The sequence below is a fragment of the Hemitrygon akajei genome, chromosome 17 (assembly GCF_048418815.1).
Source record: "Hemitrygon akajei chromosome 17, sHemAka1.3, whole genome shotgun sequence".
In the NCBI taxonomy this organism is placed as follows: domain Eukaryota; kingdom Metazoa; phylum Chordata; class Chondrichthyes; order Myliobatiformes; family Dasyatidae; genus Hemitrygon; species Hemitrygon akajei.
The window spans coordinates 89,697,774-89,831,669 of NC_133140.1; the positions used below are offsets into that span (position 1 = coordinate 89,697,774).

General features: G+C 46.7%; 2 protein-coding genes across 3 annotated transcripts; one reads left to right on the top strand and one right to left on the bottom strand.

Annotated features, from left to right (window-relative positions):
- Nucleotides 1-8,719: 8,719 nt before the first annotated feature.
- Nucleotides 8,720-93,160, top strand: lrp3 (low density lipoprotein receptor-related protein 3). Of its 2 annotated transcripts, XM_073070515.1 has the most exons (7): nt 8,720-8,956; nt 56,622-56,663; nt 63,137-63,275; nt 71,040-71,248; nt 72,681-73,767; nt 74,453-74,585; nt 91,250-93,160. In XM_073070515.1, the coding sequence occupies exons 1-7, from the start codon at nt 8,902-8,904 to the stop codon at nt 92,015-92,017; spliced, it is 2,433 nt and encodes an 810-aa protein (XP_072926616.1). In that variant the 5' UTR covers nt 8,720-8,901; the 3' UTR covers nt 92,018-93,160. The 2 variants fall into 2 exon arrangements, with proteins under 2 accessions (XP_072926616.1, XP_072926617.1); XM_073070516.1 differs by lacking the exon at nt 56,622-56,663.
- Nucleotides 93,161-93,816: 656 nt separating this feature from the next.
- Nucleotides 93,817-103,852, bottom strand: LOC140740898 (asc-type amino acid transporter 1-like). Its single transcript, XM_073070517.1, has 5 exons — nt 103,680-103,852; nt 101,873-101,969; nt 100,542-100,691; nt 99,633-99,810; nt 93,817-94,873 (listed from the first exon to the last, which is right to left on the bottom strand). Exons 1-5 carry the CDS (start codon nt 103,742-103,744, stop codon nt 94,767-94,769), a joined length of 597 nt encoding a protein of 198 aa, XP_072926618.1. The 5' UTR covers nt 103,745-103,852; the 3' UTR covers nt 93,817-94,766.
- Between the last annotated feature and the right edge of the window lie 30,044 nt (nt 103,853-133,896).

The window sequence follows — 133,896 nt, forward strand, 5'->3', positions numbered from 1 at the left end:
TCTCCCTGCAAGCTTTGAAAACCCACCTCATTATCCACAACACCTCCTACCTTAGTATCATCAGCATACTTACTAATCCAATTTACCACCCCATCATCCAGATCATTTATGTATATTACAAACAATATTGTAATCTTGATTAATCGCCTGTCACTGCAATATTTTTATTAGGTGGCCTATAGACAACACCCACCAGTGATTTTTTTCCCTTTACTATTCTTAATCTCTACCCAGATGGATTCAACACTCTGCTCCGCAGATCTTATATCGTCTCTCACATTTGCCCTGATCTCATCCCTAATCAAGAGCGCCACCCCACCTCCTTTGCCTTCCTGCCTAACCTTCCATATTACCTGATACCCTTGGATATTTAATTCCCAGTCATCTCCACCTTGCAACCAGGTTTCTGTAATGGCCACTGTTATGAAAGTGCCACAACTCTGAGGGGCCGAAGGGTACAAAGTAGCCCCCTCCTTTTTGAGAATCGCAAGATTGCTATTAATGCGGGTCTGGGACCCAGGAAATGAGTGAGAGACGTTTGGAATGTGTCCTGGCCTCCGCGATACAAAGCCATGGATAACGGCCATTGTCTCTTGGAGACGGAATTGTGTATTGAGTACTGTACTATTCATTGAAGCCCTCAGGGGATGACCAGAGTGGGCTGGTTGAGGGATGGCATCATCCCAACCTGATTGACATCTGAGACCCTGTGAGTAAGGATAAAAGAGGGTCTGGGGAACAACCCCTTTAGACGCACCAGGAGAAACGCTAGAAATCCCGTGACAGCGTTTAGTAGCGACAGCCGGTGGGGCCCGCGTGCGTCCTTTCCCATTGCCTGGGATTGGCGGGACTGACCACGGAAGAACGGCTTAGCTAAAAGGAAAAGGACATCAATGACATTTCGAAGGATCGACATAATAAAAAAGGAAAATCTGGCAAGTTCCAAAATCTCTCTCTTGACTCCAACCAAAGGCTGCAGCCTGAATGAACTAAAGTGACTTTTATATTTCCATCGGACAATACATTATCCCCTAGACAACGATAGAGCTATTTCTTATTGATTATTATTATACCCACGCTTTTAGATTTAGTATTGACGACGTATATTATCTGTATGTTTGCATTGATATTATTTTTGTGTATTTTTATCAATAAATACTGTTAAAAATAGTACCATCAGACTTCAATGGACCTCTCTGTCTTTGCTGGTAAGTGACCCAGTTACGGGGTACGTAACACCACTAAATCATATGCCTTGGTACTGATCTGTGCCACAAGTTCACTAACCTTGTTTCTAATACTACAGGCATTTAGATAAAGTTCCCTTATACTCATTGTCCTTTTAGAATCTAGTGACCTATGCGATTTTTGCTTTTTACTTTTATGCACTCTACGCTTACTTTTTTCTTCACTAACTCTAGTTTTGGTCTCTGCATCACTTCCCTCTTCTTTTCTGTGTGGGTTCCCCTCCCCCTGCCATATTAGTTTAAAGCCTCCCCAACAGCACTAGCAAAAAATCATCCTAGGACATTGATCCCGGCCCTGTCCAGATGTAGACCGTCTGGATGATACTGGGTCCCACCTCCCCCAGAAGCAGTTCCAATGCCCCAAGAAGCTGAAACCCTCCCTCCTGCACCACCGCTCAAGCCACATATTCATTCTAGCTATCCTGCTATTCCAACTCTGGCTAGTACGTGGCACCGGTAATAATCCTTTATTATAACCTTTAATAACCTATAATAATTATTACCTTTGAGGTCCTACTCTTTAATTTATCTCCTAGCTCTGTAAATTCAGCTTGTAGGACCTCATCCCGCTTTCTTCCTATATCGTTAGTACCTACGCACACCACGACAGCTGGCTGCTCACCCTCTTTCACCAGGCCATCAAACTGATGAACTCACGCTGGATTGAATGTATTCTATATTACATTGACTGTTCTATTTATTATAAATTATTATGACTGCACATTTAGATGGGGATGTAGCATAAAGATTTTTACTCCTCATCACTGTCCCATCCCTAATGCAAATGCCTGCACTCACAGATGCTGAAACATAGAGGACACATGGTAGGGAATTTGTAAACTGGTTCCCAGTGTGACTGGGGGCTTTAATCTCACTGTGACTGACAGCACAAACCTCTTCCACCTTCAGCAAGGAAGAAGCTGGCACTGCGCTGGAATATTTCCCACTCGCCTGGATGAGGGTTCAACGTTTGAAATAAGGTATTATCAAAGTACATATGTCGCCATATACAACCCTGAAATTCATTTTCTTGTGGGCCTTCATTTGCACTACAAAGAGACAACAAAAAACAACCAAAATAATCATAATAATAATTATAATAAGCAATAAATGTCAAGAACATGAGGTGAAGAGTCCTTGGTTTGTGGGAACAGTTCAGAGTTAAGATGAGTGAAGTTATCCCCTCTATCTAGAGTCTATTGGTTGAGGGTTCCTGAGCTTGGTGGTGTGAGTCCTGAGGTTACTGTACCTCCTTCCTGATGTCAGCAGCGAGAAGAGAGCATGGCATGGATGGTGGGGTCCTATGTATTATAAAGAAATCACTTGTAGATAGATAGATAGATACTTTATTCATCCCCATGGGGAAATTCAACATTTTTTCCAATGTCCCATACACTTATTGTAGCAAAACTAATTACATACAATACTTAACTCAGTAAAAATATGATATGCATCTAAAGTCACCCTCTCAAAAAGCATTAATAAATAGCTTTTAAAAAGTTCTTAAATACATTGAATGGTAACTTAAGCTCAGTCCTAACCCCGGCACTTTAACATATCTTAATCCTGGCGGTTGAATTGTAAAGCCGAATGGCATTGGGGAGTATTGATCTCTTCATCCTGGCTGAGGAGCATTGCATCGATAGCAACCTGTAGTACCAGAGGAACCAACACGTTGGACCACTGTTACACCACCAGCAAGAGTGCTAACTCATGCCCACTCTTCAGAAAGTCTGATCAGTTGGCTGTATTCCCTAAGTATTGGCAAAGACTGAAGACTGCAGCACCAGTAGCAAGGACCAAGAAAGTATGGACAAGGGAGGCACAGGAGAGCTTAAAGGACTCTTTTAAATCGGTGGACTGGACTATCATGGAGTCATCTTTGAAGTCTGAATGAATACGCCACAGCTGTCACTGTTGGTAGAATCTCAGGTGTTGACGAGAAGGCGTACAGGAGTGAGATACCCAGGACATCTTTAAGGAGCAGTGTCTCAGTGTCCATTATTACGTACTTCCAGTACCCAGGACATGCCCTATTCTCACTGTTACCATCAGGTAGGAGATACAGAAGCCTGACGGCAGACACTCAGCAATTCAGGAACAGCTTCTTCCCCTCTGCCATCCAATTCCTAAATGGATATTGAAGCTTTCAACACTACCTCACTTTTTAAAAAATATACAGTATTCCTGTTTTTGCATGTTTTAAGATCTATTCAATATACATAATTGATTTGCTTGTTTATTATTTTTATTTTATTTATTATTATTTGTTTTCTCTGCTAGATTATGTATTGCATTGAATTGCTGCTGCTGATTTAACAAATTTCACATCACATGCCGGTGATAATAAACCTGATTCTGATAAACTGACTTCATTAAAACCTGTGTGCATGAGTGTGTGCCCATGAGAACTTACTGTACATTCCCAAATCAAAAGCCATGGAATAACCAGGAGGTTTGTGATTTGAGAGCTAGATCTGTTAGGCATGTATAAGAAAACCAGGTTGAGTTGCAGAGGGCCATTTCAAGAGCTAAGGAACTTATTCGAGCGAGGTTAGAGGCAATTTCAGATGCATGGCCTGCAAACCTGCCAGAGTTGACATTACTTCCTACAAAGCAAAACCCAAAATTGTGAGTAGTTGTGATGCTTCACTCCCAGATGAGCTCAATGTCTTTATGCTCACTTTGAAAGGGTAAATAAAACTACAGCTATGAGAATCCCTGCAGCACCTGCTGAACGTGATCTCTGTCTCAGAGGCTGACATCAGACTGTCTTTGCAAGGTGACAGGCCACAACGAAAATCTCAGCCAACTAACTGGTTCAAAGACATTTTCAATCTCACTGCTGCAGTCAGAAGTTCCCACCTGCTTCAAAGGGCAACAATTAGATCAGTGTCCTAGAAAAGCAGGGTGAATTGTTTTAACAACTATTGTCCAGTAGCACTCACACCTACAGCGATGAAATGCTTCAAAAGGTTGGTTATGGCTACCATTAACTCGTCTCAGCAAGGACCTGGACCCACTGCAATTTGCCTATCACCACAATAGGTCTATGGCAAATGCCATCTTTTTGGCCCTTCAAGCAGTCTTGGATCATCTGGGGAATATAAATACTAACATGAAGATGCTGTTTATTGACTACAGCTCAGCATTCCTATAGTTCTGATCAAAAAGCTCTAGAACCTGGGCCTCTGTATCTCCCTCTGCAACTGGAAGACCACAATCTGTGCGTATTAGACCATAAGACATAGGAGCAGAATTAGGCCATTCATTCCATGGACTCTGCTCCATCATGGCTGATCCAGATCCTGCTCAACCCCATACACCTGCCTTCTCACCGTATCTTTTGATGCCCTGACTGATAAGGAAACAATCAACTTCTGTTTTCAATATACCCATGGACTTGGCCTCCATTGCAGTCTGTGGCAGAGCATTCCACAAATTCACTACTCTCTGGTGAAAGCACTTCCTCCTTACCTCTGCTCTAAAAGGTTGCCCCTCAATTTTGAGGCTGTGCCCTCTGTTATATTACTTCTGTTTAAACGTACCGTGGGTTAACAATGAAGAATCATATTCTGGAAGAATTAGAGAACTTTTATTTACAGTAGTAAACAAACACGTCTTAACCCAGCCACGTGCTGGAACATTCTAGCAATTCTGCGCATGCTCAGTGCTCTGTCCAATCATGTACTGGCACATCATTGCATGTGATATCACCACATCTTCCTTTCCTTAAAAAGAAAAAAAACATTAACCAATAAACAAATCTATATCAGCTACTGAAACTCTGAAGTTGGCTCTTCGCTATCTGTGCCATGACTCTTCTTGTACTTCTTTTTCTACTTCTTTTCTGCTTCAAGCTTTCCTTCATGTATCTCAACTGAACTTTTTGGTATACTCTCACGTTTCCTGGTTAGAATCCGTAATTTCAGGTAAGCAGTTCACACTATCCTCCTCAGCAATCTGCTTCCCTGCTTCTGTTTGGACTGTATCTTTCCTAATTCCTCCCACTTCCATTTGTAATGAAATACAAATCTTCTTCATCTAATTCATTCATTAACTGTGTAATCTCTTTTTGATGCTGAGACTTCATCATTTCAATAAAACTTCTCAATTCCTTCACTTGTGCTTTCACTTCATCCTTATACTGTGCCCACTGTGAGCGTCTTGCTCTAGACAGTGATTAGACTGAATCTGATATTCTCTCAGTGTCTCTTTCATTATCGCTTGCATTGAAGCAACCTCCTCCTCCCACTGCTTTTTCACATCATCAATTGCCTCCTGTTTGGTCGTCTCAGACACTGCAGTTACAGCTTTTCTATTCTCCATGCCATAAAGCACATCTATATAAAACTCCCCACATTCATCTTCAATCACTGCATTTACTAGTTTCATTTCATTTTCTTTCTTTCTACTTCTACAACAGTGCGAAAAATGATTAGTCTTACCGCAGATGTAGCAAATTTTGCCATATGTGCAACACTGATTTGGGCGATGTTCCCACGCACAGTGATCGCATGACTTTTTTCTTTCAAAAGCTGTCTTGCTGTCGGTTTTGTTGACGTATTATTATATTTCTTGATATATTCGTGCCTTTTTACAGCATTTTGTTATGACTGCAGCCCCCTCCCTTGTGAGAATCGCAAGAGCACTAAAGGGAGGGTGAGTCAGTGGACCCAGGAAATGAGAGAGGGACGTGCAAGATGCCACGTCCCCGGCGATGTAAAATCCCGGGACATATCCATTGTTTCTTGGAGACACCTTTGTGGATTGCGATCCTATACTACGTGACAGCCTTCAGGGCAAAGTGGGCTTGGTGACGGGGAGAGATTGCATCATCCACCAACCTGATTGACATCTTCAACCCTGCAAGTCAGGATAAAAGAGGGGCTGTAGGAACAGCCCCCTCAGACGCACCAGAAGACACGCTAGCGATCCTGTAGTAGCGGGCAGCCATTGGAAGAAAGCCACGTGCATTCGGTTCCCTTGCCTGGGAACCGGTGGCGGGTACCACAGAATCAATTCTCTTGAACTAACAATGGGGAACCAACTCCCCCGACTCAACGGTTGGGCCTCATCAAAAGACCCGGGCAAGTTTCTTTTCTCACAAATCTCTCTCTCTCTCTCCAACAAGTGAAAACCCAGCGGTCCCCAAAGGCTGAAGCCTGCAGAAACTGAGTGACTTTTATATTTCCATCGGACAATATTTTATCCCCTAGACAAATGACAGAGCGATTTCTTATTGATGATTATTACTATACCCGCGCTTTAGATTGAGTATTGACAACGTATATTATCTGAATGTTTGTATTAACCTTATTTTTGTGCCCCTTTATAAATAAAGACCTTTAAAAATAGTACCATCAGACTTCAACGGACCTCTCTATCTTTGCTGGTAAGTGACCCAGTTACGGGGTACGTAACAATTTACATTGCAGTTTTCAACAAAAAGCTCTTCAGCCTGCAACATTACAGTCTCAGAAGCTTTGCAGAGCGCGAAAGCTTTTTCAAAATTTAAATCTTCCTCTCTCAACAGCCTTTCTCTCAGTGCATTATCTCGACTGCCACAAACTAGTCTATCTTTAATAAGAGAGTCTGTGAGCAATCCAAACTCGTACGTTCTACAATGTTTTCTTAACTCAGTCACATACTGATCAAGTGTTTCAGTAGCTCTCTGCGCACATGTGAAGAATTTAAATCACTCATACATTAAATTACGTTTAGGTATACAAAATACTTCAAATCTGTCCATTATTGACTTTAAATTGAAATTATCTCCATCTTCAAAGACAAAATTATATACTTCTACCGCCTCACTTCCCATTACATGGAGTTTTTCTTATGATCGATCGCTGATAAGTACAGTTCAAACTGTTGCTTGAATATTCTCCAGTTCTCAGCTACATTGCCAGTCAGCTGAAGTTTTGATGGGAGTTGCAAACCTTCCATTTTATGGTTTACAATTCAAAAAATTTTCCTCTTCTTCTTTCTTCTCCGATTACCTTCGATTCTCCGTATTATTCTTTCAGAACCACTTCTGACACCATGTTACGTGTCTTCTGTTTAAACATACCGTGGGCTAATTATGAAGAATCATATTCTGGAAGAATTGGAGAACTTTTATCTACAGTAATAAATAAACACATCTTAACCCAGCCATGTGCTGGAACATGCTAGCAATCCTGCACATGCTCAGTGCTCTGTCCAATCATGTACCGGCACATCATTGCACATATCACCACACCCTCTGGTTCTGGATACCCCCACCACAGGAAACATACTCTCCACATCTACCTTATCTAGTCCTTTTGGAAACTGGGTATTGGAAATAACATCACCACTTCACTGACAATCAACACTGGTGCACCTCAGAGATGTGTGCTTAGCCCCCGGTCTACTTTCTATACCCATGACTGTGTGGCTAGGCACAGCCAAAACGCCATTTATAAATTTGCTGACAATACAATCGTTGGCAGAATTTAATATAGTGATAAAGAGGGCGTAAATGAGCGAGATTTATCTCCTCGCTGAGTGGTGTTCCACTCAACGTTAGCAAGAGCAAATAACCCACTGCGGACTTCAGAAAGACACAACATTCCTCATAGAGGGATCAGAAATGGAAAGAGTGAGCAACTTCAAGTTTCTGGGTGTCAATTTCATTAGTAGTTTGAGGAGTTTGGGTATGTCACCTAAAACACTCGCAAATTTCTACAGATGCACCGAGGAGACCATACGAACCGGCTGGTGTGGGGTGGGGAGGGGCCACAGCGCAGGATCGGAGTGAGCTGCAGAGAGTTGTAAACAGTTCCAGCATGGCCACTAGCCATCTGGGAGCGATGCTTCAAAAAGGTGGCGCCCTATCACCCAGGGCATGCCTCCTTCTCATTACACACACTAAACCCTCCTTCGCACCGACAGCGTGGCTACAGCCTGTACCGTCACAACACGCACCGCCACTCCCTCAGGAATCACAGGTTCCAAGAGGGACAGAGTGCGCCACCACCTGCAGATTCCCCAAGCAACACATTATCCCGCTCGGAAATAGACCGCCGTCACTGGATTTAACTACGTGAGCCTCTACAAGGAATGCGGAGGTTCTCGCACTTGTTTGCCCCACCTCCCCTTTCGGAGGGCTGTTGGGGAGACGCGATAAATGCTGGTCCTGGCAGTCGAGTTCAAGGCCATTTAAAGTGCCTATAAAAAAGATTGCGACCTGCTATTTGGCTTTAGTACATCGCAGCAAACGTCGGCTGACGATCAGGTGACAGGTTACATCACGCAGCCGGCAGCATGAAAGCGCGCATTCGGCGGAATGTGCCGCCTGTCGGCTGCGAGCGGTACTACGCAGGCGCATTCGGCGGAATGTACCGCCTGTCGGCTGCGAGCGGTACTACGCAGGCGCATTCGGCGGAATGTACCGCCTGTCGGCTGCGAGCAGTAGTACGCAGGCGCCTTTGGTGATGTGTGCCGGTTGTACGCAGGCGCGGCGTCGCTGCTGCGGGAGAGCGGGGGTAGCGGGATTGGAGTGTGAGGGAGCAGGGCCGGGGGAGCGCCGAGCGCTGCAATGGAGCGGGACGAGCCCGGGGCCGCGGTACCGTACCCGGCTGACACAATATGCACCGCAGCCTGCCTGTAACACAGCGGCGAACAAGACATGGCGGCAGAACGGCGGCCAACGCTCCTCGGCTTCGGCCTGCTCTTCGGCACCGGTGGGTAGGCGGCTCGGTGGAGAGGAGGACACGGGGCCGAGTGCTAGGAGACACCGGGGGGGGTGGGGGGTGGAGAGTCGAGGTAGGCATCAGTGTAGTGGGTGCCCGAGGGTAAAGTCGGGGTATGGTGGTTTGGTCGAGGGACGGGGATCCAAGAAGGAGGAACCCCCGGCGTCAGCGAGTATTCCCGGAAGAGGAGATGGGGAAAGAGAGGGTGTCCTGGGACAAAGGAGTTACCATAAGCAGGGATGGTGCAGATGCGGGGCCTGGGGTACGTGAGGACAGCTCTGTGTAATACAGTGACAGACCCGTCCCTACCGGTACCGTACCCCGGTGTCACACAGTGACAGACCCGTCCCCACCGCTACCGTACCCCGGTGTCACACAGTGACAGACCCGTCCCCACCGGTACCGTACCCCGGGGTCACACAGTGACAGACCCGTCCCCACCGCTACCGTACCCCGGTGTCACACAGTGACAGACCCGTCCCCACCGGTACCGTACCCCATGTGTCACACAGTGACAGACCCGTCCCTACCGGTACCGTACCCCGGTGTCACACAGTGACAGACCCGTCCCCACCGCTACCGTACCCCGGTGTCACACAGTGACAGACCCGTCCCCACCGGTACCGTACCCCGGTGTCACACAGTGACAGACCCGTCCCTACCGGTACCGTACCCCGGTGTCACACAGTGACAGACCCGTCCCTACCGGTACCGTACCCCGGTGTCACACAGTGACAGACCCGTCCCCACCGCTACCGTACCCCGGTGTCACACAGTGACAGACCCGTCCCCACCGGTACCGTACCCCGGTGTCACAGTGACAGACCCGTCCCCACCGGTACCGTACCCCGGTATCACACAGTGACAGACCAGTCCCCACCGGTACCGTACCCCGGTGTCACAGTGACAGACCCGTCCCCACCGCTACCGTACCCCGGTATCACACAGTGACAGACCCGTCCCCACCGGTACCGTACCCCGGTGTCACAGTGACAGACCCGTCCCCACCGGTACCGTACCCCGGTGTCACAGTGACAGACCCGTCCCCACCGGTACCGTACCCCGGTGTCACAGTGACAGACCCGTCCCCACCGGTACCGTACCTCGGTGTCACACAGTGACAGACCCGTCCCTACCGGTACCGTACCCCGGTATCGCACAGTGACAGACCCGTCCCCACCGGTACCGTACCCCGGTGTCACAGTGACAGACCAGTCCCTACCGGTACCGTACCTCGGTGTCACACAGTGACAGACCAGTCCCTACCGGTACCGTACCCCGGTATCGCACAGTGACAGACCCGTCCCCACCGGTACCGTACCCTGGTGTCACAGTGACAGACCAGTCCCTACCGGTACCGTACCCCGGTGTCACACAGTGACAGACCCGTCCCCACCGGTACCGTACCCCGGTGTCACAGTGACAGACCAGTCCCTACCGGTACCGTACCTCGGCGTACCTCGGTGACACAGTGACAGACCAGTCCCTACCGGTACCGTACCCCGGTATCGCACAGTGACAGACCCGTCCCCACCGGTACCGTACCCTGGTGTCACAGTGACAGACCAGTCCCTACCGGTACCGTACCTCGGTGTCACACAGTGACAGACCCGTCCCCACCGGTACCGTACCCCGGTGTCACAGTGACAGACCCGTCCCCACCGGTACCGTACCCCGGTGTCACAGTGACAGACCCGTCCCCACCGGTACCGTACCTCGGTGTCACACAGTGACAGACCCGTCCCTACCGGTACCGTACCCCGGTATCGCACAGTGACAGACCCGTCCCCACCGGTACCGTACCCCGGTGTCACAGTGACAGACCAGTCCCTACCGGTACCGTACCTCGGCGTACCTCGGTGACACAGTGACAGACCAGTCCCTACCGGTACCGTACCCCGGTATCGCACAGTGACAGACCCGTCCCCACCGGTACCGTACCCTGGTGTCACAGTGACAGACCAGTCCCTACCGGTACCGTACCCCGGTGTCACACAGTGACAGACCCGTCCCCACCGGTACCGTACCCCGGTGTCACAGTGACAGACCCGTCCCCACCGGTACCGTACCCCGGTGTCACAGTGACAGACCCGTCCCCACCGGTACCGTACCTCGGTGTCACACAGTGACAGACCCGTCCCTACCGGTACCGTACCCCGGTATCGCACAGTGACAGACCCGTCCCCACCGGTACCGTACCCCGGTGTCACAGTGACAGACCAGTCCCTACCGGTACCGTACCTCGGTGTCACACAGTGACAGACCAGTCCCTACCGGTACCGTACCCCGGTATCGCACAGTGACAGACCCGTCCCCACCGGTACCGTACCCTGGTGTCACAGTGACAGACCAGTCCCTACCGGTACCGTACCCCGGTGTCACACAGTGACAGACCAGTCCCTACCGGTACCGTACCCCGGTGTCACACAGTGACAGACCCGTCCCCACCGGTACCGTACCCCGGTGTCACAGTGACAGACCCGTCCCCACCGGTACCGTACCCAGGTGTTACACAGTGACAGACCCGTCCTCACCGCTACCATACCCCGGTGTCACACAGTGACAGACCCGTCCCCACCGCTACTGTATCCCGGTGTCACACAGTGTCAGACCCGTCCCCACCGGTACCGTACCCCGGTGTCGCACAGTGTCAGACCCGTCCCCACCGGTACCGTACCCCGGTGTCGCACAGTGACAGACCCGTCCCCACCGGTACCGTACCCCGGTGTCGCACAGTGACAGACCCGTCCCCACCGCTACCGTACCCCGGTGTCGCACAGTGACAGACCCGTCCCCACCGCTACCGTACCCCGGTGTCGCACAGTGACAGGCCCGTCCCCACCGGTACCGTACCCCATGTGTCGCACAGTGACAGGCCCGTCCCCACCGGTACCGTACCCCATGTGTCACACAGTGACAGGCCCGTCCCCACCGCTACCGTACCCCGGTGTCACACAGTGACAGGCCCGTCCCCACCGGTACCGTACCCCGGTATCACACAGTGACAGACCCGTCCCCACCGGTACCGTACCCCGGTGTCACAGTGACAGACCCGTCCCCACCGGTACCGTACCCCGGTGTCACAGTGACAGACCCGTCCCCACCGGTACCGTACCTCGGTGTCACACAGTGACAGACCCGTCCCTACCGGTACCGTACCCCGGTATCGCACAGTGACAGACCCGTCCCCACCGGTACCGTACCCCGGTGTCACAGTGACAGACCAGTCCCTACCGGTACCGTACCTCGGTGTCACACAGTGACAGACCAGTCCCTACCGGTACCGTACCCCGGTATCGCACAGTGACAGACCCGTCCCCACCGGTACCGTACCCTGGTGTCACAGTGACAGACCAGTCCCTACCGGTACCGTACCCCGGTGTCACACAGTGACAGACCCGTCCCCACCGGTACCGTACCCCGGTGTCACAGTGACAGACCCGTCCCCACCGGTACCGTACCCCGGTGTCACAGTGACAGACCCGTCCCCACCGGTACCGTACCCCGGTGTCGCACAGTGACAGACCCGTCCCCACCGGTACCGTACCCCGGTGTCGCACAGTGACAGACCCGTCCCCACCGGTACCGTACCCCGGTGTCACACAGTGACAGGCCCGTTCCCACCGCTACCGTACCCCGGTGTCGCACAGTGACAGACCCGTTCCCACTGCTACCGTACCCCGGTGTCGCACAGTGACAGGCCCGTCCCCACCGCTACCGTACCCCGGTGTCACACAGTGACAGGCCCGTCCCCACCGGTACCGTACCCCGGTGTCACACAGTGACAGACCCGTCCCCACCGCTACTGTACCCAGGTGTTACACAGTGACAGACCCGTCCTCACCGCTACCATACCCCGGTGTCACACAGTGACAGACCCGTCCCCACCGCTACTGTATCCCGGTGTCACTCAGTGTCAGACCCGTCCCCACCGGTACCGTACCCCGGTGTCGCACAGTGTCAGACCCGTCCCCACCGGTACCGTACCCCGGTGTCGCACAGTGACAGACCCGTCCCCACCAGTACCGTACCCCGGTGTCGCACAGTGACAGACCCGTCCCCACCGCTACCGTACCCCGGTGTCGCACAGTGACAGACCCGTCCCCACCGCTACCGTACCCCGGTGTCGCACAGTGACAGGCCCGTCCCCACCGGTACCGTACCCCATGTGTCGCACAGTGACAGGCCCGTCCCCACCGGTACCGTACCCCATGTGTCACACAGTGACAGGCCCGTCCCCACCGCTACCGTACCCCGGTGTCACACAGTGACAGGCCCGTCCCCACCGGTACCGTACCCCGGTGTCACACAGTGACAGACCCGTCCCCACCGCTACTGTACCCAGGTGTTACACAGTGACAGACCCGTCCTCACCGCTACCATACCCCGGTGTCACACAGTGACAGACCCGTCCCCACCGCTACCGTATCCCGGTGTCACACAGTGTCAGACCCGTCCCCACCGGTACCGTACCCCGGTGTCACAGTGACAGACCCGTCCCCACCGGTACCGTACCCCGGTGTCGCACAGTGACAGACCCGTCCCCACCGCTACCGTACCCCGGTGTCGCACAGTGACAGGCCCGTCCCCACCGCTACCGTACCCCGGTGTCGCACAGTGACATACCCATCCCCACCGCTACCGTACCCCGGTGTCACAGTGACAGACCCGTCCCCACCGCTACCGTACCCCGGTGTCACAGTGACACACCCGTCCCCACCGGTACCGTACCCCGGTGTCACACAGTGACAGACCCGTCCCCACCGCTACCGTACCCCGGTGTCACAGTGACAGACCCGTCCCCACCGGTACCGTACCCCGGTGTCACACAGTGACACACCCGTCCCCACCGGTACCGTACCCCGGTGTCACACAGTGACAGACCCGTCCCCACCGGTACCGTACCCCGGTGTCACACAGTGACAGACCCGTCCCCACCGCTACCGTACCCCGGTGTCACACAGTGACAGGCCCGTTCCCACCGCTACCGTACCCCGGTGTCGCACAGTGACAGACCCGTTCCCACCGCTACCGTACCCCGGTGTCACACAGTGACAGACCCGTCCCCACCGCTACTGTACCCAGGTGTTACACAGTGACAGACCCGTCCTCACCGCTACCATACCCCGGTGTCACACAGTGACAGACCCGTCCCCACCGCTACCGTATCCCGGTGTCACTCAGTGTCAGACCCGTCCCCACCGGTACCGTACCCCGGTGTCGCACAGTGTCAGACCCGTCCCCACCGGTACCGTACCCCGGTGTCGCACAGTGACAGACCCGTCCCCACCGGTACCGTACCCCGGTGTCGCACAGTGACAGACCCGTCCCCACCGCTACCGTACCCCGGTGTCGCACAGTGACAGACCCGTCCCCACCGCTACCGTACCCCGGTGTCGCACAGTGACAGGCCCGTCCCCACCGGTACCGTACCCCATGTGTCGCACAGTGACAGGCCCGTCCCCACCGGTACCGTACCCCATGTGTCACACAGTGACAGGCCCGTCCCCACCGCTACCGTACCCCGGTGTGACACAGTGACAGGCCCGTCCCCACCGGTACCGTACCCCGGTGTCACACAGTGACAGACCCGTCCCCACCGCTACTGTACCCAGGTGTTACACAGTGACAGACCCGTCCTCACCGCTACCATACCCCGGTGTCACACAGTGACAGACCCGTCCCCACCGCTACCGTATCCCGGTGTCACACAGTGTCAGACCCGTCCCCACCGGTACCGTACCCCGGTGTCACAGTGACAGACCCGTCCCCACCGGTACCGTACCCCGGTGTCGCACAGTGACAGACCCGTCCCCACCGCTACCGTACCCAGGTGTCGCACAGTGACAGACCCGTCCCCACCGGTACCGTACCCCGGTGTTACACAGTGACAGACCCGTCCCCACCGGTACCGTACCCCGGTGTTACACAGTGACCATACATTGGAGCAGAGTTAACCACTTGACCCATCGAGTCTCCTCCACTGTTAAATCATTGCTGATCCTTTTTTTTCCCATCCTCAGTCCCACTCCCAGGCCTTCACCTCATTACACAGAAACATAGCCTACAGCACAATACAGACCCTTTGGCACACAATGGCCCACAGTATCTGACTCCACCACCGTTACTGGCAGCCCATTCCATGCACTCACCACTCTCTGCGTGAAAAACTTAACCTTGACATCTCCTCTGTACCTACTTCCAAGTACCTTAAAACTGTGTCCTCTCGTGTTAGCCATTTCAGCCCTGGGAAAAAGCCTCTGACTATCCACACAATCAATGCCTCTCATCTTGTACACCTCTATCAGGTCACCTCTCATCCTCTGTCACTCCAAGGAGAAAAGGCCAAGTTTACTCAACCTATTCTCATAAGGCATGCTCCCCAATCCAGGCAACATCCTTGTAAATCTCCTCTGCACCCTTTCTATGGCTTCCACATCCTTCCTGTAGTGAGGTGACCAGAACTGAGCACAGTACTCCAAGTGGGGTCTGACCAGGGTCCTATATAGCTGCAACATTACCTCTTGGCTCTTAAACTCAATCCCACAGTTGATGAAGGCCAATGCACTGTATGCCTTCTTAACCACAGTCAACCTGCGCAGCAGCTTTGAGTGTCCTATGGACTTGGACCCCAAGATCCCTCTGATCCTCCATACTGCCAAGAGTCTTACCATTAATACTATATTCTGCCATCATATTTGACCTACCAAAATGAACCACTTCACACTTATCTGAGTTGAACTCCATCTGCCACTTCTCAGCCCAGTTTTGTATCCTATCAATGTCCCACTGTAACCTCTGACAGCCCTCCACACTATCCAAAACCTTACCCCCCCCCCCCCCAATCTTTGTGTCATTAGCAAATTTACTAACCCATCACTCCACTTCATCATCCAGGTCATTTATAAAAATCATGAAGAGTAAGGGTCCCAGAACAGATCCCTGAGAAACTCCACTGGTGACTGACCTCCATGCAGAATACGACCTGTCTACAACCACTCTTTGCCTTCTGTGGGCAAGCAAATTCTAGTCCACAAAGCAAGGTCCCCTTGGATCTCATGCCTCCTTACTTTCTCAATAAGCCTGGGGTACCTTATCAAATGCTTTGCTGAAATCCATATACACTACATCTTCTGCTCTTCCTTCATTATTGTCACATCCTCAAAAAATTCAATCACTCTCGTAAGGCACGACCTGCCTTTGACAAAGCCATGCTGACTATTCCTAATCATATTATGCCTCTCCAAATGTTTATAAATCCTGCCTCTCAGGATCTTCTCCATCAACTTACCAACCATTGAAGTAAGATTCAGTGGTCTATAATTTCCTGGGCTATCTCTACTCCCTTTCTTGAATAAGGGAACAACATCTGCAACCCTCCAATCCTCTGGAACCTCTCCTGTCCCCGTTGATGATGCAAAGATCATTGCCAGAGGCTCAGCAGTCTCCTCCCTCGCCTCCCCACAGTAGCCTGGGGTACATTTCATTCGGTCCCAGAGACTTATCCAACTTGATGCTTTTCAAAAGCTCCAGCACATCCTCTTTCTTAATGTCTATATGCTCAGGCTTTTCAGTCCGCTGTAAGTCATCCCTACAATCGCCAAGATCCTTTTCCGTAGTGAATACTGAAGCAAAGTATTCATTAAGTATCTCTGCTATCTCCTCCGGTTCCATACACACTTTTCCATCATAACACTTAATTAGTTCTATTCTCTCACATCTTCTTGCTCTTCACATACTTGTAGAATGCCTTGGGGTTTTCCATAATCCTGCTGGACAAGGCCTTCTCATGGCCCCTTCTGGCTCTCCTAATTTCATTCTTAAACTCCTTCCTGCTAGCCTTATAATCTTCTAGATCTCCATCACTACCTGGTCTTTTGAACCTTTCGTAAGCTTTTCTTCTTAACTAGATTTTCAACAGCCTTTGTACACCATGGTTCCTGTACATCCTTTCCCTGTCTCGTTGGAACATACCTATGCAGAGCGCCACACAAAGATCCCCTGAACATTTTCCACATTTCTTCCGTGCATTTCCCTGAGAACATCTGTTCCCAATTTATGCTTCCAAGTTCCTGTCTGATAGCTTGATATTTCCCCTTACTCCAATTAAACACTTTCTTAGCTTGTCTGTTCCTATCCCTCTCCAATGCTATGGTAAAGGAGATGGAATTGAAATCATTATCTCCAAAATGCTCTCCACTGAGAGATCTGACACCTGACCAGGTTCATTTCCCAATACCAGATCAAGTACAGCCTCTCCTCTTGTAGGCTTATTGACATACTGTGTCAGGAAACCTTCCTGAACACACCTAACAAACTCCACTCCATCTAAACCCTTTGCTCTAGGGCATATATGTCAAACTCAAGGCCCACGGGCCAAATCCGGCCCGCGGTGGAATTATCTTTGGCCCGCGAGATAATATCTAATTACTATTAAAGCTGGCCCCAGTAATCGAAGCGCCTATGGCGTATGATATGGCTAATGCTGAGTTTATTCAGGTACCAGGTTTTCAGGGTTTTTAGTGTTTATTCGGCAGTCTTCTTCATAAGAAACGGAATTTGTAAAGTGAAACACTTTGTAGTTATAGCAGAGACTGAGACACATGAGAGCAGGCTGAAAAAACGGAGGCAACGAAAGCTGCGTTCGCACGCGTCCGACTGATCCGGCCCGCATGAAGCTGCATTTTGCTCAATCCGGCCCGTGACCTAAAATGAGTTTGACACCCCTGCGGGAGATGACAATATTTGGGAAATTAAAATCTCCCACCATGTTTATTATTACTCCTTTCTAGAATCTGTCTTCCTATCTGCTCTTCAATGTCCCTGTTACTATTGGGAGGTCTATAAAAAATACCCAGCAGAGTTATTGACTGCTTTCTGTTTCTAACTTCCAGCCACAGAGACTTGGTAGACAATCCCTCCATGACTTCCTCCTTTTCTGCAGCTGTGACACTATCTCTGATCAGCAGTGCCACACTTCCACCTCTTTTGCTTCCCTCCCTGTCCTTTCTGAAACATCTAAAGCTTGGCACTCTAAGTAACTATCCCTGCCCCTGAACCATCTGTAAAGTCTCTGTAATGCCCACAACATCATAGCTCCAAGTACTGATCCCCGCTCGAAGCTCATCCGCTTTGTTCAAGACTTCTTGCATTAAAATAGACACATCTCAAACTGTCGGTCTGAGCGCATCCCTTCTCTATCACCTGCCCATCCTCCCTCTTGCACTGTCTCCAAGCTTTTTTTATCTGTGAGCCAACTGCCCCTTCCTCTGTCTTCTTTGATGCTGTGGCCAAATGAGAATGTATCAATTTCCATCTTAAATGCATCCAATGACCTGGCTTCCACAGCTGCCTGTGGTAACAAATTCCACAAATTCACCACCAATTGGCTAAAGAAATTTCTCTGCATATTTGTTTTGAATGGACACCCCTGTATCTTGAGGCTGTGCCCTCTTGTTCTAGACTCCCCTCACCATGGGAATCATCCTTTCCACATCTGCTCTGTCTAGGCCTTTCAACATTCAAAAGGTTTCAGTGAGATCACCCTCATCCTTCTAAATTCCAGCGATTACAGGACCAGAGCCATCAGATGCTCAACGTATGATAACCCTTCCATTCCTAGAATCATCCTTGTGAACCACCTCTGAACTCTCTCCAACGCCAGCATATCTTTTCTTAGATGAAGAGCCTAAAATTGTTCACAATGCTGGAAGTGAGGGCTCCCCAGTGCCTTATAAAGCCTCATTATTACATCCCTGCTGTTATATTCCAGACCTCTTGAAATGAACGCTAACATTGCATTTGGCTTCCTCACCATCGACTTCACCTACAACTTTCAGAGTGATCTGCACAATGATTCATTACCAAGTCCCTTTGCATCTCAGATTTTTGAATTTTCTCTCCGTTTAGAAAGAAGTCTGCACATTTACTTCTACTATCAAAGTGCAAGAATATGCAGTTTCCAACATTGTATTTCACTTGCCATTTTCGTGCCCATTCTCCTAATTTGTCTTAAGTCCTTCTGTAGCCTACTTCTTTCCTCAACACCACCTGCCTCTTCACTAGTCTTTGTATCATCTGCAAAATTGTCAATAAAGCCATCTATTCCATCATTTAAATCATTGCTATACAGTATAAAAAGAAGTGGTCCCAACTTCGACCCATGCTGAACACCACCAGTCACTGGCAGCCAATCCGAAAAGGATCCTCGCTGCCTCCTACCAATCAGCCAATACACTAACCATGCCAGTAACTTTCCTATAATAACTTAGAATAACTATAATATCATGGGCTCATAACTTGGTAAGCAGCCTCATGTGTGGCATTTTGTCAAAGGACTTCTGAAAGTCCAAATATACAACATCCACTGCATCTCCTTTATTGATCCTACTTGTAGTCTCTTAAGAATTCCAACAGGTTCGTCGGGCAAGATTTTCCCTTAAGAAAAGGATTCTATTGTCCTATCTTGTCCACTTCTCCCTGTAACTTAGGCCCTCTAGTTCTGGCAACATCCAAGTAACTTTCTTTTGAACTCTTCCCAGTTTAACCGCGTCATTTTCTAGATCAGGGTGACCAAAACTGTACACAATACTCACCAGTGACTTGTACATCTGTACAATAATGTCTCAACTCCTGACTGATGAAGGCCAGAGTGCTAAATCTCTTTTTTCTCTACTCTGTCCATCTGTGACATTGCTTGCAGCAGACTTTCTACTTGTACTCCTTCTCCTTTTTTAAGATTTAAATTTTATTGAATTCCTTTTAAAATTTTCCCCGAACCCTTGAGTCAGTGTTGGAATTATATAAATCATAGCTTACAAAACATAAAATTATCCATAAAGTACAAAACAAACATGGCAGAAATAAGTATCAATATGATAACCATGTGTGTCTATTTAGACCTCTAATAACAGAAAAGACTGCCATTCAGCAATATGCTTCACCACAACATTCACCACTATTCCCCCCCCCCCAGGAAACCTAAAAATTTGCCCCATTTTTGTACTTGTACTCCTAATTGTTCCACCCCCTCGTGCCCTACCCTTTATAGTGTGAGTTGTACGCTACTTTCCAAGCTGCATCATCTTGCACTTATTGGTATTGAAATCCTTTTACCACTCCTTGGCCACTTACCTAGAGTCATAGAGCCCTACTGCAGAAGCAGGCCCTTCAACCCATCTAGTCTGTGCCAAACTTAATTTTGCCTAGTCCTATCAACCTGCATCTGGATTATTTCCCTTCATACCCTTCCCATCCATATACCTGTCCAAATTTCTCTTAATTGTTGCAATTGAACCTGTATTCAGTACTTTCGCTGGATGCTTGTCCAACCTCTGAGTGAAGAAGTTCCCTCTAGATATTTCGTCTTTCACCCTTAACCTTAAGTCAAATCAAGTTTAATAATTATTCAAACCATACGTAGAACGAGTCAGTATTCCTCTGGGACTAAGTTACAAAACACTCAAAATAGAGCAAACATTCAAAAATAGCAAGTAACTTAATTCAAAATATTGAGCAAATAGCATATTCACTCAAGAAAAAAAACATATATAGTCCAAGACCCTGAGCAACAATGTCCAGCGATCGATGGTGCAGTCTCCCAGCAGTGTACGGATGCATGCAGTCCAGCCCGCCATTCCACCACTTGAATACAGGAGGGCAGCACCAATGGGCGTGGCCAGGCCCCGGCTCAGTTCCATGCTGTAACGTTTCTGCATCTCTCTCCTGGTCTACCCCAGCAGGCAACCCTGAGGCTTGAGGCCCAGTTCTTGCTACAACTGTGGCTGCACAGCTCTCATGCTGACCCTCCACCAGACAAGGGTAACAGGCCTGTGGCAACTTACCTCATCACTGTCCAACAGAGTTTTTCGATTGCAAGTGAAATGTCTGAGACAATCTCCCACGGTTATACGGCACTGATTCCAACGCTTCCGGGTAGTGGGCAGCAACGTGGTCTGCAGCCAGGTCAGCTCTTCCGATATCCTGATGGGCTCCCTTGACACCTTGGCTGACCCGTTTGACACCTTGGCCAGCTCTGCTGCCTACACCAGTCTAGCTGCTCCAATCAACGAGCAGCTCACTGATGGAGTAGCCCTGCAGTGTTTTATGTTCTTGGAGTAGAATTGTCTTTGGAATGTAAAAAGGGAAAAAGCACCTTTGGTTGGCTCCCTAGAAGCCGCTGCGTTCGCACATACCACCATCTTATTTCCAATCTCACCCAACCTCAGTGGAAACACTCTGCTTGCATTTATCCTATCTATACCCCTTGTAATTTTGTATAACTCTTTTCCGATTCTTCATTCTCCGATGCTCCAGGGAATAAAGTCCTAACCTATTTAATCTTTCCCTATAACTCAAGTCCTCATACACCATCAATGTCATTATAAATTTTCTCTGCATTGTTTCAATCTTATTGATATCTTTCTGGTACGTAGATGACCAGAACTGCATACAATACTCCAAATTTGGTTTCACCACATCTTTCAACATAACATCTGAATTCCTGTACTCAGTACTCTGATTTCTGAAGGTCACGTGTCAAAAGGGTTGTTAATGACCCTATCTATCTGTGATGCCACTTTCAAAGAATTATGGATTTCCAGAGCCCTCTGTTCTGCCTCACTCCTCAACGCCCTTCCATACACTCTGCAAGTCTGATGCTGGTTTGTCCTCTGAAGATGCAACACCTCACATGTCTGCATTTGCAGCTTATTTTTACAGCTGGTCCAGATCCTGCGGCAAGCTTTGGTAGTGTTCTGTACTGATCACTCCACCCCCTGATCTTGATGTCATCTGCAAATTTGCTGAATCAGTTAATCACATTATCATCCAAATCTTTGATCTAGATGACGAACAACTACAGATCCAGTACCGATCCTTGCAGCACACCACTAGTCACAGGCTCTGTAGAGGATACCATTTATTACCCTTCTTTTGCCTCTCCCACAAAGCCGACATTGAATTCAATTTACTACCTCAACCTGAGTACCAAATGACTGAACCTTCTGGACCAGCACCTCATACGGGACTTTGTCAAAGGCTTTGCTAATGTCCATGTAAACAATGTCCTAGGCCTTTCCTTGGTAAAGTTCTTGAAAAACTGTGATGGCTCAAGATCACCTTGTAAATTACAATAACTTTCACCATCAACAATAACTTCTAATTTAATGTCACCTGCAAATTTACTGATCAAACTTTGCATATCTGCATGTGTACTTAATGAATAACAAGGGCCCTAACACTTACTTCTTCAACGCACTGCTAGTCACCAGCCTTCAACACCCCCCTCAGCTTCCTACCTCTGAACCAATGTGGAATCCACCTTACCAGCTCTCCCTGGCTCAGAAGGGATCTAACCTTCTGGACTAGTTGTCCATGTTGGGATTTTCTTTGTCCTCATCTACATTTTTGGTATCTTCTTCAAAAGAATCTGAGTAAAACATGACTTCCCACACCCAAAGCTTCACAGACTCTCCTAATCAGATTGTATTATCCAAATGCTGGTAGATTCTATCTCTCCGAATTCTCTTCTGGACAAAGAAGAGTGCAGGGAAAATCATTGCACACGCTACCCACCCTGCAAACTGCTTTTCCAAAAGCTCCCTACTGGAAAGTGCTGCAGAGCTATTCAAACAAAATCTTCATGTATCTTAAACATTTCTTCCCCCTCTGCACCCCCCCCCCCCAGCAGATAATCTGATCGATCATTCTACGTAGCTCCCCCTATCTATTACCCCTTTCACTGAACTGCACTGGAAACACTTCATTCCACTTTTTATAAAGCTATTTACATTGTAAATACATGCTGGTGTTGGTATTTACATAGGTTTACTCCAAATCCATACCTTAACCTCTAACTTTATATATTATTAATTTGCAATATTTTTCACAAGATGGAGTATAAATTCAAAAGGCACAAGTTTATTTATTTAGAGTTGCAAGAAAAAGTTTGTGAACCCTTTGTAATTACCTGGTTTTCTGTAAAAATAATAAGGTTGTGGCCTGATCTTCATCCACGTCACAGTAATAGACAAACACAATCTGCCTAAACTAATAATACATAAACAATTGTACTCCTCATCAAAACTGAGAGTCACCATTTAAACAATCACAGTCTAGGTTCAAAAAGTATGTGAACCTTTGGGGTAATGCCTTCTACAAAAGCTATTTGGAATCAGGTGTTCCAATCAATGAGATGAGATTGGAGGTGTGGGTTGTCGAGTTGCCCTGCCCTATTAAAAAAAAGACACACAAAGTCAGATTACTGACAAAGCCTGCTCTTATCAAGAAAGATCTGTTTATGTGCACCATGCCTTGATCAAAACATCTTTGAAAGGACCCTAGAAGGAGAATTGTAGAGATACATGAAGCTGGAAAAGGCTCATAAAGCATTTCTAAAGACCCGAGTGTTCTTCAGCCCACAGTAGGAGAAGTTGTTTATAAATGGAGAAAATTCAGTATTGTTGCTCCCCTCCCTAGGAGTGGGCATCCTGCAAAGATCACACCAAGAGCACAAAGTGCAATGCTGAAGGAGGTGGAAAAACAACCCAAGGGTAACAGCAAAAGACATGCAGAAATCTCTAGAACTTGCTTCTGTGTCCACTATAAGAAAAGCACTGAACAAGAACGGTGTTCATGGAAGGACACCACAGAAGAAACCAGTGCTCTCCAAAAAAAATGTTGCATGTCTTAAGTTTGCAAAAGACCACCTGGATGTTCCATAATGCTGCTGGGATAATGTTCTATGGACAGATGAGACAAAGTTGAACTTTTTGGCAGAAAAGCACACTGCTGTGTTTAGAGGAAAAAGGCCACTGTACACCAACACCAAAACCTCATCCCATCTGTGAAGCATGGAGGTTTGGGGCTGCTTTGCTGCCTCAAGGGCCTGGGCAGCTTGCAATTTTAGAGGGAACAATGAATTCAAAATTGTGTCAAGACGTTGAGATTACAAGTAGGATAGATAGAGGGGATGCAGTGGATGTTGTATATTTGGACTTTCAGAAGGCCTTTGACAAGGTGCCACACATGGGGCTGCTTACCAGGTTAAGAGCCTATGGTATTACAGGAAAGTTACTAACATTGTTAGAGCATTGGTTGATTGGTAGGAGGCAGTGAGTGGGAATAAAAGTTAACTTGCAGGTTGAGTCAGTAGTGAGGAAGGCAAATACGATGTTAGCATTCATTTCAAGAGGTCTTGAATACAAGAGCAGGAATGTGATGTTGAGGCTTTATAAGGCACTGGTGAGGCCTCAACTTGAGTATGGTGAACAGTTTTGGGCTTCTCTAAGAAAAGATGTACTGACATTAGAGAAGGTTCAGAGGAGTTTGCAAGGATGATTCTGGGAATGAAAGGGTTATATGAGGACATTTGATGGCTCTTGGTCTGTACTCGCTGGAATTGGGGGGTGTGTGAATATCTCATTGAAACCTTTTGAATGTTGAACTGTGAATGTTGACAGAGTAGATGTGGAAAGGATGATTCCCTTGGTGGGGGAAGCTAGGGTAAGAGGGCACAGCCTCAGGATAGAGGGGCATCCATTTAAAACAGAGATGCAGAGAAATTTCTTTAGCCGGAGGGTGGTGAATTTGTGGAGATTGTTACTACAGGCAGCTGTGGAGGCCTGGTAATTGGGTGTATTTAAGGTGGAGATTGATGGGTTTTTGATTGGCCATGGCATCAAAGTTACAGGGAGAAGACGTGGAATGGAGTTGAGGAGGGGGGAAGGATCAGTCATGATTAAATGGTGGAGCAGACTCGATGGACCAACTGGCCTAAAATGTCTTATGTGTAAGATGCTGTGGCATGACCTGAAGAGGATTGCTCATGTAAGGTATCCCAGAAATATTGATAAACTTAAACAGTTTTGTATGGAGGAATGATCTAAAATTCCTCCTTGTTGTGCAAGGCTGATCAGCAGCTACAGGAAACATTTGATGGAGGTTAATGCCGCTAAAGGACCAGTTATTAAATACAAGGGTTCACATACTTTCTCCAGTCGGGACTGTGAATGATTAAACAATCTGTTTAATAAAGACATGAAAAGTACAAATATTTGTGTGTTACTAGTTTAGGCAGATTACATTTGTCTATTATTGTGACTAAGATGACGATCAGACCACATTTTATGAAAAATTAATGCAGAAAACTAGGTAATTGCAAAGGATTCACAAACTTTTTCTTGCAGCTGTAGTGTGGAACAGATCCTTCTGGGTCTTTGAGCTCACCGCTCAGCAACTCACTGGTTTAACCCTAGCCCAATCAAGGGACAATTTACAAAGGGGGAAAGCGGCCCTACGCAGTGAGTATATAGAGTTGGGAAAGAGGCTGGAAAGAAGGACCTCCAAGGGTGTAATCCCCAGATTACTCCCTGTGCAGTGGCCCAGTCAGGTAGGAATGGGGTGATAGCAAGGACGAATGAGTGGCTGCAGAGATGGCGCAAGGGACAGTGTTTCAACTTCTTGGAAGATTAGAACCTTTTTCTGGGGAAGGGGTGACTTGTACAAGAAGGACGGGTTGCACCTGAACTAGAGGGGAATTAATATCTTGGCCGGAAGGTTTACTGATACTACTCGAGAGAGTTTAAACTAGATTTGCAGTAGGCTGGGAACCAGTGCCCCAGGTCAGTAAGTGAAGGATTGGACCAGAAGGTAAATGTCAGGGAAAGTATTGAAAAGCAAAATCGAAAAAACAGGTATGATGGGTGGGATAGTTTGAAGTGTGTATATGTTAATGCTGGGAGTATTATGGGTAAGGGTGATGATCCTTAGAGCACAGATCAGTACATGAAACTATGGTGTTGTAGCCATTACTGAAACTTGATTGAGAGAGGGGCAGGAATGGACAATTACTGTACCACGTTTCCTAAGTTTTAGAAAAGATAGGGGAGGAGGTAAAAAAAAGGGGTGGAGTTGGACTATTATTCAGAGACAATGTCACAGCTGTACTCGGGAGATATAGTGGAGGGGTCAGGACACTGACTCCATTTAAGTAGAATTCAGAAATAAGAAGAATGCAGTCACTGATGGGATTGTATTACAGACCCCCTAACCGCCACTAGGACATTGAGGAACAGATTTGTAATCAGATTAACAAAATGTGTAAAAATAATAGGGTTGTTGTCATGTGGAATTTCAGCTTTTCTCATATGAACTGTGATCTCCTTGGTGTAAGGGGTTTAGATGGGGCTGAATTTGTTAAGGGTATCCAGGAAGGTTTCTTAAATCATTACATGGGCGGTCCCATGAGAGAAGGGCCGTATTGGACCTGGTGTTGGGTAATGAGTCTGACCAGATGACTGACCATCCAGTGGATGAACAGTTAGGCAAGAGTGACCATAACTCCTTAACTTTTAGAATAGCTATAGATAAAGATGGGCATAGTCCTTGTGAGAGATTTAAATTGCAGTAGGGCAAATTATGAGGGCATTGGGAACATCTTTTCTCTGGCAAGTCCACATCAGACTTGTGGAGGTTGTGTAAAACTCAATTGCACAGAGTACAGGAAGGATACGTTCCTGTTAGAAGGAAGGATGGAGATGGAAGCTAAGAGTACCTTGGATGTCCAAAGAAGGGATAAATTTAGTCAAGAAGAAAAAGCAAAAGTATGTAAAGATTTGGAAGTCAGAATCAAACGAAGCACATGAGTATAAATAACCCAGTAAATAACTAAGGAAGGGAGTTAGGAAAGCCAGGAGGGGCCATGAAAAGTCCTTGGTCAGTAGGATTAAGGTGAATCCCAAGGCTTTCTTTACAGACATCAAGAGTAAAAGGATAACTAGGGAGAGGGTAGGACCACTCTGGATAAAGGGGGGAACATTTGCTTGGATGCAGAGAATGTGAGTGAGGTACTTAATGAGTTCTTTGCTTTAGTATTTACCAAGGGAAAGAATGAGGAGGACCAGGAGATCTGTGCTAAGTGTATAAATGCATTTGGGTGTTTAGAGGTCAAGCGGGAGGAAGTGTTGAGCCTCCTAATGAGAATTAAGGTAGTTAAGTCTCCAGCCCCTGATGGGATTTATCCCAGGTTATTGAGGGAGGCAAAAGACAAGATTGCTAAGCCCTCAAACAGTATCTTTGTGTCCTCTGGCCTCAGGTGAGGTCCCAGAGGACTGGTAAGTGGCTAATGTTGCTCCTCTATTTAAAACAGGAACAAGGGAAATTCCAGGGAACTATAGACCAATGAGTCTCATGTCAGTTGCAGGGAAATTGCTGGAGAAGATTCTTAGGGATACGATATATTTCAGCATTTGGAAACCCATGGTCTAATTAGTGAGAGCCAGCATGGCTTTGTGCAATGCAGATCTTGCCTTACTAACTTGATTGATATTTTTGATAAGGTGACGAGAGCGATTGATGAGGGTAGGGCAGAAGATGTTGTCTTAATGGATTTTAGTGATGCATTTGACAAAGTCCCTCATGGGAGGCTAATCCACAAGATTAAGCTGCATAGGATCCATAATGAATTGGCTGTTTGGATTTGGAACTGGGTTGAGCTTAGAAGACAGAAGGTGGTGGTTGAAGACACTTTTTTGAGCTGGAGATTTGTAATTAGTGTAGTTTGGCGAGGATCTGTACACGGACCTCTGCTGTTTGTTCTGTATATAAATGACCCAGATGAAAATATAGATGGGTGGATTCGTAAGTTTTTGGATTATACCAAGGTTGATGGAGTTGATGGATAGTGCAGAAGACTGGCAAATAATATATCATGATATAGATCAGTTGCAGATATAGACTGGAGTTTAACCCAGATAAGTGTGAGGTACTGAATCTCAGTAGGGAAAATGCAAGGAGACTATACACTGTTAAGGGCAAGAACCCTCAGAGTGTTGCTGAGCAGAGAGATCTTGCGATCCAAGTTCATAGCTCCTTGAAAGTGGCTACATAGGTTGATAAGGTGGTTAAGAAGGCTCATTGGACTGCTTGCCTTTATTAGTCAAGGCAATGAGTTCCAAAGTCAGGAGATTATGTTACAACTTTATAAAACTCTGATTAGGCTACATCTGGAGTATTGTGTACAGTTCTGGTCACCTCATTATAGGAAGGATGTTGAGGATTTTGAGAGGGTGCAGAAGAGGTTTACCTGGATGCTGCTTAGTTCAGAGGGCATATGCTATCACGAGGCTGGATAAACTTGTGCTGTTTTCTCTGGAACAGCAGAGGGTGAGGGGAGATCTGATAGAGGTTTACAAGATTATAGATAGAGTGGACAGAGAGTATCTGTTTACCAGGCTTGAAATGTTTAATACCAGAGGGTGTGCATTGAATGTGAGAGGGAATAGGTTCAAAGGGAATGTGAGGGGTAAGTTTTATACTCAGAGAGTGGTGGATGCTTGGAATACACTGCCTGGTATGCTGGTAGAGGCAAATACATGAGAGATGATTGGATAGGTGCGTGAATGCTTACAAGATGGCTCTTTAGAGCAGCTTGTACTTGAGCCTACTCGGGGAAAGGAAATCTTAGATTGGGTGTTGTGCAATAACCCAGATCTTATTAGGGAGTTTAACGTAAAGGAACCCTTAGAAGGCAGTGATCATAACATGATTGAATTCATACTGCAGTTTGAGAGGGAGAAGCATAAATCACATGTATCAGTATAGCAATGGAAGAAAGGAAAGTACAGAGGCATGAGAGAGGAGTTTGCCCAGGTGGAGGAGAATGATGGCAGAACAGAGATGGCTGAAGTTTCTTGGTGTAGTTCACAAGGCACAGGTTAGATGTGTCCCACAAAGGAAGATGATCTCAAATGACAGGGGTATCAACCATGGCTGACAAAGGACTGCATAAACATATAAGGTAGCAAAAGTGAGTGGGAAGATGAATGACTGGGAATCTTTTAAAATCCAGAAAAAGGCAACTAAAAAAGCTGTAAGAAGGGAAAAGATGAAATGTGGGGGCAGACTAGTCAATAATATAAAACAGGATACCACATTTTTTTCAGTTATATAAAGAGTAAAAGAGAGGTGAGAGTTGATATTGGACCACTGGAAAATGATGCTGGTGAGGTAGTAATGGGGAACAAAGAAATGGCAGATGAACTTAATGGGTACTTTGCATATGTCTTCACTGTGGAAGGCACTAGCAGTGTGCCAGAGGACCATGAGTGTCGGAGAGCAGGAGTGAGTGCCATTGCTATTACAAAAGAAAAAGTGCTGGGCAATCTCAAAGGTCTTAAGGTGGATTATTCACCTGGGCCAGATGGGCTACGTCCCAGAGTCCTAAGAGAGATTGCTTAAGAGATAACGGATGCATTGGTCATGATCTTTCAGCATCACTTGATTCTGGCATGGTCCTGGAAGATTGGAAATGTCACTCCACTCTTTAAGAAGGTTGGAAGGCAAAAGAAAGGAAATTATGGGCCAGTTAGCCTAACTTGGCGATAATAAAGGATTCTGATTCTGATTCTCAGTATTTGGGGAAATATTGAAGTCTATTATTAAGAATGAGGTGTTGAGACACTTGGAGACAAATGATAATATAATTCAAAGTCAGCATGTTTTCTGTTAGGGGAAAACTTGCCTGACAAATCTGTTAGAATTCTTCAAGGAAGTAACAAGCAGGGTGGACAAAGGCGAGGCAGTGGATGTCATTTACTTGGATTTTCAGAAGGCGTTTGATAAGGTGTCACACATGAGGCATTATTCTGTGGCATTATTGGAAAGATATTGGCATGGATAGTGGAATGGCTGACAGGCAGGAGGCAGTGAGTGGGAATAAAAGGGGCCTTTTCTGGTTGGCTGACAGTGACTAGTGGTGTTCCTTAGGGATCAGTATTGGGACTGCTGCTTTTCACGTTGTTTGTCAATGATTTAGATAATAGAAGTGATGGCTTTCTGGCAAAGTTTGTGGGTGATGCAAGGATAGGTGGAGGGGTAGGTAGTGCTGAGGAAACAATGCGATTGCAGCAGGACTTAGACAAATTGGAAAAATGGGCAAAAAAGTGACAGATGGAGTACAGCGTTGAGAAATGTATGATAATGTATTTTGGTAAAAGGAACGTTAGTGTGGACTATTATCTAAATGGGGAGAAGGTTCAAACATCAGAGGTACAGAGGGACTTTGGAGTCCTCATGCAAGACTCCCAGAAGGTTAATTTACAGGTTGAGTCAGTGGTAAAGAAGGCAAATGCAATATTGGCATTTATTTCAAGGAGAATAGAATATAAAAGCAATGAGATAATGCTGAGCCTTTATAAGACACTAGTCAGGCCACACTTGGAATATTGTCAACAGTTTTGGGCACAATATCTCAGAAAGGATGTGTTGTCTTTGGAGAGAGTCCAGAGGAGGTTCCGGAGGATAATTCCAGGAATGAAGGAGTTAACCTGTGAGGAGCATTTGGCAGCTTTGGGCCTGTACTCACTGGAACTTAGAAGATTGCAGGGGGGATCTCATTGAAACTTAGTGAAAGTTGAAAGAACTAGATAGGGTGGATGTGGTATGGATGTTTCCTTTGGTGGGGGTATCTGGAACTAGTGGGCACAGCCTCAGAATTGAGGGGTAACCCTTTAGAACAGAGGTAAGGAGGAGTATTTTTGGCCAGAGAGTTGTAAATCTTTGGACTGCTCTGCCACAGACTACAGTGGAGGGCAAGTCCATGCGTAAATTTAATGTGGAAGTTGATATTCTCTTGATTGGTCATGGCATCAAAGGATATGGCAAGAAGGTGTATGGGTTGGGTGGGGTCGGGGAATCAGCCATGATGGAATGGCGGGGCAGACTTGATAGACTGAATGGCCTAATTCTGCTTCTATGTCTTATGGATGTAAGAAAGATGGAGAGATATGGACATGGTGTAGATTGGAGGAAATGGCCTGTTCCTGTGCTGATTTCTTCTATGTTCTATGACCAAGTACTGCTAACCGGTACATCTTTGGACTATGAGAGGAAACCCACATGCTTACGGGAAGGACTTATAAACTTCTTATAGTCAGCATTGGGAATGAACTCTGAATTCCAATGCCCTGAGCTGAAAGAGTGTCACGCTGTGGCAGTCCTTCTCAGTCTTTTTATAGTCATCAGTGGATTTGCTCATTCTAACCTCTTAAACTGAATATATGCTTCCTTTTTCTTGACTAGAGCCACAATATCTCTTGTCAGGCAAGGTTCCTTGAAATTGTCAGGATTATTCTTCATCCTAACAGGAGCATACTGCTCTTGGGCTCCTGATATCATACTCCTAAAGCCTCTCACTTGACATTTATTTATTTCCCTTCAGAGAGACTCACCCAATCGATCTTTGCTAGATCTCTGTCTAATTCCCCCCAATTATCCCTTTTAGTTACTTGTCCTGCCTCATTCCCTGAGGAGGTCCATACTGCATCCTGTCGAGTAGGGCCCTCTGCATATTGATAAGGAAATTTTCCTGGATGTATTCCACAAATTCCACCCCCTACAGGCCTTTAACCATCAGGGTGGCTCCATCAGGGCCAGAAAATTAAAATCTCCCACTAATATTATTAGAGCCATGAGCAATTGCTCTACACTCTTGCTCCTCAAGTCCCCATTGGAGGAGGGTGGGAAGAAGAACTATAATACACTCTTGAGTGGCTCGCCCCTTTTTTCTAAATTCTACTCATATGGCCTCACTGGACGATCCCCCTCACCCCCCAAGGGTGTCATCTCTAATGCTGTTATACCTTCCATTAACAAAGAGGCCACAACCCCTGTTTGTTTCCTTGTACCTCTGTCATGCCTGTAGCATCTGTATTCTGGAATATTCAGCTGCCAGTCCTGTCCTTCTCTCAGCTATGTTTCTGTTTGCGCACAGTGTGCAAGAACCTTGTAACTGTTAGACAAAGGAAAGGGCTGTACAGAGGGGATGGGCAGTAGATAACAGCAGGGAGAGTTTGACCTATCAGGTGTTGTAGGATTATTGAGAGCTGTGTTTACATGGCAGTGGGGAGACTATAATGGCAACTTGCACAACCCAGCGCCTGGTATGTCCTGTAATGTAAGTTCAAAGTCAATTTATTATCAAAGTGTTTATATCAGAGTCAGCTTTAATATCACTGGCACCTATTGTGAAATTTGTTGTTATGCAGCAGCAGTGCATTGCAATATATAATAATAAAAGCTAAATTAGTACTATATATATTAGAAGTTAAATTAAATAAGTAGTACATAAGTTCATAAGTAGTACTGGTGATGGGGGTCCTGAATCATGGAGCCCTTTGTTTGAGGCATCGCTCCTTGAAGATGTCCTGGATGCCCATGATGGAGCTGACTAAGTTCACAACTCTCTGCAGCTTACTTTGATTCTATGCAGTAGCCCCTACCCCCCATTCCAGTCGGTGATGCAGCTGTTAGAATACTTTCCACAGTACTTTGGTAGGAATTCGCGAGTGTCTTTGGTGACATACCAAATCTCCTCAAACTCCTCATGAAATATAGCTGCTGTTGTACCTACTTTGTAGCTGCATCAATGTATTGGGATAGATCCTAAGAGATGTTGACACCCAGGAACTTGAAATTGCTCTCCCTTTCCTCCTCCAGAGAGGCACCTTGTGTGGGCAGAGGGGATTAGTAAAGGTTCTCATCATGGTCAGTGTAGACATGATGGGCCTGAAGGATTTGTTCTGGGGCTGAAGAATTGAAGGTAACCCAGAGCCAGGATGGGCTGTTATTCAGGGGAGCAGAGCAGTGAGACAAGCCTGAAGTGCCGATGGAGCAACCATGACTCCTGACCCTCTGAGGGGGGAGGAGTGATGGGACTGATGGTGCCTCTGGAGAGAGGGCCTGTGCTTGGCACAACGGTGCTGCTGATCAAGATTTGGGCAAAAAAGAAAATCTGTATATGCTGGAAATGCAAGTAACACACACAATGCTGGAGGAGCTCAGCAGGCCAGGCAGTATCTATGAAAAAGAGTGCGGTCGATGTTTCAGGTCTCGGTCCAAAATGTTGACTGTTCTCTTTCTCAAGATATGGAGGGCTCTGCTACCAAAGCAAAGTTCCCCATCTCTGGGAATGTTTGTCAGTGCAGCTTGGAAAATCCAGGAGAAGTGTGGGGATTCCCAGCTGCAGAAATCAGAGGGCAACAGCACAAACAGTGTAATTACCTCTGCTCCTTGAATCCCCAGCACTGTAAGCAACCTTTCCTTTCCCACTACCATCTGCCTCTGTGTGCATTGGGGTTCTCTATGTCTGTCTTAGGCTCTCCAACACTTTGGTAGAATACCCTTGGTCTCAAGTGGATTGGATAGTAGTCTGATCAAAATGTAATCAGATTCCTGAAGCAATAAGGGATGGTGATGCTCTGGACTGCTTCCCAAAGCAGAGTTAAAGTGATGATGAAATATTCTTCAGGGTTCAAGATAGTTTAATGTCATTTTCTGTACAGTAATGTAGAGGAGACTGAAAAAAATTGTTAATCCAGATCTGATACACCACACAAAAACACCAAAATAAGATAAAGAGTAAAATAATAATTAAAAAATCGTAATAACTATAAATATGTAAGATGGCTTATATACATCGATTGCATGTCCATAAAGTGACTAGGCACAGGAGTGTCTGTACATAGAGTGACTGACGGGAAATGATAAAATGGTGGTGGTGGGGATTGGGTTAGTGGATAGAAGGTTACTCAGTCTTACTGCTAAGGGAAAGTAACTGTTTTTGAGTCTGCTGGTCCTGTTATGGATGCTATGTAGCCTCCTTGCTGATGGTAGAATGCCCTTCATGTGGGTAAGCTGGTGTCGGTGGTGCGTTGAGCAGTTTTAGCTACCCGTTGTGGAGCCTTCCTGTCTGTTGTCGAGCAGTTTCCACACCACGTGGTGATGCAGCTTGTTAGGATGCTCTCTACTGCGCTTCTGTAGAGTGACACGAGTTTAGAAAGTAATTCGAGCCTCCTTGGAAAGTAAAGGTGTTGGTGAGCTTTCTTGATGGTCAGAGGTTGTGTGAGATGTGCAGTCCCAGGAGTGACAAGTCCCAGGACCTCACCACCAGATTTCCACGTAAGGTCGGATCATTTGATGTCCTCAGTAACTGTACCAGGAATGAGTGAGGTTGTTGCTCGTCTTCCTCCAGGATTCCTCCTTGTCCGGTTGTCTGGTAGAAGATGCCAAGGTTCATTCCAGAGTGTGCTCGCAGGGATACACCTGCAGTCTTCCCATGTTTATTTGAGGACTACCCATACAGTGAGGCACCCTCTCTGCTCTGCTGACACTGACCAGTATTCCATAGCAGGGTGTTGTGTATACCAGGTGCTGCATGACAGCGTTCAGAGACTCATCTACAGCTCCCCTACATCCCACACAAACTGGCCAGAACCTGTGTTTAACCCAATGAACTCTGGCTCATGGCCTGTACATGCTTAACTGATGCTATCAATTGTTCCTCAACTTTCCCTGTAAGGGAGTAGACAGGATTAGAATATAAGAATCTAATACTGAGGCTTTATAGGCATTGGTCAGACTGCACTTGGAGCATTGTGAACAGTTTTGGGTGCTTTATCTAAGAAAAGATGTGCTGGTATTGGAGAGTGTCCAGAGGATGTTCATGAGAATGATTCTGGGAATTAAAGGATTAATGTATGAATTGCATTTGATGGCTCTGGGCCTGTGCTCGCTGGAGCTTAGAAAAATGAGGGAGGATCTTTTTGAAACATCAAGTATTGGAAGGCCTGGATAGAGTAGATATGGGAAGGATATTTCCTATAGTGGGGGAGTCAAGAACCAGAAGACAGTCTCAGAGGGATGTCCATTTAGAATGAGATGAGGAATTTCTTTAGCCAGTAAGTAGTGAATTTCTGCAATTAATTGCCACAGCCGGCTGTGGAGGTAAAGTTATTGGGCACATTTAAAGCAGAGGTTGATAGATTCTTGATTAGTGATGATGTCAAAGGTTACAGGAAGAAGGCAAGGGAATGGGGTTGAGAGGGATAATAAATCAGCACGATGAAATGGAGGAGCAGTCTTGATAGGCCAAATGGCCTAATTCTACTATGATATGGTCTTATGGTTCTAATGTTACTGAGGATGGCGATTCTCTGCCTAGTGGGGTGATAGATCTGGGTCACTGAGGGGACTTGAGCAAGGAGGGAAATAACTCTCCTAGGCTAGGGAAGTGCAGGCTCCTCTGGAGTCAAGGGACAAAGGCAGCTGATATGAGTGATGAGATATGACCACTCCTCTGGCTGCTTAGTTGAGTACCTATTAATCGATTATGAATAAAGTGTAGTTTTACGAAAAATTAACTGAAGCCTTGTCTTTGAGATCGGATTTCCAGGAGTTGTCACTTTTTATTGTCATTTCGATGATAACTGCTGGTACAGTACATAGTAAAAATGAGACGACGTTTTTCAGGACCATGGTGTTACATGAAACAGTACAAAAACTACACTGAACTATGTAAAAACAACACAGAAAAAAACTACACTAGACTACAGACCTACCCAGGACTGCATAAAGTGCACAAAACAGTGCAGGCATTACAATAAATAATAAACAAGACAATAGGGACAGTAGAGGGCAGTAAGTTGGTGTCAGTCCAGGCTCTGGGTATTGAGGAGTCTGATGGCTTGGGGGAAGAAACTGTTACTTAGTCTGGTCGTGAGAGCCAGAATGCTTCGGTGCCTTTTCCCAGATGGCAGGAGGGAGAAGAGTTTGTATGAGGGATGCTTGGGGTCCTTGATAAAGCTATTTGCTCTGCGGATGCAGTGTATAGTGTAAATGTTAGTAATGGCGGGAAAAGAGACCCCAATGATCTTCTCAGCTGACCTCACTATCCACTGCAGGGTCTTGCGATCCGAGATGGTGCAATTTCCGAACCAGGCAGTGATGCAGCTGCTCAGGATGCTCTCAATACAACCCCTATAGAATGTGATGAGGATGGGGGGTGGGAGATGGACTTTCCTCAGCCTTCGCAGAAAGCAGAGACACTGCTGGGCTTTCTTGGCTATGGAGCTGGTGTTGAGGGACCAGGTGAGATTCTCCACCAGGTGAACACCAAGAAATTTGGTGCTCTTAACGATCTCTACCGAGGAGTCGTCGATGTTCAGCGGGGAGTGGTCTCTCCGTGCCTTCCTGAAGCCAGAGGTCATGGTACATATAGGTACCAATGACATAGGTAGGAAAAGGGAAGAGGTCCTGAAAGGAGAATATAGAGAGTTAGGAAGGCAGTTGAGAAGAAGTACCACAAACAGACAGACAGACATACTTTATTGATCCCGAGGGAAATTGGGTTTCGTTACAGCCGCACCAACCAGGAAAATAGTGAAGAAATATAGCAATATAAAACCATAACTAATTAAATAATAATAAGTTAATCATGCCAAGTGGAAATAAGTCCAGGACCAGCCTATTGGTTCAGGGTGTCTGACACTCCGAGGGAGGAGTTGTAAAGTTTAATGGCCCCAGGTAGGAATGACTTCCTGTGACGCTCAGTGTTACATCTCGGTGGAATGAGTCTCTGGCTGAATATACTCCTGTGCCTAACCAGTACATTATGGAGTGGATGGGAGTCATTGTCCAAGATGGCATGCAACTAGGACAGCATCCTCTTTTCAGACACCACTGTCAGAGAGGTAGTAATCTCGGGATTACTGCCTGTGCCACGCGACAGTGAGAGTAGGAATGGAATGAGGTGGAGGATAAATGCGTGGCTGAGGGATTGGAGCAGAGGGCAGGGATTCAAGTTTCTGGATCATTGGGGCAGGTGTGACCTGTACAAAAAGGACGAGTTACACTTGAATCCTAGGGGAACCAATATCCTGGTGGGAAGGTTTAATAGAGCTGTTACGGAGGGTTTAAACTAATTTTGCAGGGGCATGGGAACTGGAATGATGGAGTGGAGGAGTGGGAAAACAGAAATAGATCTAAGGTAGTGAGCAGTAAGGATGTCAGGAAGGACAAGCAGGTAATGGAGCAAATTTGCAGCCATTGGTTTGAGTTGCAGTGCAATAAAGTTGCAGTGCAATCAATGCAAAAATACCAAATACTGGACTTAAGGTGTTATACTTAAATGCACGCAGCATAAGGAATAAGGTGGATGATCTTGTTGTACAGTTACAGATTGGCAGGCATGATATTGTGGCCATCACTGAGACGTGGCTAAAGGATGCATGTCTCTGGGAGCTGAATGTCCAAGGATACACGGTGTATAGGAAGGATAGGCAGGTAGGTAGAGGGGGTGGCGTGGCTTTAATGGTAAGAAATTATATTAAATCATTAGAAAGAGTTGACATAGGATCAGAAGGTACAGAATCTTTATGGGTTGAGCTAAGAAATTGCAGGGGTAAAAGGACCCTGATGGCAATTATCTACAGGCCTCCAAACAGCTGCAGTGATGTTGACTACAAATTACAACAGGAAATAGAAAAGGCTTGCCAGAATGGCAGTGTTATGATAATTGTAGGGGATTTTAACATGGGAGTGGATTGGGAAAATCAGGTCGGCACTGGATCTCAAGAGAGAGAATTTGTAGAATATCTACGAGATGGCTTTTTAGAACAGCTTATTGTTGAGCACACTAGCGATCGGCTGTACTGGATTGGGTATTGTGTAATGAACCAGAGGTAATTAGAGAGATGGAAGTGAAGGAACCCTTAGGAGGCAGTGATCACAACATGATTGAGTTCACTGTGAAATTTGAGAAAGAGAAGCCAAAATCTGATGTGTTGGTATTTCAGTGGAGTAAAGAAAATTACAGTGGCATGAGAGAAGAATTGGCCAAGGTTGACTGGAAAGGGTCACTAGCGGGAAGGACAGCAGAGCAGCAGTGGCTGGAGTTTATGCGAGAAGTGAAGAAAGTGCAAGACAAATATATTCCAAAGAAGAAGAAATTTTCAAATGGAAAAAGAATGCAACCGTGGCTGACAAGAGATGTCAAAGCCAAAGTAAAAGCAAAGCAGAGGGCATACAAGGAAGCAAAAATTAGTGGGAAGACAGAGGATTGGGAAGTTTTCAAAATCTTACAAAAGGAAACTAAGAAGGTCATTGAGAGGGAGAAGATGAACTATGAAAGGAAGCTAGCAAATAATATCAAAGAGCTTTTTCAAGTATATAAAGAGTAAAAGACAGGTGAAAGTAGATATAGGACCAATAGAAAATGATGCTGGAGAAATTGTAATGGGAGATAAGGAAATGGCGGAGAAACTGAACGAGTATTTTGCATTAGTCTTCACTGAAGAAGACATCAGCAATATACCGGACATTCAAGGGTGTCAGAGAAGAGAAATATACGCAGTCACAATTACGACAGAAAGTACTTAGGAAGCTGAATAGTCTAAGGGTAGATAAATCTCCTGGACCAGATGGAATGCACCCTCGTGTTCTGAAGGAAGTAGCAGTGGAGATTGCGGAGACATTAGCAATGATCTTTAAAAAGTCGATAGATTCTGGCCTGGTTCTGGAGGACTGGAAGATTGCAAATGTCACTCCGCTATTTAAGAAGGGGGCAAGGAAGCAAAAAGGAAATTATAGACCTGTTAGCTTGACATCGGTGGTTGGGAAGTTGTTGGAGTCGATTGTCAAGGATGAGGTTACGGAGTACCTGGAGGCATATGACAAGATAGGCAGAACTCAGCATAGTTTCCTTAAAGGAAAATCCTGCCTGACAAACCTAGTTCAATTTTTTGAGGAAATTACAAGTAGGCTAGACAAGGGAGATGCAGTGGATGTTGTGTATTTGGATTTTCAGAAGGCCTTTGACAAGGTGCCACACATGAGGCTGCTGAACAAGATAAGAGCCCATGGAATTACGGGGAAGTTACATATGTGGATAGAGCGTTGGTTGATTGGCAGAAAACAGAGAGTGGGAATAAAGGGATCCCATTCTGGTTGGCTGCCGGTTTCCAGTGGTGTTCCACGGGGGTCCGTGTTGGGGCTGCTTCTTTTTATGTTGTATATCAACAATTTGGATTATGGAATAGATGTCTTTGTGGCTAAGTTTGCTGATGATACAAAGATAGGTGGAGGGGCCGGTAGTGCTGAGGAAACAGAGAGACTTGGATAGATTGGGGGAATGGGCAAAGAAGTGGCAAATGAATTACAATGTCGGAAAGTGTACGGTCAAGTACTTTGATAGAAGAAATAAATGGGCCGACTATTATTTAAATGGGGAGAGAATTCAAAGTTCTGAGATGCAACGGGACTTGGGAGTCCTCGTGCAGGATACACTTAAGGTTAACCTCCAGGTTGAGTCGGTGGTGAAGAAAGTGAATGCAATGTTGGCATTCATTTCTAGAGGAATAGAGTATAGGAGCAGGGATGTGATGTTGAGGCTCTATAAGGCACTGGTAAAACCTCGTTTGGAATACTGTGTGCAGTTTTGGGCTCCTTATTTAGGAAAGGATGTGCTGACATTGGAGAGGGTTCAGAGAAGATTCACTAGAATGATTCCGGGAATGAGAGGGTTAACGTATGAGGAACGTTTGACCGCTCTTGCACTGTACTCCTTGGAGTTTAGAAGAATGAGGAGGGACCTCATGGAAACATTTTGAATGCTTAAAGGCATGGGCAGAGTGGATGTGGCAAAGTTGTTTCCCATGGTGGGGGAGTCTAGTATGAGAGGACATGACTTGAGGATTGCAGGGCGCCCATTCAGAACAGAGATGCGAAAAAAATTTTTTAGCCAGAGGGTGGTGAATCTGTGGAATCTGTTGCCACGGGTGGCAGTGGAGGCCAAGTCATTGGGTGTATTTAAGGCAGAGATTGATAGGTATCTGAGTAGTCAGGGCATCAAAGATTATGGTGAGAAGGCGAGGGAATGCGACTAAAGGGGAGATTGGATCAGCTCATGATGAAATGGCGGAGCAGACTCGATGGGCCGAATGGCCGACTTCTGCTCCTTTGTCTTATGGTCTTATGGACAACCATCTATGGCAATGCCAACCTTTCAACCTACTCTCCCTGAGGGGAAGTCTTTGACACAGGGAGTGATCCACATGATGGCGCCATCCTGCAGACAGTTGATAAAACTACTTCTTTTAAATAAACTTCTATTACTGTGTGTGATTGGAGCCTGTAATTTACATTTTGGTGATGAGTTTTGGGCTGAATGAGTGATCTGGCACTTTTGCTGTCTCTGGGGAATTCGGCAAGGTTGAGAGTGGAGTCTGCAGCCTCATGGTGCAGCACAAACCCATGATCGGCTCCGTTAACCCTTACCAATTAAAGCATTGAGCAAGGTTGAAATCGAGCGGGATGAGAACAGGAGGCAAGTGGGTGCTCAGCGCAGTCATTCTGTGCTTGATCTACCTTTCCCTCTCACTGCTGCTAGAGGAAAGTGCAGGAGTCTTCCTCGTGCTGCAAGATTTCATCAATGCAGCTTGTGGCCGTGGACTCATTTTTGAGGACTATGCAGTTTATGTTACGTGTGCTTCTACTTACTCTTTTTTTTGGTGCTTTGTGTGATTTCATCGGGGTGCTTTGGCATGGATTTGTGGTCTGTAGTCAACAAATAACACAGCGCGAAACTGAATTGAACCTTCCTAGGTCGTTTCAAGGACTCTGTGGTTTGATATTTAATATGCTGTGTGTTATTCACTCACTTTTTGTTGTGCAATTTGGTTTTTTTTGCACGATGGGTGTTTGATATTTTCTTTGAACGAGTTCCATGGTTTTCTTTGTTGCATGACTGTCTGCAGTATATATCAAAGTCAAAGTCCTGTCCTGAGCCTTTGTGGCTCATCAGGCCGGTGCTTATGCTGGTCTCTGTGGCGTGAAGTGACTCCCCCACCCCCCCCCCGCCCGCCCGGACACCAGTCTTATCACGAGGTTGACCCCCAGCATTTATTACCCCCAGCCGGTACCCATTTTTCAGCTGGGTAGACTGGAGCATTGTGCCTTGCTCAAGGACACACACGCTGCCTCAGCTGAGCTCGAACTCAAGACCTTCAGGTCGCTAGTCAAACACCCTAACCACTTGGCCACGTGCCACACTGTATACATATTTTGATAATAAATGTACTTTGACTCTTTGAATCTCCAGTAGGTGTGTGGAACAAACTACCAGAGAGAATGATTGAGGTTAGCACAATTAGGAACAATCCGAACAGGCTCAGAGGGAATTGAGCCAAACCCAGGCAAATGGGATGAGGTCAGGTAAACACCTACTAGGCATGGATAAGATGGGCTCCGTGTGGCTGCTAGAGTTGGAGTAGGTGAGGGTCTGTGACTCTGCTGTCTACATTGGAGAGGGTCCAGTGGAGGTTCACGAGAATGATCCCAGGAATGACTGGGTTATGTATGAAGAGAGTTTGAATTATTTTATTTTTTATTTGTAGAGATAAAACACAGAATAGGCTCTTCCAGCCCATCGAGCCGTGTCACCCAACAACCCAGAGTTAACCCGAGCCTAATCGCGGGACAATTTACAATCACCAATTACCCACTAACTGGTACGTCTTTGGACTGTGGTAGGAAACTGGAGGAAACCTATGTGGTCACAGAGAGAACATACAAACTTTGATCAGGCAATGGTGGGAATTGAACCTTGGTTATTGGTACCATTGTGCTAACCACTGTGGTACCGTGCCATCCAAACTGATGGCTTTGGGTCTGTACTCGCTGCAGCTTAGAAGAATGGGGGGGGGGGATCTGAAGGCCTAGGTAGAGTGGATTTGGAGAGGATGTTCCCCATAGTCTAGGACCAGTGGGCACAGCCTCAGAACAGAGGAATGTCCATTTAGAATAGAGATGAGGAATTTTTTTAGTTGGGAGCTGTTCAGGAACAACTTCTTCCCCTCTGCCATCCTATTCCTAAATGGACTTTGAAGCTTTGGACACTACCTCGCTTTTTAAAAAATATACAGTATTTCTGTTTTTGCACATTTTTAATAGTCTATTCAATACATGTAATTGATTTACTTGTTTATTTATTATGTTTTTATTTTTTTTTCTCTCTCTGCTAAATTATGTATTGCATTGAACTGCTGCTGCTAAGTTAACAAATTTCATGTCACATGCCGGTGATAATAAACCTGATTCTGAATCTGTGGAATTTATTGCTACAGGCAGCTGTTTAAATATACCATTGGGTATATTTAAAGCGGACATTGATAGGTTCTTGATTAGTCAGGGTGTCAAAGGTTATGGGGAGAAGGCAGGAGAATGAGGTTGAGAGGAATAATAAATCAGACGTGATGGAATGGCAGAGCAGACTCAGTGGGCCAAATGGCCTAATTCTCCTCCTATATCTTATCATTATCTTCATAAGAAGCCCGTGACCAGAGTACTAAATGCTAATGTGGGGGTTGGGGGGACAAGCTGTGCTTGTGTCTTCAACACTGTGGCTGTTTGTAGCTGCTTCAGGTTGTAAGTACTTAGAATTCTGCCTGGTGCTTCCTGCGAGTGACAATGTGTTTGGCTAATGGACTATGCTAGCATTATACCAGAGCAGTTCCTCTCCCCTAATCCCTGTAAATTCTTCCCCTACCAGTTCCCTTTTAATTCTATAGTAAACCTATCCAACTGAACCCCAGTCACTGTGCTTTATTTAAAGTTTCCAAGCTGGTTTTCTTTCAGAAATCACTTTGTTTCTGTGCCCCCTAGTTTTTGACCCCTGGCAGTCTCCTCAGTCTGATTGCTCTTGGAGACACATGGGGCGATGAAGGGCATGAGGTTTGATAGCCAAGACTGCCATCACCTTTATATGAACAGCATAGACCTGGACTCCCATTGCTTCACTGATAAACGATTCCCAGTAGAGCATGGCTAACTTTACTGAATCTGTGCTGGTTTTTCTGTGATCGGGATTTAAATATTCCATGCTAATTAACAGCTAAGTAATATTTAGGTAGAGATATCAACACTTACCTCACTATTTTCGCGTGTATTTTGCACTGCTTATTTAATATTTTAATATATCTTATTTCTTATTGCAATTTACTGTATAATTTTTTATGTATTGCACTATACTGCTGTAAAACAACAAATTTCATGATGTATATCAGTGATATTAAACCTGATTCTGATTTATCTGTCCGAACCTTTGACAGGAAGTTTTAATGAAGTGGAAAACCTTCTGATGTGTGGGTGTAGTGAGATTCACAGTAGTCATATCTGCAGCAGATGTTTGCATCTGCAATAAACCTGGCCGTTGAGCTGGAGTCTGAGCTGTGCACGTGGTGAAGGCCAACAGATGGTCTCACTTTTGGGCCACGTGATGAATATTCAGGATTTGGGCTGTGCTCAGGGTTAAATTGACCGTAACTGAGGCAGGTAGGAAGGGGGTTTTGGGATGTTTCCTCAGATCAAGTGGTAAACCTGAATGGTTTCACGGTAAGACATAGGAGCAGAATTAGGCAATCTGGCTCATTGAATCTGCTTAGCCATTCAGTCATGGCTGATCCTTGTTTTTTTCTCCAGCTCAACCCCAGTTCCCAGTCTTCTCCCCGTAACCTTTGATGCCGTGTCCAATCAAGAACCTATCAATCTCTGCCATAAATACATCCCAATGACCTGGCCTCCACAGCTGCACATGGCAACAAATTCCACAAATTTACCACCCTTTGGCTAAAGAAATTTCTATGTATCTCTGCTTTGAAAGGGTGCTCCTCTATCCTGAGGCTTTGCCCTCTTGTCCTAGACTCTCCCTTCATGGGAAACATCCTTTCCACATCTATTCTGTCTAGGCCTCTCAACATTTGAAAGGTTTCAATGAGGTCCCCTCTCATCCTTTTGAATTCCAGTGAGTACAGACGCAGAGCCATCAAATGTTCGTTGTATGATAGACCTTTCATTCCTGGAATCATCTCTCCAATGCCAGCACATCTTTTCTAAGATGAGGGGCCCAAAGCTGTTCACAATACTCAAGGTGAGGCCTCACCGGTGCTTCATAAAGCCTCAGCATCACATCCTTGCTCTTGTATTCTAGACCTCTTGCCTTCCTCACCACTGACTCAGCCTGCAAGTTAACCTTCAGGGTGTTCTGCACAAGGACTCCTAAGTCCCTCTGCATCTCAGATTCCTGGATTTTCTCCCTGTTTAGAAAATAGTCTGCACATTTATTTCTTTTACTACCATGCATTTTCCAACATTGTATTTCATTTGCCACTTTATTGCCTATTCTCCTAATTTGTCAAAGTCCTTCTGTATCCTATCCATTTCCTCAACTCTACCTGCTCCTCCATATTATCTGCAAACTTGGCAAAAAAGCAATCTATTCCATCATCTAAATCATTTATATACAGCATAAAAAGAAGTGGTCCTAACATCGACCCCTGCGGAACACCACTAGTCACTGGCAGCCAACTAGAAAAGGATCCTTTTATTCCCACTCGCTGCCTCCTACCAATCAGCCAATGCTCTAACCATGTTAGTAACTTCCCTGTAATACCATGAGCTCTTAACTTGGTGAGCAGCCTCATTGTGGCACCCTGTCAAAGGCCTTCTGAAAGTCCAAATACACAACATCCACTATATCCCCTTTATCTATCCTACTTGTAATCTCCTCAAAGAATTCCAACAGGTTCATCAGGCAGGATTTTCCCTTAAGGAAACCATGCTGACTTTGTTCTGTCTTGTCCTGTGTCACCAAGTACTCCGTCACCTCATCCTTAACAATTTGCTCCAACATCTTCCCAACCACTGAGGTTAGGCTAACGTGTCTATAATTTCCTTTCTGCTGCCTTCCTCCTTAAAGAATGGAGTGACATTTGCAGCTTTCCAGTCCTCTGGCACCATGCCAGAGTCCAATAATTTTTGAAAGATCATTTCTAATGCCACCACAATCTCTAACACTACCTCTTTTAGAACCCTAGGATGCAGTACATCTGGTCCGGGTGGCTTATGTTCCTTTAGGTCTTTAAGCTTTTTGAGCATCTTCTACCTTGTAATAGTAACTTCTCTTCCTTCACACTCTACAACATCAGGCACACTGCTAGTGTCTTCCACAGTGAAGACTGATCCAAAATACTCATTTAGTTCATCTGTCATCTCCTTATCCCTGTTATTATTTCTCCTGCCTCATTTTCTAGCGGTCCTATATCCACTCTCATTTCTCTTTTATTTTTAACATAATTGAAAAAACTTTTACTATCTACTTTGATATTATTTACTAACTTGTTTTCATATTTCATTTTTTCCCTTCTAGTTTTTTAGTTGCGCTCTGTAGGTTTTTAAAAACTTCCCAATCCTCTATCTTCCCACCACTTTTGCTTTCTTGTATGCCCTTTCTTTTGCTTTTACAATAGCTTTGACTTCCTTTGTCAGCCATAGTTGTACTAATTTACCATTTGAATACTTTTTCATTTTCAGAATACACATGTCCTGCACCTTCCTCATTTTTTCCAGAAACGCATGCCATTGCTGCTCTGCTGACATACTTGCCAGCAGCTCCTTCCAGTTTACTTTGGCCAGCTCCTCTCTCATGTCACTGTAATTTCCCTTACTCCACTGAAATACTGCTACCTCAGTCTTTACTTTCTCCCAATCAAATTTCAAGTTGAACCCAATCCTATTGTGATCTCTGGTTCCTAAGGGTTCTTTTACCTTAAGCTCCCTAATTGCCTCCAGTTCATTACATAACACCCATCCAGTATAGCTGATCCCCTCGTAGGGTCAATAATAAACTGTTCCAAAAAAAATCTCTTAGGCATTCAATAAACTCATTCTCTTGAGATCTATTACCAACCTAATTTTCCCATTCGACCTGCATGTTAAAATCTCCCATGACTACCATAACATTGCCCTTTTGTCTTGCCTTTTCTACTTCTTGTTGTATCCTGTGGTCCACCTCCCAGCCATTATTGGGGACCTATATATAACTGCCATCAATGTCCTTTTATCCTTGAATTTCTTTGCTCAACCCACAAGGATTCAACATCTTCCAATCCTGTGTCACATCTTTCTACTGATTTGATGCCATTTTTTACCAGTAGAACCTCGCCACCCCCTCTGCTTACCTTCCCATCCCTCTGATACAGCATGTAACCTTGAATATTCAGCTCCCAACTACAACCATCCTTCAGCCATGATTCAGTGATGGCCACAACATCATACCTGGCAATCTATAATATTGCAACAAGATCATCCACCTTATTTCTTATACAATACGCATTTAGATACAACACCTTGAGTACCATATTTGCTATTCTTTCTGATTCTGCATCCCTAATGATTTGATACTCAGCCCTGGTAATTCCCTCCCTCTCCCTTCCCCCATCCCAGTTTAATTCTGCCTCCTCCTCCAGCTGCCTATCACCTCTCTCATGATTCTGCCTTCTACTACACATAGTGCTGTCCCCTTACATTCCTTCTTCACCTTTCCTGCCTATCCCCTCCCTGCTTCCCCTCCCCCACCCCCTTCCTTGATCTTTCCTCTTATTGGTTTTTCACCTGACACGTACCAGCCTTCTCCTTCCCACACTCCCCCACTTCTTTATAGGGCCCCTGCGCCTCCCTCTTCAGTCCTGACGAAGGGTCTCGGCCCGAAAAGTTGACTGCTCATTTCAACGGATGCTGCCCGACCTGCTGAGTTCATCCAGCTTGTTTGTACGTGTTGATTTGATCACAGCATCTGCAGTGTACTTTGTGTTTACTACCCGGGAGGTTCTGGACTGTGCTCCATCAGGTGGGAGGTCTGGGGTATTTGCTCAGGTCAGGTGTTGAACCTGTAAGATTTGGGCTGTGCTCAGGGTTAAGGTGACCTTATTTCTTATTTAACTCGTGAGAGAATAAGAAATATGTTCACAGAGCCAGGGTGCTGTTGTGGATGTCAGATGTGGGGTTTCCAGACTCCCAGTCTCCCCGATGACCACATCTGCACCAGGTGCTTGGAGATGCAGCTGTAGACTGGGTTAGGGAACTGGAGCTGCAGCTTGATGACCTTTGGCTTATTAGGGAAAGTGAGGCAGTGGTCAACAGGAGCTACATGGAGGTAGTCACCCCGATGGCTACAGTTGAATGACTATCAGGAGAGAGAAGGGAGAAACTCAGATACATTGGAGAGCACCCTTGTGGCCATCCTCCTCAACAATAAGTACTCCATTTTGAGTACCATTTTGGTTACCTACTGGGAGAAGCAACAGTGGCCGTGCCTCTGGCACTGAGTCTGGCCCCGTGGCTCAGAAGGGTTAGGGAACTGAAGATTTTTCAGCAGTAATAGGGACTCTGTAGCCAGGGGACAGATAGGAGATTCTGTGGACACAAAAAGGAAACACAGATGGTAGTTTGCCTCCCAGGTGCGAGGGTCCACAATGTTTCTGAAAGGGTTCCCAATGTCCTGAAATGGGAGGGTGGGTAGCCGGAAGTTGTGGTACATATTGGTACCAACGACATAGCAAGGAAAAGGGAGGAGGTCCTGAAAGTGGAATACAGGGAGTTAGGAAGGAAGCTGAGAAGCAGGACCTCGAGCAGTAATCTCGGGGTTGCTGCCTGTGCCACAGAACAGTGAGAATAGGAATAGAATGAGGTGGCAGATAAATGAGTGGCTGAAGAATTGGAGAGGGGGCAAGGAGTCAGATTTCTGGATAATTGGGGCCTCTTCTGGGGCAAGCGGGACCTGTACAGAAGGGACGGGTTGCACTTGAATCCAAGGGGGACTAATATTCTTGTGGGCAGGTTTACTAGAGCTTTTGGAAGTGGTTTAAACTAATATGACAAAGATAGGAACCAGTATGATAGAGCTGGGGATGCTGGATGTAACATGAATGCAAAGAAGGACAAGTCAATGATTTGGTACAAGTGCAGACAGAGCAAAGAGTTAAATTGTACCACAGAGGCAAAATTCAAAAGGGCAAGGAATGCAGGGCCGAAGGTGCTGTATTTAAATGTGCGTAGCATTCGGAATAAGGTGGACAAACTCGTGGCACAATTACAGATTGATTGGTATGACATTGTGGGCATAACTGAGTTGTAGCTGAAAGAAGGTCATAGTTGGCAGCTTAACATCAAAGGATATACTTTGTATCAAAAGGACAGGCAGGAAGGCATAGGCAGTGGTGTGGCTCCATTGGTAAGAGATGGAATTACTTCTTTAGAAAGGTGACATAGGGTCAGAGAATGTTGAATCTCTGTAGGTGGAGTTAAGAAACTGCAAGGATTTTAAAAAAAATCATTATGGGAATCATATATAGGCCTCCAAATAGCAGCCAAGATGTGGGGTTGAGATCACAAAGGGAGCTGGAAAAGGAATGTAATAAAGAGTAATGACACAATTGTAAAGGGGGACTTAAATATGCAAGGGGATTGGGAAAATTAGGTAGGTGTTGGATCACAAGAGAAGGAATTTGTTGAATGCTATGAGATGGCTTTTTTGAGCAGCTTGTGCTTGAGCGTCCTCGGGGAAAGGCGATCTTAGATGGGTTGTGTAATAACCCAGATCTTATTAGGGAATTTAACATAAAGGAACCCTTGAATTCATACTGCAGATTGAGAGGGAGAAGCATTAGTCACATGTATCAGTATAGCAGTGGAATAAAGGGAATTACAGAGGCATGAGAGAGGAGCTTGCCCAGGTGGATGGGAGAAAATGGGGAGAAGGTTCAAACATCAGAGGTGTAGACTAGTGCAAGACTCCCAGAAGATTAATTTACAGGTTGAGTCTATGGTAAAGAAGGCAAATGCAATGTTGACGTTTATTTCAAGTGGAATAGAATATAAAAGCAAAGAGATAATGCTGAGCCTTTATAAAACACTAGCCAGGCCACACCTGGAGTATTGTCAACAGTTCTGTGTTGTCATTGGAGAGAGTCCAGAGGAGGTTCACGAGGCTGATTTCAGGAATAAAAGGTTAACGTATGGGGAGCGTTTGGCAGCTTTGGTCCTGTACTCGCTGGAATTTAGAAGAATGCGGGGGACCTCATTGAAACCTACTGAATATTGAAAGGACTAGATAGGGTGGATGTGGAGAGGATGTTTCCTGCGGTGGGAGTATCTAGAACTAGAGAGTACAGCCCCAAAATTGAGGAGTGACCTTTTAGTACAGAGGTAAGGAGGAATTTTTTATCCAGAGAGTAGTAAATCAGTGGAATGCTCTGCCCCAGACTGCAGTGGAGGCCAAGTGTGGGTATATTTAAGGCAGAAGTTGATAGCTTCCTGATCGGTCAGGACATCAAAGGACATGGTGGGAAGGTAGGTGTATGAGGATTAGTGGGATCCAGAATCAGCCATGAGCAGACTCGATGGACTTGAATGGCCTAATTCTGCTCATATATCTTTTGTTCTTATGGTCTTATGGACGGTAACTCACTCAGGTAGGGGGTTTGGGGTGTTTGCTTGAGGTAGATGGTGACCCTGCAGGATTAGGGTGACTGTGACTAAGACAGTTAGGGAGCAGGTTTAGGATCTTTGTTCTTCCACCCCAGCCGATGAATCTGTTTCACCCTCTTCTCCAGAAGGCTCTGGGGCCAGAGTAATCAATTTATTTAGAAAGGATTGTGGACCCGTGAACCATCGCCAGAGCAGAGTTGAGGATCAGCTGTAATTATACTGAGGGATGGGATGGCTCAGATGGATTACAGGTTTCTATGTCAAGCTACAAGATTGGGCAATACATACAGTGGCAAGCATTTAAAGAAACGCTTCAAAATTTTTAACAAATTTTGATTGCATTGGAAGTAAAAACCAGAAGGATTAATATGTAGTGAGCATGCTGCATCAGAGCAGAGAGCATGATGGTGAGAAGAGGTTTGTCAGCCTGTGAACTATGGACTGTGGTTGCAGAGCGTGAATTGGGTGCTTGTCACCACAACAGTGATATGGTGGCCACTGAGGAATGAAAGGGTGTCCACACTGGATGTGCTGAGATATCCATAAGACTTCGGAGCAAAGTTCGACCATTCAGCCCATCGAGCTTGCCTTGCTTATAAATATATTATAGCTGACTTATTGTTCCTCACAACCTCACTCTCCTGCCTTCTCCCCATAACCTTTGTCGATCTGATTCAAGAACTATCAGCTTCCATCTTAAATATGCTCAGTGAACTGGCCCGTATAGCTGGTCTGTGGTAATATGTTCAGAGGTGATATAATATGCTGTAAAGATGCAAGTGGGCCATTTGTCTCGTTGTGCATAAGCTGAGAGTGTGTTGATTTTGTTTCTTTATTTCCTATGTATCATAGGGCAGGATAGGGGGCTGGATATTGCTGCATCAGAGGAGGAGATATTTGGGTTTGAAATATCTCTGAAAAGAAAGGTTACTGGGTCTGGGGTCTCTCTCTGAAGAGGAGGGTTACTGGGTCTGGGGTCTCTCTGAAGAGGAGGGTTACTGGGTCTGGGGTCTCTCTCTGAAGAGGAGGGTTACTGGGTCTGGGGTCTCTCTGAAGAGGAGGGTTACTAGGTCTGGGGTCTCTCTCTGAAGAGGAGGGTTACTGGGTCTGGGGTCTCTCTCTGAAGAGGAGGGTTACTGGGTCTGGGGTCTCTGAAGAGAGGGATTACTGGGTCTGAGGTCTCTCTCTGAAGAGGAGGGTTACTGGGTCTGAGGTCTCTCTCTGAAGAGGAGGGTTACTGGGTCTGGGGTCTCTCTCTGAAGAGGAGGGTTACTGGGTCTGGGGTCTCTCTGAAGAGGAGGGTTACTGGGTCTGGGGTCTCTCTCTGAAGAGGAGGGTTACTGGGTCTGGGGTCTCTGAAGAGAGGGATAACTGGGTCTGAGGTCTCTCTGAAGAGGAGGGTTACTGGGTCTGGGGTCTCTCTGAAGAGGAGGGTTACTGGGTCTGGGGTCTCTCTCTGAAGAGGAGGGTTACTGGGTCTGGGGTCTCTCTCTGAAGAGGAGGGTTACTGGGTCTGGGGTCTCTTTGAAGAGGAGGGTTACTGGGTCTGGGGTCTCTCTCTGAAGAGGAGGGTTACTGGGTCTGGGGTCTCTCTCTGAAGAGGAGGGTTACTGGGTCTGGGGTCTCTCTCTGAAGAGAGGGATTACTGGGTCTGAGGTCTCTCTGAAGAGGAGGGTTACTGGGTCTGAGGTCTCTCTCTGAAGAGGAGGGTTACTGGGTCTGGGGTCTCTCTCTGAAGAGGAGGGTTACTGGGTCTGGGGTCTCTCTCTGAAGAGGAGGGTTACTGGGTCTGGGGTCTCTCTCTGAAGAGGAGGGTTACTGGGTCTGGGGTCTCTCTCTGAAGAGGAGGGTTACTGGGTCTGGGGTCTCTGAAGAGAGGGATTACTGGGTCTGAGGTCTCTCTGAAGAGGAGGGTTACTGGGTCTGGGGTCTCTCTCTGAAGAGGAGGGTTACTGGGTCTGGGGTCTCTGAAGAGAGGGGTTACTGGGTCTGGGGTCTCTCTCTGAAGAGGAGGGTTACTGTGTCTGAGGTCTCTCTCTGAAGAGGAGGGTTACTGGGTCTGGGGTCTCTCTCTGAAGAGGATGGTTACTGGGTCTGGGGTCTCTGAAGAGAGGGATTACTGGGTCTGGGGTTTCTCTGAAGAGGAGGGTTACTGGGTCTGAGGTCTCTCTCTGAAGAGGAGGGTTACTGGGTCTGGGGTCTCTCTCTGAAGAGGAGGGTTACTGTGTCTGAGGTCTCTCTGAAGAGGAGGGTTACTGGGTCTGGGGTCTCTGAAGAGGAGGGTTACTGGGTCTGGGGTCTCTCTGAAGAGGAGGGTTACTGGGTCTGGGGTCTCTCTCTGAAGAGGAGGGTTACTGGGTCTGGGGTCTCTGAAGAGGAGGGTTACTGGGTCTGGGTTCTCTCTCTGAAGAGGTGGGTTACTGGGTCTGGGGTCTCTCTCTGAAGAGGAGGGTTACTGGGTCTGGGGTCTCTCTCTGAAGAGGAGGGTTACTGGGTCTGAGGGTCTCTCTCTGAAGAGGAGGGTTACTGGGTCTGAGGGTCTCTCTCTGAAGAGGAGGTTTACTGGGTCTGGGGTCTCTCTCTGAAGAGGAGGGTTACTGGGTCTGAGGTCGCTCTCTGAAGAGGAGGATTACTGGGTCTGGTGTCTCTCTCTGAAGAGGAGGGTTACTGGGTCTGGAGTCTCGCTCTGAAGAGGAGGGTTACTGGGTCTGGGGTCTCTGAAGAGGAGGGTTACTGGGTCTGAGGTCTCTGAAGAGAGAGATTACTGGGTCTGAGGTCTCTCTGAAGAGGAGGGTCACTGGGTCTGAGTTCTCTCTCTGAAGAGGAGGGTCACTGGGTCTGAGGTCTCTCTGAAGAGGAGGGTTACTGGGTCTGGGGCCTCTGAAGAGGAGGGTTACTGGGTCTAGGGTCTCTCTGAAGAGGAGGGTTACTGGGTCTGGGGTCTCTCTGAAGAGGAGGGTTACTGAGTCTGAGGTCTCTCTCTGAAGAGGAGGGTTACTGGGTCTGGGGTCTCTCTCTGAAGAGGAGGGTTACTGGGTCTGGGGTCTCTCTCTGAAGAGGAGGGTTACTGGGTCTGAGGTCTCTCTGAAGAGGAGGGTTACTGGGTCTGGGGTCTCTCTCTGAAGAGGAGGGTTACTGGGTCTGGGGTCTCTGAAGAGAGGGGTTACTGGGTCTGGGGTCTCTCTCTGAAGAGGAGGGTTACTGTGTCTGAGGTCTCTCTCTGAAGAGGAGGGTTACTGGGTCTGGGGTCTCTCTCTGAAGAGGATGGTTACTGGGTCTGGGGTCTCTGAAGAGAGGGATTACTGGGTCTGGGGTTTCTCTGAAGAGGAGGGTTACTGGGTCTGAGGTCTCTCTCTGAAGAGGAGGGTTACTGGGTCTGGGGTCTCTCTCTGAAGAGGAGGGTTACTGTGTCTGAGGTCTCTCTGAAGAGGAGGGTTACTGGGTCTGGGGTCTCTGAAGAGGAGGGTTACTGGGTCTGGGGTCTCTCTGAAGAGGAGGGTTACTGGGTCTGGGGTCTCTCTCTGAAGAGGAGGGTTACTGGGTCTGGGGTCTCTCTGAAGAGGAGGGTTACTGGGTCTGGGTTCTCTCTCTGAAGAGGTGGGTTACTGGGTCTGGGGTCTCTCTCTGAAGAGGAGGGTTACTGGGTCTGGGGTCTCTCTCTGAAGAGGAGGGTTACTGGGTCTGAGGGTCTCTCTCTGAAGAGGAGGGTTACTGGGTCTGAGGGTCTCTCTCTGAAGAGGAGGTTTACTGGGTCTGGGGTCTCTCTCTGAAGAGGAGGGTTACTGGGTCTGAGGTCGCTCTCTGAAGAGGAGGATTACTGGGTCTGGTGTCTCTCTCTGAAGAGGAGGGTTACTGGGTCTGGAGTCTCTCTCTGAAGAGGAGGGTTACTGGGTCTGGGGTCTCTGAAGAGGAGGGTTACTGGGTCTGAGGTCTCTGAAGAGAGAGATTACTGGGTCTGAGGTCTCTCTGAAGAGGAGGGTCACTGGGTCTGAGTTCTCTCTCTGAAGAGGAGGGTCACTGGGTCTGAGGTCTCTCTGAAGAGGAGGGTTACTGGGTCTGGGGCCTCTGAAGAGGAGGGTTACTGGGTCTAGGGTCTCTCTGAAGAGGAGGGTTACTGGGTCTGGGGTCTCTCTGAAGAGGAGGGTTACTGAGTCTGAGGTCTCTCTCTGAAGAGGAGGGTTACTGGGTCTGGGGTCTCTCTCTGAAGAGGAGGGTTACTGGGTCTGGGGTCTCTCTCTGAAGAGGAGGGTTACTGGGTCTGAGGTCTCTCTGAAGAGGAGGGTTACTGGGTCTGGGGTCTCTCTCTGAAGAGGAAGGTTACTGGGTCTGGGGTCTCTCTCTGAAGAGGAAGGTTACTGGGTCTGAGGTCTCTCTGAAGAGGAGGGTTACTGGGTCTGGGGTCTCTCTCTGAAGAGGAGGGTTACTGGGTCTGGGGTCTCTCTCTGAAGAGGAGGGTTACTGGGTCTGAGGTCTCTCTGAAGAGAAGGGTTACTGGGTCTGAGGTCTCTCTGAAGAGGAGGGTTACTGGGTCTGGGGTCTCTCTCTGAAGAGGAGGGTTACTGGGTCTGGGGTCTCTCTCTGAAGAGGAGGGTTACTGGGTCTGGGGTCTCTCTCTGAAGAGAGGGATTACTGGGTCTGAGGTCTCTCTGAAGAGGAGGGTTACTGGGTCTGGGGTCTCTCTCTGAAGAGGAGGGTTACTGGGTCTGGGGTCTCTCTGAAGAGGTGGGTTACTGGGTCTGAGGTCTCTCTCTGAAGAGGAGGGTTACTGGGTCTGGGGTCTCTCTCTGAAGAGGAGGGTTACTGTGTCTGAGGTCTCTCTGAAGAGGAGGGTTACTGGGTCTGGGGTCTCTGAAGAGGAGGGTTACTGGGTCTGGGGTCTCTCTGAAGAGGAGGGTTACTGGGTCTGGGGTCTCTCTCTGAAGAGGAGGGTTACTGGGTCTGGGGTCTCTGAAGAGGAGGGTTACTGGGTCTGGGTTCTCTCTCTGAAGAGGTGGGTTACTGGGTCTGGGGTCTCTCTCTGAAGAGGAGGGTTACTGGGTCTGGGGTCTCTCTCTGAAGAGGAGGGTTACTGGGTCTGAGGGTCTCTCTCTGAAGAGGAGGGTTACTGGGTCTGAGGGTCTCTCTCTGAAGAGGAGGTTTACTGGGTCTGGGGTCTCTCTCTGAAGAGGAGGGTTACTGGGTCTGAGGTCGCTCTCTGAAGAGGAGGATTACTGGGTCTGGTGTCTCTCTCTGAAGAGGAGGGTTACTGGGTCTGGAGTCTCTCTCTGAAGAGGAGGGTTACTGGGTCTGGGGTCTCTGAAGAGGAGGGTTACTGGGTCTGAGGTCTCTGAAGAGAGAGATTACTGGGTCTGAGGTCTCTCTGAAGAGGAGGGTCACTGGGTCTGAGTTCTCTCTCTGAAGAGGAGGGTCACTGGGTCTGAGGTCTCTCTGAAGAGGAGGGTTACTGGGTCTGGGGCCTCTGAAGAGGAGGGTTACTGGGTCTAGGGTCTCTCTGAAGAGGAGGGTTACTGGGTCTGGGGTCTCTCTGAAGAGGAGGGTTACTGAGTCTGAGGTCTCTCTCTGAAGAGGAGGGTTACTGGGTCTGGGGTCTCTCTCTGAAGAGGAGGGTTACTGGGTCTGGGGTCTCTCTCTGAAGAGGAGGGTTACTGGGTCTGAGGTCTCTCTGAAGAGGAGGGTTACTGGGTCTGGGGTCTCTCTCTGAAGAGGAAGGTTACTGGGTCTGGGGTCTCTCTCTGAAGAGGAAGGTTACTGGGTCTGAGGTCTCTCTGAAGAGGAGGGTTACTGGGTCTGGGGTCTCTCTCTGAAGAGGAGGGTTACTGGGTCTGGGGTCTCTCTCTGAAGAGGAGGGTTACTGGGTCTGAGGTCTCTCTGAAGAGAAGGGTTACTGGGTCTGAGGTCTCTCTGAAGAGGAGGGTTACTGGGTCTGGGGTCTCTCTGAAGAGGAGGGTTACTGGGTCTGGGGTCTCTCTCTGAAGAGGAGGGTTACAGGGTCTGGGGTCTCTCTCTGAAGAGAGGGATTACTGGGTCTGAGGTCTCTCTGAAGAGGAGGGTTACTGGGTCTGGGGTCTCTCTCTGAAGAGGAGGGTTACTGGGTCTGGGGTCTCTCTGAAGAGGTGGGTTACTGGGTCTGGGGTCTCTCTGAAGAGGAGGGTTACTGGGTCTGGGGTCTCACTCTGAAGATAGGGATTACTGGGTCTGAGGTCTCTCTCTGAAGAGGAGGGTTACTGGGTCTGGGGTCTCTCTGAAGAGGAGGGTTACTGGGTCTGGGGTCTCTGAAGAGGAGGGTTACTGGGTCTGGGGTCTCTCTCTGAAGAGGAGGGTTACTGGGTCTGGGGTCTCTCTCTGAAGAGGAGGGTTACTGGGTCTGAGGGTCTCTCTCTGAAGAGGAGGTTTACTGGGTCTGGGGTCTCTCTCTGAAGAGGTGGGTTACTGGGTGTGTGGTCTCTCTGAAGAGGAGGGTTACTGGGTGTGTGGTCTCTCTGAAGAGGAGGGTTACTGGGTCTGGGGTCTCTCTCTGAAGAAGAGGGTTACTGGGTCTGGGGTCTCTCTCTGAAGAGAGGGATTACTGGGTCTGAGGTCTCTCTGAAGAGGAGGGTTACTGGGTCTGGGGTCTCTCTCTGAAGAGGAGGGTTACTGGGTCTGGGGTCTCTCTGAAGAGGTGGGTTACTGGGTCTGGGGTCTCTCTGAAGAGGAGGGTTACTGGGTCTGGGGTCTCTCTCTGAAGAGAGGGATTACTGGGTCTGGGGTCTCTCTCTGAAGAGGAGGGTTACTGGGTCTGGGGTCTCTCTGAAGAGGAGGGTTACTGGGTCTGGGGTCTCTGAAGAGGAGGGTTACTGGGTCTGGGGTCTCTCTCTGAAGAGGAGGGTTACTGGGTCTGGGGTCTCTCTCTGAAGAGGAGTGTTACTGGGTCTGAGGGTCTCTCTCTGAAGAGGAGGTTTACTGGGTCTGGGGTCTCTCTCTGAAGAGGTGGGTTACTGGGTGTGTGGTCTCTCTGAAGAGGAGGGTTACTGGGTGTGTGGTCTCTCTCTGAAGAGGAGGGTTACTGGGTCTGGGGTCTCTCTCTGAAGAGGAGGGTTACTGGGTCTGGGGTCTCTCTGAAGAGGAGGGTTACTGGGTCTGGGGTCTCAATCTGAAGAGGAGGGTTACTGGGTCTGGGGTCTCTGAAGAGGAGGGTTACTGGGTCTGGGGTCTCTGAAGAGGAGGGTTACTGGGTCTGGGGTCTCTGAAGAGGAGGGTTACTGGGTCTGAGGTCTCTCTGAAGAGGAGGGTTACTGGGTCTGGGGTCTCTGAAGAGGAGGGTTACTGGGTCTGGGGTCTCACTGAAGAGGAGGGTTACTGGGTCTGGGGTCTCTGAAGAGGAGGGTTACTGGGTCTGAAATATCTCTCTCTGACTGTGTAAAGGTGGATAGTTCACTGGGCCATCTTGTTTTCACTACTTTCCATCTGGTCTGTATAAGTAATACGCTCTTCACTTTCACAGTCTCTCTCCTTTACTTTTCAGCTGGTTTATTCTTCCTGGGAGGAGCAGAATGTTCCGGAATGGGTGAGACTTCATTCCCCTTTGCTTTAACATGTGGCTGTTTGGTAATCTGCAGACTGGGTGCCGTGTTGCTGTGTGGTCTCCTGCCCCACTCTGGTGGTAGGGACCCCAAGCAACATAAAATCTGTTGTAAAACATGGGGATGGCTGGGGGAGTAGGGGAGGTAAAGCAGGGATTTCAGACCTGAGCACTTTGTCAGCTGAATGCTCCCTAAAGTGATGTTATAGATGATAAAGTTTAAGATGAGCTATATTTGTCAAGTGTACATTGAGAAGTGCAGTGAAAAGCACCGTTTTGCCTCAACGGTGTCTAAATATGTGCTGGGGGCATCCTGCAAGTGTCACCATGCTTTCAGTGCCAACATAGCAGGCCCAGAATGTACAAACCCTAACCTGAATGTCTTTGTACTATGGGAGGACTCCAGAGCACCCAGAGAGAACCCACATGGTCACAGGGAGAAAGTACAGACTGCATACAGTCAGACTGGCACAATAAAGCATTGTAGTAGTTGCTACACTACAGTGCTGCCCTCCCCACACCCCCATCTTCAAGTGCTTAGGATAGTGAAGAAAGCTTTTGTCATAGTGCCCTAAGTATAAGAATTGGGACATCTGATAAACAGGTTTAATATCACTGGCATATGTCATGAAATTTGTTGTTTCGTGGCAGCAGTACATGTAAAAGAATCTATATATTAAGAGGATGTTTGTGTGTATATAGATATACATACATATACACATCCTGTTCCTGAATCATTGAGTGCGTGTCTAATTTGCTAACTTAGCAGCTGCAGTACAATGCAACACATAATATAGAAAGAAAAACAAGTGAATAAGTAAATCAATTACAGTTACTATATATGTATATTGAATAGACTAAAACTAGTGCGAAAATGGAAATAATGTATATTTTTTAGAAAGTGAGGTAGTTTTCATGGGTTCAATATCCATTTAGGAATTGTATGGCAGAGGAGAAGAAGCTGTTACTGGATCGCTGAGAGAGAGAGAGAGAGAGAGTGTGTGTGTGTGTGTGTGTCTGTGTCTGTGTGCCATCACACCTCTGTATCTTTTTCCTGACAGTAACAATGAGAAGAGGGCATGCACTGGGTAATGGGGGTTTTTAGTAATGGACATAGCCTTTCTGAGGCACCGTTCCTTGAAGTTCTCTTGGGTACTAGTACTCAAGATAGAGCTGACTAATTTTACAACTTTCTGTAGCTTCTTTCATTCCTGTGCAGTAGCTCCCCCATACTAGAGAGTGATGAAACCTGTCAGAAAGCTCTCCATGATACATCTATAGAAGTTTTTGAGTGTTTTAGTTGATAAACCAAATCTCTTCAAAATCTTAAATGAAATACAGGTATAGCCACTGTCTTGCCTTCTTTATAGCCGAATCGATATATTGGGACCAGATTAAATCCTCAGGGATCTTGACACCCAGGAACTTCTGATCCCTCTATGAGGATTGGTTCATGTTCTCTCATTTTACCCTTCCTGAAGTCCAGAATCAGCTCTTTTGTCTTACTGACGTTGAGTGCAACATTGTTGCTGTGACATCACTCCACTAGTGGTATATCTCGCTCCTGTATGCCCTCTCATCTCCATCTGGGTTTCCACCAACAATGGTCGTATCATCAGCAAATGTATAGCTGATATTTGAGCTATGCCTAGCCACACAGTCATGTGTATATAGAGAGTAGAGCATCTGCTGTAGACTTATTGTGATAGGCAAATTACAGTGCGTCCAGGTCCTTGCTGGGGCAGGAGTTCATTTTATTATAGCATTTCATTGCTGTAGATGTGCGTGCTACTAGGTGATAGTCATTGAAACCCCGCTGGTTTCCTTGTCTGCGTAAGTCTAGGGAATACAAACTCTGGTCCTTTCAAACCTGTGAGATTGAGATGACTCTCCCACCCCAAACCCCGGTTCGTATGGATGCTACCCTGTTACAACTCATTGCCAAGAAATAACAGACAGCACATTGTATATGATTAAAGGAATTATATTTATGAATCTTAACTAAGGTTTAGTAAAGAAAAAAAAGGAAAAGAAAACAAAAGCATCCCATTGTAATTTAAAGTCAACTGTGCACATGTTGGAGCTCAAATCTTCCCAAAATCATATTCACTGATCCTCAGTTGATCTTGGCACCTGACTCCTTCGAATCACGGTCCTCTCCCAGGTCGAATCCTACGACTGGTTCTCCCCAGCATCTTCTTTCTCCATCTCCCATCAAACAAAAAACCCAAGACCAACTTTAGTGTCCCTCACAAAACCTCTCCCAGTTCCACCATCCTAATTGGATGACATATGTTCCTCAGCATCCCTCATGTTCAACAATAACCCAAACAGGCTGACAGCAGAATAGACTGCTCTTACAGAACTGCTGAAATGAAATACCTACAGCAGTAAAAATGTGAACCAGGGTGTAACATCATTAAGGCAGTTTGCACTACTCTTCTTAGGCACTGGTATAATTGTTGCCTTTTTGAAGGAGGTGGGACATCATAACAATAAAAAAAAAATCACAATAAATATAAATACATAAGAGTAACGCCCTGGGAAAGGGTTCGCTGCTAATATAATGGTCTTTCTGTAGAAGCAGTGTTTGGGTTATGGTTAGAGATATCGAGTGCTTTAGAATGTGAGCCGGGCTGTTTTGCTCAGCGGGAGAGAACGAGAGAAGATGCTGGAGAGAACCGATCGTTGATTTGATGGAGCTAGGTGGCAGGGTCTGCTGAGGATCGGTGAATATCAATTTTGGGAAGAGTTGAGCTCAAACTTGTGCATATCTGACTGTTTAGTTATAATGGGCCCTTTTGTTTGTTTGTTTGTTTCTTTTCTTATCTAACCCTTAAGTTAAGATTCATATAGATAACTCCTTTAATCGTATGCAGTGTGCTGTCTGTTTTTCCTGGCAATGAGTTGTAACAGGGTAGCAAATTATACAGAATCCACACAAACCAGGCTTCAGGGTGGGCGAGCTGTTTCAATCTCACGGGTTTGGCAGGACCAAATGTGTCTTCCCTAGACTTACACAGCCAAGGAGACTGGGGTTTCTTAAGATAGCTTATATACTACATTGTATGTACATAAAGTGAAGCTAGGCACAAGAGAATCTTTACATAAGGTGACTGAAAGGGAATGATAAAGTAATGGTGGTTGGGGTTGCAGAGGGGTGGGTTACTGGGTGGAGGTGTTGATCAGTCTTACTGCTTGGGGAAAGTAACTCTTTGAATCTGGTGATACTGGCATGGATGCTGATGGGGATGGGATAAACAGTCCTTGAGCAGGGTGGGTGAGATCTTTCATGATGTTACTGGCCCTTTTCCACCACCTTTATGGTGGGTAGACTGGTACCGGTGATGCATTGGGCAGTTTTGATGGTTGTAAAGCCTTTGTGCTTGCCACAGTACAGTTTCTGTTCTGCCAGATTCACAGGAATGAATCTTCTCTGTTTCTGATCGCGTCCAAGATATCCTGAAGTGGGAGGGTGAGGAGCCAGAGGTCGTGGTACATATAGATACCAATGACATAGGTAGGAAAAGGGAAGAGGTCCTGAAAGGGGAATATAGGGAGTTAGGAAGGGAGTTAAGAAGAAGGACTGCAAAGGTAGTAATCTCGGGATTAAAGAAGAGGAAGTACTGGCGCTTTTAAAGAATATAAAAGTGGATTAATCTCCAGGTCCTGACAGGATATTCCCTAGGACCTTGAGGGAAGTTAGTGTAGAAATAGCAGGGGCCCTGACAGAAATATTTCAAATGTCATTAGAGACGGGGATGGTGCCGGAGGATTGGCGTATTGCTCATGTGGTTCCATTGTTTAAAAAGGGTTCTAAGAGTAAACCTAGCAATTATCGGCCTGTCAGTTTGACGTCAGTGGTAGGTAAATTAATGGAAAGTATTCTTAGAGATGGTATATATAATTATCTGGATAGACAGGGTCTGATTAAGAACAGTCAACATGGATTTGTGCATGGAAGGTCATGTTTGACAAATCTTATTGAATTTTTTGAAGAGGTTACTAGGAAAGTTGATGAGGGTAAAGCAGTGGATGTTGTCTAAATGGACTTAAGTAAGGCCTTTGACAAGGTTTCACACGGAAGGTTAGTTAGGAAGGTTGAATCTTTAGGTATTAATATTGAAGTAGTAAAATGGATTCAACAGTGGCTGAATGGGAGATGCCAGAGAGTAGTGGTGGATAACTGTTTGTCAGGTTGGAGGCTGATGACTAGTGGTGTGCCTCAGGGATCTGTACTGGGTCCAATGTTGTTTGTCATATACATTAATGTTCTGGATGATGAGGTGGTAAATTGGATTAGTAAGTATGCAGATGATACTAAGATAGGTGGCATTGTGGATAATGGAGTAGGTTTTCAAAGCTTGCAGAGATTTAGGCCAGTTAGAAGAGTGGGCTGAAAGATGGCAGATGGAGTTTAATGCTGATATGTGTGAGGTGCTACATTTTGGTAGGTCTAATCAAAATAGGACATACATGGTAAATGGTAGGGCATTGAGGAATGCAGTAAAACAGAGTGATCTAGGAATAATGGTGCATAGTTCCCTGAAGGTGGAATCTCACGTGGATAGGGTGGTGAAGAAAGCTTTTGGTATGCTGGCCTTTATAAATCAGAGTATTGAGTTTAATTGTTGGGATATAATGTTAAAATTGTACAAGGCATTGGTGAGGCCAAATTTGGAGTATTGTGTACAGTTCTGGTCACCGAATTATAGGAAAGATTTGTCAACAAAATAGAGAGCGTACAGAGGAGATTTACTAGAATGTTACCTGGGTTTCAGCACCTAAGTTACAGGGAAAGGTTGAACAAGTTAGGTCTTTATTCTTTGGAGCATAGAAGGTTGAGTGGGGTCTTGATAGAGGTATTTAAAATTATGAGGGCGATAGATAGAGTTGACGTGGATAGGCTTTTTCCATTGAGAGTAGGGGAGATTCAAACAAGAGGACATGAGCTGAGAGTTATGGGGCAAAAGTTTAGGGGTAACACAAGGGGGAACTTCTTTACTCAGAGAGTGGTAGCTGTGTGGAACGAGCTTCCAGTAGAAGTGGTAGAGGCAGGTTCAATTTTGTCATTAAAAAAAAAATGGATAAGTATATGGACAGGAAAGGAGTGGAGGGTTATGGGCTGAGTACAGGTAGGTGGGACTAGGTGAGAGTAAGCGTTCGGCACGGACTAGAAGGGCCAAGATGGCCTGTTTCCATGCTGTAATTGTTATATGGTTTTATGGTTCTCACATGGGTGAAAGAGAAATGGAGGGCTATGTAGGAGGGAAGTGTTAGATTGATCTTGGAGTAGGTTAAAAGGTCGGTACAATATTGTGGGCTGAAGGTCTTGTACTGTGCTGTACTGTTTTATGTTCTCAGCCAAGCCTGCTGTGTGACAGGAGAGCTTAACCCAAGCATCTGCTGTGTTCTTGATGCAGTCGGCCTGTGAAAGATGTTGCATGGATTTAGTCTACAATATAAACTGGTTCTGGACTCAGTCAAATGCTGGTTTGTAGAAGTCCATCCGTTTCTGAGCAAAGGAATGGTTCTCTTCCAATCATTGGGTCAGAGGAGCCTCTAGCCATCTGCTGTCCAGCAACATAGTGTACTAAAAGCCAAACGGCCTAAATCTGCTCCAATGCCTTATGGTTTTATAAAATGTAAGAAAAAATTAGGCCATTTGACCCATCAAATCTGCTCTGCCATTCCACCATTGGGAATTTATTGTCCCTCTCAGCCCCACTCTCCTGCCTTCTCCCCATAACCTTTGACACCTACATTGATAAAGCTATCAACCTCCACCTTAAATATACCCATTCACAGGCATCTGTGGGAATGAATTCCACAGATTCACCACCCTCTGGCTAAAGAAATTCCTCCTCATCTCCTTTCTAAATAGATGTCCCTCTATTGTAAAGCTGTGCCCTCTGATCCTAATTCAGCCATTAAAGAAAAGATCCTCTCAGTGTCCACTCTACATAGGCCTTTCAATATTCAATAGGTTTAAATGAGATCCTCCTCAGTCTTCTACACTCCAGTGAGTAAAGGTCCTAAGCCATTAAATGCTCCTCGTATATTAACTCTTGCATTCCCAGAATTATTCTTGCGACACTCCCCTGAACCCTCTCCAATGCCATAACTTCTTCTCTTAGATAAGGGGCCTAAAACTGCTCACAATACTCCGTGTGGTCCGACCACTGTCTTATCAAGTCTCAGCATTACATCCTTGCTTTTATGTTCTTATCCTCCCAAAATGAATGCTACCATTGCATTTGCGTTCCTTTCTACGTCAGTGATGTGCAGTCTGCGGGAAATGAGGCTCGATCAGGTCTGATCTGTGCCGAGCAGGTGGCAGGGTGGGTCTGTAGGCCAGTGGGCGTGTGTCATCCAGAGGGTGGAGGCTGAGCATGGTGCAGATTGGGGTGTGTGGATGTCAGAGTTTGATGCCAGTGTCTCTTTGCCTCCATCTCCAGCTGCCTGTCATGGAAAACTTGAGCCTCGCAAAGAAGAGCGTGGAGTCATCTCTAGCCCCTCCTGGCCCATCAGCTACCCCCCGGCCATTAACTGCAGCTGGTACATCCAGGGTAACTATGGAGATATCATCACCATCAGGTACTGCTCCTCAGCACCACCTCACCTACCCCGTGTGTGGTTCACTATCACGTGGAACCCCTCTGCACCACCTCACCCACCCCGTGTGTGGTTCACTATCACGTGGAACCCCTCTGCACCACCTCACCCACCCCGTGTGTGGTTCACTATCACGTGGAACCCCTCTGCACCACCTCACCCACCCCGTGTGTGGTTCACTATCACGTGGAACCCCTCTGCACCACCTCACCCACCCCGTGTGTGGTTCACTATCACATGGAACCCCTCTGCACCACCTCACCCACCCCGTGTGTGGTTCACTATCACGTGGAACCCCTCTGCACCACCTCACCCACCCCCTGTGTGCCCTGACATTGCATGCAACCCGTCAGAACTACCTCACCCACCCCGTGTGTGCCTTGACATCGTGTGCACATCCCACCGTTACATGGTTCCCTTCAGCACCACACCACCTGCATGCTTTTCCTGCTGTGGCATGTGTGCCCCTTCATCGCCTGAATGGCCCCGCCCATGAGTCTCACCCTTACATGTCCCCAGGATCTTGCTTTGCTGACCCGGTCCCCAGCAGCATGTCTGACCCATGCCTACCCCTTGGCAGTGATGTGGTCCATCAGTGTCTCCCCACTGTTCAAAGTTTATATATTACATTGAGACAATATGGAATAGGCCCTTCAGCCACGCCACCCAGTAATCTCCGATTTATCCTAGCTTTGTCATGGGACAATTTACAATGACCAATTAACTTACCAGCAGGAAGGTCTTTGGACTGTGGGAGGAAACTGGAGCACCCAGAGGAAGGCAACGCAATCATGGGAGACATTGTTTTATTTCTTAATCTGATTTGTTTTAAAGTTAGAAAGATTTGGGTGTGGAAATAACTTCATAAAATGGGTTCGGGTAATATACAAAAATTCTACATCAGAAATCTTAACAAATAGAAACATTTGAAAACCAATAACAATCAGTAAAGGCTGCCGACAAGGTTGTCCACTCTCACCCTTATTATTTACAATGGCAATTGAACCTCTAGCAATAGCAATAAGTTCACACCCGCAGTTCTGTGGAATAACAACAGGACAGATAGAACACAGAATTGCCTTGTATGCTGATGATATAATTTTATTTATATCCGATTTAAATAAATTGATCCCAATCTTGCTACAGCTAATTAAATCATTTGGTGAGATTTCAGAATACAAAGTGAATAATACTAAATCCTCTATATTACTGCTCAACGCTAATGAAAGAAGGGATCCAATTTCGGAGGTAATCCAATTTAATGTTGTATAACAGTTTAAGTATTTGGGAGTAAAGATTCTGTCTAGGTTAGAACATATTGTTAATGCTAATTATGACCCCTTAATGATAGATATTAATAAGTCAATTGAAAGATGGGTGCCTCTGCCAATATCTACAATTGGGAGAATCAACATTTTAAAAATGAATATACTACCAAAGCTACTCTATCTATTCCAAAATATTCCTTTGCCACCACCCTTAGACCTGTTCTCAAAAATCAAAAAGATATTTCTGAGATTTATATGGAACAATAGGAGAGCAAGACTTCGTTTATCTTTATTGTATTTGCCATTTGACCGAGGGGGTCTAAAACGTCCAAACGTCACGTATTATTATTGGGCTGTACAGCTGAGAACTATTATGTTCTATTTTTCAATAAATGATCCTCATTGGATAGAAATGGAATCTCACGGTCTAAAATTACCTCTTCCTTTATACATATACTCAGATACAGTTAAAAAATTACGGAAGCAAACTAAAAATCCAATAGTAAAGCACATGATAAAGGTATGGTATGATGTAAAAAAATATTTAAAGGAACCATAGGTATTATCACAAGATAGTCCAATATGGGGCAATCAGTTCTTTGTACCAGGAGGAGCAGATGCGACATTTAAAGAATGGAAATCCAAGGGACTTGAAATGATTCAAAATCTTTATTTAGCAGACTCAGACATTATGATGTCTTTTGAGGAGCTGAGGTGTACCTTTAACCTCAATAGTAAACATTTCTACAAATACCTCCAGCTAAGAAGTTTTGTTAAGATAAACCAAAACAACACATTTACCAGACCCCTACATTCACACTTGGAAAATATTATGATAAAGGACAGTTTGAGAAAGGGTATCATTTCGGAATTTTATAATTTGCTGGTATCTTGCTCGTCTGAAAATTCACAATACAAATTGAAAACTTGAGAGGAAAATTTGCAGCTTAAAATTTCAGACGAAGAGTGGAAAACAGCTTGTACCAATGCTCATACTAAGTCAATAAACACTCGACTTAAATTGATACAGTACAAATGGTTAATGATGACATATGTCACACCAGTGGAATTAAACCGATACAACAAAAACAAATCAGACATATGCACAAAATGTACAGAAGCTAGAGGTACATTGTTTCATTGTATGTGGCAATTAAGAGAGACTGGAGCATTCTGGGAAGAGGTACGAGCTATAATAGAGAAAATTATTTCAAAACAAGTTTCACTGAACCCTAAACTCTTTCTGTTGGGTTTGTACCTAGAGAAACATAATTACAGTAAAAATGAACAAGCATTTATAGATCTCTGCTTACTTCATGCTAAAAAATGTATTGTACAATTATGGAAAAGTACTCATAGACTAGGCACTACTCAATGGATAAGGCAGATGTTATCAAGTCTCCCATTGGAAAGGATAACCTATATATTAAGGTCTAAACAGCAGATATTTGAGAATATATGGAGACCCTTCATTAACTATGTCAAGGATTTGGACTTAACAGAAGATTAAAAGAGTATTACCTTCTGTAGACCTTTTGCAGCTTCCAAAATTTGTAGAAAAATTATATTTATTTATTGATTTTTGAATTGTATTATAAATACCTGTTAAATTTTACACATTTTTTATATATAGATTATCACTTGTTGAAATAGGAGAAGCATTTTTTTGTGTGTGTTGTTTGTTGTGTTAATATAGAAACTTCAGTATTTTCTGAATAATATAAGGAAGTATAGGAAGGTAAAAGCTGTATTTCGTGGTATTAAAATGCAAATAAACATATTGTGGCCAAAAAAAAGCAATAAATATCAAGAACATGAGATAATAAGTCCTTGAAAGTGAGTCCGTAAGCTGTGGAAACAGTTCCGTGATGACATGAATGAAGTTTCTTCAAGTACATAAGTTATAAAAGAGAGGCAAGAGTAGATATCAGACCACTGGAAACTGATGCTGGAGAGGTAGTAATGGAGGGGACAAGGAAGTGGAGGATGACCTAAGTAAGTACTTTGCATCAATCTTCACCGTGGAAGTTTCCACCTAGTGGAAGTTCCAGGTGTCAGGAGCCATGAAGTCTGTGAAGTTACCATAACTAGAGAGAAGGTTCTTGAGAAACTGAAAGGTCTGAAGGTAGATAAGTCACTTGGATCACATGGTATACACCTCAGGGTTCAGAAAGAAATGGCTGGAGATTGTGGGGGCATTAGTAATGATCTTTCAAAAATGACTAGACTCTGGAATAGTTCTGGAAGACAGGATAATTGCAATTGTCCCTCCACTCTTCAAGAAAGGAGAGAGGCCAAGGAAAGGAAATTATAGGCTAGTTAGTCTAACCTCAGTGGTTGGGAAGATGTTGGAGTCAATTGTTAAGGATGTGGTTTCAGGGTACTTGGAGGCACATGATAAAATAAGCTATAATCAGTATGAGTTCCTCAAAGGAAAGTCTTGCCTGACAAATCTGTTGGAATTCTTTGAAGAAATAACAAGCAGGTTAGACAAAGTAGAATCATTTGATGTTGTGTACTTAGATTTTCAGAAGACCATAAGACATAGGAGCAGAATTAGGCCAGTTGGAGATAAGAAGCCCAAAATTTTTCATAATACTCCAGGTGAGGCCTCATCAGTGCCTTATAAAACCTCAGCATTACATCCCTGCTCTTGTATTCTAGACCTCTTGAAATGAATGTTAACATTGCATGTGCCTTCATCACCACCGACTCAACCTGCAAGTTAACCTTTAGGGTATTCTGCCTGCAACTCCTAAGTCCCTTTGCATCTCATATTTTTGGATTTTCTCTCTGTTTAGAAAATAATTTGTACATTTATTTCTTCTACCAAAGTACATGATCATGCATTTTCCACCATTGAATTTCATTTGCCACTTACTTGCCCATTCTCCTAATCTGTCTAAGTCCTTCTGCAGCATGCCTGTATCCTCAACAGTACTTGTCACTATCTTTGTACCATCTGCAAACTTGGCAACAAAGCCATCTATTCCATCATCTAAATCATTGATTACAACATAAAAATCAGTGGGCCCAAAACAGACTCCTGTTGAACACCACTAGAAATTTGCAGCCACCCAGAAAAGGACTCTTTATTCCCACTGGCTGCCCCCTACCAATTAGCTAATGCCCTAACCATGCCAGTAACTTTCCTGTAATATCAAGGGCTCTTAACTTGTGGCAACTTGTCAAAGCCTTCTGAAAATCCAGATATACAACATCCACTGCATCTCCTTTATCTATCCTACTTGTAATCTCCTCCAAAAATTCCAGCAGGTTCGTCAGGCAAGATTTTCCCTTAAGGAAACCATGCTGACTTTGTCCTATCTTGTCCTGTGTCACCAAGTACTCCATAACATTATCCTTAACAATTGACTCCAACATCTTCCCAACCACTGAGGTCAGGCTAACTGGTCTATAATTTCCTTTCTGCTGCCTCTCTCCTTTCTTAAAGACTGTAGTGACATGTGCTATTTTCCAGTCTTCCAGAATCATGCCAGAGTCCAATGATTTTTGAAAGACCATTACTAATGTCTGTACAATCGCTACTGCTGCCTTCTTTCAGAACCCTAAGGTGCAGTTTATTTGGTCCAGGTGACTTATGCACCTTTAGGTCTTTCAGCTTTTTGAGCACCTTCACCCTTGTAATAGTAACTGCTCTTACCTCACACCCTTCAAAAACTGGCACTCTGCTAGTATCTTCCACAGTGATGACTGATGCAAAATACTCATTTAATTCATCTGCCGCCTTCTTGCCCATCATTATTATTTTTCTGGCCTCTTTCCAGCAGTCCTATATCCACTCTCATCTCTCTCTTTTTTTTAATATATACTTGAAGAAGTTTTTCTATCCACCTTAATATTGTTTGCTAGCTTGCTTTCATACTTCATATTTTCCCTCCTAATGTCTCTTTTAGTTACTCTCTGTAGGTTTTTAAAAGCTTCCCAATCCTCTATCTTCTAATTTTTGCTTTGTTGTATTCCCCCTCTTTTGCTTTTACATTAGCTTTGACTTCCCTTGTCAGTCAAGTTGGTAGTATTTTGCCATTTGAGTATCTCTTTGTTTTTGGAATACATCTATCCTGCACCTTCCTAATTTTTTCCCAAAAACACAAACCGTTGCTGCTCTCCTGTCACTTTTCCCAGCAATCACTTTGGCCAACTCCTCTCTTATACCACTGTAATTTCCTTTACTCCACTGAAATACTGCTACATCAGACTTTACTTTCTCCCTATCAAATTCAAGCTGAATTTAATCATATTGTGATCACTACCTCCTAAAGGTTCCTTTACCTTAAGCTCCCTAATAATGTCTGGTTCATTACTGAACATCAAATCTAATATAGCTGATCCTCAAGTAGGCTCAATGGCAAGCTACTTTAAGAAGCCATTTTGTAGGCATTCACCAAATTCAGTCTCTTGAATCTGATTTTCCCAGTCGACCTTCATGTTAAAATTTCCCATGACTATCATAACATTGCCCTTTTGATATGCCTTTTCTATTTCCCGCTGTAATCTTCAGACAATATCCCAGTTACGGTTTGGAGGTCTGTATATTTCTGCCATCAAGATCCTTTTATCCTTACAGTTTCTTAACTCAACCCACAAGGATTCAACATCTTCCAATCCTATGTTACTTCTTTCTAATTATTTGATGCCATTCTTTACCCATAGGCCCATGCCCCCTCCTTTGCCTATTGTCCTATCCCTCTGATATAATGTGTAACCTTGAACACTCAGCTCCCAAGGTGCCACACATGAGGCTGCTTAACAAGTTATAAACCCATGGTATTACATGAAAGATTCTAGCAGTAGCTTATTGGCAGGAGACAAGAAGTGTGAATAAAGGGAGTCATTTCTTTTTAGCTATCGGTAAATATGGTAAATAGTGATGTTCCACAGGGGTCTGTTTTGGGACCAAATCTGTTTACGTTATATGTCAAAAATTTGATGGAATTGATGGCTTTGTTTCACAAGTTTGTGGATGATATGAAGATAGGTAGACAGGCTACCAAAGGATTTAGACAGATTAGGAGAATGGACAAAGAAGTGGCCAATGATCATTGAAGAGTATGGCCATTGAAGAGTGTTTGATGGCTCAGGGCCTGTATTCTCTAGAATTCTGAAGAATAAGGGGTGGCCTAATTGAAACCTACTGAATGTGAAGGGCTTTGAAAGAGTGGATGTGGAGAGGATGTTTGCTGAGGTGGGAGAGTCTAACACCAGAGGACACAGCTCAGAATAGAGGGGTGTCCTTTTAGAATGAAGATGAGGAGGAATTCCTTTAGCTAGAGAGGGGTGAATCTGTGGAATTCATTGCCACAGTCAGCTGTGTAAGCCAAGTATTTATGTATATCTAAGGAAAAGGTTGATAGATTCTTGATTGGGATACATGGGGGAATGCAGGAGATTGGGGCTGAGAGGGGAAAAATTATGAAATGGCAGAGCAGACTTGATGGGGCATATGACCTAGTTCTGCTCCTATATCTTATGGTGTTATGGTCTAATTTATCCCCACTGGTTTAAGAACTGAATGGTTGAGGGATAATAACTTCCTGAACTTGGTGGTGGGGGTCCTGAGGCTTTTGTACCATCTTCCTGATGGCAGCAGCATGAAGAGACTGCCAGAGGTGTACAGGTCAGCTTGCTGAGTGTAAGAGGTCAGCCTCCACACCAGTAGGGAGCCGCATTCTTGGTGTTGCCACACGTTAGTGGGTAGGTTAACTGCTTGCTGTAAGGTATTCTTGGTATCCCTGGAGAGAGATGTTGGATTGAGTTGTTCTGTAGTCTTGACAATTTACTTACAAATGTTTCGTCAGCACACAAGGAGACATCGTCAGTACACTGTTGATGGGAACGCAGTGATGGTCAATTGGTGCCTGTTTTTTTACACACACACACACACACACACACACACGCACACACGCACGTACATACAGGCATGCACCCACATACACACACACATGCCTCCTCCATCTCCAGGAAAGGCTGACTCTGGGCCTCTGGTTTGTGGCCTCGGACTCTTAGACTCACAGATAGCAGGCCCCTGACTATTTCCAGTACACAAGTGTAAACGAGAACAAAATAATTATTACTCTGGATCCAATGCAGCACAAAAATGCACAGTAAGATAAAGAGCATAATAATTTTAAATAACACAGTAAATATACATGCTTGAGATAGCTTGTACTGAGATCCCTGATGAGAAACTTTGAAACACTATCTGAGAATTTAAAACTAGCAACATTATTAGGAGCTGGCGAAGCCATTGCAAATCTGCCCTTCCCCATTTTTGCCCCGGACTCTCAGACGTTGGGCCTCTGATCTCCAGACCCTCATCGTCACTGTCCGTCTCCTCCCAGGCAGGTAGTGTGACGGAGGATTCTGGCCTTGCCTGCAACTCCTGTGTTCCTGGAGGAGAATTGGCACTACATAGAGCTGTCCATTACAGGGAGATGACTTGCTCTGTGTTTTGTAGTTTTCAGAACTTTGACTTGGAGAGTTCACACAAGTGCTCATTGGACTGGTTGATAATTGGCCCAGCCTCTGATCGAGAGGAGCACCGACTGTGTGGCTCCCACATTCCTCAGCCCTTCATCTCCACTCGGGACCATGTCTGGATCTCCTTCCATTCCGACCGCTCCAGCTCCGGGCATGCCCGTGGATTCCGGCTCTCTTATGTCCGAGGTACTGTCACCACCATGTGGCCTGATTCTGCGCTCAGCCGGTGTGGGCAGAGGGGAGGGGGTGGCGGGAATGGGTAGAGGGGTGGTGGCTCTGTTATCACACTGTCTGAGAGTGCAGCACCTGGCTGTGTCCCTCAAGGACTGAGTGAGGATAGGAAGGGGTTAACATGCAAAGTATCTGTCATGGTGCTTGAACAAAGATTGCACAGAATGCAGAGGTGGCTTGAGACATAGCTTTAAGAGTCACGGAGTCATACAGCACAGAAACATGCCCTTCGGCCCAACTGTTCTATGCCAGTCACAGTTGCCCATGTTTGGCCCATAACCCTCCAAGCATTTCCCCTCCATGTACCTATCCACATGCCTCTTAGATGTTGCAATTGTACCCACCTCAACCTCTTCTTGTGGCAGCTCATTCCAGATATACACCACCCCCTGTGGAAAATGTTACCTCTCAGGTCTCTTTTAAATCTTCCCCCTCTGGTTTAAAAGATTTATGCCCTCTTTTATGCCCTCTGGTTTTGGACTCCCCAACCCCAAGGAAAAGGCTATCACCATCTATACCCGCATGATTTATAAACTTCTATCAGGTTGCCCTGTACACTGGAATAGAGATCCAGCATTGCTAACCTCTCCCTCGAAAAAGGTCTTCTAATCCAGATATCAGCCTCATAAATCTTTCCTGCTATGTCTTTCCTAAAACAGGGTGACCAAAATTGTACACAATACTCCCAAGTGCAGTCTCACCAACAACTTGTATAACTGCACCATAATAATGTCCTAGCTCCTATGCTCAATTCCCTGACAATACAGACCAGTGTGCTAAGCGTGTGGCTTTTTGCAGCAAACTATACACTCGTGCTTCTGGGTCCCTCTGTTTCAAAACACATGTCAGTGCCCGGCCATTCACTGTACAGATCCTACCCTGGTATGAATGTTCAAAATGCATATCCTTGCACTTATATGAAGTTGAAATCTGTTTGTCATTCTTCAGCCTAATTCCATGACTGAGCAAGATCTCTTTGCATTTCATTTGTTTTAACTTGCAGTGCAAGGCTTTGTAAAGGTTCGATTATGTGGAAAATGAGTTTTCGTGTCTGGAGATTGCAGTGAGGAACTACCATCTATCTCTCTATATCCCTCTCCCCCCTCCCTCAGCCTACCTGCCATGCCCCCCTCCCTCTCTCTCTCCCTCTCTCTCTCTCACACACACACACACACAACAGGAGAATCAGAATCATGTTTATAATCTCTGATCCCTCAATGTGAAAGGTGGAGCGGGTCTGAGGGGAGGAGGAGTGGGGGGAGGGAGGAGCATGCACTATGGCTGTGGTCCAGTGTGGTTTGTGACTGAGGGGAGGAAGAGAGGAGAGGGAAGGAGGGAGAGCAGTAGGTGCCATGGCTACACAGTGACATCTCTCTCTGTGTCTCAGGGAAGTTGTCACAGGACCAGTGCAAGTCTGACGAGTTTTTGTGCCGGAACGGCAAGTGTATCCTCAGTGCCTGGCGTTGCAACCGGATGTATGAGTGTGGAGATGGCTCCGATGAGCAGGAATGCCAGCTGCCCCCTACCCCGACTGCACCGTTCGCCTGCCCTGATGGAATGTTCCGGTGCACGGTCAGGGGCAGGGCACGGTGCCTCCCGGTTGAAGCACGGTGTGACAGCAGCCAGGACTGTGACGAGGGGGTGGACGAAGCGAACTGCCCCGACATAAGCTGCGGCAAGAGACTGGGCAATTTCTACGGGTCATTTGCCTCTCCGGACTTCCTGCGCTGGCAGCGGGAGGGGGCGGCGCTGGATTGCACATGGGTGGTGGACACACAGGACAGCAGACACCTGGTGCTGCAGCTTACTCTACAGCTCTCCTACAACGACTGGGTCCGTGTATACGACGGCACTGCAGTCGACTTCCGCCGGCTGCTGGGCGAGGCCAACTTCCGTAACAACCGAAGGCCCATTACTGTGGAGACGTCTGGTGGACAGATGACTGTCTCCTACCATGCCGAGCCGGGCAGCGTGGGGCACGGCTTTAATGCCACCTACCAGGTGAAGGGATACTGCCTACCACAAGAGCATCCATGCGGGCAGGATGGAGGGTGTTACGCTGAGGACCAGCGCTGCGACGGCTGGTGGCAGTGCCCCAATGGGAAGGATGAGGAGGGGTGTGGGCGCTGTGGGCAGGGCGAGTACCCCTGTGACAGCACTAGCAGCATGTGCTATCCTCCCAGCGGCCGCTGCAACAACCGTAAGAACTGCCCCACCGGCACCGACGAATACAATTGCTTCACCTGTCAGCCTGGCAATTTCCACTGCGGCAGCCAGACCTGCGTTTTTGAAGAGTGGCGCTGTGATGGTCAGGAGGACTGCCCTGATGGCAGTGATGAGCAGAACTGCCTGGTGGTGGTACCCCGGAAGGTGATCACCGCCGCCCTCATCGGCAGCCTGGTGTGTGGGCTGCTGCTAGTCATTGCCCTGGGCTGTGCCTTCAAACTCTACTCCCTACGTAGCCGCGAGTACAGGTACCCTCATCCCTCACCACCTCCTCACCCCTCTCCAAGGCAGATGGTACCATCTCCTCTGGATCTCTGGGACGGATGGTACCGTCTCCTCGGGATCTCTGTGATGGATGCTACTGTCTCCTCGGGATCTCTGGGATGGATGGTACCATCTCCTCGGGATCTCTGTGATGGATGCTACTGTCTCCTCGGGATCTCTGGGACGGATGGTACCATCTCCTCGGGATCTTTGTGATGGATGCTACTGTCTCCTCGAGATCTCTGGGACGGATGGTACCATCTCCTCGGGATCTCTGGGATGGACGGTACCATCTCCTCAGGATCTCTGGGACAGATGGTACCATCTCCTCGGGATCTCTGTGATGGATGCTACTGTCTCCTCGGGATCTCTGTGATGGATGCTACTGTCTCCTCGGGATCTCTGGGACGGATGGTACCATCTCCTCGGGATCTCTGTGATGGACGGTACCATCTCCTCGGGATCTCTGTGATGGACGGTACCATCTCCTTGGGATCTCTGTGATGGATGCTACTGTCTCCTTGGGATCTCTGGGACGGACTGTACCATCCCCTCAGGATCTCCGGGACGGATGGTACTGTCTTGTCAGGATGTCTGCGGTGGATGGTTCCATCTCCTTGTTTAATATGGCCATATTAATGAAGTGCTGTTCATCTCTCGTCCTTTCAGGGCCTTTGACACCCCAATGACCCGTCTGGAGGCAGACATCGTGCAGCGAGAGGCTCCTCCTTCCTATGGTCAGCTGATTGCCCAGGGACTCATCCCCCCTGTCGATGACTTTCCCATCTATAACCCCTCTCAGGTAAGCCCACCACTGTTTCTGCCCACAGGAGTATCATCAGGTCAGTCTGCATCTCCTGGAGTTTGACACAATGGGGAATCCAAAACAAGACGGACTGTGTTCAGGTGGGCGAAGGAAATTAAATACAATGGAGTGATAAGAATTATCCTGAGAGAGGCTGAGATCTGGGATTTGACAGAGATGCTAGAGTGAGGAACATTACACTGGGCAAGGATTGAAGATAAAGATTATCTTTATTTGACATCAAAACATTGAAATATACAGTGAAATGCATCATTTGTATCAATGACCAACACAGTCCGAGGATGTGCTGGAAGCAGTCCACAAGTGTCACCAAGTTTCCAGCGCCAACCTAGCATTTTCACAACTTACTAACCCTTAAGACCATAAGGTACAGGAGCAGAATTAGGCCATTTGGCACATTGCAACTACTCTGCCATTTCATCATGGCTTATCCAATGTTCCTCTCAGCCCCAGTCACCTACCTTCTGCCCAGATCCCTTCATGCCCTGACCAGTCAAGAATCTTATCAGCCTCTGCCTTAAATATACATAACAGCTTGGCCTCCACGGCTGCCTGTGACAAAGAATTCCACAGAGTCACCACTCTGGCTAAAGAAATTCCTCCTCATCTCATTTGTAAAGGGACACCCCTCTAATCTGAGGCTGTGTCCTCTGGTCTTAGACTTTTCCACCATAACAAAACATCCTCTCCACATCCACTCTATTAAAGCCTTTCACCATTCAATAGGTCACCCCTCATTCTTCTGAATTCTAGTGAATACAGGCCCAGAGCCATCAAATCTGCGTCTCAATATCACCAAGACCAAAGAGATGGTGGTGGACTTTAGGAGATCTAGGCCTCATATGGAGCCAGTGATCATTAATGGAGAATGTGTGGAGCAGGTTAAGACCTACAAGTATCTGGGAGTGCAGTTAGACAAGAAGCTAGACTGGACTGCCAACACAGATGCCTTGTGCAGGAAGGCACAGAGTCGACTGTACTTCCTTAGAAGGTTGGCGTCATTCAATGTTTGTAGTGAGATGCTGAAGATGTTCTATAGGTCAGTTGTGGAGAGCGCCCTCTTCTTTGTGGTGGCGTGTTGGGGAGGCAGCATTAAGAAGAGGGACGCCTCACGTCTTAATAAGCTGGTAAGGAAGGTGGGCTCTGTCATGGGCAAAGTACTGGAGAGTATAACATCGGTAGCAGAGCGAAGGGCGCTGAGTAGGCTACGGTCAATCATGGAAAACCCTGAACATCCTCTGCATAGCACCATCCAGAGACAGAGAAGCAATTTCAGCGACAGGTTGCTATCGATGCAATGCTCCTCAGACAGGATGAAGAGATCAATACTCCCCAATGCCATTCGGCTTTACAATTCAACCGCCAGGAGTAAGATATGTTAAAGTGCCGGGGTTAGGACTCAATGTATTTAAGTAAACTACTTAAGAACTTTTTAAAAGCTATTTATTAATGCTTTTTGAGAGGGTGATTTTAGATGCATATCATATTTTTACTGAGTTAAGTATTGTATGTAATTAGTTTTGCTACAATAAGTGTATGGGACATTGGAAAAAATGTTGAATTTCCCCATGGGGATGAATAAAGTATCTATCTATCTATCTATCTATCTATCTATCTAAATGTTCATATGAAAAACCATTCGATCCTGGAATCATTTTCATGAACCTCCTTTGAATCCTTTCCAGTTTCAGTATATCCTTTCTAAGATAAGGGGCCCAAACCTGCTTATAATACTACAAGTGAGGCTTCACCAGTGCTGTATAAATTTTCAACATTACATCCTTTCTTTTATATTCCAGTCCTCTTGAACTGAATGCTAACATTGCATTTGCCTTCCTCACAACAGACCCAACCTGCAAATTAACCTTTAGGGAATCCTGCACAAGGACTCCCAAGTCCCTTTGCACCTCGTTTTTTGTACTTCCTCTCCATTTAGAAAATAATCAACCCTTTAATTTATTTTACCAAAGTGCATGACCGTACACTTCCCAATACTTTATTCCATTTGCCATTTCTTTGCCCATTCTCTTAATCTGCCTTAAGTCCTCTTTTAGTCTCTCTACTTCCTCAAAATTACCTGCTCCTCGACCCATCTTCATATCATCTGTAAACTTTACAACAAAACCATCAATTGCATCATCAAATTCATTGGCATATAATGTAAAAAGAGTTGGTCCCAACACAGAGCCCCTGGGAATACCACGAGTTAATGGCATCCAGCCAGAAAAGACTCCCTTCATTCCCACTCTTTGCCTCCTGTCAGTCAGCCACTGCTTTATCCATGCAAAAATCTTTCCTGTAATACCATGGGCTCATAGCTTGTTTAGCAGCCTCATGTGGCTCCTTGTCAAAGGCCTTCTGAAAATCCATGTACACAACATCAAACAATTCTTCTTTGTCTATCCTGCTTATTATTTTTTCAAAGAATTCCAACAGGTTTGTCAGATAAAATCTTCCCTTGAGTAAGCCATGCTGACTATGGCCTATTTTATCATGTGCCTCCAAGTACTCTGAGAGCTCATCTTTAATAATTGACTCTAACATCTTCCCAGCAACTGAGGTCTGACTAACTAGCCTATAGTTTCTTTTCTTCTGCCTCTCCCTTCTTGAAAAGTGGAGTGACATTTGCACTTTTCCAGTCTTCCTGAACAATTCCAGAATATAGTGATACTTGAAAGATCTTTACTAATTCCTCCACAGTCTCTTCAGCCACCTCTTTCAGAACTCTGGGGTGTACAACGTTTGATCCAGATGACTTATCCACCTTCAGACCTTTCAGTTTCCCAAGAACCTTTTTCCTAGTAATGGTAACTTCACACAATTCATGCCCCCTGACACCTGGAACTTCCACCATACTTCTAGTGTGTTCCACAGTGAAGACTGATGTAGTTTGTCTGCCATTTCATTGTCCCCCATTACTACCTCTCTAGTATCACTTTCCAATGAACCGATATCCGCTGCTGCCTCTCTTTTACACGTTATGTATCTGAAGAAACTGCTGGTATCCTCTTTATTATTATTAGCTTGCTTACTTTCATATTCCATCTTTACATTCTTAATTACTTTTTTGGTTGCCTTCTGTTGGTTTTTAAAAGCTTCCCGATCCTCCAACTTCCCACTAATTTTATCCCTATTACATGCTTTCTCTTTGACTTTTCTGCTGGCTTTGACTTATCCTGTTAGCCACAGCTGTGTCATCTTTCCTTTAGAATACTTCTTCCTCTTTGGGATATATATATCCAATAAGACAGTGGTCCCCACCACTGGGTTGCAGAGCGGTACCGGGCCGTGAGGAAACGAGATGATTTGGCGGTATGAAGCAATATGAGTCAGCTGCACTGCAAGTAGCACATGCTTTGCAGCCCAGTGGTTGGGGACCACTTCTATAAGACCATAAGATATAGGAGTAGAAGTAGGCCATTTGGCCCATCGAGCCTGCTCCACCATTCAATCATGAGCTTCCAGTCATCCCCACTCTCCTGCCTTCACCCCATACCCTTTGATGCCCTGGCTAATCAAGAACCTATCTGTGTATATATATAGATACCTTATATATACCCAATGACTTGCCCTCGCAGTCGCTTGTGGCAAAAAATTCCACAGATTTACCACCCTCTGACTAAAGTAATTTCTCCACATCTCTGTTCTTAATGGATGTCCTTCAATCGTGAAGTCGTGCCTTCTTTTCTCAGAATCCCCTACCATGGGAAATAACTTTGCTATATCTAATCTGTTCAGGCCTTTTAACATTTGGAATGTTTCTATAAGATGCCCCCTCATTCTCCTGAACTCAAGGAAATACAACCCAAGAGCTGCCAGACATTCCTCATACGGTAACCCTTTAATTCCTGGAATCATTCTCTTGAATCTTCTCTGAACCCTCTCCAATGTCAGTATATCCTTTCTAAAATAAGGAGCCCAGAACTGCACACAATACTCCATGTGGTCTCACGAATGCCTTATAGAGCCTCAACATCATATGCCTGCTCTTATATTCTATACCTCTAGAAATAAATGCCAACATTGCATTTGCCTTCACCACCGACTCAACCTGGAGGGTATCCTGCACAAGGACTCCCAAATCCTTTTGCATCTCTGCATTTTGAATTCTCTCCCCATCTAAATAATAGTCTGCCCATTTATTTCTTCCACCAAAGCGTATGACCATATACTTACCAACGTTGTATTTCATTTGCCACTTCTTTGCCCATTCCCATAAACCAGAGGTGTCGAACTCAATTGCACATGGGGCCAAAACTCAAAGCACACTTTAGGTCGCAGGCCAAACAGGATAAACATTTATTGAACACACTAAAACTAAACATTTTTTGAACATAAATATGAATAAAAACAGACAGGAATATTATTCCAGAAAAAATAAACTAAAACTTTAAATAACTTAAATATTTTGCTCTCCATAAAAATATCTCCTGTCAGTATTACACAAGTTAGAAATATGAGCATGCTGCAAAAAACCCCTGAAAATATAAATAAAATTTGTACTTTTCAGCAAAAGTTAAAACAACAACAAATCAAAACACACAGTTTTCTTTGCTCTTATGCCGTTTTGTCAGAGCTGGATGCTTGGCATCTTTTCTTGGCAATAAGTTCGTTTAGGTTTGGTGTAAGGTTCTGTGTTGTGGAGATTCTCAGGATGGACTGCAGGTGTTCATCAGTGAGACGACTCCTGTGTGATGTTTTGTTAATCTTCATCACTGAGAAAAGCTTCTCACACAGATACGTGCTACCAAACATGCACAAGGTTCGAGCCGCATGTAGACGGAGCTGAGGCATTGCTTCAGGAATGGAGCGAATAAACTGTACGGGCCCTGCAGTGTCGTACTTTGCCTTTAGTGTCCCATTACACTGCAGCTCTATCAGCTCCATCTGAATCTGTACAGGTATAGTTTCCACGTCGACGGCAAATGGGTTGCGAAGCAGCTCGAAATTAATTTTTTGTGCTTCAAAGTCACCAAAGCGCCGTGCGAACTCAGTGCGAAGTGCGCTCAGTTTATCAGCAAAGTGCGCATTTGGGAACATCATTGCGCCGACCTGGTTCAACATTACTTGGCAACAGGGAAAATGAGGCAAGTTGCACTGGTGCATTTGTGTCTCCCATAAGAGCAGCTTCACTTGAAATGCCTTCACTGCATCATACATGTCAGTGATCATGCGGGGTCACGTCCCTGGAGCTGAAGGTTTAAAATGCTGAGATGTGTTGTTATGTCAGCCAGAAACGCTAACTCACATTTCCACTTTTCATCCCGCAAAACTGGAGTCTTTTCCTTTACTGTCCATGAACTGACAGATTTCCTTGTTGAGCTTAAAAACTCTATTGAGAACTTTTCCCCGACTCAGCCAACGCACCTCTGTATGATAAGGAATGTCGGCAAACTCTGAATCTATTTCCCGCATAAAAGACTGAAATTGCCGGTGATTTAAACCTTTAGCTCGGATAAAGTTTACGGCTTGTGTTACAGTGCTCATTACATGTTCCATCTTTAGGACTTTACCACACAGCGTTTCTTGGTGTATGATGCAGTGATATGTTGTTAACTCACCAGTACAGTTCTCCCCCTGCATCTTTACCCGCATCCTTCCCACTAGTCCACTTTTTTCACCGCACATTGCCGGTGCTCCATCTGTTGTAAGTCCAATAAGTTTGTCCCAGGGCAATTTCATGTCGGTTACACTTTGACATACATTTTCAAAAATGTCTTTTCCTGTCGTTGTCCCGTGCATCGATTTACTGTTCAATATTTCCTCTGTAACGCACAAATTGGGGTCCACTCCTCGGATGAAGATAGCCAGCTGTGCAGTGTCCGTCATATCAGCACTTTCATCCACAGCAAGCGAGTATGCAATAAATGGGTTGCTTCTTTCAGTCAACTGTGTTCTTAAATCAGTGGCTATCTCACAAACTATACTCAGCAACCCATCGGTTTTGAAAGACTCTTTTTTCAGAATCAACTTTTCTCTTCGCCATTGTTAGGGGTTAGCTTTGACTTCAGAATAGCGTTGTATACAGCAACAGACGCTTGACGCGGGAATGTTCCCGGGTAGCCTATCGGCAGCTGTTGCGCTGCATTATGGGATCTGTAGTTTGTGTGTTATCAGCGCTTCATATCGCTGGGCCATTAATAATTAAAATAATAGATCTATCTAAAATGATCTCGCGGGCCGGATATGGCCCGCGGGCCTTGTGTTTGACACCTATGCCGTAAACTATCTAAGTCTCTCTGTTTCCTCAACACTATCCACTCCTTCACCTATCTTTGTGCCATCGGCAAATTTAGCCACAAATCCATTAATCCCATAATCCAAATCATTGACATACATTGTAAAAAGCAGCGATCCCAACACCGACCCCTGTGGAACCCCACTGGTAACCAGCAGCCAGCCAAAATAGGATCCCTTTATTCACACTGTCTGTTTTCTGCCGATCAGCCAATGCTTCACCCAAGCTAATAACTTCCTTGTAATTCCATGGCTCTTATCTTGCTAATCAGCCTCATGTGCAGCACCTTGTCAAAGACCTTCTGAAAATCCAAGTACACCAAGTCTACTGCATCTCCTTTGTCTACCCTACTTGTAATTTCCTCAAAGAATTGCAGTGGGTTTGTCAGGCAGGATTTTCCTTTCAGGAAACCATGCTGGCTGTGGTCTATCTTGTCATGTGCCTCCAGATACTCTGTAATCTCATCCCTAATAATTGACTCCAACAACTTCCCATCCACTGATGTCAGGCTAACAGGTCTATAAATTCCTTTCTGCTGCCTCCCACCCTTCTTAAATAGTGGAGTAACATTTGCAATTTTCACTCATCTGGTAAATGCCAGAATCTATCATTCTTGAAAGAGCATCGTTAATGCCTGTGCAATCTCTTCATCTACTTCCTTAAGAACCCAAGGGTGCATTCCATCAGGTCCAGGAGATTTATCCCTCGGACCATTAAGCTTCCTGAGCATCTTCTCAGTTGTAATTTTCACTGCACATATGTCACTTCCCTGACACTCTTGAGTGTCCGGTATGCTGCAGATGTCTTTCAGTGTGAAGACTGGTGCAGAATATGCATTCAGTTCCTCTGCCATCTCTGCGTCTTTCATTACAATATCTCCAGCATCATTTTCTATTGGTCCTATATCTACCTTCAACTTTCTTTTACCCTTTATATACTTAAAAAAGCTTTTAGTATCTTCTTTGATATTAGTCACCAGCTTCCTTTCATAATTCATCTTCCCACCGGCTTTGGCTTCCTTGTATGCCCTTTCTTTTGCTTTTACTTTGGCTCACTTGTCAGCCATGGTAATGTCCTTCCATGCAAAAATTTCTTCTTATTTGGAATATATCTGTCTTGAATTTCCCTCATTTTTCACAGAAACTCCACCCATTTCTGCTCTGCTGTTCTTCCAGCTAGTGTCCCTTTCCAAAATCAATTCTGGCCAATTCCCCTCTCATGCCATTGTAATTTCCTTTATTCTACTGAAATACACATTGGAATTTAGTTTTTCCTTCTCAAATTTCAAAGTGAACTCGATCATATTGTGATCATTGTTCCCTAAGGGTTCCTTATAACCTTAAGCTCTCTTCTCACCTCTAGGTCATTGCACAACACCAATCCAACACAGCCAATCCCCTGGTGGGCTCAACAACAAGCTGTTCCAAAAAGCCATCTCTTAAACATTCTACAAGTTCTCTCACTTGGTTCAGTACTGTCCTGGTTTTCCCAATCCACTTTCATGTTAAAATCCCCACAATTATCATGACATATCCTGAGCCTTACGAATTGCTTCCAGATAGTCCATACATTGCTGCTCCGCTGTCATCCCTGCCAGTGTTCTTGTCCAATCAATTCTGGCCAACTCCTCACTCACTCATGTCTCTGTAATTCCCTTTATTCCACTGTAGCCTCTCCTCGAATTTCAGGCTGAACTCGATCATATTATGATCACTTGCCGCTAAGGGTTTTTTTTTACCTTAAGCTCTCTATTCAATTCTGGTTCACTTCACAACACCCAATCCAGAACAGTTGATCCCCTAGTAGGCTCAACCACAAGCTACTCTGAAAAAACATCTTATAGGCACTCAAGAAATTCTCCCTCCTATAATCCAGCGTCAACCTGATGTTCCCAATCTACCAGCCATATAGAAGTCCCCATGACTATTGTAACATTACTCTTTTGGCATGCATTTTCTATCTCCTGTTGTAATTTGTAGGGCACAACCTTACTACTCTTTGGGGGTCTGTGTATAACTCCCATCAGGGTCTTTTTACTCTTGTAGTTCCTTAGCTCTATCCACAATGATTCAACGCTTCTGACTCTGTATCACCCCTTTCTAATGATTTGATTTCATTTTTTACCAATAGAGCAAGGCTATCCCCTCTGCCTTCCTGCCTGTCCTTCTGATATAATGTGTATCCTGGACATTAAGCTCCCTGCTATAATCTTTCAGCCATGATTCAGTGATGCCTACAACATCATACCTGCCAATCTGCCACTGTCCTGCAAGTTCTTCTACCTTATTCTGTATACTGCGCACATTCAGATACACCACGAGTCTTGTATTCACCCTTTTCGATTTTGTTGCACCATGCACAACCTTTTAATTCCTAACTTTATTTGAGGTTCTACCAACATCCGCCTCCACAACCTCTCCACTAACTGGTTTATTTTGATGCTCTGGTTCCCATCCCCCTACAATTCCAGTTTAAACCCCACAGTACAGCATTAACAAACCTTCCCGCTAATACAAAGGAAAAAGTGCTAGACAGACTGAAAGGTCTTAAAGTGGATAAGTCACCTGGACTAGATGGACTACATCCCAGAGTCCTGAGAGAGGTTGCTGAAGAGATAATGGATGCATTGGTCATGATCTTTCAAGTATCACTTGATTCTGGCATGGTCCCGGAGGACTGGAAGAGTTACTCCACTCTTTAAGAAGGGAGGAAGGCAAAAGAAAGGAAATTATAGGCCAGTTAACCTAACTGTAGTGGTTGAGAAAGTGTTGGAGTCTGTTATTAAGGATGAGGCTTTGGGGTACTTGAGGACAATGTTAAAAGAAGTCAAAGTCAGCATGGTTTCTGTAAAGGGAAAACTTGCCTGACAAATCTGTTAGAGTTCTTCAAGGAAGTAACAAGCAGGGTGGACAAAGGAGAGGCAGTGGATGTTATTTACTTGGATTTTCAGAGGTGTTTGGTAAGGTGTCACTCATGAGGCTTCTTAACAAGGTAAAATCCTATGGCGTTACAGGAGAGATACTGGCATGGATAGCGGAATGGCTGACAGGCAGGAGGCAGTGATTGGGAATAAAGGGGACTTTTCTGGTTGGCTGCCAATGACTAGTGGTGTTCCTCAGGGGTCAGTATTGGGATTGCTACTTTTCACATTATCAGTTATTTAGATAATGGAATTGATGGCTTTGCGGCAAAGTTTGCAAATGATAAGAAGGTAGGTGGAAGGGTGGGTAGTGCTGAGGAGGCAATGCGATTGCAGCAGGACTTAGACAAATTGGAAGAATGGACAAAAAAGTGGCAGATGGAATACAGTTTTGGGAAATGTACAATAATGCATTTTGTTAAAAGGAAGAATAGTGCAGACTATTAACTAAATGGAGAGAAGGTTCAAGCATCAGAGGTGCAGAGGGACTTAGGAGTCCTCATGCAAGACTCTCAGAAGATTAATTTACAGGTTGAGTCTTTGGTAAAGAAGGCAAATGCAATGTTAGCATTTATTTCAAGGGAATAGAATATAAACACAAGGAGGTAATGCTGAGTCTTTATAAGACAGTAGTCAGGCTACACTTGGAATATTGTCAACAGGTTTGGGCTCCATATCTCAGAAAGGGTGAGTTGTCATTGGAGAGAGTCCAAGGGAAGCTCATGGGGATGATTTCAGGAATGAAGGGGTTAACACATGAGGAGCGTTTGGCAGCTTTGGGCCTGTACTCACTGGAATTTAGAAGAATGCAGGAGATCTCATTGAAACCTACCGAATGTTGAAAGAACTAGATAGAGTGGATGTGGAGAGGATGCTTTCTGTGGTGAGGGTGACCAGAACTAGAAGGCACAACCTCAAAATTGAGGGTTGACCTTTCAGAACAGGGGTAAGAAGTAATTATTTTATCCAGGGAGTAGTGAGTGTGGAATGTTCTGCCACAGACTGCAATGGAGGCCGCCTATGGGTATATTTAAGGCAGAAGTTGATCGTTTCCTGATCGGTCAGGGCATCAAAGAATATGGTGAGAAGGCAGGATTATGGGATTGAGTGGGATCTGAGATCGGCCATGATGGAATGGTGAAAATTCAGATGGTGAGAATTTTGGGAGAAAATTCAAAAATCGGAAGTGCAAAGGGACTTGGGGGTCCTAGTGCAGGATACCCTAAAGGTTAACCACCAGATTGGATCGGCAGTAAGGAAAGCGAAAGCTATGTTGGCATTCATTTCAAGAGGAATACTGTATAAGAGTAAGGAGGTGTTGATGAGGCACTGTGGGGCACTGGTGAGACCCCATTTGGAATACTGTGTGCAGTTTTGGGCCCCCTATCTCAGAAAGGATGTGCTGATGTTGGAGAGAGTTCAGAGAAGATTCACGAGGATGATTCCTGGAACGCAGGGACTAACATATGAGGAGCGTTTGTCAGCTGTTGGATTGTATTCATTAGAGCATAGAAGAATGAGAGGGGATCTCATAGAAACATTTCGAATGTTGCAAGGGTTGGACAGAGTAGATGTGGAAAGGCTGTTTCCCTTGGTGGGTGACTCCAGGACAAGAGGTCACAGTTTTAGAATTAGAGGCTACCCATTTAAAACAGAGGTGAGGAGAAATTTTTTTAGCCAGAGGGTCGTGGATGTATGGAATTCGTTGCCACATACAGCCGTGGAGGCCCAATCCTTGAGGGTTTTTAAGGAGGAGATTTGACAGGTATCTAATTAGTCAGGATATCAAGGGATATGGGAAAAAAGCCAGAAATTGGAACTAGATGGGAGAACAGCTTATGGTGGAGTGGCGGAGCAGACTCAATGGGCTGAATGGCCTAATCCTGCTCCAGTGTCTTATGGTTTATGGACCATGACTTCTGGCTGTTCACCCTCCCATTTAAGGATGCTGAGGATTCGATCCAAGATATTCTGGTCCCTGGCACCTGGGAAGCAACATACCATCCGGGAATCTCGTTCTCACCCACAGCACCTCCGGTCCATTCCCTTAACTAACATATCCCTTATCACCACAGTGTGCCTCTTCTTCCCCCTTCCCTTCTGTCACAGAGCTAGAATCAGTGCCAGAGACCCAATCACTGTGTCTTCTGTTTGGTCCTCCCCCTGACAGTATCCAAAGTTGTTGAGGGCGATGGCACGGGGGTACTCTGCACTGCATGCTTAACTCTTTCCCCTTCATGACTGTCACCCGGTTTCCTGTGTCCTGCAGCTTGGGTGTACCTGCCTCTCTATGCAGTGGCATGCAAAAGTTTGGGCACCTCTGGTCAACATTTCTGTTACTGTGAATAGCTAAGTGAGTAGAAGATGATCTGATCTCCAAAAGTCATAAAGTTAACGATGAAATATTCTTTTCAACATTTTAAGCAAGAGTAGTGTATTATTTTTGTTTTGTACAATTTTAGAGTGAAAAAAAAGGAAAGGAGCACCATGCAAAAGTTTGGGCACCCCAGGAGATTTGAGCTCTCAGATAACTTTTACCAAGGTCTCAGACCTTAATTAGCTTGTTAGGGCTATGGCTTGTTCAGTCATCATTAGGAAAGGTCAGTTGATGCAAATTTCAAAGCTTAATAAATACCCTGACTCCTCAAACCTTGTCCCAACAATCAGTAGTCATGGGCTCCTCTAAGCAGTTGCCTAACTTTCTGAACATTAAAATAAATGGTGCCCACAAAGCAGGAGAAGATAGTAAAGTGTTTTCAGGTAGCCATTTCCTCAGTTTGTAATGTAATTAAGAAATGGCAGTTAACAGGAACAATGGGGGTCAAGTTGAGGTCTGGAAGACCAAGAAAACTTTCCAAGAGAACTGCTCGTAGGATTGCTAGAAAGGCAAATCAAAACCCCTGTTTGACTGCAAAAGACCTTCAGGAAGATTTAGCAGACTCTGGAGTGGTGGTGCACTGTTCTACTGTGCAGCGACACCTACACAAATATGACCTTCATGGAAGAGTCATCAGAAGAAAACCTTTCCTGTGTCCTGACCACAAAATTCAGCATCAGAAGTTTGCAAGCCTGATGCATTTTGGAAACAAGTCCTGTGGTCTGATGAGGTTAAAATAGAACTCTTTGGCCGCAATGAGCAAAGGTATGTTTGGAGAAAAAAGGGTGCAAAATTTCATGAAAAGAACACCTCTCCAACTGTAAGCACGGGGGTGGATTGATCATGCTTTGGGCTTGTGTTGTAGCCAGTGGCACAGGGAACATTTCACTGTAGAGGGAAGAATGAATTCAATTAAATACCAGCAAATTCTGGAAGCAAACATCACTCTGTCTGTAAAAAAGCTTTAGATGAAAAGAGGATGGCTTCTACAACAGGATAATGATCCTAAACACACCTCAAAATCCACAATGGACTACCTCAAGAGGTGCAAGCTGAAGGTTTTGCCATAGCCCTCACAGACCCCCAACCTAAATGTCATCGAAAATCTGTGGATAGACCTCGAGAGCAGTGCATGCAAGACAGCCCAAGCGTCTCACAGAACTAGAAGCCTGTGAGACAGGAAGAATGGGCGAAAACCCCCCAAAACAAGAATTGAAAGACTCTTAGCTGTTTACAGAAAGCATTTACAAGCTGTGATACTTGCTAAAGTGGGTGTTACTAAGTACTGACCATGCAGGTGCCCAAACTTTTGCTTTGGGCCCTTTTCCTTTTTTGTTATTTTAAAACTGTAAAAGATGGAAATAAAAAAAATCTTGCTCAAAATATTAAATGCGTCATCTTTAACTTTATGCCTTTTGGAAATCACGTCATCTTTTACTCACTTAGCTATTCACAGTAACAGAAATTTTGACCAGGGGTGCCCAAACTTTTGCATGCCACTGTATGTCCTATCTACATTCAGCCTCTTGACTGATCCGGAGTTCATCCAGTTCCAGTTCCGACTCCTTAACACGGAGTGTTAAAGCTGCAGCTGAACGCACTTCTCAGTGTTGCAGTCAGGGACACAGGCTCACCACATCCTGCAAGAGGAGCACTGCACTACCCTGTCTGGCATCTCTATGTCCTAGCTGAGCAGATATAAAGAAAAGAAGGAAAAAAAGCTTGAGCTTTTCTTTCCTCCTCTTTCTCTGAGTGAAGCCTCACAGAGCTAAAGCTTTAAGATCACCACTCTATGTCCACTCAGATGATGGCTGCTGTGCTTGCTCCTGTTGTCCTTTAATTTACTCATATTAATCAATACCAAACACTGATTGATTGCTGGTAAAAGTTCTATTTCGTTGCCCTGACCCGCTCCTGCCTTTTATCCTTGGGCAGTAGACTAGTTTGAAGTTCCCTCCTCTCCAAACAATAGACAATAGGTGCAGAAGTAGACCATTCGGCCCTTCGAGCCTGCACTGCCATTTTGAGATCATGGCTGATCAATTCCTATCAATACCCAGTTCCTGCCTTGTCCCCATATCCCTTGATTCCCCTATCCATAAGATACCTATCTAGCTCCTTCTTGAAAGCATCCAGAGAATTGGCCTCCACTACCTTCCGAGGCAGTGCATTCCAGACCCCCACAACTCTCTGGGAGAAGAAGTTTTTCCTTAACTCTGTCCTAAATGACCTACCCCTTATTCTCAAACCATGCCCTCTGGTACTGGACTCTCCCAGCATCTGGAACATATTTCCTGCCTCTATCTTGTCCAATCCCTTAATAATCTTATATGTTTCAATCAGATCCCCTCTCAATCTCCTTAATTCCAGTGTGTACAAGCCCAGTCTCTCTAACCTCTCTGCGTAAGACAGTCCAGACATCCCAGGAATTAACCTCGTGAATCTACGCTGCACTTCCTCTACAGCCAGGATGTCCTTCCTTAACCCTGGAGACCAAAACTGTACACAATACTCCAGGTGTGGTCTCACCAGGGCTCTGTACAAATGCAAGAGGATTTCCTTGCTCTTGTACTCAATTCCCTTTGTAATAAAGGCCAACATTCCATTAGCCTTCTTCACTGCCTGCTGCACTTGCTCATTCACCTTCAGTGACTGATGAACAAGGACTCCGAGATCTCTTTGTATTACTCCCTTACCCAACTCTATACTGTTCAGATAATAATCTGCCTTCCTGTTCTTACTCCCAAAGTGGATAACTTCACACTTATTCACATTAAACGCCATCTGCCCACTCACCCAGCCTATCCAAGTCACCCTGAATTCTCCTAACATCCTCATCATATGTCACATTGCCACCCAACTTAGTATCTTCAGCAAATTTGCTGATGTTATTCTCAATGCCTTCATCTAAATCGTTGACATAAATTGTAAACAGCTGTGGTCCCAATACCGAGCCCTGTGGCACCCCACTAGTCACCACCTGCCATTCCGAGAAACACCCATTCACCGCTACCCTTTGCTTTCTATCTGCCAACCAGTTTTCTATCCATGTCAATGCCTTCCCCCCGATGCCCTGAGCTTAGATTTTACCCACCAATCTCCTATGTGGGACCTTATCAAATGCCTTCTGAAAATCGAGGCACACTACATCCACTGGATCTCCCCTGTCTAACTTCCTGGTTACATCCTCAAAAAACTCCAACAGATTAGTCAAGCATGATTTACCCTTGGTAAATCCATGCTGGCTCGGCCCAATCCTATCACTGCTATCTAGATATGCCACTATTTCATCCTTAATAATGGACTCTAGCATCTTCCCCTCCACTGATGTCAGGCTGACAGGTCGATAGTTCTCTGTTTTCTCCCTCCCTCCTTTCTTAAAAAGTGGGATAACATTAGCCATTCTCCAATCCTCAGGAACTGATCCTGAATCTAAGGAACATTGGAAAATGATTACCAATGCATCCGCAATTTCCAGGGCCACCTCCTTTAGTACCCTAGGATGCAGACCATCTGGACCTGGGGATTTGTCAGCCTTCAGTCCCATCAGTCTACTCATCACCGTTTCCTTCCTAATGTCAATCTGTTTCATTTCCTCTGTTACCCTATGTCCTTGGCCCATCCATACATCTGGGAGATTGCTTGTGTCTTCCTTAGTGAAAACAGATCTAAAGTACTCATTAAATTCTTCTGCCATTTCTCTGTTTCCCATAACAATTTCACCCAATTCATTCTTCAAGGGCCCAACATTGTTCTTAACTATCTTCTTTCTCTTCACATACCTAAAAAATCTTTTGCTATCTTCCTTTATATTCCTGGCTAGCTAGCGTTCATACCTCATTTTTTCTCCCCGTATTGCCTTTTTAGTTAAGTTCTGTTCCTTAAAAACTTCCCAATCATCTGTCCTCCCACTCACCTTAGCTCTGTCATACTTACTCTTTTTTTTAATGCTATGCAATCTCTGACTTCCTTTGTCAACCACTGTGGTCCCTTTCCCCCCTTTGAATCCTTCCTTCTCTGGGGGATGAACTGATTTTGCACCTTGTGCATTATTCCCAAGAATACCTGCCATTGCTGTTCCACTGTCTTTTCTGCTAGGCTATCCGTCCAGTCAACTTTGGCCAGCTCCTCCTTCATGGCTCCATAGTTTTCCCTGTTCAACTGCAACACTGACACCTCCAAGCTGCCCTTATCCTTCTCAAATTGCAGATAAAAACTTATCATATTATGATCACTACCTCCTAATGGCTCCTTTACTTCAAGATTGCTTATCAAATCCTGTTCATTACATAACACTAAATCCAGAATAGTCTTGTCCCTGGTCGGCTCTCGTACAAGCTGTTCCAAGAATGCATCCCTTAGGCACTCTACAAACTCCCTATCCTGTGGTCCAGCACCAACCTGATTCTCCCAGTTCACCTGCATGTTGAAATCCCCCATAACTACTGCGACATTACCTTTGCCACACGCCAATGTTAACTCCCTATTCAACTTGCACCCAATATCCATGCTACTGTTTGGTGGCCTGTAGACATCCGAAGCCCAAATGGCGACTGGTGAAAGCTTTAGTTCAAACCCTAACTCTCATATCTTTGGACTGTGGGAGGAAGCTGGAGCACCTGGATTAAACCCACACGGACGTGGGAAGAATGTGCAAACTCCTCACAGACAGCAGTGGGAATTGAACCCAGGTTGCTGGTGCTGTAAAGTGTTGTGATAACCACTATGCTAGCGTGCTGCTCTTAAATAACCCTTTGAACAAGCACAAATAGATGAGGTACAGAAGGATGTGGTGCTGAAGACAGCAAATGGGATTGGTGTACATGGACATGAAAGTTGGCACAGATGCAATGGGCCAAAAGGCCTTTCCCTGTGTTGTGTGAATGTGCGACAGCTGAACTTGGGCATCCTTGGGCACTGCCAGATAGCACGTCATGGCAGTGTGGAGAGCGAACGCAGTCCAGCCCACTGAACCCTCCCTCATCAGCCTCCTGTGATCGAAGCAGGTGAAGGGGAGAGATGATGGTGGGGGAGGGTTGGGGGAAAATGGGTGAGGAGGTGGAGGAGTCTGCAGCATTCACCGTCTACGCTCCCTCTGTTTCCAGGTGTCGGTTCTGCAGAATATTCGCACAGCCGTGCGGCGTCAGATACGGCGCCACTCCATGCGCAGGGGCGCAGCCGAGGGGAGGCTCGCCCGGCTCTGGAACCGGCTCTTCCGGAGACCGAGGGGCTGGGGTCTCATCCCTCTACTGACGCCCACCTCTAGCACCCCGTCCAGTGGGGAATTGGTGCCCGGCGGCCAAAGGGGAGCAGGAATGGAGCCCGACTCAGACACAGACACAGAGACCCGTCGGCAAGTGAGCGAGGCAAGAGGGGCTGCGGGCATTGGCTCGTCCACGGTGACACGGCACACGGTGCCAAAGTCTGCCTCGCCCCCCAGTCTGGGAGGCAGGCCAGAGTGCCAGACTGCACAGCCAAGGCCCTCCAGTTCTGATGAGGTATCAAGTGCTGACCTGCAGTCCTCCCTAGAGCAGTGTGCAGTGGAGCCATGTGGCCCCGACCCGGGGCCAGCTGCCAGTAACCAGTGTCCCACTGCCTGTGCCCATCTGGTCCGCCCTGGCCGTGCCAGGGTCATGAGCCTGGGCTCAGTGCGCCTGACCGTCTATGAGGTTTGTTACACCCCCCCACCGCACTGTCAGTGTGATCCCAGCATGGGCCCTGCTCCATCTGTACACAGGAGCCCGGACTGTCCAGCGGAGAGACCCTCCTCCTTCTCCGTGGCCCACCACAAACCCTCCTCACAACCCTCACAGGCAGAGCCTTCCCTCCAGAACCCTTTACGACCACCAAACCCTCTGGGCCAGGAGCACTGAGGAAGCCCTTGCCCCATCTCCTTGGTCTCTGGGTAGATGGTGAATTTGTCCAGAGTTTTTAATGTTGCAATATTTTTGAAAAAAACACTTATTTAATTCTCCAAGTGAACAAGAAAAAGTGTAACCACATGTCTGTATAGCTGTTGTAATCAGCAGTGTGGTGAAAGGGTGTGAAGTGGACAAACTTTGTCCAAAAACATTTCCATTTTCAGTCTCCTGCAGTTGATGTTATTTATACAACTTTTGTTGTGGCACGTGTCTGCAGTATAAATAAGATGTGCTATTCAAACACCCAACTCAGGGTCCTAAAGAGAACACAGAAATCGTGGCAGTTACCCATTATCCTTGTGTGATTCAAGATGTACTCAATGCTGTCTGTCCTTGTGGTCTCAGTCCTGTTTATCCAGGGCTCTGACCACACAGTCTCTGAGCAGGTAAAACACTGGAGTACGGTACCAGTGGGATGGGTCTGTCACTGTAGAACACCAGGGTACGGTACCGGTGGGGACGGGTCTCTCATTGTATAACACCGGGGTACAGTACCGGTGGGGACAGGTCTGTCACTGTGTAACACTGGGGTACAGTACCGGTGGGGATGGGTCTCTCTCTATAACACCAGGGTACGGTACCGGTGGGGACGGGTCTGTCACTGTGTAACACCAGGGTACAGTACCAATGGGGATGGGTCTATCACTGTGTAACACTGGGGTACAGTACCAATGGGGATGGGTCCATCACTGTATAACACCAGGGTACGGTACCGGTGGGGACGGGCCTGTCACTGTGTAACACCGGGGTACAGTACCAGTGGGGTCGGGTCTCTCACTGTATAACACCAGGGTACGGTACCGGTGGGGACGGGCCTATCTCTGTGTAACACCGGGGTACAGTACCAGTGGGGACGGGTCTGTCACTGTGTAATGCCAGCATACGGTACCAGTGAGGACGAGTGTGTCAGTGTGAATGGGCATATCCAGGGAATCGAAACCAGCTTTTGGAACAATTGTTGAATGGTTGTGTGTACTTGGTGAACATGTTGCTGTTTGAATTAGCTAAGTGCCAAAAGTGAAGTTGTGTTGAAAACACAGCATGTTTTGGGGACAGGATTAATAAATTGGTGATTATGTCACCCTGGCTACTGGTCTGGAGTGTGGGTGTCTGTTCTGTGTGTCCAGTGTCCGTACCCCAGGCAGCAGCAGATCCACAGGGATGCGACATATGGTAAAGTTGTGATCTGATTGAAGTGAATAATAAAGGGAATCGAAGCAGGTGGAATAGTGGGGATATTCCTACCTGGGCCTTGCTGAATGTTCCTAAGCTGTGTGGTGTATCAATTCTGTCAGTCAGGTGGGAAAATGCTGCAAACCCTCAGATTTCACCTTGAATCAGGGGCACAGCAGCAACAGCTGCTCCAGCAGGAGGTGAGGGGGAGGGGAGAGTCTAAGTGATGGGGGGAATGGGTGATACAACAACCGTCTCATGATAGGAATTGGTCTGGTGAATCTTTGGAAACATGAGTTTCTGCATATGCTGGAAGAAATGGACAAAATGCTGGAGGTACTCAGCAGGTCAGGCAGCATCTATAGAGATGAGTAGAGATGCGTCAGGCTGAGACCTTTCATCAGGACATTATTAATTAGACAGATGGTGAATCCCTGGACTGCCTCCAATGGAACTGCATCCTTTTGTATGTAAGGGGTGAACAGTATGATGAACAGTATTGCAGGTGTGACCTAACCAACACCTGTATAAATGAAACAGAACATGCCTACTGTCCATCCCCTGTACACTAAAGGCCAACTACCACTTGCCACCTTGTTGACCAGCCTGCTAACTTTATGATTCATTCATCGGGACACCAAGATTGCTCTGAACTTTTCTAATTTCAGCTCACTCCAGTTTGAAGCCTTTTGCTTCCTCTCACTCAAGTTTGGGACCTCACAGTACATTGCATTTGCCTAGTTTTCACCCACCCGGTCGCAATCCTGATACAGAACCAGAGTGAATCACCACTGGGGATGCACACCAGGAATTTTACAGTTATGAGGAAAGAGACAGGAGGTGGATTCAAGAAGTTTTATTGAGGCAAGTGATCTTCCTGAAGTTTGTCCTGTCAGGACAGTGAGTGTTGGTGCCTGCTACCTATCCCTGTTTCTCTCCACTCCCCTTTCCTACCCACCCCCTGGACTGTGAGGGAGGAATTGGCCCCTTATCACAGCTCCTCACCGTCTCCTGTGGCCTGACTACAGGCCAGGGGAAACAGTCAGACCAGGGTCAGGACTGCAGATGGAGGTGGGGGGGAGAATGGTGTTCAGGGGGCTGTCTGGGGAGAAGACTCCAAGTTTTCACCACCACAGTTTTGTGGCCACTCTCAATCCCAGGCAGAATGGTCAGTGAGAACAGTGTCCTGGGACAGATGGTCATTGGGGTCACAGTACCGGGACACTGCTGCTCACTGTCCGCATCACTGCCCAGACTCCCCCTCAGATCAGCGCGATTTCTCAGGATGGGATGGGTGAGGGGAGGTTTGGAATCAGGGTCCTGTCTCAAAAACTGGGCTTGTGCCTGCTCCAACCTGCTGGACCTGCCCACATTCTCTATAGATCTCTACCCACCACTACGGGGAAAAGCTGGGAACTTCTGTCTCTCGGGCATACGCTCGTGTGTTTTTGGCAACACATTCCTGCCCTGGGTGACATCAGGGGTTGGTGACTGCTCAATGTGGTCCGGATCCACTGTGGAACAGTTACTACTTCCCATCCGGATTTGGGGTTGGAGGTTGTCCGTTTTCCTCTGGTATCTCCTCCTGAGGGTAAACAACAAAACACAGCTTCTGTCCGGAAAACATTGCTGATTCTGTAAAACAAAACAAATGTCAGGAAATCTGGGTAGGAGAAAGGGTCTTTCCTGTCACTGGATGGGCTCAGGGACAGAGGAGTCTCCCATCAGCCCCTGTCAGCCAAGGTTCTCCCCACCTCTGCCTACTTAGCAACCCAGGATCCACACCCCTGTACTCTGACAGCATGAAAACAGACATTTCGGCCCAAACAGTCCATGCTGACCAAGCTTCTCATCTCAGCTAGTCCTATTTGCTTACATTTTGGTTCACCTCTCTCTGAACTGTTCCTATTCATGTAACCATCTAAGTACCTTTCAGGTGTTGTTTCTGCACCTGTTTCAACCACTTCCTCTGGCAGCTCATTTCAGATACTGATCACCGTCTGGGTGGAAAAAGTTGACCCTCAAGCTTCTTTTAAATATTTCCCTTGTTACTATGAACCTGTGCCTCTAGTTCAAGATTTCCCAACCTCTGGAAAAAAATTGTCATTCACCCCTTGCAATTTGTACACCTCTTTAGGACCACCCTTCATTCTACACATCTAGGTGAAAAGTCCCTACCTGCTCAACCTCTCTCCATAACTCAGTCCCGAGAACGAGAAATACATTTGTAAATGTCTGCACACTCTCCAGTCAATGGCATCTTTCCAACAGTAGAGTGACTAAAACTGGGCACAATATTCCAAGTGCAGCCTCACCAACGTCTTGTACACATGTAATATACAACCCAAATTCTGTTCTCATCAGGCCAAAAGCCTGCTTCTTCATTCTGCCCTCACTGACCACCTTCAAAAATTCTACTGGATTTGTGAGGCATGCCCTTGCTGACACCACACATCCATGTACACTCTTACAGCTCCAGAGATTCACTTGATCTCAGCTGACACTGATTCCTTCTTCAGCCCTTTACCTCTTACATCTATCACCTCCCAACTTTTTACTTCTTCCCTCTCCCCCACCCTCACCTGTCAGGTCTCGGCCTGAAATGTCAACTGTTTATTCCCCTCCATAGATGTTACCCAACCTGCTGTGTTCCTCCAGCATTTTGTGCGTGTATCTGATCAGTGACTTTTCTTTCCTGGCCAGATCCTTAATATTCCTCATCATCCAGGGTTCACTACTCTGACCAGCCATGCGCTTCACCCTGACAGGAACACACAGACCTTAAACAGCATCTCATCTTTCAAAGCTTCTGACTTCTCTATGGATCTTTGCTCACTAACAACTTCCTCCCATCAACCTTTGCAAGCTACTGTCTACAACTACCATTAAAATTCAACTTCTCCCAATTTAGATCTTAAACCTGTGACCAGTTCCACCCTTTCTATACCTAATTTAAAACTACTAGAACTATGGTCACTGCCCGCCACTACCCCCTCAGTGACCTGCCTGGCCAAATTATCCAAGAGTAGTCAACCTTTGTTGATAAATGGATGAGGGGGTAGAAGGGTGGGTTGGCAAGTTTGCAGACGACACAAAGGTTGGTGGTGTTGTAGATAGTGTAGAGGATTGTCGAAGATTGCAGAGAGACATTGATAGGATGCAGAAGTCGGGTGAGAAGTGGCAGATGGAGTTCAACCCGGAGAAGTGTGAGGTGGTACACTTTGGAAGGACAAACTCCAAGGCAGAGTACAAAGTAAATGGCGGGATACTTGGTAGTGTGGAGGAGCAGAGGGATCTGGGGATACATGTCCACAGATCCCTGAAAGTTGCCTCACAGGTAGATAGGGTAGTTAAGAAAGCTTATGGGGTGTTTGCTTTCATAAGTCGAGGGATATAGTTTAAGAGACGCAATGTAATGATGTAGCTCTATAAAACACAAGTTAGGCCACACTTGGCGTACTGTGTCCAGTTCTGGTCGCCTCACTATAGGAAGGATGTGGAAGCATTGGAAAGGGTACGGAGGAGATTTACCAGGATGCTGTCTGGTTTAGAGAGTATGGATTATGATCAGAGATTAAGGGAGCTAGGGCTTTACTCTTTGGAAAGGAGGATGAGAGGAGACATGATAGAGGTGTACAAGATATTAAGAGAAATAGACAGAGTGGACAGCCAGCGCCTCTTCCCCAGGGCACCACTGCTCAGTACAAGAGGACATGGCTTTAAGGTAAGGGGTGGAAAGTTCAAGGGGGATATTAGAGGAAGGTTTTTCACTCAGAGAGTGGTTGGTGCGTGGAATGCACTGCCTGAGTCAGTGGTGGAGGCAGATACACTAATGAAATTTAAGAGACTACTAGACAGGTATATGGAGGAATTTAAGGTGGGGGGTTATATGGGAGGCAAGGTTTGAGGGTTGGCACAACATTGTGGGCCAAAGGGCCTGTAATGTGTTGTACTATTCTATGTTCTATAATATATTGCCTACATGAGCCTCTATTGATCGCCCAAGGGAACTTCCTTAGAATGCACTTAACAAGCACCACCCCATCTAAGCCCATAACACTATGGGCAACTCCTATGAGGTGACCACCCTCTCCTTATTTCTTAATTCCACTGGATGATCCCACATCTTTGGTTTATAGTAATAAAGTCTATTTGATTTCTGGTGTTATCACCTGGACTTTTCCAGGTCCACAAGCGTCTTGGATGGTTTTTAAAGTAGGTATTCATAATGACCTAATTATTCATCTTCCACCATTCTACCCATTTCTCACCTCTTTCATTTCTTTCCCCTACTCTAAATTTTCCTATGGTATTTCCATCAGCACCTTGTCCTACTTTAGCATTAAGATCTCCCTTGATAATAACAATATCTTGAAATTTGCATCCATTCTTTGCTTGTTCAAGCTGTTCATAGAATTTAACTATATCCTCATTTGTTCCATCTGTTGTTGGTGCATATAACTGTATAATTGCTAAATCAAATGGTTGTCCTCTGAATCTTAATAAGGAGCGCTCTTTCTGATATTACCCAAAGTCCTAAAACACTTTTGGCCATGTTTTCATCCATAAGAATTCCTACTCCATTCTTCAGAAGAATAGGAATGGGAAAAGACACCTTTACGAGAATGAAGAATATTCTGACCAACACTAAACTAGGCATGACAACCCACCTCAGAGTACTGAAATGTTACGTTTATCCAGTTATGTTATATGCTTCAGAATGTTAGACAATATCTAGTAACACGAGGAAATGAATTAAAGCAGCAGAGATGTGGTTTTTGAGGAGGATGCAAAGAATATCATGGATAAAACAAATATCTAACGAGGATGTCATGAACAGAGCAAACACAAAAAGAGAAATATATGAGATCATGAAAAGGCAACGTAACTTTATTGGACATGTGATTAGGAAAGAGGAGTTAGAATGCACAGTAATTATGGGAAAAATTGAAGGGAAGAAAGCAAGAAGAAGGCAAAGACAAAAGATGGAGACAGCAGCCAGAGAACTGGAAATGAATACCAATGACTTGATCCACTTGACCCGAAACAGGAGTGTGTGGGCCATGGCAGTCAAAGCTCAAACTGGGCATGGCACCTGATGATGATGATTCCCACATCTCTGACAAATCCTCCTCCTCTCAGTCCTATACCCCTTTCCCACCTACAACAGCCATAGCCTGGATCACTGAGCTGTCAGTGCTGTCTCTCCATTAGCTATAGCTATAATATACCAATATTGTGAGTGTGGAACGTGATGCCAGGGGTGGTGGTAGAGGTGGATCATTTTAGAGACCCTTAGATAGGTAGATGGATGTGGGAGGAAAGGAAATTGATCTTAGAATAGGTTGAAAGGTCAGCACAATTACACGGGCCAAATGGCCTGTACTGTTTTGTGGTCTTTCGCAGTCTCACAGTTATCCAAACAATTCATCCGCGTCACTTTTCAGGTTGCTTGCATTGAAATAAATAGCTGGGGGTTGGTGGGAGAGGGTCCCAGTGTGAGTGACAGATACCCTCCTGGTATCCCACACCTTGTGCAAGGAGTACTCAGTCAAGGGCTAGGCTTGATTCCACCTGACTCCCCCATATCACACTTAAGGCAAGACCCTTAACAGTGTTGATGAACAGAGGGATCTTGGGGTTCAAGTTCATAGCTCCCTGAGAGTGGCCACACAGGTTGATAGGGAGGTTATGAAAAGTCGTGACAAGCTGCCTTTATTAGTCGAGGCATTGAGTTCAGAAGTCAGGAGGTTATGTTGCAGTTTTATAAAACTCTGGTCAGGCTGCATCTGGAGTATTGCACACAGTTCTGGTCGCCCCATTACAGGAAGGATGTCGAGGCTTTGGAGAGGGTGCAAAAGAGGTTCACCAGGATGCTGCCTGGTTTAGAGGGCATGTGCTATAATGAGAGGCTGGACAAACTCGGGTTGTTGTTTTTGGTGTGGCAGAGGCAGAAGGGAGGCCTGAAAGAGGCTGATAAGGTTATGAGAGACACAGATAGAGTAGGCATTTTCCCAGGGTTGAGATATTTAATACTAGAGGGCATGCATTTAAGGTGAGAGGGGGTAAGCTCACAGTAGATGAGAGGGGCAAGTTTTTTTTAATAAATACAGGGAATGGTGGATGGCAGGAATATGCTGCCTGGCATGGTGGTAGAGGCTGAACTATTAGGGACTTTTAAGAGAAGCAGATGAATGTGAGGAAAATGGAAGTATACGGACATTGTGTAGGCAGAAGGGATTAGTTTAGTTAGCCATTTGATTACTAATTCAATTGGTTTGGCACAACATTGTGGGCTGAAGGGCCTGTTCCTGTGCTGTACTGTTCTATGTTGTGACCAAACCCACCCCTCCCCCTGCTAGACAGGGCTCCCCCACCCCCGATGTGAACTCACCAATGATGCGCCCGAGGAACTTGGGCTTCTGGTCCCACTCGATAGCAAGCAGGTAGACAGGAACACCGGTCAGGATGATCACCAGGGCAGTCCCACACACCAGCGGCTCTGAGCAGAAACTGAAGAACAGCAGGAAACCCCAGAAGAGCAGATAAACGATGGGGAAGAGCAGGTTCACCTGTGGGGGAGGGAAGAGTGACACTCAGACCAGGGTCAGGCAGTGTGGGGACAGAGAGTGGCGGGGGGAGGCGTGAGAAGACTGGTTAGAGAGGCAGATGGGGAGGGAGACTGGTGGTGTGTGGTGGGATGGGGAGGAGCCTGGAGTCCGAAAGGGAGACAGGGAAGAGGAGACTGGAGTCAGACAGGGAGATGGGGGTGTGGGAGAGGAGACTGGAGTCAGACGGAGATGGGGGTGTGGGAGAGTAGACTGGAGTCAGACAGGGAGATGGGGGTGTGGGAGAGGAGACTGGAGTCAGACAGGGAGATGGGGGTGTGGGAGAGGAGACTGGAGTCAGACAGGAGAGGAGACTGGAGTCAGACGGGGAAGAGGAGACTACAGTCAGACAGGGTGATGGGGAAGAGGGAACTGGACAGACAGGGAGATGGGGGGGTGTTGCAGGGAGAGACGAGGACATTCAGCATAGTTTGGGAGCGACTAACGTGGGGTATTGATGGAGGGTGATGACCAATCCTGACGCTGTTTCTCTCCCCACAGATGCTGCCCAACATCTGGGAGTTTCCTGTTTTTATGTCTGATTCCCAGATAAAGGCAGTAAGATTACTTTTGATTTAAATGGCGAGACTAAAGCAGAGGGGCAGAGACGGGGGAGAGGAGAGAGATGCGGAGGGGGTCGGTGAACTCAGTCTCAGGGAATGCGAGGGCGATGGGTGGGTGGGGTTTAAAATTACCTTGATGGGACGATAGAGTTTGGGTTTTCTCCACCGCAGTAACAGCAGCGCAGTGATGGTGACACCATAGCACAGGTAGTTAATGAACACCACGTAGTTAATCAGCGTGTAAATATCAGCAATGATTAACATGAGCAGCGAAGTAACACACTACAGGAGGAAGGTACAGTCAGTGGTACAGTCGGGTATACCCCTCCCTCAGTAACACCACAACCCCACCCGTAACACCCAAACCATAATGCCCCGACACCATCCGTAACATCCCAAAGCTCACCGTAACTCCCCAAACCTGACTGTAAAGCTCTGACCCTAACCATAGCACTTCTCCCATCAGCAACACACACAACCTCTGCTACACGCATCATTGTAACACCGACACACACACACCCCCCGTCCGTCACTGTAACACTGACACACACACACACACACACACACCCCGTCCGTCACTGTAACACTGACACACACACACCCCGTCCGTCACTGTAACACCGACACACACACCCCCTCCGTCACTGTAACACCGACACACACACCCTCTGTCCGTCACTGTAACACCGACACACACACCCCATCCGTCACTGTAACACTGACTGACACACACACACATATACACACACACACACCCCGTCCGTCACTGTAACACTGACACACACACACCCCGTCCATCACTGTAACACCGACACACACACACCCCCCGTCCGTCACTGTAACACCGACACACACACACCCCGTCCGTCACTGTAACACCGACACACACACACCCCGTCCATCACTGTTACACCGACACACACACACCCCCCGTCCGTCACTGTAACACTGACACACACACACACACCCCGTCCGTCACTGTAACACCGACACACACACACCCCGTCCGTCACTGTAACACCGACACACACACACACCCCGTCCGTCACTGTAACACCGACACACACACACACACACACCCCGTCCATCACTGTAACACTGACACACACTCACACACACCCCGTCCGTCACTGTAACACTGACACACACACACCCCGTCCGTCACTGTAACACTGACACACACACACACACACACACACACCCCCGTCCGTCACTGTAACACCGACACATCCTTGACCGTTGGGACACTGACGCATCCCTCCTTTGACTGTGTCACCTACACACACCTTCCCCCTCCCACCATCCCTCTGTCCCTGATACCCATTGGTCCATTCTGAGACTCAGAGACGAAGGTGCTGATTGGTAATGAAGTAGCTCCCCAGCAAAGTAACCTTTGACCCCGTCTGTACTTGCAAGTGCTGGAGGGATTGGGACAATGAGGCTGTAGCCTCGGTCATCCTTACGGAGCAGAGGAGGGCTGGGATGGGCGTACACCGTGTGATGTGGATCATGGCCAGTACACTGGGCAAGTGACCCTGTCGTGCTCCAGCGTAGCACAGTCTGTGAACAAGAGACAGAAAATGGCATCAGACACATTCTGTGACACCCGCGGGGAACACACTTTCTGGAACACCGTCAGCTTAGAGGCTGTCTGACACAGCAGGATCGGAAAACCTACCAGCACTGGAGTGACCACTGGACAATCTGTTGTTGCACCTCACTCTTCCCTAATTCACCACTGCCCTGTCTCCCCTCTCCCGAACCCCCAGCTTTGCCCCATCTCCCAAACAATTGATTGAGTGCACCTGAACTGAACAATGGACCTGAGAGAAGAGAACGAGGAGATGTTTCGGCCAAACACTCAGGATGATTGGATTTGTCAGCTATCAGGGATTTTCCAGTCAGAGGGTCGTGTGCTCACCTGCAGTGGCCTCTATGGGGCCAGCCAAAAGTGTTCTTGACTTTTAAAAATGTTAAATAATCATAAGACCCTGCTGGACATCAGGAATTTCAAGTACTGCATGTCTATGCTGTCAGCAAACTGCTTATTGACAGAAGAACTGAAGGTGAAGGAATTGATGCAGACTGTTGCTGCCTACTCCAGAGAGGCATCACAGCTGGTGCACAAAGGCGGTGTGAGTGGTTTGGTCATTTTTCTTGTGATTGCAAGTCTGGCTCACTGGTTTATTGGCGAGACCGATGACGGAGGAGCTGCGTGGCCTGAGCTGTAGCAAAGACTCGGCCTCATGCTGTGGTGTCACCTGTTTGCAGCCGTGCTGGAGGGAGGTGCTGCTGTTGCCCTTAGTGTTCGCTGGAGGGAAGATAAGGTGGACTGCGCTCGTCTGCAGAGTGCTGCAGCCTTGCTCAAGCCAACAACATTCATGCACTCGGACTTGGGCTATATTATATTTTTTGAGTGACTATATGTTTACTGCTGTCTTATACATCCTATATGTGCCTTGTGCTGTGTATGGTCTGTGTTTTGCACCCTGGCCGCAGAGGAATGCTGTTTCGTTTGGCTGTATCCATGGGCATTCATATATGGTTGAATGACAATTAAACTTGAACTTGAGTTAGACGTAGTACATTTGTTAAAGGAATAAAGAAGGATTCCTGAGCACTCTTGTGAAACGTAGAGTGTATTGAGGGGTGGATCTGGGGTGAGAAGGAGTGGGGATAGTGATAGAAGCTGGGAGGTGATGGGTAGATACAGGTGAAGAGGCATGATAGATGGAGGAGGAGGGAGTGGGAATAGTGACAGAGCCTGGAGGTGATGGGTGGATCCAGTGAGGAGGGTGATAGGCAGATGGCGGAGGGGGGAGTGGGGTCGGCAGATGGGGTAATTTTGACTCAGTTGAAAGACCGACAGACAGAAGCCACTTTTCCGTACTAGATCCCTGTCAGAGGATTGGGATTTGATCAACACCAGCAAACACACACCGAGGGAAACCTCTATGGGACCAGCCATCTGCAATCGGGTAATTTTTGCATCTTCAACATATCTAGTCTTTTATTACAATCAACTAGTTTGACATGAATCTGATCTCAATTTGGGAATTTCTTGCACTATGCATGTCCTTCCAATCCAACTTCCCAAAACATCCTCTCATACATTGGGATGAACTTCATCTGCCAACACTTCACCTCCTACTGTAGTTTTGACAATCTTCCAACCTTCACCCCACAGGGAGGGTGCTCCGGGCAGGTCCAGCGTCCTGGTTTTCCCTGCACTCAGTACCCAGGGCAAGGATGGGTGGGCTCGATTCTCACCTGGATGAGGTGAAGAGGTAGCCATTGATTCCTCCAAAGGTTGACAGGACCACGGAGAGAGGCATGATCCACGGTACAGAGCTCAGCAGCTTCTCACCAAATGTCTGAAGCAAGAGCAAAGAAGACAGTGAGTGCAACTTAGAGAGCACCTGTCACAGCCTCCCATACAGACAGCCATGATGTGGAACTGCGTGTAATTGTCCAAACATTGAGCAGGTCCCGAGGGAGGTGGGGGGGGGGGGGTGGGTGGAGGAAGCAGTCACCTACCTACAGGAAAGCTGTCAATAAGATTGAAAGAGTGCAGAGAATATTTACAAGGATGTTTCTGGGACTTGAGGGCATGAGTTATAGGGAAAGGTTGAATAGATTAGGAATTTATTCCCTGGAACATAGGAGAATGAGGGCAGGTTTGATAAAGATGTACAAAATTATGAGGAGTATAGATACGATAAATGCAAGCAAGCATTTTCTACTGAGGTTGGGTGAGACTACAACTAGAGGTCATAGGTTAAGAGTGAAAGGTGAAATGTTTAAGGGGAACATGAGGGGCAATTTCTTCATTCAGAGGATGGTGAGATTGTGGAATAAGCTACCAGTGGAAGTGGTGGATGTGGGTTTGATTTTATCATTTTAAGAGAAATTTGGATGGGAAGGTATGGAGGGCTTTGGTCCAGGTGCAGGTCAATGGAACTCGGCAGATTAATGGTTCAGCACAGAATAAATGGGCTGAAGGGCCTGTTTCTGTAGGATTCTATGACTTATGGCTACGGTGGTGGGTGCTTAGAATTCACTGCTGGAGGTGGTGGTAGAGACAGACTTTAGGAACATTTAAGAGACTTTAGGCAGACACATGGAAAGCTATGTGAGAGGGAAAGGTTAGTTTGATCTTAGAGTAGGTTTAAAAGTTGGCACAAAATTGTGGGCCAAAGGGCCTGTACTGTGCTATAATGTTCTATGTTCAATTTATTGGCACGAACAAACATAGATATACTATGCTCAGTCCCCTCTTTCAAATTGTTGATATATATTGTGAAGAGTTGTGGGCCCTTTGGCATTCCACTCCCCTTTGACAACCAATCAATGAAACACTCACTGAAAAGACAATAAGACACAGGAGCAGAATTAGGCCTTCCATTCCATCATGGCTGATTTATTATCCCTCTCAAGCCCATTCTCCAGCCTTATCCCTTTAACCTTTGATGCCCTGATTAATCAAGAATTTATCAACTTCCACTTTAAATATGCTCAATGACTTGGCCTCCACAACTGTCTGCGGCAATGAATTCCACTCTCTGGCTAAAGAAATTCCTCATCTCGATAGGTTTCAATAAGGTCTCCCCTAATTTCTTCTGAATTCTAGTGTATACAGGCCCAGAACCATCAAATCCTCTTCATGTGACAACCCATTCAACCTCGAATCATTTTTGTGAATCTCCTTTGATCCCTCTCCAGTTTCAGCACATCTTTTCTAAGATAAGAGGCCTTAAACTGCTCACAGTACTCCAAGTGAGGCCTCATCATTCCTTTATAAAGTCTATCATTACATACAAGAGAATATCTGCAGGTGCTGGAAGTCCAAGCACAAAATACTGGGGGAGCTCAACAAGCCAGGCAGCATCTATGGAAAACATTACATCCTTGCTTTCATATTCCTGAAATGAATGCTAATATTGCATTTGTCTTCCTCACCACTGACTCAATCTGCAAATTAACCTCTAGGGAATCCTGCACAAGATCTCCCAAGACCCTTTGCACCTCAGATTTTTTTGAATTTTCTCCATGTTTAGAAAATAGCCTACACATTTATTCCTTCTACCAAACTGCATGACCATACACTTCCTGACACTATATTCCATATGCCGCTTCTTGCCCATTCTGCTAATCTAAGCCCTGCTACAGACACCCTACTTCCACAATACTACCTGCTCTTCCACCTATCTTCATATCATCCACAAACTTAGCCACAAAGCCATCCATTGCTTCATCCAAATCATTGATGTACAACGTAAAAAGCAGTCGTAACACAGACACCTGTGGAATACTACTAGTCAGCAGCAGCCACCCAGAAAATACCCCTTTTATTCCCACTATTTGCCTCCTGCCAGTCAGCCAATCTTCTATCCATGTTAGTATCTTTCCTGTAATACCATGGACTCATGTTAAGCAGCCTCATGCAGCACCTTGTAAAGGCCTTCTGAAAATCCAAATAAACAACATTCACTGACTCTTCTTTGTCTATCGTGCCTATCATTTTCTCAAAAAATGCCAACAGATTTGTAATGACAAAATTTCCCCTTAAGGAAATCAGGCTGACATTGGCCCAGTTTGTCATGTGCCACCAAGTACCCTGAAACCCCATCCTTACTAATAGACTCCAATGTTTTTCCAACCATTGAAGTCAGTGGCCCATAATTTCCTTTCTTCTGACTCCCTCCATTCTTAAAGAGTGGAGTGACATTTGCAATTTTCCAGTCCTCTGAAACCATTCCAGAATTAAGTGATTCTTGAATGATCATTACTAATGCCTCTACAATCCCCTTCAGCCTCCCCTTTCAGAACCCTGGGGTGTAGTTCATCTGATCCAGGTGACTTATCTACCTTCAGCCATTTCAGCTTCACAAGCACATTCTCCTTAGTAATAGCAATGACACTCGCTCCTGCCTCCTGACACTCTCACATTTCTGGCATTCTGCTAGTGTCTTCCACAGTGAAGACTAAAACAAAATACTTATTCAGTTCCTCTGCATTTCTTTGTCCCCCATTTACTACCATTGGAGCTTCATTTTCCAGTGGTGTAATATTGACCTTCATCTCTCTTTTACTCATTATATATCTGAAAAAAACTTTTTAATATCCTCTTTTATATTATTGGCCAGCTTACCTTCATATTTCATCTTTTCTCTCTTTATGACTTTTTTTTTAAAGTTGTCTTCTGTTGATTTTTAAAGGCTTCCAATCCTCTAACTTTCCACTAAGTTTTGCTATATTATGTCTTCTCTTTGGCTTTTATATTGGCTTTGACTTCTACTGTCAGTCACGGTTGCCTCATCCTCCCTTTAGAATACTTCTTTGTCTTTGAGATAGTATCTTCCCTGCACTTTCTAAATTGCTCCCAGAAACTCCAACCATTGCTATCCTGCCATCGTCCCTGCGTGAGTCCTGACGAAGGGTCTCGGCCCAAAACGTTGACTGTTCATTTCAATGGATGTTGCCTGACCTGCTGAGTTCATCCAGCTTTTGTGCATGTTGATTGACCACAGCATCTGCAGTGTATTTAGTGTCCCTGCTAGTGTTCCCCTTCCAATCAACTTTGGCCAGCTCCTACCTCACGACACTGTAATTTCACTTGCTCCACTGTAATACTGATACATCTGATTTTAGTGTCTCCTTCTCACCTTTACCTTAAGCTCACTAATCAAATCACAACACCCAATCCAGAATAGCTGATCCCCTTGTGGGCTCAACCACAAGTTGCTCTAAAAAGCCATCTTGTAGGTATTCTAACAATTTCCTCTCGAGATCCAGCAGCAGCCCAAGTTTCCTAATCTACCAGCATACTGAAATCCCCTATAACTGTTGGAACATTGCCCTTTTCACATGCATTTTCTATCTCCTGTTGTAATTTGTAACTCACATTCTAGCTGCTGTTCAGAGGTCTGTGTATAACTCCCAAGGGTATTTTTCTCTTGCAATTCCCTAACTCTACCCACAAGGGTTCGACATCTTCTGACCCTACATCACCTCTTCTAAGGATTTTTCATTTTTTACCAACAGAGCTACACAACCCTCTCTGCCTGCCTACCTTTCCTTTTGATACAATATGTATCCTTGCATGTTAGGTCCCTGCTATGATCTTTCAGCCATGATTATGTGATGCCACAATGTCATAACTGCCAATCTCTAACTACACTACAAGATCATCTTCCTTATTCCGTATTACAGTGTGCATTCAAATATACCTTCAGGCCTGTATTCATCACTCTTCAATTTTAGCTCCCTGTTACACTTTAACTCATCTTCCCTACTGCAATTTTGCCCTATCATCTGTCTGTCCTTCCTGACAGTCTTACTACATACTGCCTCTGCTTGTATACCAACTGCCCCATCCTCAGTCCTATTACTCCAGTTCCCATTCCCCTGCCAATTCGTTTCAACCCTCCTGAGCAGCTCCAGAAAACCTGCCCACAAGGATATTGCACCCCCCCTCAGGCTTAGGTGTAGCCCATACATTTTTAACAGGTCTCACCTCCCCCACAATGATCCATAATCCGAACACCTGCCCTCTGCAGCAGTTCCTCAGCCACGCATTCACCTTCCAAATCATACTATTCTTATCCTCACTGCCACCTTGCTACCCTGGAGGTCCTGCTTTTCAGCTTCCTACCTAGCTCCTATATTCTCTCTTCAAGGACCTCCTCCCTTTTCCTGCCTATTCATCCCAACTCTCTGCCTTCCATTGATTAACTAATTCTCTATCCATGGTAATACTTTACCTCAATGCCATATTTCCTGCTCCATGGATAAGATAAAAGGTGCTTGGTCAGGTAGATTTTGAGGGTTGTGGCAGATGGAACTAGCATAGGCTGTTTAGGCTGAATGTTCTGACTTCCATGCTTAATGACTGTTTTAGTGTTATTGACAACTGAGGTCTTTCCTATTTGCCCCTTTGCTCCATCAACGCTGGAATTAGTAACCATGTGAGGGCCAATAACTGGTCTTGGGGCTCCCAGTGGAAATGTCCCATCAGCAGTTGAGAGACTCCTATATTCTGAGTTGAGACAGCAACTCTCCAGCATCACGAGGTGAATCTCATACACGTGTCTCCTTCATATAACCATATAACAATTACAGCACGGAAACAGGCCATCTCAGCCCTTCTAGTCCGTGCCAAACGCTTACTCTCACCTACTCCCACCAGGCACCATGGCACCATGTTCAATATATCTGCCATCTCCTCTTCATTGAGTCTCACTATCCTATCATTGAAGGCCTTTGACCAACAGGACTGACCCTTCAGAAATCCCCATCGCTGGTTTGATTCTGTTCCATGTCCCTTTGAGATGGGACAGTTCCTTCCAGGATGAAGGACTGTCTCCCACAACAGATAACATGAACTCTTATCTCACCGCAGGCCCTACAAAGGATTGAGAAGATCACTGGGGTCCTCTTCCACCTGCTGCTGATACTTATCATGAGCTCTGCACACGCATTGTCATCAACCCTTCTCATCCATACAGCAATCTCTTTAACTCCCCACCATCAGGCAGAAGGTACCTTAGCATAATGACAAGGATTGTTAGGATGGGAAACTTCTTCTACCCCCAGGGTTGGGAGACCACTGCCATCACGTACGAAGCACCAGCAGCTGTTTACTTTTGAACTTCTGTAATCACCTTATTCTTTGTTAATTTATTTGTGGTAATATTATTTTATGTGTTGTGTGTGACTTATATGTAGTCTAACCTGGGTCTGGAGGAATGTTGTTTCGTTTGTCAGCATATCTGTGTACTGTCGAAAGACAAAAAACTGAACCTAAACTCTCCCCACCATGGATGTTAAACAAACCAGGCCATAGATTCCAATTACAATTGCAGTTATCTTGCAGTGACCTTGACACCCAAAAGGACCACCTGCCTCGTCCACAATACACACCCTCGCTGCTCAATTTCCACCCCACATATCATTCTTCACCCCCCACAACATTCACCACAAATCCTGACCAACTCCCACCACGCTTTACATTCCAGGTCCAGCACCACCCCACATGTTGTGTCTCTATCCCCAATCACACGACACACCTCACCACTCAGTGTCATCAACACCCATCTCTGAATCCAAACCCAATCACTCCTCCTCCACATCCCCACTCTCCCAGCACCACCTCACACATCACTCTTCAACCCAAACATTCACCCCCATTCCCCACTCTCCCCACCCTCACACATCATTCTTCAACCCAAACATTCACCCCATTTGCCACTCGCCTCACCCTCACACGTCACTCTTCAACCCAAACATTCACCCCATTCCCCACTCTCCCCACCCTCACACATCACTCTTCAACCCAAACATTCACCCCATTCCCCACTCTCCCCACCCTCACACATCACTCTTCAACCCAAACATTCACCCCAATTCCCCACTCTCCTCACCCTCACACATCACTCTTCAACCCAAACATTCACCCCCATTCCCCACTCTCACACATCACTCTTCAACCCAGACATTCAACCCCATTCCCCACTCTTCCCACCATCACATATCACTCTTCAACCCAAACATTCAACCCCATTCCCCAGTCTCCCCACCCTCACACATCACTCTTCAACCCATTCACCCCCAATTCCCCAACCTCACACATCACTCTTCAACCCAAACATTCACCAGCCATTCCCCACTCTCCCCACTCTCACACATCACTCTTCAACCCAAATGTTCACCCCCATACCCCACTCTCCCCACCCTCACACGTCACTCTTGAACCCAAACATTCAACCCCATTCCCCACTCTCCCCACCCTCACGCATCACTCTTCAACCCAAACATTCACCCCCATTCCCCACTCTCCCACCCTCACACATCACTCTTCAACCCAAACATTCACCCCCATTCCCCAGTCTCCCCACCCTCACGCATCACTCTTCAACCCATTCACCCCCAATTCCCCATCCTCACACATCACTCTTCAACCCAAACATTCACCAGCCATTCCCCACTCTCCCCACACTCACACATCACTATTCAACCCAAATATTCATTCCCATTCCCCACTCTCCCCACCCTCAGACATCACTCTTCAACCCAAACATTCACCCTAATTCCCCACTCTCACACATCACTCTTCAACCCAAACATTCACCCCCATTCCCCACTCTCACACATCACTCTTCAACCCAAACATTCAACCCCATTCCCCACTCTCCCCACCCTCACACATCACTCTTCAACCCAAATATTCATCCCCATTCCCCACTCTCCCCACCCTCACACATCACTCTTCAACCCAAACATTCACCCTAATTCCCCACTCTCACACATCACTCTTCAACCCAAACATTCACCAGCCATTCCCCACTCTCCTCACCCTCACACATCACTCTTCAACCCAAACATTCACCCCCATTCCGAACTCTCCCCACCCTCACACATCACTCTTCAACCCAAATATTCATCCCCATTCCCCACTCTCCCCACCCTCACACATCACTCTTCAACCCAAACATTCACCTAATTCCCCACTCTCACACATCACTCTTCAACCCAAACATTCACCAGCCATTCCCCACTCTTCTCACCCTCACACATCACTCTTCAACCCAATCATTCACCCCCATTCCCCACTCTCCCACCCTCACACATCACTCTTGAACCCAAACATTCAACCCCATTCCCAAGTCTCCCCACCCTCACACATCACTCTTCAACCCAAACATTCACCCCAATTCCCCACTCTCCTCACCCTCACACATCACTCTTCAACCCAAACATTCACCCCCATTCCCCACTCTCACACATCACTCTTCAACCCAAACATTCAACCCCATTCCCCACTCTCCCCACCCTCACACATCAATCTTCAACCCAAACATTCACCCCCATTCCCACTCTCACACATCACTCTTCAACCCAAACATTCAACCCCATTCCCCACTCTCCCCACCCTCACACATCACTCTTCAACCCAATCATTCACCCCCATTCCCCACTCTCCCCACCCTCACACATCACTCTTCAACCCAAACATTCACCCCCATTCCCCACTCTCCCCACCCTCACACATCACTCTTCAACCCAAATATTCATCCCCATTCCCCACTCTCACACATCACTGTTCAACCCAAACATTCAACCCCATTCCCCACTCTCCCCACCCTCACACATCACTCTTCAACCCAATCATTCACCCCCATTCCCACTCTCACACATCACTCTTCAACCCAAACATTCACCCCCATTCCCACTCTCACACATCACTGTTCAACCCAAACATTCAACCCCATTCCCCACTCTCCCCACCCTCACACATCACTCTTCAACCCAATCATTCACCCCCATTCCCCACTCTCCCCACCCTCACACATCACTCTTCAACCCAAACATTCACCCCCATTCCCCACTCTCACACATCACTCTTCAACCCAAACATTCACCCCCATTCCCCACTCTCCCCACCCTCACGCATCACTCTTCAACCCAAACATTCACCCCATTCCCCACTCTCCCCACCCTCACACATCACTCTTCAACCCAAACATTCACCCCCATTCCCCACTATCCCACCCTCACACATCACTCTTCAACCCAAACATTCAACCCCATTACCCAGTCTCCCCACCCTCACACATCACTCTTCAACCTAAACATTCACCCCAATTCCCCACTCTCCCCAACCTCACACATCACTCTTCAACCCATTCACCCCCAATTCCCCACCCTCACACATCACTATTCAACACAAACATTCACCAGCCATTCCCCACTCTCCCCACCCTCACACATCACTCTTCAACCCAAATATTCATCCCCATTCCCCACTCTCCCCACCCTCAGACATCACTCTTCAACCCAAACATTCACCCTAATTCCCCACTCTCACACATCACTCTTCAACCCAAACATTCAACCCCATTCCCCACTCTCCCCACCCTCACACATCACGCTTCAATCCAAACATTCACCCCCATTCCCCACTCTCACACATCACTCTTCAACCCAAACATTCAACCCCATTCCCCACTCTCCCCAACCTCACACATCACTCTTCAACCCAATCATTCACCCCCATTCCCCACTCTCACAAATCACTCTTCAACCCAAACATTCACCCCCATTCCCCACTCTCCCACCCTCACACATCAATCTTCAACCCAAACATTCAACCCCATTCCCAAGTCTCCCCACCCTCACACATCACTCTTCAACCCAAACATTCACCCCCATTCCCCACTCTCACACATCATTCTTCAACCCAAACATTCAACCACATTCCCCACTCTCCCCACCCTCACACATCAATCTTCAACCCAAATATTCATCCCCATTCCCCACTCTCCCCACCCTCACACATCACTCTTCAACCCAAACATTCAACCCCATTCCCCACTCTCCCCACCCTCACACATCACTCTTCAACCCAAATATTCATCCCCATTCCCCACTCTCCCAACCCTCACACATCACTCTTCAACCCAAACAGTCACCTTAATTCCCCACTCTCACACATCACTCTTCAACCCAAACATTCACCCCCATTCCCCACTCTCCCACCCTCACACATCAATCTTCAACCCAAACATTCAACCCCATTCCCAAGTCTCCCCACCCTCACACATCACTCTTCAACCCAAACATTCAACCCCATTCCCCACTCTCCCCACCCTCACACATCACTCTTCAACCCAAACATTCACCCCCATTCCCCACTCTCACACATCACTCTTCAACCTAAACATTCAACCCCATTCCCCACTCTCCCCACCCTCACACATCACTCTTCAACCCAAATATTCATCCCCATTCCCCACTCTCCCAACCCTCACACATCACTCTTCAACGCAAACAGTCACCCTAATTCCCCACTCTCACACCCTCACACATCACTCTTCAACCCAAACATTCACCAGCTATTCCCCACTCTTCTCACCCTCACACATCACTCTTCAACCCAAACATTCACCCCCATTCCCCACTCTCCCACCTTCACACATCACTCTTGAAACCAAACATTCAACCCCATTCCCCACTCTCCCCACCCTCACACATCACTCTTCAACCCAAACATTCACCCCCATTCCCCACTCTCACACATCACTCTTCAAACTAAACTTTCAACCCCATTCCCCACTCTCCCCACCCTCACACATCACTCTTCAACCCAAACATTCACCCCCATTCGCCACTCTCACAAATCACTCTTCAACCCAAACATTCAACCCCATTCCCCACTCTCCCCACCCTCACACATCACTCTTAAACCCAAACATTCACCCCCATTCCCCACTCTCACACATCACTCTTCAACCCAAACATTCAACCCCATTCGCCACTCTCCCCACCCTCACACTTCACTCTTCAACCCAAATATTCATCCCCATTCCCCACTCTCCCCACCCTCACACATCACTCTTCAACCCAAACATTCACCCTAATTACCCACTCTCACATATCACTCTTCAACCCATTCACCCCCATTCCCCACTCTCACACATCACTCTTCAACCCAAACATTCAACCCCATTCACCACTCTCCCCACCCTCACACATCACTCTTCAACCCAAACATTCACCCCCATTCCCCACTCTTACAAATCACTCTTCAACCCAAACATTCATCCCGATTCTCCACTCTCCCCACCCTCACATATCACTCTTCAACCCAAACATTCACCCTAATTCCCCACTCTCACACATCACTCTTCAACCCAAACATTCACCAGCCATTCCCCACTCTCCTCACCCTCACACATCACTCTTCAACCCAAACATTCACCCCCATTCCCCACTCTCAGACATCACTCTTCAACAAAAATATTCATCCCCATTCCCCACTCTCCCAACCCTCACACATAACTCTTCAACCCAAATATTCACCCTAATTCCCCACTCTCACACATCACTCTTCAACCCAAACATTCACCCCCATTCCCCACACTCCCACCCTCACACATCAATCTTCAACCCAAACATTCAACCAAAATTCCCAAGTCTCCCCACCCTCACACATCACTCTTCAACCCAAACATTCACCCCAATTCCCCACTCTCCTCACCCTCACACATCACTGTTCAACCCAAACATTCACCCCCATTCCCCACTCTCACACATCACTCTTCAACCCAAACATTCAACCCCATTCCCCACTCTCCCCACCCTCACACATCACTCTTCAACCCAAACATTCACCCCCATTCCCCACTCTTACAAATCACTCTTCAACCCAAACATTCAACCCCATTCCCTACTCTCCCCACCCTCACACATCACTCTTCAACCCAAACATTCAACCCCATTCCCCACTCTCACACATCACTCTTCAACCCAAACATTCACCCCCATTCCCCACTCTCACACATCACTCTTCAACCTAAACATTCAACCCCATTCCCCACTCTCCCCACCCTCACACATCACTCTTCAACCCAAATATTCATCCCCATTCCCCACTCTCCCAACCCTCACACATCACTCTTCAACGCAAACAGTCACCCTAATTCCCCACTCTCACACCCTCACACATCACTCTTCAACCCAAACATTCACCAGCTATTCCCCACTCTTCTCACCCTCACACATCACTCTTCAACCCAAACATTCACCCCCATTCCCCACTCTCCCACCCTCACACATCACTCTTGAAACCAAACATTCAACCCCATTCCCCACTCTCCCCACCCTCACACATCACTCTTCAACCCAAACATTCACCCCCATTCCCCACTCTCACACATCACTCTTCAAACTAAACATTCAACCCCATTCCCCACTCTCCCCACCCTCACACATCACTCTTCAACCCAAACATTCACCCCCATTCGCCACTCTCACAAATCACTCTTCAACCCAAACATTCAACCCCATTCCCCACTCTCCCCACCCTCACACATCACTCTTAAACCCAAACATTCACCCCCATTCCCCACTCTCACACATCACTCTTCAACCCAAACATTCAACCCCATTCGCCACTCTCCCCACCCTCACACTTCACTCTTCAACCCAAATATTCATCCCCATTCCCCACTCTCCCCACCCTCACACATCACTCTTCAACCCAAACATTCACCCTAATTACCCACTCTCACATATCACTCTTCAACCCATTCACCCCCATTCCCCACTCTCACACATCACTCTTCAACCCAAACATTCAACCCCATTCACCACTCTCCCCACCCTCACACATCACTCTTCAACCCAAACATTCACCCCCATTCCCCACTCTTACAAATCAGTCTTCAACCCAAACATTCATCCCGATTCTCCACTCTCCCCACCCTCACATATCACTCTTCAACCCAAACATTCACCCTAATTCCCCACTCTCACACATCACTCTTCAACCCAAACATTCACCAGCCATTCCCCACTCTCCTCACCCTCACACATCACTCTTCAACCCAAACATTCACCCCCATTCCCCACACTCCCACCCTCACACATCAATCTTCAACCCAAACATTCAACCAAAATTCCCAAGTCTCCCCACCCTCACACATCACTCTTCAACCCAAACATTCACCCCAATTCCCCACTCTCCTCACCCTCACACATCACTCTTCAACCCAAACATTCACCCCCATTCCCCACTCTCACACATCACTCTTCAACCCAAACATTCAACCCCATTCCCCACTCTCCCCACCCTCACACATCACTCCTCAACCCAAACATTCACCCCCATTCCCCACTCTTACAAATCACTCTTCAACCCAAACATTCAACCCCATTCCCTACTCTCCCCACCCTCACACATCACTCTTCAACCCAAACATTCAACCCCATTCCCCACTCTCACACATCACTCTTCAACCCAAACATTCAACCCCATTCCCCACTCTCCCCACCCTCACACATCACTCTTCAACCTAAATATTCATCCCCATTCCCCACTCTCCCCACCCTCACATATCACTCTTCAACCCAAACATTCACCCTAATTCCCCACTCTCACACATCACTCTTCAACTCAAACATTCAACCCCATTCCCAAGTCTCCCCACCGTCACACATCACTCTTCAACCCAAACATTCACCCCCATTCCCCACTCTCCCCACCCTCACACATCACTCTTCAACCCAAATATTCATCCCCATTCCCCACTCTCCCAACCCTCACACATCACTCTTCAACCCAAACATTCACCCTAATTCCCAACTCTCACACATCACTCTTCAACCCAAACATTCAGCCCCATTCCCCACTCTCCCACCCTCACACATCAATCTTCAACCCAAACATTCACCCTAATTCCCAACTCTCACACATCACTCTTCAACCCAAACATTCACCCCCATTCCCCACTCTCCCACCCTCACACATCAATCTTCAACCCAAACATTCAACCAAAATTCCCAAGTCTCCCCACCCTCACATATCACTCTTCAACCCAAACATTCACCCCAATTCCCCACTGTCCACACCCTCACACATCAATCTTCAACCCAAACATTCAACCAAAATTCCCAAGTCTCCCCACCCTCACACATCACTCTTCAACCCAAACATTCACCCCCATTCCCCACTCTTACAAATCACTCTTCAACCCAAACATTCATCCCCATTCCCCACTCTCCCCACCCTCACATATCACTCTTCAACCCAAACATTCACCCTAATTCTCCACTCTCACACATCACTCTTCAACCCAAACATTCACCAGCCATTCCCCACTCTCCTCACCCTCACACATCACTCTTCAACCCAAACATTCACCCCCATTCCCCACTCTCAGACATCACTCTTCAACAAAAATATTCATCCCCATTCCCCACTCTCCCAACCCTCACACATCACTCTTCAACCCAAATATTCACCCTAATTCCCCACTCTCACACATCACTCTTCAACCCAAACATTCACCCCCATTCCCCACACTCCCACCCTCACACATCAATCTTCAACCCAAACATTCAACCAAAATTCCCAAGTCTCCCCACCCTCACACATCACTCTTCAACCCAAACATTCACCCCAATTCCCCACTCTCCTCACCCTCACACATCACTCTTCAACCCAAACATTCACCCCCATTCCCCACTCTCACACATCACTCTTCAACCCAAACATTCAACCCCATTCCCCACTCTCCCCACCCTCACACATCACTCTTCAACCCAAACATTCACCCCCATTCCCCACTCTTACAAATCACTCTTCAACCCAAACATTCAACCCCATTCCCTACTCTCCCCACCCTCACACATCACTCTTCAACCCAAACATTCAACCCCATTCCCCACTCTCACACATCACTCTTCAACCCAAACATTCAACCCCATTCCCCACTCTCTCCACCCTCACACATCACTCTTCAACCCAAATATTCATCCCCATTCCCCACTCTCCCCACCCTCACATATCACTCTTCAACCCAAACATTCACCCTAATTCCCCACTCTCACACATCACTCTTCAACTCAAACATTCAACCCCATTCCCAAGTCTCCCCACCGTCACACATCACTCTTCAACCCAAACATTCACCCCCATTCCCCACTCTCCCCACCCTCACACATCACTCTTCAACCCAAATATTCATCCCCATTCCCCACTCTCCCAACCCTCACACATCACTCTTCAACCCAAACATTCACCCTAATTCCCAACTCTCACACATCACTCTTCAACCCAAACATTCAGCCCCATTCCCCACTCTCCCACCCTCACACATCAATCTTCAACCCAAACATTCACCCTAATTCCCAACTCTCACACATCACTCTTCAACCCAAACATTCACCCCCATTCCCCACTCTCCCACCCTCACACATCAATCTTCAACCCAAACATTCAACCAAAATTCCCAAGTCTCCCCACCCTCACATATCACTCTTCAACCCAAACATTCACCCCAATTCCCCACTGTCCACACCCTCACACATCAATCTTCAACCCAAACATTCAACCAAAATTCCCAAGTCTCCCCACCCTCACACATCACTCTTCAACCCAAACATTCACCCCCATTCCCCACTCTTACAAATCACTCTTCAACCCAAACATTCATCCCCATTCCCCACTCTCCCCACCCTCACATATCACTCTTCAACCCAAACATTCACCCTAATTCTCCACTCTCACACATCACTCTTCAACCCAAACATTCACCAGCCATTCCCCACTCTCCTCACCCTCACACATCACTCTTCAACCCAAACATTCACCCCCATTCCCCACTCTCACACATCACTCTTCAACAAAAATATTCATCCCCATTCCCCACTCTCCCAACCCTCACACATCACTCTTCAACCCAAATATTCACCCTAATTCCCCACTCTCACACATCACTCTTCAACCCAAACATTCACCCCCATTCCCCACTCTCCCACCCTCACACATCAATCTTCAACCCAAACATTCAACCAAAATTCCCAAGTCTCCCCACCCTCACACATCACTCTTCAACCCAAACATTCACCCCAATTCCCCACTCTCCTCACCCTCACACATCACTCTTCAACCCAAACATTCACCCCCATTCCCCACTCTCACACATCACTCTTCAACCCAAACATTCAACCCCATTCCCCACTCTCCCCACCCTCACACATCACTCTTCAACCCAAACATTCAACCCCATTCCCCACTCTCACACATCACTCTTCAACCCAAACATTCAACCCCATTCCCCACTCTCCCCACCCTCACACATCACTCTTCAACCCAAATATTCATCCCCATTCCCCACTCTCCCCACCCTCACATATCACTCTTCAACCCAAACATTCACCCTAATTCCCCACTCTCACACATCACTCTTCAACTCAAACATTCAACCCCATTCCCAAGTCTCCCCACCGTCACACATCACTCTTCAACCCAAACATTCACCCCCATTCCCCACTCTCCCCACCCTCACACATCACTCTTCAACCCAAATATTCATCCCCATTCCCCACTCTCCCAACCCTCACACATCACTCTTCAACAAAACATTCACCCTAATTCCCAACTCTCACACATCACTCTTCAACCCAAACATTCACCCCCATTCCCCACTGTCCCACCCTCACACATCACTCTTCAACCCAAACATTCACCCCCATTCCCCACTCTCACACATCACTCTTCAACCCAAACATTCAACCCCATTCCCCACTCTCCCCACCCTCACACATCACTCTTCAACCCAAACATTCAACCCCATTCCCCACTCTCACACATCACTCTTCAACCCAAACATTCAACCCCATTCCCCACTCTCCCCACCCTCACACATCACTCTTCAACCCAAATATTCATCCCCATTCCCCACTCTCCCCACCCTCACATATCACTCTTCAACCCAAACATTCACCCTAATTCCCCACTCTCACACATCACTCTTCAACTCAAACATTCAACCCCATTCCCAAGTCTCCCCACCGTCACACATCACTCTTCAACCCAAACATTCACCCCCATTCCCCACTCTCCCCACCCTCACACATCACTCTTCAACCCAAATATTCATCCCCATTCCCCACTCTCCCAACCCTCACACATCACTCTTCAACAAAACATTCACCCTAATTCCCAACTCTCACACATCACTCTTCAGCCCAAACATTCACCCCCATTCCCCACTGTCCCACCCTCACACATCACTCTTCATCTCAAACATTCACCCCCATTCCCCACTCTCACACATCACTCTTCAACCCAAACATTCAACCCCATTCCCTACTCTCCCCACCCTCACACATCACTCTTCAACCCAAACATTCAACCCCATTCCCCACTCTCACACATCACTCTTCAACCCAAACATTCAACCCCATTCCCCACTCTCCCCACCCTCACACATCACTCTTCAACCCAAATATTCATCCCCATTCCCCACTCTCCCCACCCTCACATATCACTCTTCAACCCAAACATTCACTCTAATTCCCCACTCTCACACATCACTCTTCAACTCAAACATTCAACCCCATTCCCAAGTCTCCCCACCGTCACACATCACTCTTCAACCCAAACATTCACCCCCATTCCCCACTCTCCCCACCCTCACACATCACTCTTCAACCCAAATATTCATCCCCATTCCCCACTCTCCCAACCCTCACACATCACTCTTCAACAAAACATTCACCCGAATTCCCAACTCTCACACATCAATCTTCAACCCAAACATTCAACCCCATTCCCAAGTCTCCCCACCCTCACACATCACTCTTCAACCCAAACATTCACCCCCATTCCCCACTCTCACACATCACTCATCAACCCAAACATTCAACCCCATTCCCCTCTCACCTCACCCTCACACATCACTCTTCAACCCAAACATTCACCCCCATTCCCCACTCTCACACATCACTCATCAACCCAAACATTCAACCCCATTCCCCACTCTCCCCACCCTCACACATCACTCTTCAACCCAAACATTCACCCCCATTCCCCACTCTCACACATCACTCTTCAACCCAAACATTCAACCCCATTCCCCACTCTCCCCACCCTCACACATCACTCTTCAACCCAAACATTCACCCCCATTCGCCACTCTCACAAATCACTCTTCAACCCAAACATTCAACCCCATTCCCCACTCTCCCCACCCTCACACATCACTCTTCAACCCAAATATTCATCCCCATTCCCCACTCTCCCCACCCTCACACATCACTCTTAAACCCAAACATTCACCCTAATTCCCCACTCCCACACATCACTCTTCAACCCATTCACCCCCATTCCCCACTCTCACACATCACTCTTCAACCCAAACATTCAACCCCATTCCCCACTCTCCCCACCCTCACACATCACTCTTCAACCCAAACATTCACCCCCATTCCCCACTCTTACAAATCACTCTTCAACCCAAACATTCAACCCCATTCCCCACACTCCCCACCCTCACACATCACTCTTCAACCCAAACATTCACCCCCATTCCCCACTCTCACACATCACACTTCAACCCATACATTCAACCCCATTCCCCACTCTCCCCACCCTCACACATAACTCTTCAACCCAAATATTCACCCCCATTCCCCACTCTCCCCACCCTCACATATCACTCTTCAACCCAAACATTCACCCTAATTCCCCACTCTCACACATCACTCTTCAACCCAAACATTCACCAGCCATTCCCCACTCTCCTCACCCTCACACATCACTCTTCAACCCAAACATTCACCCCCATTCCCCACTCTCCCCACCCTCACACATCACTCTTCAACAAAAATATTCGTCCCCATTCCCCACTCTCCCAACCCTCACACATCACTCTTCAACCCAAACATTCACCCTAATTCCCAACTCTCACACATCACTCTTCAACCCAAACATTCATCCCAATTCCCCACTCTCCACACCCTCACACATCAATCTTCAACCCAAACATTCAACCAAAATTCCCAAGTCTCCCCACCCTCACACATCACTCTTCAACCCAAACATTCACCCCCATTCCCCACTCTTACAAATCACTCTTCAACCCAAACATTCATCCCCATTCCCCACTCTCCCCACCCTCACATATCACTCTTCAACCCAAACATTCACCCTAATTCTCCACTCTCACACATCACTCTTCAACCCAAACATTCACCAGCCATTCCCCACTCTCCTCACCCTCACACATCACTCTTCAACCCAAACATTCACCCCCATTCCCCACTCTCACACATCACTCTTCAACAAAAATATTCATCCCCATTCCCCACTCTCCCAACCCTCACACATCACTCTTCAACCCAAATATTCACCCTAATTCCCCACTCTCACACATCACTCTTCAACCCAAACATTCACCCCCATTCCCCACTCTCCCACCCTCACACATCAATCTTCAACCCAAACATTCAACCAAAATTCCCAAGTCTCCCCACCGTCAGACATCACTCTTCAACCCAAACATTCACCCCCATTCCCCACTCTCCCCACCCTCACACATCACTCTTCAACCCAAATATTCATCCCCATTCCCCACTCTCCCAACCCTCACACATCACTCTTCAACAAAACATTCACCCTAATTCCCAACTCTCACACATCACTCTTCAACCCAAACATTCACCCCATTCCCCACTGTCCCACCCTCACACATCACTCTTCAACCCAAACATTCACCCCCATTCCCCACTCTCACACATCACTCTTCAACCCAAACATTCAACCCCATTCCCCACTCTCCCCACCCTCACACATCACTCTTCAACCCAAACATTCAACCCCATTCCCCACTCTCACACATCACTCTTCAACCCAAACATTCAACCCCATTCCCCACTCTCCCCACCCTCACACATCACTCTTCAACCCAAATATTCATCCCCATTCCCCACTCTCCCCACCCTCACATATCACTCTTCAACCCAAACATTCACCCTAATTCCCCACTCTCACACATCACTCTTCAACTCAAACATTCAACCCCATTCCCAAGTCTCCCCACCGTCACACATCACTCTTCAACCCAAACATTCACCCCCATTCCCCACTCTCCCCACCCTCACACATCACTCTTCAACCCAAATATTCATCCCCATTCCCCACTCTCCCAACCCTCACACATCACTCTTCAACAAAACATCACCCTAATTCCCAACTCTCACACATCACTCTTCAACCCAAACATTCACCCCCCATTCCCCACTGTCCCACCCTCACACATCACTCTTCATCTCAAACATTCACCCCCATTCCCCACTCTCACACATCACTCTTCAACCCAAACATTCAACCCCATTCCCTACTCTCCCCACCCTCACACATCACTCTTCAACCCAAACATTCAACCCCATTCCCCACCTCTCACACATCACTCTTCAACCCAAACATTCAACCCCATTCCCCACTCTCCCCACCCTCACACATCACTCTTCAACCCAAATATTCATCCCCATTCCCCACTCTCCCCACCCTCACATATCACTCTTCAACCCAAACATTCACTCTAATTCCCCACTCTCACACATCACTCTTCAACTCAAACATTCAACCCCATTCCCAAGTCTCCCCACCGTCCACATCACTCTTCAACCCAAACATTCACCCCCATTCCCCACTCTCCCCACCCTCACACATCACTCTTCAACCCAAATATTCATCCCCATTCCCCACTCTCCCAACCCTCACACATCACTCTTCAACAAAACATTCACCCGAATTCCCAACTCTCACACATCAATCTTCAACCCAAACATTCAACCCCATTCCCAAGTCTCCCCACCCTCACACATCACTCTTCAACCCAAACATTCACCCCCATTCCCCACTCTCACACATCACTCATCAACCCAAACATTCAACCCCATTCCCACTCTCCCTCACCCTCACACATCACTCTTCAACCCAAAACATTCACCCCCATTCCCCACTCTCACACATCACTCATCAACCCAAACATTCAACCCCATTCCCCACTCTCCCCACCCTCACACATCACTCTTCAACCCAAACATTCACCCCCATTCCCCACTCTCACACATCACTCTTCAACCCAAACATTCAACCCCATTCCCCACTCTCCCCACCCTCACACATCACTCTTCAACCCAAACATTCACCCCCATTCGCCACTCTCACAAATCACTCTTCAACCCAAACATTCAACCCCATTCCCCACTCTCCCCACCCTCACACATCACTCTCAACCCAAATATTCATCCCCATTCCCCCACTCTCCCCACCCTCACACATCACTCTTAAACCCAAACATTCACCCTAATTCCCCACTCCCACACATCACTCTTCAACCCATTCACCCCCATTCCCCCACTCTCACACATCACTCTTCAACCCACATTCAACCCCATTCCCCACTCTCCCCACCCTCACACATCACTCTTCAACCCAAACATTCACCCCCATTCCCCACTCTTACAAATCACTCTTCAACCCAAACATTCAACCCCATTCCCACACTCCCCACCCTCACACATCACTCTTCAACCCAAACATTCACCCCATTCCCCACTCTCACACATCACACTTCAACCCATACATTCAACCCCATTCCCCACTCTCCCCACCTCACACATAACTCTTCAACCCAAATATTCACCCCCATTCCCCACTCTCCCCACCCTCACATATCACTCTTCAACCCAAACATTCACCCTAATTCCCCACTCTCACACATCACTCTTCAACCCAAACATTCACCAGCCATTCCCCACTCTCCTCACCCTCACACATCACTCTTCAACCCAAACATTCACCCCCATTCCCCACTCTCCCCACCCTCACACATCACTCTTCAACAAAAATATTCATCCCCATTCCCCACTCTCCCAACCCTCACACATCACTCTTCAACCCAAACATTCACCCTAATTCCCAACTCTCACACATCACTCTTCAACCCAAACATTCATCCCAATTCCCCACTCTCCACCCCTCACACATCAATCTTCAACCCAAACATTCAACCAAAATTCCCAAGTCTCCCCACCCTCACACATCACTCTTCAACCCAAACATTCACCCCCATTCCCCACTCTTACAAATCACTCTTCAACCCAAACATTCATCCCCTTTCCCACTCTCCCCACCCTCACATATCACTCTTCAACCCAAACATTCACCCTAATTCTCCACTCTCACACATCACTCTTCAACCCAAACATTCACCAGCCATTCCCCACTCTCCTCACCCTCACACATCACTCTTCAACCCAAACATTCACCCCCATTCCCCACTCTCACACATCACTCTTCAACAAAATATTCATCCCCATTCCCCACTCTCCCAACCCTCACACATCACTCTTCAACCCAAATATTCACCCTAATTCCCCACTCTCACACATCACTCTTCAACCCAAACATTCACCCCCATTCCCCACTCACCCACCCCTCACACATCAATCTTCAACCCAAACATTCAACCAAAATTCCCAAGTCTCCCCACCCTCACACATCACTCTTCAACCCAAACATTCACCCCCATTCCCCACTCTTACAAATCACTCTTCAACCCAAACATTCAACCCCATTCCCTACTCTCCCCACCCTCACACATCACTCTTCAACCCAAACATTCAACCCCATTCCCCACTCTCACACATCACTCTTCAACCCAAACATTCAACCCCATTCCCCACTCTCCCCACCCTCACACATCACTCTTCAACCCAAATATTCATCCCCATTCCCCACTCTCCCCACCCTCACATATCACTCTTCAACCCAAACAATTCACCCTAATTCCCCACTCTCACACATCACTCTTCAACTCAAACATTCAACCCCATTCCCAAGTCTCCCCACCGTCACACATCACTCTTCAACCCAAACATTCACCCCCATTCCCCACTGTCCCACCCTCACACATCACTCTTCAACCCAAACATTCAACCCCATTCCCAAGTCTCCCCACCCTCACACATCACTCTTCAACCCAAACATTCACCCCCATTCCCCACTCTCACACATCACTCATCAACCCAAACATTCAACCCCATTCCCCACTCTCCTCACCCTCACACATCACTCTTCAACCCAAACATTCACCCCCATTCCCCACTCTCACACATCACTCATCAACCCAAACATTCAACCCCATTCCCCACTCTCCCCACCCTGACACATCACTCTTCAACCCAAACATTCACCCCATTCCCCACTCTCACACATCACTCTTCAAACCCAAACATTCAACCCCATTCCCCACTCTCCCCACCCTCACACATCACTCTTCAACCCAAACATTCACCCCCATTCGCCACTCTCACAAATCACTCTTCAACCCAAACATTCAACCCCATTCCCCACTCTCCCCACCCTCACACATCACTCTTCAACCCAATATTCATCCCCATTCCCCACTCTCCCCACCCTCACACATCACTCTTCAACCCAAACATTCACCCTAATTCCCCACTCCCACACATCACTCTTTAACAAATTCACCCCCATTCCCCACTCTCACACATCACTCTTCAACCCAAACATTCAACCCCCATTCCCCACTCTCCCCACCCTCACACATCACTCTTCAACCCAAACATTCAACCATTCCCCACTCTTACAAATCACTCTTCAACCCAAACATTCAACCCCATTCCCCACACTCCCCACCCTCACACATCACTCTTCAACCCAAACATTCACCCCCATTCCCCACTCTCACACATCACACTTCAACCCATACATTCAACCCCATTCCCCACTCTCCCCACCCTCACACATAACTCTTCAACCCAAATATTCATCCCCATTCCCCACTCTCCCCACCCTCACATATCACTCTTCAACCCAAACATTCACCCTAATTCCCCACTCTCACACAATCACTCTTCAACCCAAAACATTCACCCCCATTCCCCACTCTCCCAACCCTCACACATCACTCTTCAACCCAAACATTCACCCTAATTCCCAACTCTCACACATCACTCTTCAACCCAAACATTCACCCCCATTCCCCACTCTCCCACCCTCACACATCAATCTTCAACCCAAACATTCAACCAAAATTCGCAAGTCTCCCCACCCTCACACATCACTCTTCAACCCAAACATTCACCCCAATTCCCCACTCTCCACACCCTCACACATTAATCTTCAACCCAAACATTCAACCAAAAATTCCCAAGTCTCCCCACCCTCACACATCACTCTTCAACCCAAACATTCACCCCCATTCCCCACTCTTACAAATCACTCTTCAACCCAAACATACATCCCCATTCCCCACTCTCCCCACCCTCACATATCACTCTTCAACCCAAACATTCACCCTAATTCTCCACTATCACACATCACTCTTCAACCCAAACATTCACCAGCTATTCCCCACTCTCCTCACCCTCACACATCACTCTTCAACCCAAACATTCACCCCCATTCCCCACTCTCACACATCACTCTTCAACAAAATAATTCATCCCCATTCCCCACTCTCCCAACCCACTCACATCACTCTTCAACCCAAATATTCACCCTAATTCCCCACTCTCACACATCACTCTTCAACCCAAACATTCACCCCCATTCCCCACTCTCCCACCCTCACACATCAATCTTCACCCAAACATTCAACCAAAATTCCCAAGTCTCCCCACCCTCACACATCACTCTTCAACCAAACATTCACCCCAATTCCCCACTCTCGCTCACCCTCACACATCACTCTTCAACCCAAACATTCACCCCCATTCCCCACTCTCACATCACTCTTCAACCCAAACATTCACCCCCATTCCCCACTCTCCCCACCCTCACACATCACTCTTCAACCAAATATTCATCCCCATTCCCCCACTCTCCCAACCCTCACACATCACTCTTCAACAAAACATTCACCCGAATTCCCAACTCTCACACATCAATCTTCAACCCAAACATTCAACCCCATTCCCAAGTCTCCCCACCCTCACACATCACTCTTCAACCCAAACATTCACCCCCATTCCCCCACTCTCACACATCACTCATCAACCCAAACATTCAACCCCATTCCCCACTCTCCTCACCCTCACACATCACTCTTCAACCCAAACATTCACCCCCATTCCCCACTCTCACACATCACTCATCAACCCAAACATTCAACCCCATTCCCCACTCTCCCCACCCTCACACATCACTCTTCAACCCAAACATTCACCCCCATTCCCCACTCTCACACATCACTCTTCAACCCAAACATTCAACCCCATTCCCCACTCTCCCCACCCTCCACACATCACTCTTCAACCCCAAACATTCACCCCCATTCGCCACTCTCACAAATCACTCTTCAACCCAACATTCAACCCCATTCCCCACTCTCCCCACCCTCACACATCACTCTTCAACCCAAATATTCATCCCCATTCCCCACTCTCCCCACCCTCACACATCACTCTTAAACCCAAACATTCACCCTAATTCCCCACTCCCACACATCACTCTTCAACCCATTCACCCCCATTCCCCACTCTCACACATCACTCTTCAACCCAAACATTCAACCCCATTCCCCACTCTCCCCCACCCTCACACATCACTCTTCAACCAAACATTCACCCCCATTCCCCACTCTTACAAATCACTCTTCAACCCAAACATTCAACCCCATTCCCCACACTCCCACCCTCACACATCACTCTTCAACCCAAACATTCACCCCCCATTCCCCACTCTCACACACATCACATTTCAACCCATACATTCAACCCCATTCCCCACTCTCCCCACCCTCACACATAACTCTTCAACCCAAATATTCACCCCCATTCCCCACTCTCCCCACCCTCACATATGACTCTTCAACCCAAACATTCACCCTAATTCCCCACTCTCACACATCACTCTTCAACCCAAACATTCACCAGCCATTCCCCACTCTCCTCACCCTCACACATCACTCTTCAACCCAAACATTCACCCCCATTCCCACTCTCCCCACCCTCACACATCACTCTTCATCAAAAATATTCATCCCCATTCCCCACTCTCCCAACCCTCACACATCACTCTTCAACCCAAACATTCACCCTAATTCCCCAACTCTCACACATCACTCTTCAACCCAAACATTCATCCCAAATCCCCACTCTCCACACCTCACACATCAATCTTCAACCCAAACATTCAACCAAAATTCCCAATTCTCCCCACCCTCACACATCACTCTTCACCCAAACATTCACCCCCATTCCCCACTCTACAAATCACTCTTCAACCCCAACATTCACCAACCCCACTCTCCCCACCCCTCACATATCACTCTCAACCCAAACTTCACCCTAATCTCCCACTCTCACACATCACTCTTCAACCCAAACATTCACCAGCCATTCCCCACTCTCCTCACCCTCACACATCACTCTTCAACCCAAACATTCACCCCCATTCCCACTCTCACACATCACTCTCAACAAAAATATTCATCCCCATTCCCCACTCTCCCAACCCTCACACAATCACCTTCACCCAAATATTCACCCTAATTCCCACTCTCACACATCACTCTTCAACCCAAACATTCACCCACATTCCCCACTCTCCCACCCTCACACATCAATCTTCAACCCCAAACATTCAACCAAATTCCCAAGTCTCCCCACCCTCACACATCACTCTTCACCCAAACATACACCCCAATTCCCCCACTCTCCTCACCCTCACACATCACTCTTCAACCCAAACATTCACCCCCAGTCCCCCACTCTCACACATCACTCTTCAACCCAAACATTCAACCCCATTCCCCACTCTCCCCACCCTCACACATCACTCTTCAACCCAAACATTCACCCCCATTCCCCACTCTACAAATCACTCTTCAACCCAAACATTCAACCCCATTCCTACTCTCCCCACCCTCACACATCACTCTTCAACCCAAACATTCAACCCCATTCCCCACTCTCACACATCACTCTTCAACCCAAACATTCAACCCCATTCCCCACTCTCCCACCCTCACACATCACTCTTCAACCCAAATATTCATCCCCATTCCCCACTCTCCCCACCCTCACATATCACTCTTCAACCCAAACATTCACCCTAATTCTCCACTCTCACACATCACTCTTCAACCCAAACATTCACCAGCCATTCCCCACTCTCCTCACCCTCACACATCACTCTTCAACCCAAACATTCACCCCCATTCCCCACTCTCACACATCACTCTTCAACAAAAATATTCATCCCCATTCCCCACTCTCCCAACCCTCACACATCACTCTTCAACCCAAATATTCACCCTAATTCCCCACTCTCACACATCACTCTTCAACCCAAACATTCACCCACATTCCCCACTCTCCCACCCTCACACATCAATCTTCACCCAAACATTCAACCAAAATTCCCAAGTCTCCCCACCCTCACACATCACTCTTCAACCCAAACATTCACCCCAATTCCCCACTCTCCTCACCCTCACACATCATCTTCAACCCAAACATTCACCCCCAGTCCCCACTCTCACACATCACTCTTCAACCCAAACATTCAACCCCATTCCCCACTCTCCCCACCCTCACACATCACTCTTCAACCCAAACATTCACCCCCATTCCCCACTCTTACAAATCACTCTTCAACCCAAACATTCAACCCCATTCCTACTCTCCCCACCCTCACACATCACTCTTCACCCAAACATTCAACCCCATTCCCACTCTCACACATCACTCTTCAACCCAAACATTCAACCCCATTCCCCACTCTCCCCACCCTCACACATCACTCTTCAACCCAAATATTCATCCCCATTCCCCACTCTCCCCACCCTCACATATCACTCTTCAACCCAAACATTCACCCTAATTCCCCACTCTCACACATCACTCTTCAACTCAAACATTCAACCCCATTCCCAAGTCTCCCCACCGTCACAACATCACTCTTCAACCCAAACATTCACCCCCATTCCCCACTGTCCCACCCTCACACATCACTCTTCAACCCAAACATTCAACCCCATTCCCCAAGTCTCCCCACCCCTCACACATCACTCTTCAACCCAAACATTCACCCCCATTCCCCACTCTCACACATCACTCATCAACCCAAACATTCACCCCCATTCCCCACTCTCACACATCACTCATCAACCCAAACATTCAACCCCCATTCCCCACTCTCCCCACCCTCACACATCACTCTTCAACCCAAACATTCACCCCCATTCCCCACTCTCACACATCACTCTTCAACCCAAACATTCAACCCCCATTCCCCACTCTCCCCACCCTCACACATCACTCTTCAACCCAAACATTCACCCCCATTCGCCACTCTCACAAATCACTCTTCAACCCAAACATTCAACCCCATTCCCCACTCTCCCCACCCTCACACCATCACTCTTCAACCCAAATATTCATCCCCATTCCCCACTCTCCCCACCCTCACACATCACTCTTCAACCCAAACATTCACCCTAATTCCCCACTCCCACACATCACTCTTCAACAAAATTCACCCCCATTCCCCACTCTCACACATCACTCTTCAACCCAAACATTCAACCCCATTCCCCACTCTCCCCACCCTCACACATCACTCTTCAACCCAAACATTCACCCCCATTCCCCACTCTTACAAATCACTCTTCAACCCAAACATTCAACCCCATTCCCCACACTCCCCACCCTCACACATCACTCTTCAACCCAAACATCACCCCCATTCCCCACTCTCACACATCACACTTCAACCCATACATTCAACCCCATTCCCCACTCTCCCCACCCTCACACATAACTCTTCAACCCAAATATTCATCCCCATTCCCCACTCTCCCCACCCTCACATATCACTCTTCAACCCAAACATTCACCCTAATTCCCCACTCTCACACATCACTCTTCAACCCAAACATTCACCCCCATTCCCCACTCTCCCCACCCTCACACATCACTCTTCAACAAAAATATTCATCCCCCATTCCCCACTCTCCCAACCCTCACACATCACTCTTCAACCCAAACATTCACCCTAATTCCCAACTCTCACACATCACTCTTCAACCCAAACATTCACCCCCATTCCCCACTCTCCCACCCTCACACATCAATCTTCAACCCAAACATTCAACCAAAATTCGCAAGTCTCCCCACCTCACACATCACTCTTCAACCAAACATTCACCCCCATTCCCCACTCTTACAAATCACTCTTCAACCCAAACATACATCCCCATTCCCACTCTCCCCACCCTCACATATCACTCTTCAACCCAAACATTCACCCTAATTCTCCACTATCACACATCACTCTTCAACCCAAACATTCACCAGCCATTCCCCACTCTCCTCACCCTCACACATCACTCTTCAACCCAAACATTCACCCCCATTCCCCACTCTCACACATCACTCTTCAAACAAAAATATTCATCCCCATTCCCCACTCTCCCAACGCTCACACATCACTCTTCAACCCAAATATTCACCCCTAATTCCCCACTCTCACACATCACTCTTCAACCCAAACATTCACCCCCATTCCCCACTCTCCCACCCTCACACATCAATCTTCAACCCAAACATTCAACCAAAATTCCCAAGTCTCCCCACCCTCACACATCACTCTTCAACCCAAACATTCACCCCAATTCCCCACTCTCCTCACCTCACACATCACTCTTCAACCCAAACATTCACCCCCATTCCCCACTCTCACACATCACTCTTCAACAAAAATATTCATCCCCATTCCCCACTCTCCCAACCCTCACACATCACTCTTCAACCCAAATATTCACCCTAATTCCCCACTCCCACACATCACTCTTCCACCCATTCACCCCCATTCCCCACTCTCACACATCACTCTTCAACCCAAACATTCAACCCCATTCCCCACTCTCCCCACCCTCACACATCACTCTTCAACCCAAATATTCATCCCCATTCCCCACTCTCCCAACCCTCACACATCACTCTTCAACAAAACATTCACCCTAATTCCCAACTCTCACACATCACTCTTCAACCCAAACATTCACCCCCCATTCCCCACTGTCCCACCCTCACACATCAATCTTCAACCCAAACATTCAACCCCATTCCCAAGTCTCCCCACCCTCACACATCACTCTTCAACCCAAACATTCACCCCCATTCCCCCACTCTCACACATCACTCATCAACCCAAACATTCAACCCCATTCCCCACTCTCCTCACCCTCACACATCACTCTTCAACCCAAACATTCACCCCCATTCCCCCTCTCACACATCACTCATCAACCCAAACATTCAACCCCATTCCCCACTCTCCCCACCCTCACACATCACTCTTCAACCCAAACATTCACCCCCATTCCCCACTCTCACACATCACTCTTCAACCCAAACATTCAACCCCATTCCCCACTCTCCCCACCCTCACACATCACTCTTCAACACAAACATTCACCCCCATTCGCCACTCTCACAAATCACTCTTCAACCCAAACATTCAACCCCATTCCCCACTCTCCCCACCCTCACACATCACTCTTCAACCCAAATATTCATCCCCATTCCCCACTCTCCCCACCCTCACACATCACTCTTCAACCCAAACATTCACCCTATTTCCCCCACTCCCACACATCACTCTTCAACAAATTCACCCCCATTCCCCACTCTCACACATCACTCTTCAACCCAAACATTCAACCCCATTCCCCACTCTCCCCACCCTCACACATCACTCTTCAACCCAAACATTCACCCCCATTCCCCACTCTTACAATCACTCTTCAACCCAAACATTCACCCCCATTCCCCACTCTCACACATCACACTTCAACCCATACATTCAACCCCATTCCCCACTCTCCCCACCCTCACACATAACTCTTCAACCCAAATATTCTCCCCATTCCCCACTCTCCCCACCTCACATATCACTCTTCAACCCAAACATTCACCCTAATTCCCCACTCTCACACATCACTCTTCAACCCAAACATTCACCCCCATTCCCCACTCTCCCCACCCTCACACATCACTCTTCAACAAAAATATTCATCCCCATTCCCCACTCTCCCCAACCTCACACATCACTCTTCAACCCAAACATTCACCCTAATTCCCAACTCTCACACATCAC

Coding starts and splice junctions, on each gene's coding strand:
- lrp3 (XM_073070515.1), top strand. CDS start 8,902: ATGGCGGCAGAACGGCGGCCAACGCTCCTCGGCTTCGGCCTGCTCTTC. Junction 8,957..56,621: donor CGGCCTGCTCTTCGGCACCG/GTGGGTAGGCGG, acceptor TTTACTTTTCAG/CTGGTTTATTCTTCCTGGGA. Junction 71,249..72,680: donor CCGGCTCTCTTATGTCCGAG/GTACTGTCACCA, acceptor TCTGTGTCTCAG/GGAAGTTGTCACAGGACCAG.
- LOC140740898 (XM_073070517.1), bottom strand. CDS start 103,744: ATGCCTCTCTCCGTGGTCCTGTCAACCTTTGGAGGAATCAATGGCTAC. Junction 101,970..103,679: donor TACCTCTTCACCTCATCCAG/GTGAGAATCGAG, acceptor TCTTGTTCACAG/ACTGTGCTACGCTGGAGCAC. Junction 99,811..100,541: donor AACTCTATCGTCCCATCAAG/GTAATTTTAAAC, acceptor CCTCCCCCACAG/GTGAACCTGCTCTTCCCCAT.